Source organism: Gymnogyps californianus, chromosome 4, assembly GCF_018139145.2.
Source record: "Gymnogyps californianus isolate 813 chromosome 4, ASM1813914v2, whole genome shotgun sequence".
Taxonomy (NCBI): domain Eukaryota; kingdom Metazoa; phylum Chordata; class Aves; order Accipitriformes; family Cathartidae; genus Gymnogyps; species Gymnogyps californianus.
The window spans coordinates 20,565,485-20,709,663 of NC_059474.1; the positions used below are offsets into that span (position 1 = coordinate 20,565,485).

The 144,179-nt window shown below is 39.1% G+C and overlaps 4 protein-coding genes across 6 annotated transcripts; 3 read left to right on the plus strand and 1 right to left on the minus strand.

Annotated features, from left to right (window-relative positions):
- Positions 1 to 14,006: 14,006 nt before the first annotated feature.
- SEPSECS (Sep (O-phosphoserine) tRNA:Sec (selenocysteine) tRNA synthase) lies at positions 14,007 to 51,024 on the minus strand. 2 transcript variants are annotated; one of them, XM_050896313.1, is made up of 12 exons: positions 50,911 to 51,024; positions 49,349 to 49,503; positions 46,938 to 47,056; positions 46,692 to 46,850; positions 43,932 to 44,085; positions 39,836 to 39,938; positions 37,460 to 37,589; positions 37,244 to 37,335; positions 29,782 to 29,875; positions 29,049 to 29,139; positions 26,749 to 27,042; positions 14,007 to 14,041 (listed from the first exon to the last, which is right to left on the minus strand). In XM_050896313.1, exons 1-11 carry the CDS (start codon positions 51,022 to 51,024, stop codon positions 26,793 to 26,795), a joined length of 1,461 nt encoding a protein of 486 aa, XP_050752270.1. In that variant the 3' UTR covers positions 14,007 to 14,041; positions 26,749 to 26,792. The 2 variants fall into 2 exon arrangements, with proteins under 2 accessions (XP_050752270.1, XP_050752269.1); XM_050896312.1 differs by lacking the exon at positions 14,007 to 14,041 and having other exon boundaries at positions 24,075 to 27,042.
- A 3,591-nt stretch (positions 51,025 to 54,615) lies between these two features.
- Positions 54,616 to 77,599, plus strand: PI4K2B (phosphatidylinositol 4-kinase type 2 beta). The gene is made up of 10 exons (XM_050896533.1): positions 54,616 to 54,908; positions 59,276 to 59,433; positions 64,752 to 64,952; positions 65,449 to 65,580; positions 66,995 to 67,148; positions 68,765 to 68,832; positions 69,340 to 69,439; positions 72,048 to 72,181; positions 73,279 to 73,338; positions 75,922 to 77,599. Exons 1-10 carry the CDS (start codon positions 54,632 to 54,634, stop codon positions 76,093 to 76,095), a joined length of 1,458 nt encoding a protein of 485 aa, XP_050752490.1. The 5' UTR covers positions 54,616 to 54,631; the 3' UTR covers positions 76,096 to 77,599.
- A 295-nt stretch (positions 77,600 to 77,894) lies between these two features.
- ZCCHC4 (zinc finger CCHC-type containing 4) lies at positions 77,895 to 90,286 on the plus strand. The gene is made up of 13 exons (XM_050895536.1): positions 77,895 to 78,006; positions 78,327 to 78,445; positions 79,812 to 79,894; positions 80,599 to 80,874; positions 81,404 to 81,484; positions 81,804 to 81,876; positions 83,487 to 83,637; positions 84,150 to 84,250; positions 85,524 to 85,645; positions 86,271 to 86,346; positions 86,855 to 86,906; positions 87,658 to 87,802; positions 90,058 to 90,286. The coding sequence occupies exons 1-13, from the start codon at positions 77,895 to 77,897 to the stop codon at positions 90,179 to 90,181; spliced, it is 1,515 nt and encodes a 504-aa protein (XP_050751493.1). The 3' UTR covers positions 90,182 to 90,286.
- A 1,153-nt stretch (positions 90,287 to 91,439) lies between these two features.
- On the plus strand, positions 91,440 to 111,702 carry ANAPC4 (anaphase promoting complex subunit 4). 2 transcript variants are annotated; one of them, XM_050895454.1, is made up of 28 exons: positions 91,440 to 91,559; positions 92,271 to 92,376; positions 93,476 to 93,608; positions 94,869 to 94,943; positions 95,085 to 95,111; positions 95,217 to 95,261; positions 96,997 to 97,081; positions 97,514 to 97,624; positions 98,199 to 98,282; positions 98,542 to 98,628; positions 99,347 to 99,411; positions 99,505 to 99,547; positions 99,654 to 99,730; positions 100,167 to 100,267; positions 100,348 to 100,399; positions 100,706 to 100,761; positions 101,979 to 102,025; positions 102,946 to 103,002; positions 103,166 to 103,222; positions 103,776 to 103,869; positions 105,572 to 105,669; positions 106,187 to 106,248; positions 106,332 to 106,370; positions 106,458 to 106,559; positions 107,699 to 107,776; positions 108,546 to 108,716; positions 109,941 to 110,064; positions 110,449 to 111,702. In XM_050895454.1, exons 1-28 carry the CDS (start codon positions 91,452 to 91,454, stop codon positions 110,662 to 110,664), a joined length of 2,400 nt encoding a protein of 799 aa, XP_050751411.1. In that variant the 5' UTR covers positions 91,440 to 91,451; the 3' UTR covers positions 110,665 to 111,702. The 2 variants fall into 2 exon arrangements, with proteins under 2 accessions (XP_050751411.1, XP_050751410.1); XM_050895453.1 differs by having other exon boundaries at positions 91,452 to 91,559; positions 101,979 to 102,028.
- The last annotated feature ends 32,477 nt before the right edge of the window (positions 111,703 to 144,179 follow it).

The following is a 144,179-nucleotide window of genomic DNA, read 5'->3' on the forward strand; positions in this document are numbered from 1 at the left end:
AGTTAGCGGGTTAATTCCTTTATTGTCTGATTAGGGAGAAACAACACAGAGAAATTGTTTCAGGTCAGTGTTATTCCCAGTTTTCTTTGCTTGGTTTTATCTTTTCAGAGATTTTAATGATTCGTGTAATACACCTCTTCGCAGGAGCTATTACGCACCACATCTGCATCTTAATTCAACAACCACAATAGTCTCAGGATGTTTATTTTGTTGGCAAGCAGACAGAAATTGTTGCGAACCGTGAGCCCTGTTGGATTTCCTGTCATTCTCTCCCAGCTGGGTCACGGGTGCTTTATCCTGAGGTCACTGGAAGCACCCCCAAAATAAATACAAGAACACTACCAGAAATCAAAAGCTTTTGATACTGTCTTTCACAGTATCCTTCTGGACAAAATATCCAGCACACAGCTAGCCAAGTCCATAATATGATGGGTGAGCAATTGGCTGATGGGTCGGGCTCAAAGGGTTATAGTAAATGGGGTTACATCAGGCTGGCGGCCACTCAACAGTTGGGCTCCCCAGGGCTCAATTTTAGGGCCGGTGCTCTTTAACGTTTTTATAAATCATTTGGATGCAGGAATTGAATGTACCTTAAGTTTGCTGAGGATACTGAACTAGGAGGAGCTGTGGACTCCCTCAAGGGTAGAGAGGCCTTACAGATAGATCTGGATAGACTAAAGAGCTGGGCAATCACCAACCGTATGAAATTTAACAAGACCGAGTGCTGGATTCTCTACCTCGGATGGAGTAATCCTGGTTATACATACAAACTGAGGGACGAGAGGCTGGAGAGCAGCCCCGCGGACAGAGATCTGGGGGTTTGGGTTGATGGCAAGTTGAATACGAATCAACAGTGTGCCCTGGCAGCCAAAAGGGGCAACCGTGTCCTGGGGTGCATCAAGCACAGCATAGCTAGCCAGTTGAGGGAGGGGATTGTCCCACTCTATACTGCACTGGTGTGGCCCCACCTCGAGTACTGTGTGCAGTTTTGGGTGCCTCAGTATAAGAAGGACATCAAACTATTAGAGTGCGTCCAGAGGAGGGCGACCAAGATGGTGAAAGGCCTCGAGGGCAAGACTTACGAGGAGCGGCTGAGGTCACTTGGTTTGTTCAGCTTGGAGAAGAGAAGACTGAGGGGCGACCTCATCGCAGTCTACAACTTCCTCAAGTGGGGCAGCAGAGGGGGAGGTGCTGATCTCCTCTCTCTGGTGACCAGTGACAGGACACGAGAATATGGAATGAAGCTGCGTCAGGGGAAGTTCAGATTGGCCATTAGGAAAAGGTTCTTCATTGAGAGGGTGGTCGGTCACTGGAACCAGCTCCCCAGGGAAGTGGTCGCAGCATTGAGCCTGACAGAGTTAAGGAGCATCTCAACGACCCTCTTAGTCATATGGTTTAGTTTTAGGTAGTCCTGTGAGGAGCAGGGAGTTGGAATTGATGATCCTTATGGAACCCTTCTAACTCAAGATATTCTATGATTCTATGAAATAAAAAAGGCACAACAATAATTTCCCAAAATGGCAGCAAAGTTGTGATGTTCCCATGAACCAGACAAGACATTTCTCCATGAAGCACGGCTGCTATGGCCATCCAGGGATGCCACTTTGGAAAGCCTTTGATGCGTCCATCCTTTCCAAGTGGCACTCAACTCGCGGTCAGGAAACACAGTTTCAAGGTTTGGTATTGCTACAAGGTTTTAAATGTCTACAAATGGCATATTGGTATGTAAAGCATCCTCTCTAAAAGATACACATCTGTTTCACCCCAAAGAGTTTAGCACCCCAGTTCCGCAACTCAGTTCTGCAACTTTCACTCGTGCAAAGCTGTTTCATGCAGACCTCTAAAAATCCCAGGACACTTCAAAAGGGAAACCTGTTTACCTGCTATCACTGCCCACAATAAATTTTGCAGACAAGGTGTTTTCTGATTGAACTGATTTAAATGCAATTTATTTGGTGATCATCTCCCCCTCCCTGGGGAAGAGGAAGTAGGATTTTCTCCCGCTCTCCCAGCTGGGGCGTTTTGTGCAGCTTTGCCTGCAGCAGCCCTGCTCCACTCAGCGAGGGGCTGCCAGGCACGGACCACCCTCTCCGGGGGTCTTGGAGGTGTCGAGGAGCCTTCCTCGCGAGTCAGAGGAGAATGAGGTGGAAGGGGAGGCAGGTGCAGTGGGGCCAGGGTACTGCGCAGGAGGGAGCCGGTGTGGAGAGCAAGGGCTTTGTTGGAGGCTGAGGAGAGAGCCTGGAGCGCCAGCAGGACGCAGCAGACGGCCCTGTCTTGCTGAAATTAAAAATGAATGATTGTTTTGGAACATTCACATGACAGAAAACAGGTGTGTGGGCAGGCTAGAAATATAAATATGCATATACATACACACATATAAATTTCCTTAAAAGAACATTAAAAAATTGCTTGTCTTAAAAAGCGATGTCTATTGTATCCATACAGTAGCCCTGCATAAAAATGAAATCCTCTCTCTTCTTTGAGAAGAAAAAAGGCATTGAAATAGAGCACCAAAGAACGAGAAATAACACTAAAATGTGCATTCTGTTGCTTTCCTTCAAATTCCAGTTCATAGGCTCAGGTGATTTTTTATGTAGACTTGCAGGTGCATCAATTTAAGTCATGCCACAAATAAATGCAGTCAACTGCATATGAATGATTGTGCTATCAGATACCCATAGATAAAATGGCATTTCAAATGGGTAACACAATCAAAGAAGCACTCAGACAGCATGTCGATGGGCATGACATAAAAATCTGAACAGATACGTGAGGTGCAAAGGATATGCCATGTCTTTAGACAGTCACCCTAACTGAGTGTGCAGGGGAACATGCAGGTCCCCTGGGACACCGCATGTACCCCAGTGCAGACATGTATAACGGTGCACGTGATCCTCCAAGTGGACGTTAAATGGAAAATGTTCTGATTCCTAGGTGAGTACGGCTCAGACATCTTGTCACTTTGATGTATTACGTTATCACTGTCATTTCTGCTAACACGACGACTCTTTCTCTTTTCCAAAATCTCGGGTATTTATCTTGAATTGCAAAGAGAAACGGAATCAGACGAACCTTTAGGAGCACATAAATATTAAAATAAATACCCTGATGTGAAAGTTGTCAGCTCCGTTTCTTCAAGATCAGGAAGGTATTTCTCACACATTCTCACTTCTGCTTCTCAATCCCTTTTTCATAAACTTTACTAAGTAAATATTAATGTAAATGCTTTCACTGTATTTTTTCCTGTAGCTTGACAGAAGTGGACAGAAAGCTGCTGATCAGCTCACCCCATACAAAATGAGAAGTATAGAAGGGAAGAACACTTCTACCTTTTGTCTGAGAAAATTTAATTTCTAGGTTAATTTGCAAATAAAAATGAGTTTTGTTGGATCACAACCGACCACCTGGCCAAAGCAAGAAATTTGAAAAAAATTGTGGGTGAGAGGAAAGTATGTCAGTGGAAGTGTTCCCACTATGAGGACTCTTAATTGCTTGTGACCCTGCTGTGGAAGAAGGTATGGGAAAATTAATGCTCTGAGCAATATTCATCTTGCTGAGTGTTTTCCTTTCTTTCTTCACTCATGGTTGATGTGACCTTTTTGGACTCCAACTGCTAGAGGAGATGTACTGCAACATGCAGAGCACATTATTATTATCTTGAACGTTCTCCAGCTTTCGTACCAAATGTTGAGTCTGCTTGGTCAGGATTAAATGTCCTTTGCTTTTGACTTCCGAAGCTTTCTGGTCCAGATCGCACACCTGGTGCGTTACTGCAGTTTTCCTTTAAAGAAGTGCAAAAGCAGTTTTCTTTGTTGAAATGCAGCACTACAAGATAGGCTTTTATGAAAACTATTTTTAAAAAATATTCTCAGAAATTAAACAAAAGTACAGCTTGCCAAATCCTACTTTGGGAGAGCTGGCAAGTCCTCTGCAGTGACACCCTACTCACCAGCCCTGGCCTCTTACACCAGAGGTGTGCTGCGTGCCATGTGTGGTGGAGGTGGTTATTCACATTACACCAGAAAAAGAGGACTTGGTCACACGTACTGTCCTTGCTTTCATGTTTTCCAAAAGGCCCCCAAACAGGGATTCACAGTGGCTCCAAACCTCCAGATCTGGAAAGGACTCACTATGGAAAGAGGAACAGGCAGAACAAGTTGGGGTGCCCCAGAGGTTTTCACATGTAGCTTCACCGATGGTCCTACCCTGCAATAAGTCTCTTGAGAAAAGATATTAGTAGTATATGAGCACCATGTATGGAATAAAAACTTAATAGACATAACAATCCACATGCCTTTCTCTTTCTTGACTTATGAATGCCTAAGACACCAAAGGAGCTGCAAGTTATTCCTTGAAGAGCAAAATGAATGGCGTCAGACCTAAGGCTGCATATCCACATCCCCCCCGCGCCTCCCCTCCCTGCAGCATCCTCACCCACCCGGGATCGCTCTTCCCTGCTACCCCAGTTTCAGCAACCTCGTGCAATGGTCGCCCTTCTTCCTAACAGCCCCGTGCCCCATCGCTGTGCCTGCCAGGCAGGCAAGAAATTGGAAGTACCTCCAGCTGGCGCGCTGCTCTGGGTGTGCCGAACCCGGCTGCCGCCGAGCGCCGGGTACTGCGAAGCTGAGCAGAATGAGGAGCGGCTGAACACTCCTTGCCTGCCCCTCATCTCTTCTTCCCACCAGCTGTCAGTGGGAATTCAGGATCTCTGCGTCCTCTGTCCTTCTCTCCAAACTGGTTCAAACCGAATGAGCTCAAAGTTATCAAAGGGTTCTGGCAAAGAGACACAAATGCAAACAGATAGTGCAATAACAGAAGTCTCATTTCTTTAGGACACCAGGCAAAAGAAAAACCCCACAGACAGGATGACAACTCTGCAAGAAAAAGAGATTTTCATATTTGCAGGATGATTGCATTTCACTATTTTGCTATGTGAAATTTGATATGTTATTTGACCACCTAACCTCCAAAAAAACCAATAGGGAATTTTAATTTTTCTTTTTCCACCTTAAACTCGGAAAAAAGTATTTCTCAATTAGACTTGTAACTGAAAATAAAATTAATTCTTTATATTTTTAAGGACAGAATATCTATAGCATTGGCTACAGAAAAATTGGTCCACTCATGGGTGGATTATGTCCTTTGAAATCAATGAAACAGAATTACTGTGTTTTCTTCCATGTATGGCCAAAGCTCAGATAACCTGCAGTCCCTCAAAAGCATAGGCACTTGAAAATAAATCCTTAGATAACCCATAATTTCAGATAACCCCCAAAAAGAGACAGAGAGGCTGTGGGAGAAGGAAAGTAGGCTTTGTGGGAATCATGGCAGGGGACTATTAAGATACAGAAGGCTAGATTTTGCCTTGTATATACCTGCTTACTGATAAATTGTACAATCAGCTAATAAATTTTAATGCCATTTGATCAACTGCAGTTCCCTGACCATTTCACCCCAATTCCGCTTATTGATTTCATGTGCACTGAACTACTTCAAACCTTGCCATTCAAACCAGGATTGCTGGGTACAGCACCCTTATGGAATAAACAGTCACTATGTTTTAGAAGAGGACCAATTCACTGCAGTCCCAATTTCCCTGAAAATTACCCCAAATTGTCTTCTGCGCATTTGAGATGAAGCTAAAGATAATGTCTGTCACACAACAGACATTGCTCAGCTTGAATGTTGTAAACACCAGTCAGACTTAATCTGACACAGCTTTATTTATGCTAGAAAGTGCTATGATATTTTCTGAATTTCAGGAAAGTCAAACCCCATTTTCTCAGCAAAAGAGGACAGGCAGAACAGTCCAAGATTACCCAAAGAGATGTGGAGCAGCTTGAGTGTATTGGCAGCATAGCATTTGGTGCCGTCTTTGCTAGATTTTTCTCGTCTTCCTCCTAATTTCTATGTGGTTTCGGTCCGTTGTGCAGCCTGGGCATGCTAAATGCTGCTGGAAGTGTGAAGGGGCAGTGCTGACTGAAGGGTAAGGGGCCTTGTCAAACTCTGCCTGCCCCTTTCTCTCCCTTCTAAGTCTGTCCTGCTCAGTTTCCACCACAGTATTTATACACTGAAATACTTGTAGATGTTTCTGCTCCCTCGCCAGCTTTCTTCATAAAGCAACTACCTGAAGGTGGGTTGCTCATCGCTGGATGCCCTCCCACTTGTCTTGCCCACGTGGAGAGCGTCAGGATGGAAGGAGGCTCCTCCATTGCTGTTTATACTCATTTCCATGCGAGAGTCTCTCCATTTTCTCTTATCCCAGTCCCATGAAAATCATGTGTGGTAACCACTGTGTTACAGGGTGTAAGTAGTATTTTCACTATGTTCTGTGTTTAATGATGTTACATTATGTTAAAATGTTTTATATTTATAAAATATATTTGTATTTTACTACAACATACAGCCTAATCCAGTGCACTGGAAAGCTTATCCCAATGTACGATAGATAGCAAAGAAGGCAGGTTTAAAACTGCAAGTATGAAGTAGGTGGAAATCATGATATGGAGACCACTAGCTTACAATAATCATAACATCATTTTGCCTAATTTGGCAAACTGTGTCACAGACTGAAGTTTAATTTAAGCAAAGGATAAAAGTCCGTCTATATTACCTATGTCAAACAGTTGAGCAAGACTCATTTAAATTGATTTGAGACAGTGCAAACATTCCCGTGTAACAAGATCAGACATATCCATGTGTGTATTTTAGCAATTAACCAAGTGGCACATGCATGGGGAGTTCTGAGGAGCTCAGCGCTTACATTGCTGTTCCCCTCTGAAGGCAAGGCAAAGTCCCCGCTCGGCCTTTGAGTGAGCAAAAGCTAAAACTGACTTGGGTGATGACTTCAGGTGTGTAACTCCAAGTGCACTTTTCCCACCTCTCCTCTGCCCACGGCTAATTACCCAGCTCAGGAAAGCTTCCTGCCATTGTTCAAAAAGCTTTTTAAAAGCTGTCCAGGTTTTTCACCCAAAATGTTCCTGATAAAACTTGAATTTTTCCTCTTGGCTCTCCTAGCCTGTTCCCTTGCCAGCAAAGGGAGCCTGCCCTCTCAGTTTACCCCATCGCCAAAACGCGCCAGGAGTTACCTCAATCTGCCTGCTCCTCCCTTTGCTCCAACAAACCGTATCCAGACCAGCCCTGGCACTTGCCAGCTGCCACCATCACGTCAGGCCTCAGCACTGAGAGGGAGGGTTGGAGGAGGACACAACCAAGCAGTGGGCGAGGATCAAGCCAGGGACCTTGAGAGAACTCAGCCCATAGGTGTCCATGGGACCCGACGGGCTGCATCCAAGGCTGCTCACAGCACTGGCTGCTGCCCTTGTAAGGCCACTCTGTCACCTTTGAAAGGTCTTGGAGAGCAGGGGAGGTCCCTAGAAACTGGAGGAAGGCAAACCTTGTACCTGTCTTTGGAAAAGGCCAAAAGCACAACCTGGGGAACACAAGCCAGTCAGCCTAACTTTGGTCCCTGGGACCTGTCCAGTTTAACATCTTTATCAATGACACCATGAGTGCACTCTCATCAAGTTCACGGATGACACCAAACCGGGGGGACCAGTCAGTACACTGGAGGGCAGGGCTGCCATCCAGAGGGACCTGGGCAGGCTGGAGGAATGGGCCAGCAGGCATCTCCTGAAATTCAACAAGGACAAATGACACGTCCTGCACTTGGGAAGGAAGAATCCCCTGCAACAACACAACTGGGGCCAAGCTGGGCTTGAGCCAGCTGTGTGCCCTAGCAGCAACAGCAGCCAAGAGCAACCAGGGCTATACTAACAGGAGCACGGCCAGGAGGTCCAAGGGAGTAACTAAAGCCCTTTACTCAGCAGTAGCGAGACCACGTCTGCAGTCTCGTGTTCAGTCTTGCTCCCCTCAAATAAAAGAAAGAGGATGATCAGCTGGGGTGAGTTCAGCAGAGGGCTGCAGCACTTCCCTGTGAGGAGAGGCTGAGGGAGCTGGGCTTGTCCAGCCTGGAGAAGAGACGGCTTCGGGGGCACCTAACAGCAGCTCCCCAGCATCTACAGGGAGGTCATTGAGGAGGCAGGGCCAGGCTGTTCACTCACAGAGATGCAAGGTAGGAGAATGAGAGACAACAGATGATGAAACAAGAGAGTTTCAGACTGGCTATATGGGAAAAGGTTTTCCCCAGGAGGACAATCAGACAGTGGGACAGCTGCCCTGAGCGGCTGTGCAGTCCCCATCCTTGGGGGTTTCAAGGAACAACTGTATCAAGCCCTGAGAAACCTGGTCTGACCTCAGAGCTGGCCCTGCTCTGAGCAGCGGTTGGACTAGCGACCTCCTGAGGTTTCTTCCAACCTGAATCACCCTGTGATCGCATGAGCCTGTGGCAATGGCACCTTGTTTATAGGCTCCATAAACAAGGATCCTGGTTGTAGGCGGTGTCACTAAGAAATGCAACTTTGAATTTTTTTGCCTCCCCTATATTTAAATTCTCATTAAAAATGATGGATTATTTCAGGTTTTTTTTTAACATCACCCATATATATTCATATACACACATGTTCTTATATATAGGAACGGAGAGCGTCTGTGCATTTTCCTCTGTGTATTTATCCACTAAATGCATGTTTTATAATCCTCGGTGTTTTGCAAGGCTACAGGGTAATCTGCTTCATTCAGTAGTAACTCTTGCTCAGGAAATGCACAACAGTCACAAATGCTCCACAGCTTGGTTGCTGGGTAAACGGTAGCTCATTTGTATTCAGCACCCTGCGTAAAAGTGATAAGAAGCCAAATACGCCTAGGAAACAGCACAAATGAAATACAGCACGCAGGAGGCGAAGTATTTATAGAAACAAAATATCAGCATTTTCCACACATTTACACAAAGCAATTTCAGTCTTTTCATAGGAAAAAAAGAACATCTCTGGCACTCATTTACTCATTTCCCTGCAGTCATATATTTTGGCCAAAAAGCACTGACTACATAGAAAACCTTCAAGTCACAGCAAATTAAAAATCAATGACAACCTAAAATAGACGCTGTCATATTTTCACTCCTAACATGTCTTTGTAATAAGAGCATTGTTTTAGTAAGTAAATAACGTGACATTTCTGCTTGAATGGGATTTTAGCATCGTGGCTGAACCCTGCCCGCAGATCCCCAGCCTGCTATCAGAGAAAGAATTATATCTGCATTTAACTCCTTGGGATCTCTTGACTGATTAGCTGGAGTCCATTAAGTGCAAGGTGGAGGCTTGCTGATCAGAAAAGCAGCTGACCACATCTTCCTTCGTGTGCGCGTATCAGCCATGTTGCTGTTCAGGACGGTGAAGCCTTGCTGCGTTCAGGTGCGATGCCCACCTGCACCCGTGGGGACAAGCCCCCTGCCCCACAGCAGGCCCTGGACCTGCCCCGGCTAAGGGCGCTCCCCGCGACTTGGCCAAAATGCTTCAGCCTTGCTCAAGGGAAACAAGGAGAGGACTGCGACAGCCTTTTAAAGGACTGAACATTTCATCCCACTCATGTCAAACCAGCTACAGTGGCAGAGGGAGAAGCGGGTCAGGCCAAGCCCCCATCGCCTGCCCGTGTCTGGTGTTGCTGCTGGCACTTGCCCACCCATCCCCTCCCCAAGCCACAGAGCGCAGCACCCGTGCCGTTGCCTCTGTCACCCAGCTGACAGAGCAGCCTGCCCTCTGTCTTTAAATGAATAGCTAGGAATGGAAAAATATTTTTAAAGTGTAGGTGGTTGATTCTTAAGTCTAACGGTGACATTTTAAGACTCTGATTTTGTTACGTGTATTCGGCCCTCCTTGTGTGTGGCTCATATAGTCTTATGAGTAGCATTAAGCCTATGCAGTAACAGTTACAGACTGAAGCAAAAATACAGTTTTTTAGTCATTCCACAGTGAAGTAATAGAACGTATAACAATTTTTGCAGGAAGCTTACAAAATAAGCACCTATGCAGCTAATTCCAAGTATTATTCCCATTTCGCTAATGATGTGAGTAAACGTCGGGAGATACCATAAGCTGTACCTTCTGCTATGATTCCTAAACTTAAATCATTATTTCCTATTTGTGGATTTTGGGGGTGGGGATTTAAGAATGCATAAAAAATATATGATAAAATCGCAGCTGAAGTGTGAATTTATCTTTCATTGCTCTTTTATTGCTGTAGTTTTTATTAGGAACATTGAGAAACAGGGAAAACAAAACAAAATGTTGGAACCTTCTAATACAAAGCAAAGAAATAAAACAGTGAATAAAAGAAAGCATCTGAACTAGGAAACAGCAGAAAGACATAAAAATGTCTTTTTTTGCTGCCACAGTCTACAACTGAGTCAAAAATACATTAGACAGAAATTGTCTTGTCTATTAGTAGAAAAGACATGAAATTTAATGGTACTAAGTAATCTTTTGCACATCTCTATTTTAACCTTTGTTCTCTTCAATCTCTGTCAAGGCTAAATAAGCGACTAAATACGTAGTGGTCAGTACATGCCAGTGATTTACAAACAGCAAAAGGTAGGCTCAGTCACCAGTGGAGGCTGTGTGGCCGGAGCCACGTGGTGCCGTTGGTTGCATGTAGTTCAACAAGGTATTTTCTTGAATCTGTTTTCTGTCTGTATCTACACACACAGTGTGTGCAGGTACAGCAAATAAATTTTAAAAAAAATATTCCTGCAGCACAGGTTTCTTGCTCAACAGGACAGCAACCTGCAAAGCTTCAAATCTGTTCCCACCTGGCAGAGGAGTGACAATATGTACCAGCCCTAGACAAGCCTGATAAAATGGAATAAACTGGGAAAAAAAAGGATGCAGTTATAAAATGTTTAAAAACCTGATCCTAAAGCAGCTGCAAAACAGCAAATCCAAGACTCTTTCTGGCTAAAAATGTGGAGGCCTTGCAAGTTACTCTGCTTAGGAGAAATTGATGCAATGCTGTTTCTTACAAAATTTCTAAGCCCTGTTCCTTCGGGCATTGGAGGGATTAAGAAAACAAAGGCAGTTTCTGTGCTTCTACCAAGTCTCTTCCAGACAGACTATTTCCAAACCTGCCCCTCTGGGCTTTTCCTCAGGGTCACACTTATTTAGGGTAGGTCTGACTTTCTGCTCAGTTCTGTGTTTTTCTCTTCCCTTGCATCTATAGTCAAGCATCAGAAAAGTTCCTCTTCCCAGATGATTCCGTTTCTTCAGTGAATTTACATACGTCTTATACTGTGCCTGGTGCCGATACCAAGTGAAAGATGGCTGCTTCACCAACTTCTGTAACACAGCTAGATTAGTATAAAACCGATTGGAGACAAAGATGAATATTCAAGCTCAGGACATCTGTTTCACCCTTCAAGACACTCACTGATTTATTGAGGTCTTTAAAATTAATGCGGACACTCCATTATGTTTTTGATCATATGGTTAACCCGATCTGATTTCTCCAGAGCTGTAACAAGGATGTCAATGTTTCCAATTTGCGTACCCAAACAGCATCTCCTTTCCTCATATCAGATTTCTATTTCTCTTGCTAGGATCCTTGTCTACATTTCAATACTCATAAATCATACCAATGCAACAAAATAATTTCCTTTATTGTGAAGTCTCTTACAGGGTCAGCAAGATCTTATCTAGAGCAATGCACACATGTTAGAAGCTGCAGTTTAGGAGTTGTACCTTTCAGTTAAAGAAAAAAAGGCAGGCTAGGAAAGTAAGCTAGTAGCTTTCTGCACAAGGTCTAGGTGCAGAACACTGAAACCTCAGCAAAGTATCAGACGAACCTTGAAGGCCACATGAGGGAGGGCACAAGGCTCTTCCCTCCCACAGGCAGGAGGATGGATCAGTAAGAACAGCTAACTCAGGGTAGGCTGGAGGGCAAAAAAAAGGAAAACCTGATGTAGAGGTGCTAGATTAAATGATTGCAGCATCCCTTCTTGTGCCTTGACCTTTCAGAGAAGAACGATTACATCTGAAGTCAAGCAGGCTGCATAGCTTGGGAATTTGAGCATCACCTACAGAACATGGTTTTCAGTAGTGAGGTGGCCACCTCTCGAACAGCTTGGTTGTTGCCTCACTCTGGTGGGTCCTAAGTTCAAAAGGTGTTCATGCCCCAAACTGTCCAAGACTTAGGGCTCCAGATCAGGCATACTTAAATTCAAAGGAGATGCAGAAACAGGACATTTCTTTGCCTCTGTCCCCATGAAAAGTCTTGAGCCACTATGTTTTCTTAGAGTACCTTAACATACCATGGGATCAAGGCCTTCATGAAATGCAGTTCCAGCCACTACTTTTAAAATATTATTATAAGTGCCACCTTCCCCGAACAGCTTTCTGATCACCATTCGTCAAGGAAATGACAAATCTATTCTCAGTTTTGCCGCAGGCAATTCTCTAAGCCTCGAGGGAAAAGTCTTAGTCTGAGGCTTAGAGTTTCCTCTGGAGGAAGCGGAGGGATGTACTTCATCCTTCCAGGTGTGCCAAGGAGGGAAAAAAAAATCCCCTCAACGTTCATTAAACTGAGCAGGAAGAACAAATAGGCTGGTAACCTGTGGCGTCATGACTCAGGGAGGAGGGGACAGTGCTCCAAGGAGGCCACTGCTCTTTGAGTGAGTGGTGTAGGTGCCCCAGCTGAGGCCCGTCCGGGGAGTTCCCATGGCTGCCCGCGCCTCCGAGTGAGGCACTCTGCTCCTCCAGACATATTATAGGGCTCAGAGTTTCTATATTTTTAGGTCAAAAAGACTTCTGGCAGCTTCTTTATAAACACTCTGGGGGCTGTGGATGCCATTCAAAGGGGTTGGGGAGCGCAGCATTGTACTTCAAGGTACCCATGTCTTTTTTTGTTTCTGACTGTTAGGAAATAAGCCTCCAGGGAGGCAGTCTCTTACCAAAAGTGTTCTGGCCTAGGCATACCCTCTAGCAGGAATCAAGAGGGAGCTGAGGGACGTGGACTGGCCATACTGTACCTCAGAGGTGCTGGAGGTGGCAGCTTTCCTCCTCTTCTAGGTTATGCCTTACTCCAGACCCAGGCTTGTAGACACAACCCAGAAGTATCCCAGTTAGCATATCCTCAGTGTTAAGTCTATTGCTTTTTATAGACAGCACCGGAAAAAAGAGGCTTAGCAAAGCCATTACAAATGCAAATACGTACCCTGAGTATCACAGCTACAAAAGGAGGTATGCTGATCTCCAGTGTGGTGGCTTGGCTCCTGCAGTCCCTCTCTGGCCCAGCAGTCACTGGCATTTCTCGGCTCCTGCACAGGGCTCAGGACAACGTAATCTGCAATGCTGACAGCTGAATAGTGACGAGCCTGGTTCTCCCCATCGATGTAAATCTAACATCGTGACTTCCATTGGGAGAATTAGCACTACAATATCTGCTAGCTGGAGTAATGGGATATTGCTCTGAACCAGACAGTCACTGAAAACAGAAAATACCTATCAGTTTGAATTCTGAATCAATGAGCTAAAAGAATATCCTTGCTTAAGATAAAAGACTGAAGTCACCAGAGTTATTCTATATCATTCGACTGACTTTGCTTTATGTTTATATGACCTTTTCCTTTCTTTCCATTTTCTCTTTTGCTTTCAAAAGCAGAATTTAAAAAATGTTGTATTAAAGATGAGTTTGAGTGAAAATGATTTTTTTGTTTTGGAGCAATGTTAAGACCCATTTCCAGAAAGAGTGGAAAAATACAGTCAAGATCAAAGAACTTCGAACAAAGACAAAGGTAAGTTCTTCAGGAGTGCAGCCAAAGCTCTGGGCGCAGGAATCACGTTCCCAGAAGTTCCTGCTTGACAGTTGGCTGCAACCAACTAGAGCATGGGGAAAACCCAAAGACTAGCATGCAAGAGCAACTAAAGGTCATAGCAGCAAAGAAGGAACATGAAAAGATGAGATTAACCTGTTGGGAATTGCATATTTGTCAAGAAGAGGCTTTGAGGAAGACCTCCCAGGAAGTTGAGGCAGGCAGGAGAACTTGCTTGATGAACAAACGGGAAGAACCTTGCATTGAATTTGGAAATAGTTAGCACCACCTATCGGTGACCATTTTAGGCGGGAAAACGCTGGCATATTCCCAGGCACACTTCTGCAGATAAAAGAGAAAAGCCATTGCTACTATGATGTTTGCTTTTATAACAGACACTTGAAATATTTACAAAGATGGGATTCTTAGTTGCACTTCTTGTGACATACTTTAGGTTGATTCTTAATAATGTCCTAAGTACTTAGAAAATACATAGGTTTGAGCTTAACAAGATATGATTAGGCCAGCATATTGTCTGACCTCATGTCAATTAAAATAAGAGAAAATCCACTGAAAAGCCTTTCCCATGCCTCTCACACTTATTAGTATTTAAAAATACATGCAAAAAACTCCACATGCACTAACAAGCAGCAGAGTGGAAAAGACTACAAGATAAATATCTGTAATAAAGAACTTGGTGCCTCCTCTCCAAAGCCAGTCTAATCAATCAAAATGTATTTTGCTCTGCATATTTGCCTATTATATTTGCTGACCTGTGTGAGTAAAGCTTACAAATATTGGCAGTCTTGTGCTTTTCAGGAAAGGAGATTTCAAGTAAGGCACCATCCATCATAGCATCAGTGCTCTAGAAATAAGTTAGGACTTCTTGGGTTGTTCTGGGGGCTGTTAGTTAAAAATTGTCACTGTTACAGGAATGGTTACCAACAAGGAAGGAGTTTCTATAATGGCACATGTAACTTGGACATGGAGCAATACAGTTGCTGCCCTAGCATGCCTACAATTTAAATGCATTATTTTGTGTATTCCCTGCACCCATCTTCTTTTATTTGCCCTTTTTTTTTTTTGTTTGGGTTTGTTGTTTGGTTTTTGTTTTTCTTTTATTGCTAGCCTGTTAGCTAGAAACCTCCACTCAGAGGAATCAGACTTGTCTGCAGTTCAGACAGGTTAAACTTTAGTGGGAAAAGCCTGTGTGAAGAGACTGGATTAAGGTCCATCAGGAACTGCAGTCGTTGCCCAGGATGGTGCCAAGTACCAGCAAGAGCCTCAGCTTTCCCTGAAGTTCATTTGCTAGTTGTCAACAGCTGGTAGGATCAGGCCCCGCTCCTGCAAGCTCTATTAACATACAGTTGGATTTGTTCAAAGGCGTTCCCAAACAGCGTTGTTTTATCTCATGCCTTGGTTATCGTTCTTGCATTTAACAACCAGTTAAATAAAGGGCACAGGCAAGAGCGAACAATTCTGCTGGGACGTGCCTGTGCTTGGCCCAGCCACGTGGTAGCGATCAATAACCTACTGATGCTCCAGCCCACGCACAAACACAAGCTGGCCTGAAACGCAGAGTGCGCAGTTTATGTCTCTGTCTACCGCACGTGCATATTACTTAGAAGGAAAAGCGACTTAATTTTTTTATGTTTGACATTTCTGAATGCAGTTGTTATTTCTATTGACTATTAAAAGTATCTGGATTTCACAAAAATCTTGGAAAGGTATTTGTGTACTGAAAGCATTCATGTAAAATGTGAAATCATAAGGGAAATTTTGTGTAGGTATGAATTAAGTGTGGCTTAGGTGATCAGGATTTATGGCATCTATTTTTTACTAAGAGAATAGTTTAAATTAAATTAGGATTTTTTTTTTAAATATGTCTTAGAAATGACCGGTTTTGTTAATTTTTGCCTTTGGTTTTAGGTATTTTTGTATGCCTTCTATTTATTTTATTATTGAGACTTTGCAGTAAAATTGAAAGCAGAGCTCAGCAATGCCCTGAGTTTGGACAGAAATTATAACCTCATTGGAAAACAAACCAAATCTCTGTGTGTAGATGCAGCGTATGCTGCTGCTGTTCTGCAGTCTCTATCTGTTAAATTCAAAGAAAAAGATTTACTCTGAGATAGAACCAGAAAGAGAATGAATGTTTCCAACTAACTGATAGTGCTGAATTTTTTCCTGTCAAAATTTTATTTTAGACACATTGTTTTCTGGAAAGCTACAAGTAACAGCTTAAAAAAAAAAAAATTATAATATGACCAGACTTCCATTGCATGTGGATAAGTTATTTGCTTAACTTTAAGCAAGCTGTATTAAACTTTCCTAAAACCATAGACTTCAAAGGTAGGATTGGCAGTGTGCAAGAGGCTATGTAACTATCATTGCTGATGTACTTCAAATACTTAAGAAAAATATCTGTTGACAGGCCTGAAAACTGGCATTTTCTGGCAGTGCATATTCAGTGAACTGAGAGCTATAGAAATGGTGATGGCTCAGTGTCACTTCCCTGCACCTCCACTGTACCTCTCGAAGGAAATCAGAGGTCTTTGTATTTTCTAAGCTCCTTTTATCTTAGGCCCTTTGAAATTATCAAAGGAGCTAGCTAGTCAAAACCACCAGCCTGGAAAGTGGGAGCTGCTGATTTTACCCCCATATATGCCATAATGTGGTACTTGGTCTCATGAATCCTATAGCAAACCTTATTCAGGCAAAAATGTATTTATCCTTGTTTAAGTAGAAAACAGTTAAAAATGGAAGTGTTGAAGTAATCTGCACCTTAAAGAGGGAGATGCAAGGACAGGGACAGCGTGTGTCCTGAGCTACCTGTCTCGGGCATCAGACTTTGACCTGCTACTCTGGGCTTTCTGAGAAGGAACCAAAGGGCATAAAGAGCACCAACCAGCACAGCTACACGAAAGGCAATCGGCACTCAGAGGCGATCCTTCTGTCTATACTTTCTTACCTATAAAACGGGAAGGATACTTACATAGCTCCATCTCACAGAATGATGGAGAAATCCATGGTTTCTATTTCAGGCTTTGTAGACCTCAGGCAAAACTAAAAAATACATGCAAGTGTTGTACAACCAAGACCATAAAATAAAGAACGAAATTGAATTTTTAAATGAAAAGATTTAGGGTTTTTTTGTATGTGTAAAGGTTTCTCTGAGATCAGCTTTTCCTCTTTTTATGCCAGCTGCTAGTTTCTACTGGTCTTTTTGGAAGGCCTTGAAGCAAGTCCCTCATGACGTATGTGCTCTTAGTCTGGACCAGTGACACGATCAATCTTCTGAGCCACTGTCATCCCCTGCACTTTCATGACACAATGCTTACACTGCTATATTTTACTGAGGAAATGAGGTCACCCAAGACTCACAGACTCCTAAATACAAACGCCTGTTACTGTAGAGTAAGGCAGAAAACCAGGAGCAACCTCAACCCCAGCGTGACTGGAGAGCAAAGCAGCCTGAAAAGCCCTGTCACGCAGGACATACGACCAGGATATACTTGTGCACGGGGCCATGTAGCAAGACCCATAGCACAGGATTTCTGCCAAGGAAATCTGTTTCTCTACATCCAGCACAGGGGTGAGAAAGAGAGAAAAGAACTGCAGGACTGCCCCATACATGCAAAAAATGTCAGCACTGCTGTGGAGGAACAACAAAACTGGAGCAAACAGTGGGGAGGGGAAACTTGAAGCCACCTTATCATTTAATAAACTCATGCCTGATCAATAAAGCAGCAAAAGCAAATACAAAAACCCTGGAGTCCTGTGTGCACAAAGGACTCTGGAAAGGCTTGAAGTAGGGCTAGCCCCTTCACAAGCTCTGGAGTTATATCTCCTCTACTCCACAACGAGTTTCAGACCCATTGAAGCCTTCTCTGAGCAATTCCGATCAGCACTTTATGGACACCAGCTGCAGCCGTGGCACTGCCAGCCGTGGTCATGCTGGCCCGGGAGGCAGCACCGCCTGCGTCTCCTCTGCGGACGGGCCCCACCTCGATCAAAGGTGGGATGCAACAGAAGGTGGGATACAGAATGTGGGTGCAGCCGCACAAATACAAAGCAGCAGCATGCAGAAAAACAAACTTGTAAGGTAAAAGGCAGAAGGAGAACACACAGCCACTGTAAGAAAAAAGGCAGGGGATGACAGCAACCTGGTAAACTAACAAAGGAGGAGGAACTGTTAGAAGGGTGAGAAGATTTATCACTAAAAAAATACCCTGCTCTTCCCGATGTGTTTATTTTGGGAACACATTCATTGTGCATGTGCAGCTTATCTCTGTAGCTCAGAGAAGAGTATAGATCAGCTCTCTGCTGTCACCTCGACTGACAGACAGCTGCTGCTGCAGCAGAGTGACAGCTGAAAAGCTGCGCGATTGATTCCAATACCGTCTTGCTCCATTGCAGCTAACGAGAGGCTTGTGTTCATTCTGCTTTTATTGAAGTGATTTCTTCTAATTGCCTATTTAACACCTTAAAAAATACTGGGAGATACAGGTCAGTGCTCCAGTAAGCTGATGTTCGGGCAATGTTTTCCAGGTACAAATGAAGATTTGCTTACGCTCAACACAAAGGCTGCAGAGAAAAAAATTAATGATCTTATCAGGTAAAGCAGGTGTTGTGGTCACACCACCAAGGTCACTGGCATTAACAAAACACTCTGAAAACAGAATTGTGGCATGTTCCCAGCAAGGTGCTGGAGTGTTGTAGAGATAATGCGCTCAGCCTCGAGGGGAAAAAAATATGATGCGCTAACACTCACTAACAGCTGTTAATGGCAGAGTATTGTGGACAGGAGAAGGATGTTTGACCTACCAGTCCTTTGGAGGAAGATGTAAACAACTGGCTTGATTCCCGGCCGCCTTGCCCCTGCTATGGCCTTCTATGCTTGTGCCAAGTAAATGCAGCATATATGCTAAATGCTCTCACATCAAAAGAGCTGAGTTTTACCACCACTTGCATGGATGCAAAAATCTACAGAAAGTGCAAGGTAGGGGAAAACTAGGGCCTGGAAATGCAGGAAGAAGGGCTTATGCAAGAACAAAGTGAACAGGGAGACTCAGAAATGCAGTTATATAGCGACTAAATGAAAACAGCATCTTTTAACTCCTCTAAGTGGTGCCCCAAGAGCCCTATGAGTCACAGCTACTTGCTTCCATGACAAAAATACATTGTTATTGCCTCTTCTTCCTGAGCCCGCTGCAGAGCTATCGCATCTAGAAAAGAGACAACACAACTCCTTTCTGGATCAGCAGACCAAATAACCCAAGGCCGGCTGCACAGCTCACTTCTGCCTAGCTTACACCCGCAGAAGGGCCACTGCAGCCCCTGCCTCACTTGGCGGTGCAATGGCATTTCATTATTCGGAGCACAAGGCACACCATCACTGGAGCTGAAACACCCTCAGCCCCGCTCTGCTCCATTAGCAAATCCACCCATGCCTTACAGCCTTGCTGAAGGCGGCAGTAGTGTTTCACTCGCCACAACTTTAAATACTGATAAGGGTGTACGAGCAATAAAGAAGCATTTGTCCTGCCCATCTCAGTGTGAAAAGAGATCAAAAACTATTTACCTGTAAACGAGCACATGAATCCAGAAGTCACTGCATGAAGTCACCACAAGGCACCATGAAGGGTATATGTAGCCTACAAAGACCTCCAGCAGCCACAACAGATTCTTTCTGAAGACACAGTCACTGAGAAATATCTCACTTCAAAAGGCCTTTGAGCCAATGAGGCTGAAATTCCTAAGCATGCCTTCAGAGAGGGGAAAGGAACTGTGTGGGGCCCAACAAAACCATCTACTGCTAGAAGATCGACATGGTGTGCATCTTTTCTGAAACCTGAAGTGCTGCCCTGACACAGATTTAACATTCAGCTGAAATTTTTAGAAACAAAACCAAAGAGAAAACCAGAGCATGACAGTTTGTGCCATCTGCATGGAATACGAGCTTGAGTTTTAATAGCATCAGTTATATCATTATTAAAAAATATTTTTATATTCAAATCCATTTACTGACTATAAACCCTTCAACAAAAAAAGCTAGCAGCATGTCCACTTGCACCTGCTGCCTTTGTGTGCTCCGGTTGACTTCTTGCATATGAAGTTCTGCATCAGTGGGGATGGCCATACACTGGTAGGCATCCTTCCTTGCTTCCCCATCCTTTTTCTGATGCACTAGTACAGCAGAGTCTGCTAAAAAAACCCACCCAAAAATACTCAGTGGGGTGAGGGGGGAACAGAGTAATAGAAATTAATACTACTAGAAGGCAGGCTACTATTGCGATGAAATGAGAGCTGTATTTTGACAGTATCCTCTGGTGCTTGCACTGTGCAGCCGGTCAAGACTTTACTACACATACTCAGATCTTGCTGGAGACTCACTACCTCCTCAGCTGCACAGCAAGTATTTCAGGCTATTTCTGTTCTTATAAACTTCCTAGACACATTCCTCATCTTCCATTTAAACATGTATCTTTAACTGTATCCCAAGCCCCTCCACCTACTAAGCCATTTGCAATTCCTCTACCACTATTGAAATAGATGCTGTATAGAATCAGAAGCCAGAATCTGCATTGTAGCTTCATTACAGAGAGAACCAGAAGAAAACAACGAGAGTAGTACGACAATTTGTATTTAATCAAGAGTTTATACAACATGTTGCAGCTTTTTTCTCTTTAGTTACATTTGACAGATTCTTCTTCCCTCAATAGCTACATTCCTCGTTTGACATATTACAGATCAACTTAAGCACTCTTTCCATCTGCAGTTCCTCAGGCTCCAGAAAGACTAGTTATAGGATTAACTAACTGCTCAACAGTATTTGTGTCTGCAAACTAGTTCTACTTGTCACATCTGCTTGGCAGCCCAATATCAAAGCAAAGCAGGAATGCTTTCCCCTGCTTGGGCACCAAATTATCCTCCTGCAACCAGACCTTATGGTTGCATTAGAGAGAGTGATCCATCAGCTGTGGTGCCGGAGCGGTGCACCCTGCCCCAGCGCCTACAGAGGTGTCACTGCACTGAATTCAGTTCAGAAACATTTAGGTAAGAGATGAGAACGGCTGCAAACATTTTCTCAAGAGTTTAGATAGCAATATGAGCTTTATACATAGCAAAAGCCAAACATATATAACCAATCTAGAAACCTTCCAAAATGCTGGAGACCTTGTTCCTTTTCCCTGCACTTTGGCTATGTGCTCCTCTGGTACCCTTCGATCACAAGAAATGTGCCTGAGAAATGGCTTTTGGAGAGAATGGATCAGTAGAAACACTACATGTTTGTCTTGAATTCCCAATGAAGTGGTGTGTTTCTACTTGGGATGCCTAGAGAAAGATTAATAATGCACACACCTCTGTTGCTGTCATGTTATTTGTACAAGATCAACTTCCCCCCACCCCCCAACCAGCAGTAAGTGTAAGATGGTAGCCTAGTGTTTGCAGCTCTCTGAGAACAAATAACAGCAAAGGTAGCACCCAGCTGAAACCACTGTATTCTTTCTATTCACATTAGGTTAAAATAAAGCAGTTATAATTTTGCTATAGCTGACTCAGCCTGGATTTGAATCCAGGATCTAAAGGCAAATTAAATTTCACCATCCACATTAAGAAAGCGATTCAGCTTCTGAACTGGATCAGCTTTGATGCAACGCTAAAGAATTTAGTTGAAATGTGGTATGATGAAAGACTCCTGTTCAGGAGCAGATATAATTATCACACCGATCTTAATTAGATCATGAACTTGACTTTAGGATCCCCAAAGGAGTATTGAAAGCTTGGTCCAGTTACACTGAACTTGGTCCAGAACACTGAAGCTTATCCATCACGATAAATATATTACTAGTTCTTTGATATGACAGATGCTTGATGAGTGACAGAGCAAATGCCTTTTTAACTATGATTTTTGAAAAGAATTCTTAAACTGCACTAAAGTGTATGCTGTTATCTTTGAGGGAAAAAAATATAATACATGAAAAAATTATTACAGAGCACACAGAGCACAATTTTTCAAGCACTGGTTTCAGAATTAAAAACATTTGAACAAAGGTTCTCTCTGCGGAGAGGCACTTTGTAACGAATTCAAGCCTTTAAATAGCTATTGCTTAAAAAAATTGTCAGCTACAGAAATTGTTTTTCCTTCAGATTCCAAATCCTGTCAGGCCAGGTTGATTAAAATGTTGCATTTAAAAAAAAAAGGGGGGGGGGGGGGAAGGCAATCTAATCGTCCCTTATAAAAGTGAAAAGAGCAACTCAATTTTTAAAGCATCACGAACAAACTGCTATAGCCCATCTATCATTCACATATGGATTCATGTAATCATTCTTCAATTAGAATTATTATCTATACAGCAGCTGAAGACTGAGAACTGCTGATACACTGCAGATGAGAACATTTGCTAGTCTCTGGGCTCCAGCCTTTCTTAAAAAATGATGATCGCACAATATAGATTGCTTGGTTTATATGTGTATTAAGCTGCAATGCCAGCATTTACATTTGCAACATTACAATTTCGCTTTCTTAGGCTCAAGAGAATTTGCTGCATCTGGTAGATTTTATTTGCTTTGTATCTTAGGCAATCGTTATGAACAAAGTGTGAAAAGGCAGTATTATTGCTCAAACAGTCCTTCGTTTTGTTCATTATCTCAGATACTACAAAAGAAGTAAACTAAGAGTGGGCCTGTGAGATGGGTCATTTAGTGTCAGTTTGCTTGCACTATATTACCCCCATGCTATTTTTATAAGGCTCCTTCATTTCTTTCACCTATATAGATCCAGATAGCGTAAGATGTAATATCAGAGGGAAAGAAAAGCATCTCACAGAACAGTTACAGGCACCATAAGGGAGGAAAGTCACTTCGGCGATTCAAACTGCAGCAATCTGAGGGGTCCCTGCCTAACCACATACCCTGCCCTGCTTCCAAATGCTACTGTCTTCAGAAGCAGGTATCTATAGAATATACGTTCTGCAGAAGCAGGACGGGAAATGTGCTAGCTCTACAGCCACTGTTTTTCATACCTGCAATGCTCAAACACACCTCAGTTTCAGTATTCGTTAATACACTGTATGAGCTGTGGGAGCGTCCAAGCAGACAGATCACTTCGCTACCTCTGCTACAGGGCAGTAACTTTTGGCAGAGCAGCAGACTAGATAGCAAGAACGGTAACCTCCTGAATTTCTCTTTCTGAACCCTCAGCTCTTCTGGAATATTTCAAGTGCTTGCCCATTCCTATTTTACGGCTGGTAACCACATGCTGTGACCTAGAAGATGACAGAGATAGGTAGCTACATACACAGTAGCTGTGAGATAGCTGTACTAAATGGGCATCTTCTTGGTGCTTCTTGTGCTGGTTTTGGCTGGGATAGAGTTAATTTTCTTCATAGTAGCTAGTATGGGGCTATGTTTTGGATTTGTGCTGAAAACAGTGTTGATAACACACTGATGTTTTAGTTATTGCTGAGCAGTGCTTACACAGGGTCAAGGCCTTTTCTGCTTCTCACCCCACCCCACCAGCGAGGAGGCTGGGGGTGCACAAGAAGCTGGGAGGGGACACAGCTGGGACAGCTGACCCCAACTGACCAAAGGGATATTCCATACCATATGACATCATGCTCAGCATATAAAGCTGGGGGAAGAAGAAGGAAGCGTGGGATGTTCGGAGTGATGGCACTTGTCTTCCCAAGTAACCGTTACGCATGATGTACCCCTGGTTTCCTGGAGATGGCTGAACACCTGCCTGCCGATGGGAAGTGGTGAATGAATTCCGTGTTTTGCTTTGCTTGTGTGTGCAGCTTTTGCTTTACCTATTAAACTGTCTTTATCTCAACCCACGAGTTTTCTCACTTTACTTTTCCGATTCTCTCCCTCATCCCACTGGGGGTGAGTGAGCGAGTGGCTGTGTGGGGCTTAGTTGCTGGCTGGGTTTAAACCATGACATTCTACTGAGGAATCTTGCTGTATGAACCCCAAGTATGTTCTGAAGCCCAGGCAGCCTTCCTAGATGTCTTTGCTAATAATGTGGATGCTGGAGACAGCAAGTTGGCTCTTGCAGATTTTTTGAGGTATGTGGAAGCCTTTAGTGACATGTGCCTATGTAGAGATTAGGAAAAGGACTGCACGGTTAATTAAGTTAAGAAGCTTCTTACTTCACTGTACAATCTTAGAAAGATCTTCATAGAAGGCAAATATTGTTAATGTATTTGGTTTACTAAATACAGTTTGACAAACCTATGCCCACACTATTCCTATCTTTCACACTACTACTATCTTTCACAGTATTACTTTTAGTGGGTGAGACCTGCCATAGCCATGAAATCTCCCCATATCTGTTATACAAAGGAAATGAAAACTCTGGTCATGGGTGTATGTTCAAATATTAATTCACTACTTTATTATAGATATTAGTGAATAGAGAATAAGTGATTTATACTCTTCCTTGAAAAATACTTATCTACTGAATCTCCTAAATAACCAATTCTTCTCCATTTACTTGAAAGTATATTGCCATTCGAATTACTTAAAATTTCATTATATTTATAATGACATTATATGATGCTTCTGTCTCTAAAAATTTAATATTAACTGAAGACATTTAAGGGGACAAAGCAAGCAAACAAAGCTGAAAACTGGTACACCAGCTTACCAAAGTAACATCACAGAAATATTTAGTTCAAGAGTTTATACACATGATGGGGCACATTTCTCAAAATATTTTAAATTTCCTGACTTCAGGTGGCATCACTAAGATTTGTGAAGAGATGTAATGACACACAAATTAAAAATGTGGGTTTTTTTTTTTTTCATTTAAAGCCATCATCTTAAAATGTGTTTTTAAATTAAAAAAAAAGGTTTAAAAGGTCAAAATCAGAACAAACCACTTAATTCTTTCCCTGGATACTTGTTTATAGAGATTTGTTGAAATTTTTAGCTTTGATTTCAAATGGGAAACATTTCGAAGACAGGAAAAACACTACCTGAGAAAGTAGTTCAATCTATAGTAGAAGTGAGTGAATTATTTGCAGCAGACAATTCATTATGAGAACATAAAAGGTAGAGATTTCTTCCTTTCAGCGAAGGCAACTGCTGTTTTCTTTATTCAGTTTCAGGATATTATTCATCAAATGCTTATTTTAGCTGCTACCGTACACCTCCCTAAACTCTCATAACAACAGTTATAATGTTCGCATTATGTGACTAGTCATCTAAATCAATAATTTATACTCATTCAGGCACAGAACAACAATATTGAAAACCAGGAAGAAAGGTATCATTAAGGCCTTGTGGTTTTCACTGGCTGCTCCAATATACTGAGTACTGAGGCAGCGAGCTGCAGAGTGTTGGCTCCCAAGCATGTGGAAGAGCTTTACTGACTGGAAAAACTGAGGTATAGCATGCTCTCAATTAAAAAAAAGGGAAAAAAAAAAAAAGAAAGAGAGAGAAAGAAAAGAAATTTACACCTCCTTATAGCCTCAAGGACTCAGTGGCCAAGTTATATTACATTTCTCCTAGGATGTGTTTGTACAGCAAATAACAACTGTGACTGTAGTCTGGGGACCCATACCTTCACAAGCTTTAATCAATCTAATGTGTAACTGTAGTAATAACAATGTAGAAGCAGCAGTTCAATTTATGCTTAAGATACAATGGACCTCACTAAGTGAGAGCACCTTCATGATGATTAGCATACTACTAACTTCTGCATATTAACATCACCTCGTGTATCAATTCATTTGAACATGCTGGATAGACAATCCTTTCAAAAGCACCACTATTTTGATTAAGCAATTTACAGAGGGCTCTGAAGGATACATATCTCAGATCCCACCAAAGTAGCTAGAATATTTCCTGACATTTAGAACTCATTAACTGTGGTGTCCCAAGTATTACTACATTACAGACAGACAAAGAAAATGTCTTTAAACATTAAGCTCACTTTGAACAGTAAATGACATAAAAACTACATACAATGTAGTAATTACATTTAAAAATAATTAACTAAAAGTTTTGCAACCTACAGCACTGTCACTCCCGTGATATGGAACCTTTGTTTCAGGAACAGTCTCTGAATCTATTGTTTGCTTAATGAATTCAAATCAGCAACAGCACACAGCCACAGAAGCAACAGTGCCAATGGTAAGAGACACCTCAGAAACGGAAGTCTATAAATTTTAAGAACAATGGACTAAAAATGCCAAAATACCTCCAGGTCTCACTGGCTCTTGAAACTGCTACATTAATCCCACAAGGCATTCCTCTTTTTCAGTGGGTCTCTGACCTGATCGCCATATCAAAGAAAAGACGAAATGGAAAAAAGAGAAGGAAAAAAGAAAAAAAAAAAAAAAAAAAGACTGTACCTCTCCACTCCACAATCCCTTGCTTTCATTATTAAAATTCCTTTGCGTTGCTGAACTATGCAAATGTTTCCAAGAGCTGAGTACTGACAGGATATGAGGTATTCTAGGTTTGTCTTTGCCACTGAAGGCTGCTTTGTTCTATGCAGTTCATAGAGTGTTTTTCACACCTGAAAAACAATACTATTCCAACTCTATCACTTCCTCATGCAGTTTTAACGTTGTATTTAGTAAGGGCTATCCCAACACTTATATAAATCTTTGAAAAGAAATGAAAAGTGGCAAGTATGCTGATGAGAAACAAGAGATATTTTGAGAGCAGTGAAACATTTCTTGCTGGACGGTCTATACCTAGGAAGGAATTCAATCACTGCCACAGAAAATCGTGTTAATCAAAAACAGGTGAATAAGCATTCTGTGATTTGCTGAACACTGGTCCAAATAGTCACCCACAGACTGAAAGGCTAGCTCAAGGTCTTTATGAATGTAAAGCTTTACTTTGGCAGATATTAAGCACAATTATATGCTGCAAAAAACTTGTGTCTGGCCCTCTGTCTTGGAAAGAGTATCACCTACTTTCTTTAAAGCTGAATTTCACCCAACTTTTTTTTGTTATTTTTTTCAGATCAGGAGTAAATTTTCTGCACTGCAGATTCACAGTGCTACCCCAATACAAACCTGACATACTTCGAACAAAAGCGTATCTTCCTGTGTTACTAAATCTGTATCTTCTAGTCTTCAAGTTGTTCTGTGCCTGTATTAGAATTACTTATTTCATTTACACTTTTTTCTTTCTTTGCTTCTTTTCTAGAAGTCTTCAAACACTTGTCGAGTCTTTTTAGGAATACATCTACATCTTGTTTTTTAATTCCAATTGCTGAGGCAGCATTGAGGTAAGCACAGGGATAGTCATTTGCATGTGACATAAAGCCTTTAAAAGTGTAGTTATTCACTGTTTGTACAGACCCACAGGGAACAACCCTGAAACAAACAACAAAATCATGATTCAGTTAAAGATGCCTTGGATATTTTATGTGATATCCTATGATGAACACATTTACCCAAGTTCCTATACAGTGTAGTATCTGCTAACTCCAAACAAATTAATGTAAGCAGGCCTAGATCAGCCATTCTCCAAGTTACTGCCCAAGCACCACTATGAGTGACAGTAGTAGCAGATCCTGAATTAGCTCAAGTCTGTGTGCATATGCGTATGTCCCTTCCCCTCTTCAGTTAAATTATTAAAGTCTTTACTACTGGTATTGATGAACTCCCCAGTGTGGGGGGAAAAGATACCTCCATCAAACTTTCCTATTCCATAACAAGCCCTAACTATCTGACCTGCTCTGTCTCTGACCTGGGTCAGTTCACCCCTCCTTCGGCAACCTGGTAACCCTAAGCTCCGCGCAGATCACCATACTGACTGCAGCCTTAGTGCAGACATCTGCTTGGCATAGTGTACTGCAGCCCAAAATGTCTGAGTTCAAGTGATTCAGAGGGCTCAGGATCCCAACTTCCTCCCATCCCTTCCTCTCTACTACATCTCCCTTTTCGCCCATCCTACGATGTTAACCTCATATTCATTCCCTCCTTGTAGTGGATATGTTTTGCCACCGCTTTTACCTCTTCCTCATACTAAGAACCTCTACCTATTACGCCTTATTTCTCAGCACTTTCAGTACATATCCATTCCCTGATAAATCAAGACCCTAATCCACATCCTTACTTGTTAAAGGAACAACTCGCCTTCTGGCTATAGTTAAAGCCTACACAAGCAGTTGACACCAATCAATTGATAAGAATTTACTACCTCTATAGAGACATTCCCTGCAGTTCATAAAAGAAACTGCATTCAGACAAATACCACTAGGATTAGCAGATCCTTCCACTGTCCAAGTGCTCTGACCACAGGTTATGCAAAAGCCTGTACACTACTGAAGTAGGGAGTTGCTATTCCTACCACTGACATTCAGCACAAGCATAACATATAAAATCTGTTGAAATGCCAGATCAAACAGTGTATATACTACAAAACAATTACTCGCTTAAGTAAAAAAAGGAAAAACCTGAAACCTTTATATCAGGCAAAGAATTGGAGAGTTTTAACTTCAAAAACTGAACCTCTTGAATCATTTCAGCCAAAGATGGCTGAAATTGCAGGACAAGCCAAGGTTAGGACAGGCAAATTAAAAAGAGCATCTAACTACAGTACATATAGATTTACTGTCATTCATCTGTGCGGGCAGTGGAATAATCCAAGCTAATGAAGCATACCTTCTGATGTGGAAACATTCAGCTCTGCTACAAAAAAATGACATTAAGTCTATGGCAGAAGTTAGCATGGCGGCAGTAATATTCAGATTAAGGAATCCTGCCAAAACAAATTTTAAATCATTCTCTTCTTCTAAAAGGTTTAAACCAAAATCATTAAAAATTATTTGGCTTGCATTTCCATGTACCAGTGTCTCTAAGAATAAATTAATCTCAGAGTGGCTCAGGTTGTAGATTTTTTTTTTTTTTGGTAAACATAATTAGTTCCGGAAAGCAGGATTTTCTTCCATATGACAAAAAGCTATGTAGGGTATTAAAAGCTTATTCCCCTGACATGCAGCACAACCATATTTGTGCTGCAATAAACAAAACAAAGATCCTCCCTAAGTAGCTTACAACTTAACTATAAGATCAGACAACAGCCGGAAACTAAATGAAACCAAGGGGTACTAGGGAATAATGACACTAAATTAAATGGGCATAGATTATCTATTCAGCCTACCAATGCTAACAAAGGGGGCCTCATTGCTAACTCAGGCAGGCAGACATTATTAGTAGATAACAGTGAAGAAGAAGGGTGTATTATTCTCTGACTTGTTATTGTCAGACTGTAATCTGTAATCATGAGAAAATTGGTACAAAACAAATATTATAGGATTTCATAAAATATATGCTAATACAACCTCCTAAATTTTTCAAATTCATAGCATCCTCACCTTGCTCCAGAAACTTGTCTTGTGAAAAGCATAGATCCAAGCTGAGTAACAGCAGCATCATTATTTTCATCTAGATTCTTCAGCGACATGGCTAAAGTAACAAAAGGTCAGGTTAAAACTACTACAAAGCTTCTTTTTCTCCAAAGAACAATCACAGAGGACAAGCTGTTTTCCAACAATAAGAATCTAGCCAAATATTTGTGTTCAGATACAAAGAAAGAAAGAAATATGAATACTGCGTTTCATAATTTTTAATTTTCCCACAAGCTGTCATAGATTACTACTTTGGTTAGACTGTAAGGCAGATTCTGCACAGGTAGGCAATATTTGGTGTTCAGCAGAACTTTTGGTTAGAACAAATATCTTGAGTAGGAATTCCATAATCTCTTTTACAGCACTATAAGATGATGGGAAAAATAATTATATCCTGATTTATTTTTAAGTCTACTTTTTTATAAAGTATTACTACATGTAACATCTTCTGCCTGCCTTGATTACAATGAATAAGTATGTTGGACAGGAGCAATTTTGTGAAAAAATAAAGGGCCCAAGTCACTACTCTACTTTTACAGCAGGTTACCTTATTGGGTTCAATGGTTTCATATCAGCCTAAGAACAATTTAATGGAGTGTAGTGAACAAAGTTTAACATATAGGAACTGTATGTGAAAGTGCATTACGAATGCACAGTATATCAGAAAATTTTTTTAAAACATAAAAAAAACAACATTTACCTAAGGAAATGGGATTATGTGGTGTATCTAACAGTCTCTCATTGTGGTTATCTGCCAGCTTCTTCAGCTCACTTGAAAGATAGGAAAACATCTCCTGGCAAAAAAGATGCAATATTTTTGTTATTAGCTATCAAACAGAGAAAATAATACCTATTTCACAAAACTGTTAAGTCTCTATTATATCCTACAGGTGCCCAGCTGATCCTCTTTTCACGTGTACCAAGTAAGTAGACCAGACAATTCTCTGAAATCTTTCTATAAAGGAACAGCTCCATTTCCTGAACACTGTTCTTCCCCCTCAAGCTGGTACAAAGCTCTCTATCTGGTCTAATAGATATACTTGGGATGTCAGTCATTCTCTCTGTGGCCCTGAAACCTAGGAAGGGAAGATCTTTAAGAGATTCCCACTGCACAGTAGGTCTTACCCCACCCCACTCCTGCAAGAGCTTACCCCACCCTAGCCCTCTGAGCCACAGAGAATGAACTATTACCACCACAGACTGCCACGTTATGGCAATTTGCTCCTTACTTTGTTTTCTCTCTGTTAATACATTCCAGACTAAAAGTAGTGCATTTTGTTACCATGTATCACACAATCACAACTACCACTAGTGCACAGACTTCTTTTTCTGTATGAGAATGGCAATATAGCCTCTTAAGAAGGGTATAAGTACACATTTGAATGTATTTTGTTTCACCCAATATATACTCTCCTGAATACTCAGCTCTACTGTGTAGCCAGTCCTCTTCCTGGGACCAACGCCTCCTGTTCAAGTCTACTAAAAGAATGGAGATATCTGAATTTCTGCTATCACTTAATTAGATTGCACCTTTATTGTGAAAGTGTCATAAAACAGATTCATAAATGTTTTGGCTCAGATACAAGTCACACTGCACATAAAAGGCTGCTTCCCTTACTTCATCCGTATTTTATTTCCTCCCTCTTCCCTAGTAGTAATCTACAATAATTGCTCATGCTCTTCCTCAGTTTAAGATCTTCCTCTTCACATATCAGCTCAAAACACTTATGGACAGAGTGAGAATAAACACCATTCTTCTTATTGTATCTTTTGGCTTATTTTCCATCCTTTTTAATGCTTAGTCTCTCATGAAAACTAGCAAAAAGATACAGATACTGGGTAGTCTTTTTAAAAGATACTAAACACCGGATTTTTCCTCTTTCTGGCCATAAAAATTGTGCTGCTCATCTGCTTCAATGTGACTGCCTGTTTAAGCATCCTCATCAATTTCTGGACCCGACAAGTGATTTTTCATTCTTTAAATAGAGTCGCCTCTTCTGTTTGGAGACCAGTATCCTGTTCTGACCTGTGGACTCTGACAGATACAAATTATAGCTCGTGATCAAAATTATGTTTTTGAGCAGAACCTCCCAAAGGTCTTATGAAACCAAACGAACTTTGTGGTAGCTAAGTTAGAAGAATATTACAGCTGCTTTTCTTGAGCCATGGCAATGAACCCAGTCTCACTTCATGAGTGGCCAAATGAACACAGCTCCTGACCTGTTCTTCCTAATACTACAGAATGAACTCAGCCAGAGAGGAAAAAGTACCACTTACTGTCTAAATGAATTAGGCTATTGATTCAACTATCAACAAGAGCATAAAGCTTCTGTAATACTTGGAACAACAACAAAAATTTTGGGAGGCATCTATGGTTAATTATCAGAACGTGAAATTTGTGAGAAATCATGCTTATTTTTCAGAGGCATTTGTAAATCAAGTAATTTTATGGTTTCAATTCATCAGAGTTTATTTACAGTTCACTCGCAGAAGTTGAAAAACATTTATGTTTCAAATATTCAGACATTTTTGCCTTCCTTCTGGTCCCCCACTGAATATAAACACATTACTCATTTGTTATTTGCTTTCCACAATAAGCATCACCAATGTGTTGGCCATTTTATTAGTATTTTTTTGGAATCCAAATCAGAAATTAATTTGTGCTCCCTCTGCTGGCTATTTACGTCTACAACTGAAGCAAAGTACTACAGAAATATATATAAGTTGCATCTACTATGGAGATATTATTCGTGAAATTAGTACTGAGAAAAACCTGTACTGGAACAGGAACAAATTCCCAAGTAATTAATTTTTGTGTGTTGCACCTAGGGAATTCTGCGTTGCACCTCTTACAGTATTTATTACTGAAAGGACTGCAAGTTGGTATAATCAGTTACCCACTGTATAACTGTATCAAATTAAATTAAGGTTAAATACCTAGGTTACTAGATGAGCCTTTAACGTACATAGGAATTCGTTACAACAAGGGAGAATGGAAAGATAGCCTAAAAAAAAAAAAAGAAATCCAAGTATGTATTTTCATCAGTTTGACTGAAGCTACCTGAACACAAATTCAGAACTTCTTATTTTTATGAACGACACCATTTTGCACCTTTCCATTGGAAGCCCTCTAGATATTTTATAGTTCCAGAAGTTAAGCAGTTTGTTGCAAAACAGATTAACAGCCTTTCCAAAAAAAGGAAAAAAAGCAATATTTTTGTGAGGTCAAATCTATAACCAACCTCTATTATAAAATATTTCTGTTATGTGGAAAATTTGTAAGCACCCTAAGCAATTATATACAAATGAGCTCTTACATAATTGATTTTCTGTGGTAGGCACTCAAGTTTTCTCCAATGAAGCTAACTATTACGCTAAAGTTGCACTGAACAACCCAAGCACTAAATGTCAGTTAAGTTTCATTATTTAATTCATTCTTTTCCCCTAGAAACTTATCACAAAACCCACCATGCTAGTGAAATGAATGCTAAACTGTGTGAAAATGTCTTGCGCTTCTTCTGGTCTTTCTAGCACCTAAAACAATAAAATACCTCAAAAAATACCAAGAACAAGTCAACAATGGTGTATGCATCAAATGTGACAAATGACTCAATTATTTGGACAAAATGGCCTACTTCCACATACGTATACAAAAATATTTTCAAGAAGTTTTGTAATAATTACTAAAAATATTTGAATTATACTGTATTTACATTATAAAATTATTTTTTTAATAGAACCTACACTAATATGGGTGACTCTTCATTTGTTGTTCCATTGTGATAGGCACTGTTCTTCCAAAGGAAAATAACTAGAGGGAAGCAAGTAAGGAAAAAGCCAGCAACTCCAGAGAAAAAGCAGAAGATGGGGGTACTAAATATGCCATTAGTCCCACATCAGGTGACAGAGAGGCAACTGATGAAGGCCAGAAAACTTTTTGTGCGTGGTTGAAACTATCCTAGCTGGTTCTAACCACCCAGCTTGCTTACACTCCGAGTCTATAACACTCTGCCTTCCTCCCTGTTTCGCTCTCATCTGAAAAGATGAGTTGTCCTCAGAAAACAGCCATATAGCTGTTTATGGCGCTGAAGAGTAATTTTACAACCTCTTTGCACTAGATACAGACTGCCAACTCTCATATGCTGTACCTGAGACTGATCCGGTCCTATCTTAAATTACTTCGCAGCAACAGCTGTTTATAATGCAACCATCATAGCCTCTCTTCTGCTTTGCACATTAGACGGACCAGCTGCATCTGCCCTGTGATCTGATCAGACCACTTGGCACACCACTTCAGGCAGACAAAGGCAGGCTGCAGTGCTGAGCATGGAGACCAGTTAGTACATGCCCCAGACAGCCCCAGTAGGCAGCTTATTTTCTTGAAATGCAACCAAACACATGACAGAAACTGTACGTGTACATGTGTGATACCTACACATACCACATACCCTCATACATAGATTCTCTTGCATTGCAAGATCAAGAATTTTGTTCTGAATTTATAATATACCGGAAAGTTTTAAAAATATGAAATTAATTACGGAACCTTTAAATCTTTATATCATATAAAAGTAATCTAACAGAAACTGCCCAGTAAGTCTTGCCAACCTGATATGGTAACACTAATGCTGACCATCACCACACTGATACTTTTTTAAAAGGTCTTTCTTAACTACACCTGTCGACACATTTTCTCTTCAGCACTTGCAAGACCTTGAGATCAGGCTCCTTGTGGGTCATATCTCTCCAAGACATGCTTTAAGTATGTAGGCCTCTTTGAAGCTTCCATTCATACTTGGCACTTGTTTAACTACACAACACCATTTAAGATAACTATTACACTCAGCTAAACCATCTTGCCTCCAGCCACTCTAGAATTTGAATGTGGTTCCACATATCACACGAGGAAAATCCTGCAATATTCCCACACGTTTGACAAACTACAGTGTAGCAAACTGACTAGACAAAAAAAAAAGAGATGTAACAAATGTCTGTCTTGTTGTAAGAATATTTGATTTTTTACATTTTTAATATCCAGCATTAAATGGCTTTTCTCTTATTCTTAAATTCAATCGTAACTAGAGCAGCAATATAAACTCACACTGAACTGTACAAATAATTTATTCCTATCAAAATAATTACATCAATGATAAACCACGAAACGTAAACCCAGTATTTTACTGAACTGTAAAACCCAAACAATTTCCTCCTGCTCGGTGTGATTTTAAATATTTTAGACACATACTCCATAAGGACATAAAAATTACTCCAGTTAATCACTCTTAGAAACTATACAGACAGATGGATATAGATATAAAAAGCTCCATCACGTCCCAAGTAACACAGAAATACATTTAAGAAAATCAGAATTATCTTGATCATTAGGTTGTTAAGGAAAATCTAATGAGGAAATCCGTAACTGCTGAAAACAAAATGAAGCCATTCCCTCTTCAATAATACAAGTATAATAATTACTTAAATGGATGAAATAGACCACATTGGAAAATAGTTAACAGGTATTAAACCTGATATGTATAGTCCTGAATGTAAACCCTGAATGTAGGGTCCTTGCTCTCCATCAATTCCGAGGTGACAATTGAAGTCTACTGTTTATGCTATTATGCAGTGTAACCACTATATTTGCTACATGTGGCCTGGTTCAGACACACAAATACCTACATGAAAATAAAGAGTTTTAAGACCTGGCAATGCAGAACATGGGACACAACATAACCTGTACTGAGGAAATCAAAGGAGTCGCTACAAGAACGTAACCTTTACATAATATTATGAGTTCTTTAAAAGCAAAGATATTAACAAATTTGACTACAGATCAGCTGTCATTATCTGCATTACAAAAGGACCCAGAATCCCCTACTGAGATCAGAAAACCACTGTTCTAAACTCCACATAAACATATAAAAAGGAATACTGAAAATTTAGAACAAGTGAGAAAACATTACTGTTGGTGGTCTTCTTCCGTCCTTTCTCTGGAAACATCAAGGCTAAATACAACTGTTGAAAACATTCCTTATTAAGCTTTCATATATGGCCACCTTTATTCAGACACTTGGACAGCATGTGTGTGTTACTCCCTTGCTCTTCTGTCCTCAGATCCATCGCACCATTTTACTCCTTCATATCATAACATATAATCTCATACTCTTGGACAATTGCACACTCCATGACTGCCAGGTTGTCAGAAAATCCCACTCCATGTACATGCTCCTCTCCCTCATATAATCTCTTCCCTTCCTATATTAACAGTTCATCCATGTAAAAGAAAAACTGGGCAGACTATTTCTTTCCTTGGTTGTGTGAGATTAATCTCTTCTCAGTAATACTCTGGTCTTTCTGGCTTGAGCTCAAATAACCTGAAGTAACACCTATGTGAATAAGGATAAGGTAAAAAGAGAAAGAAAAAAAAAAAACCTTGAAGTTTTTTATAGCTGAATTTTTGTGTGAGTAGGTGTAGCTGCACCGACACAGAAAGGAGTACTCAATGTCAGGCTATAAATAGCTCCTGCTGGGAGCCTAATAGCTCTGCCTCTGCTTTCACAGAGCACAGGCAATAAACTATCACTATTACATTTTTACAATTCAGGAACAAACAGATTTAAGCAAAAAAAGGTTTCTATTTCTACAGCAAATCCAATAAAAGAAACATATTTATGCCATATATAAGGCTGTGTTTATAGAGTATACTCACATTTGAAACAAAAAGACTTGAAGTTGTAAAAATATAATGCTTTATTCACTTTAGAATTCTACTTCCAAGAAAATGACATGATTCAAAATATACAGCTATTCATTAAGACATTTTATTTATGAAAGAATTATTATTTATAACTTGGAGAATATTTATACTGCCCATTACATACCTGCTACCAGTGTAAATCTAACATCAAAATTAGCTTTGCAGAAGACACAATAAATTCACTTGAGATTCTTTTGGAGATGAGAGGGAAGGGGGAAAAAATACAATTTGACATGGCAATATGTACAACAGTCCAGAATAAAATGTTAGAAACTGTATTGTAATAGTGGCAAAAGTGGTAACTGCTTTCAATGTTTCGTAAACCATATTTTCACTTTAGTTGCACAGATCACTTCTTAGTCATTGTAAGGCCACTAAGCTGGTTTGTTTTTCTATAGTCTAGCTATTCTTATGTGATCTCAATTTCAGTACAGAATTTCTGGATGCCTCTACAAGCAGCTAGAAACAAGTCACAGCATCCAGCACTATTGCCCTGCCAGGTAATCAGAGGCATTGGCAAGCTGTCAGCAGGAAGTAATTGGAACGTAGTTTCTAAATAAGATAATGGAACAGATCATGCATGATTTAAAAGTATTAACTTAACAGTACTTAATTCACAGTTTTTCCTTACCTAAAACCCTCTACAAAAAGAATCCTCTGTGTTAATACATAACGATAGCAAAATCAGGCCTGTATTATGTCCAGAATTAAGGACAACTCAAGATGTACAGGTTCCAACCTTAGATCACTTGAATGTTTGTGCAATGGAGTTATACCCAACATAAAACATATAGTCTGTGAGAGGCAGAGAAGAAACCTAGCTCTGTATCTAGATGAATACCTTAAATGACAGTATTTTTCTCTTTTTGTGGCCATGAACAGTATTTATAACCTAACCAGAAGCTGTGATTCTCCAGAGAACGTGGTACACAAACTTTTAATTAAACACTGTCATAGCACAAAGGCACAATAGGGCCAAATGAAGAAGAGCAGAGACCCCTGGGTTACCTCTGACTGTCCGGTCTCATGCTTCAGTCCTGGAAGCAGCATGACCATGATAACACAGCACAGTATTTCTCAGATTAAGCTTTTGTGGGCAAAATTCTACTGTATTAGTCACACTTTAGAACCACAAATATGAATACTGTACAAGATAGTACAGGACCTCAGTTTAGCTTTCTGGTTTGGAAAACAACATGGAAATCATGCTTACTCATGAGCACCATTTGGCCAAGAAGTAATTATATCACACTGCCTTTCCAGATTCAGAGCTGTGAGCTCAGAAGTTCAATGGCTTTCTAGACAGAAACTGGATTTACTACACAAAGCAGTTTTGAACAAGACTTTGTTAACAGCTCACTTTAAGAAAGTGCTGTTTGCACTAGGAAAAAGGGGAAAAGCTTACCTTTCTTTCTTTCAGTAACTGTTTGTAGCCACTGGCACCTAGAGACAGAAGTGTAATGAGGACATCTAAGGAAGGAGATGCAGATGCTCTTCCTGAAGAAAAAAAACAATACACAGCTCAAATTGGCAAAAATAAATTTTATGCGAAAGAGAGCTGATATAATCAAGTTTTCCACAGGTATTTGGCAGGGACGCAGCCCGCCCGTGACCTCCTTACCTGGGTACATTTTGCTGATCTCCTGAACGAAGGCCTCGCTGAAGCCAGCAATGATAGCGCCACCTACTGGAACCATAAAATTCTTGTCCAAGCTCTGAACAAAAGCATCTATTCTGCCCACTCGAGCACCCTTTGTCAGAAAGGAACGAAAAAAAAAATTCCACAGCATACGTTAAGAAAAAGGAAACAAGTGATAGCATCATAATTACGCAGCAATGCAACTGAAATAAATACAATTCCTGAAACTCTCTCAGATATTGTATTTGTGATGAAAAATTAAAAATTATAGTATTACCTTTTCTTAGCATTGCTCACCATTACTACCATTGTCTGTTTACATAGTACCTTACAAATTCCTATTTTGCTATGATTTAAAATGCTGACTTTAGTTCCTGCAAGTCTAAGTGTAGCTTATTTTCAACAACAACCAAAAAGAAAACCCTTGGAATTTAATGGGAATTACACAGTTAAAACTGTACAACCCAAAATATTTCACAAATTCGCGCAGTAAAGGGCTACATGTTAATGCTTCATTAGAAAAGACGACTACTTTTCTTGATACATGTATAAATTGGCATTAAAACAAGAGGGCTGTGACAGCACTCCTCCTTATAAGGCTGCTTGCCTTATAACTTCCTACAGCAGATTTCCCCACTTTGCAGAAAACAAAACGTCCTTATACCTAGCCACTCAGATATTTTTAAAGGAAAAAATGTAGATTCTGCAGTACATCTTCAATTTGAGTAATATGCTACTGTGAACTGTACATCTAAAAAGTATGCAGAATAACAGAACCTGAAAAGTATATTAAAGCACATACATATTAAAGTATATTCAAATACATACATATTAAAGTACTACAAACTAAAACCAAGAAATAGAGAGTTAATACCTATGGCAAAAAGAGTGAAAAAAGCAGATCCAACTAAACCAGTTATTATTTCTATGTTTTAATAGCTTAGTGCATGGGAGATAGGAAGAAGCACTCCGAGTTTGTCAGCTTTTGGATGCCAGCAGCTACCATTCGATTCAATTGACAGGAAATCACCAGAGGAAAAGCATGACAAACGAAACGATCTCAAAAGCTCTTTCCTGTGATACTCTTGCAAGTTCACACTGTGCTCAGCATGTACATATTCCTAAGTATTCATTAACAACTACTTCCTCATAGACAGCACATTTTCTATCACGGAAATAAATTTTTGTAAATAAATGTAAAACAAATCAGAGCTCACATGTATACATTTGTATAACCAAAGAACAAACAAACAAAAACCCGCAAACAACCTATCAAGAAGCCAAGAAAAAACACAGAAACCAACACAGTAACAGTTCTATTTGTAGCTTTATAGTCTGAAAAGATTATCATTAGATACATTTCATGAAATAAAACTCAGCAATTCCACAGCCCCCTTCATATTAGAATTTCACTAAACTTGTGCAAGTTAAATACAATAAACATGTACCAAGTACATTACAAATAAAGCATATGCCATTTTCTATTTTACATATCACTTCAAGTTTTGTCAAATTCATTCAGTCTCTCAAGATTTATAAATGCCAACATGACGTTCCTGTCATAATTATGTATCAAGTTGGTCTGTGCCCAGTTAATAACGTCTTCTGAATTAGGGAAAAAAAAAAAAAAAAAAATGACCAGCATATTTTAAATCCATAATAGTTCAGGATCCCCTGGTTCCTGTCAAAAAAATATCCCCCTAATCTTTTGATATGGGCAACAGAGAGAAAAGAGAAATATTGAAGAAACAGTGCACGTACACTGCAATGAGCAAAAATGCAAGAATTCTAAGTTTCATGGCTGATCTTAATATTAAGCAACCTCCTGTTAAAACCAAAGAGCAACAGAAATTAAACTTTTTCGAACATAACATTGAACTTAACCCAGTCTCCTCAGCCGTTCTCTGTGCCAACGGTATTTTAATGGTGACAGCATCTATAAAGGGTTGCTGTAGAATCTTGTACCTTCAATTGAAAATCTGTAATTCACGTTCTGTGGAAGGCTTAATCCCTATTCAAGTATGAGCCATTATTTTATTTTTAATCAACAAGTTTAGGAAATATTTTAAGAAAGCTTATTAAGGACATTTTTCCATTATGAAAGACACTTGAACATAAACAAAACCTAAATAAATTTGGGTTTATTACATAAAAAGCACGTAATAGAAATAAAAAATATTACTTTTAAGTTCTATTTCCCTCTGCTCTGATTTCTCAGAAAATTGTTCAAATATCAGACATGCATGGGACTAGTCTCAAAGCTGTGAAACATCCAATAAAATTTGCTAGTGTTGTCTACACTCAGAGATTTACTTATACTTGTTAAAAAAATTATTATTGGAAATACACAGCTCCTACCTGCTGGATAAGATGCATACATTTTGAAGACTGAACTCCATACGCATTGTTGACAATATGGGGAATGTCATAATTAGCACAAATCACAGCCAGTTCCTCCAGCCTATGAGCATAAAATTGTAATTTAGAGAAGCACTGATAACTGTAACTCATGTTACAAATCAGACCATTAAAAGACTGAAAGGTCTACAAAGAGGTCGAATGAGAAAAGAAACTTTTTTGATTAGTACCTCAAGGCAGCACTTGTCACCTTAAGTTATAAAGGTTAAGAAGAAAATTCTGTTAGCTTTTACATATACTACAAATTGTTGACCTGGGCTGAAATTTTTCATGCTTCACTGAAACTTTTGTCTGGAAACCAGTAAACAGGTCCCAAATCATTCTGCTTCAGATATAAGCATTTTTTTTTACACTACTTTAACGATAACTAACAGAGCTTTAGCTATTCACACTTTTTTTCCTTTTCTTCTAATAGTCAACGTGAAAATGGCCTAATGGAAGTTTCAAGATGTGTCTTGGGAATCAAAAGCATCATATAACAGGAAGTTTTTACATGCTTCTGTTTATTTCAAAGAACTAATATTTCAGCCCTTTGGCTGAAATCTCACTTGCATATTTCAGATAAACTGATTAACAGAAAAGATATTCTTCAAAGGAATGGAGAGCCCTAAAATGTCTGAATGTGGAGATCAACAAATTAAAACTCTGTTCAACTGTTTACTCAGAAATAAAGACAACTCTTCACTTGCCTTTAAAAATCCCTGAAATCACAGTGAGCTCAGCCTGGATTGATTTCTCAGTCAAACCAGGATTTATGTCGGTGCATAGGTCATTTTGGGTAAGGGCCTTCAGCATTTTAAACAAAGATGTACTTAGTACCCTTTTTTTGAAGCACTCCAATTGTGCTCTGTTTTTTAAAAAAACTCCCCAAACTTGTGAATATATTTTAGAAATAAAATGTATTTGAAAAAAATAAGGTAATATATAATAATTTCAACTGATGATAAATGTAATATTATTTAAAAAAAAAAATAATCAGGAAACTCTAAACCTCCAATGCATTTTCACTCTATCTCCTTCTGTACAGCCTCTCACTGTAATTTACTGACATTCATATAAAATGTGACAGAGTATGAAAACATTTTCTAAGAGTTGACATTCCTTTGCATTCTATTTCTGTTACATTGCCTAGTGTCATCTTGTAATGTAAAATTCACCTGCAAACCTCAGATTAAATTTTCTGAACCTCAATCCTTAGGAAAATATCATCACCACCATATAATCCCTAAAGAAATCACAGGTATTTAATGATTAGGAAACACCAATAGTATAATGTACGTATTGACCTTCTACAGTCAAGATATTTGTCAGGAGCTGCACGTCCAATAATTTTTCACATTTATCAACATCCTGAATCCTGAACTATGTAACGTTAACAGAATACTTCAGGAAACATAACACTACACAGGGCAAAGGTTTTGCCTTCTGATGTGCTGATCGTAATCAGACTCATTCCTCACCTTCCACAGAGACTCAAAGGAAAACAGTTCCCCTCTTACAGGCTTCTTTTCAAGTGCAGGTAGAGAACTTCACCAAACTGGAAACACAGAGGGTGTACTGCTATGTATGTTTGTCTTTCTCACCTCCCGAGACTTAAAGGAGCAATAAGCTAGCTTCTACAAGTACTGAAAACAGAAAAGTCTCTTTATTTTTCCTAAAAATATTCTATTGAACAATTAGATCCATATTACAACACAGGATGAGAGTGCTACAGTTTGAAAAGAATATGTGATTATGCAAGGGAAGCAAACAATTATGCACAACACTCGTCTGCTTCCAGGGCTTAAAATGAACCATTAAAAGTGCTGCTAGTCATATCAGAAAAATAAAGCATTAATATAAGTTTGGCTACTACTTGAGTTCTTAAAAGTCACAAATAGGACTTACAGAAATACTTTCCAATTTATTCTTTCTTTCTCTCCTGTTTGTGAAAGTTCATAAAAAGAAAACTTTGCTCTTTCTGCTAATATTAATGAAAGTAACAAGATATAGAGTTCTGCTAAGTACATAAACTAACTGAAAAAGACTTTGTTTTTCCTTTAGTTCTCTTTTAAATACAGTAGTTTTAGAGACAACTCACAGCAACAGCAGGTAAAAGACTGTTTGAGAACTGATGTCTCTCTGAGGAAGGGGTTTTATACACTAGTGAATTATTCCCATAAAGTTAAATAATACTTCAAAGGACAGCTATAGGTATACAGGCATAAAACTCTTACCCTGATCTTTTAACAATCCTAAGCCACTTAAAATTTTAAACCACCACCACAACTAAACAAAGCCTTACAAATGCAAGATATTTAAAAATAGACATTTAAAATGGTAAATGCTGTACGGGACTTTCCTTCCTGTAGGAAGATGAATGTTATGGCCTTCAATAGTCGACAGTATCCTTTAAATAGAAAGTGCATTCAAATCCTCCTGTATCTGTGGTATATCATAACACAGTGCCACTACCTAATAATTCATCTCTTAGTTGCAGAGGACAAAACAATCGCATGTCAAAAAGAGGAAGCAGATAAGGGAAAGATTCATTTACCCGAGCTATAAAATAGACCATTCAATTTTGATAGCTGTGATTTAAGTTAGCCAATAAATCTGCAAGTCAACTTCAAGCAATGTTCATAGTATTCTGACAGAATTATAGGGTTTTAACTTCCCTCTAGCAACTGGGTTAACCTATGACAAATACTGTTGTTTGTTTTTTTTTTTAAAGGTAGGAAAACAGAGTGAAACATATCTTTATTTGCCATGTTTCAGAGTCAATAATGTTTCTTTCCTACACTTGCAAATATTCCAACTAAATTTTCCAGATAACAAAGTAATTAACAAAAAAGCACGCACTGCAGAGGAACTCTAAACATAAGTCTTTTCAATTTTCTGATAAATTAAAAACAGTTGAAGTGGAACAACTGAGACACTACATTTAAAACCATGTAAAAAAAGACATCTTACTAATACCTCATCCTTCAATGTACTACATACAAGCCCATACAAATATACCTGTTCAATTGTAAAACCTAAGGAATTTGCTTCTTGATACTTATTTTCATAAGTAGAGAAAGTAGGCTTTGTGAGTAACAATGGTGCTCGTTTTGGACAAATGACTCAATATACCAAGTACTTTAGGCACTCCAACATGTAATTTTCAGATTGAGAAGTTTTCAGGTATTTCATAACCAAGCTATATGTTGAAATAATGTCTCAGATATTCTATTTCCCATCCATAACCATAATGTTCATCTCAGCTTCAGCTAGTGCTTGAATGACATCTTCGTAGCAACTGCAGAAGTTATGTACATGGACACATAATATTAGGAAAGAATGCAATGTATTTTAAGCTTCTTTTAATGGTGATTTAACAGCTGGAAATTATAAGAAGTAGTATCATGCAATCAGGCAGCAAATGTTCAAACCAAGATAAGTTACAGCAGGGGAAATCATATGTTATACTCATACAGCACATCTGCCCTGGATGCTTCCTAGAGTTTCCTTTTATCAGTCTATCTTAATTAGCCCTATAAACATCAGTATAACACAGCAAAGAGTAACTCAAGCAAAGATTTTAAATTTAGCTGTAGCTTTTTTTTAAACTGTATTAACAGCCTAGGAAAATTCATCATTGGCTAGAGGAGAAGAGTAAAAAAGGCAATAGTAATATTAAAATGTGTCATTAGGTATGGAACTACATCACCTGGACTATGTTTCTATGAAAGTCTACTTTTACTACTTCCACAAAATGATAAGAAAACCACTGCCAAAATGACATTCATTTCACCACAAGAGATCATCATTAACCTCAGTTATATGACAGAAGGAAACCTCTTGCATTATTTTCACTTTTTTAATATAGTTTTCTGACAGTGGAACATTGTATCAACCTGCCATTTTCCTTAAGCAAGGGGATTAAAGTATCTTTATTAAGTGTTGGCAGTAATTAAGCAATTTCAGGAAGATGGACATTCAAAACATGGAGGTTTTGTTTTGGGTTTTTTTTTTTACAGTAACAAATAACACACTTCTTACAAAGACTACTTACCTATCAGGTACCCTTGGAGCAAAGCAAGACGTCGTAGAATGCACACAAAGAATATTTTCAGCACCAAGAGCCTTGATTTTAGCCTCCACTGCTTCAATGTCTGTCCGTAGCTCATCGCCTTCTAATACATTTTCTATCACCACAGGCTCAAAACCTGACCAAAAAAAGCAAGACCTGAATGTATATCATCAAATCTCTGACTAATTGTGGGTTTTTAGTTGAAGTATAGATCTGAAAAATCTTCTTGTTTCTGTTGTTCTAACAGATTCTTTCAGACTTGGATTAAGAACACAGATACATAAACTGTTTTATCGTACAATGTCCATATAGCTAAAAACTACAATAATATTTTTGTTAAGTACTGGACTCCAGACAAAAGCTTACCTTACATTCTTTGCATGCAACAGCAACAGGTTTGAAGATTGTTTTAAAAACATATTAACGTCTTCCCTCCCAATTAAAAAGAAAGTGTTTGAGTGGCACTCTTGTAAAACATTAGCATACTAAAACAGCCTCTCTAAAAAAGGATGTCATTAGATGTAGCAATGCAATAATGACTATTATGAATTGGCTTTCATCATAAGTCTCTGCCTTATTCAATCTATAAACTTCCAAATTACTTCTTAAAAGATAAAAATGTCCACATTCGACCTCATTTTGAAACTGAACTTTTGTCATATCAAAATCCAAGCTATTTCCCAAGTCTTTTATTTTATTTTTTTAAGTTTCCAGTTTAAGTTTGTATTTAAGATGTACAACAGCTGAACCTTGTAAGGTTGTTTCTCAAGGACACGTATGAGAAAAGTTTGAAAAAAGGAAGTTATCCCCTTCTTCTAAATGCTGGACTGTTTCCAGTTTTGGAATGGGCTGCTCAGGAGGGATATTGAAAAACCAGAGAAGGTCCATCAGAGGGCTACCAAGATGGGTGTGGTATAGTGCACACAGCTTCGAAAGAAAGGCTGCAAGAGCTAGACTCTTCAAGCTTGAAGAGGCTGAAGAGAATATCTAACAGCAGCCCCCAACCATCTGAAAGGGAATTACAAAGACAAGAGAGCCAAACTCTCCTTGGTAGGACATAATAAGAGGGAACAGCAACAAATTTAGGCTTGAGAGGTTCAGAATAAACAGCAAGAAGAACTTTTTTTCATTCAGAGGACAGCACAGCACTGGAACTGCTACCCAGAGAGGTTGTGCAATCTCCATCCTCAAAGATTTTCAAGATTCAGCTAGACAAAAGCACGGTTGACCTAATCTAGCGCTTAAAGAGGGAAGCCTGTCATGGTAGTTGCTCAAATTTCTAGCTTATAAATAAATAAATAAATCAGAAAGGTTTTGTTTACAGAATAAAACACTGGAAACCATACATTGCCTTCCCCAAACAGGTGTGGCATGGCAGCAACATCATGCTAGCTGAAGCGACTATTACTTTCTTAAAAAACAGAGATGTTCAGTTTACTGAACGAAAGTAAAGGAGAAGGGATTGGGGGGGGAAGGGAAAGAGTGATTTCCAAAGCACTGTAACACGGCAGCAGCTATGTGAATTTTCCCTTCATGGCTCAACACCATGCCTTAACATTGACATGTAAGGCTCAAACTCTACAGAAGAACTCGGACTAGAATGACTTATTGACATTGTTAGCCCTAGTCCGGTTTTCAATTAGTGATCTACAAGACAGAGATTGCATTTAATAGATAGTTGTTAGATATCTGATACCTGCTTCTCTCTTATTTTTAGTTGATAATTCTTTTAATTAATTTTGTGACAGCTGTCTTAACTATTCAAAAAATTAACAGACCTATTATATTTCCTCACAGCCTTCTCCATTATAAACGTAATTTCCTTAGTCTGATGTTCTAAAGTGAGCATAATATTCTGAAAACACTCCCACTTTTCTTATATACATGTTCTATTTGTTCTGATCTGATTCCTTTTAAAAACCTCTGCATCTTACCTGGACAGAATCCAGTCCCTGCTTCCAATTGTTTGATTCCAAAAGAATCATAAATAATGATTCTTTTATGCAAAGTATAAATGTGTCCTAGGAACTAGGACCAGAATCTATGCCACCACCTGCAGGTATGTGCACTGAGCTGGAAAATTATGGTCTCTCTTACTTGCCCTTTCCTTGATCCCATGCATCTGTCTGCAGGAGAGGACAGCTTCAGTGCAGGGACAGACTTCTACCCTTAGCTTAGACGGGTAAACAAGGAACTCCATTTGAGAAAAATTAAGGTTTGAACTAAGAAAGGCACCAAACTCATTTCCTCAGTGAGCTGAGTGACACTGCAAGATTAAAAACAAATAGGGCAGCTAACACTTCCCATCTTCTAAAAGAAAAGAATGTGCAAATCAGACAGCTTATCACCTTCTGACCACAATTCCTAGGACACATACGCTTTTTGCATAAATCTAAGATAGAGATTTAAACCATGAGCCTTGGTTTTACATAATTCTCAGGACAGCAAATCAGGCATCTAACACCGAGAGTGAACTGTAACTTCCTTAGTATCGTGTTCTCTATTGACTACTTTATACACCTCTGTACCTCAGCATATGCCTACATTTTACAAGGCATTAGGAAGACAACTCATACATGTGATTGCATGTTAGAAATCACGAATGCAGAAATAAAGCACTTAGAACTACTATGCATTAGGCCTTTTCTGCATCTTACTGCAAGCATATGAATTGATCACTCTGCTAGGTGGTTTTGTATCTCTCAGAAGAACACACTGCGTAATCAGTCAGCTCCTTCTTACCTGCAGTTATCATTGATTTAAAGCAAGATTTCTGGTCTATACGTGGCCAGATAATGTATTTTGCCTTTGGTCTCTTGTGCCGCAATGTTAAAAAACACAGAGTTAGACTCATGCCAGTTGCCATAGGAACCACAAAGCAATTGGTCACTGTCCGGACACCTGCACATAAAAAGCAAGTCAGAAATTAACATGAAGAACCCATGACATGCCCCCACAAACAAGAGATATTTTCACATTTACACCTACCAGTCAGCTTTATAATATCCAGAACTACCGAATTAGTAAGTTTGTTCAAAAGGCTAGACCCTGCAGCTTTAGGCTGGACTGCAGAAATATCACCTGACCTTCCAATTCCATGGATCAACCTAAACAAAAAAGGTTGAAAACACACATCAATTTTTTTCACATCCCAAAGCAATAATTCTTGCTGATTGAAAAGAACTTAATTTGATAAACAATTGTGGAAAATGCTGTATCCAATGCAACATCAATATCTGCCGTAATGAGTTCCATTATAACAAACTACATATATTCGTATGAAATTTTGGGGGGGGTTTAACAGTAGATTAACAATGTTCCAGTATGCAAGTAAAAACTTTGAGAAGACCCGCAGTAGCAACACCTTTAGCATCTGGCAGGCTTCCTTTTAAGCGCACCTCAGCACCTCTTGATGTCTGTTGCATTAGCATTATAAATGCTGACATGTCGGACACACCACTCCAAGGAAAACAAAAATCAGCTGCCTGTAGTGTAGCATACCATAGGCATAGTGGTATTATACAGATACTCCCCTGACAAACGCTTCATCTCCGTATGGCAAAGAAAACAATATATACTGTGACAAAATGTCCTGAAAGACAGTTAGGTTAATGTATCACTTTGCCCATCTTTTTCTACATCTTCACTTCAGCTACCTCATTCTACTATTCAATATTACGTATCATGCAATACCATCTCTCTCTGCATTCTATTTATAAATTATGTTTATTAACTGCATTTATAAATGTTGGATATTATTTAGCACCTTTCAGGAGTGGAGGATCCTGAAATGGTTTATAAAATATAAGCTTACAGAACTAACTTTACCCATGGCTGAAATGCAGCAGCTGCTCAAGTAAGCTAGTAACAATACACATCTATTTATGGCTTTAATTCTGTTTTTGTCTTGGGAATAGAGTAAAATGCAGTCTGATGAGTGTATGGAATTCACAACTTCTTGGAGCACAGTTTTACAGCTTAAATTTTTTTCCCCATTTCGACCTATAGGTTGAAATCAACAGTAGCTTGATACTTAACTGAAACTTCCACATAATCCTCACTCCACCAAAAGTATTTTCTTCCCTTGTTCCTGCTGCTATGTTCTTAACAGCTTTCTCACACTACTACTTTTTCTTTTCTGCATATACGTACTTCTTCCTAAGGAGCAATCCTCCCTAAGACTGGCCCTTAGAATTTATTAAGCTGAAAGGAAAGACAGCGTGAGAACCATCTCCTGCTACCTCCATCACTCCCAAAGTTACCTGTAAAACTTATTGCAGAAATAAGTGGGGTGGAGGACACCTCTATGCCTTTCCTTGCTATTGCCGATACTCATAGGTGAAGGCGAGATGCCAGGTGACAGAGCTGCATCAGACCCACAGTAGCTAAATGTCAGCCCAGGCTCTCTCTGGCCAGAAGCTGGGCGTGCTTTGTCCAGCACTGGCAGAAAGCAATACTTCCTCGGACACTCTCCCCAGCGTGACCCTCTACCTCCCTCACCACACATATCCTAGACTACAGAGCAGTACAGAAAACAAAAAAAGCCAAACTGAAGTATTACTGGCTTTCTTCATTAATTTTTCATGGTACTGTAGGGCTTATGAAAGCCGTTAAGCCTAAGTAATTCAACTTCCACATGGTAAAGCTTACTAAATTTCTGGTCTCTAATATGCTTTTGTGTTAATCTTTCAAGGAGAAACATTCCAGGAAATTTCACTTTGTTTCATTCCTGTTAGATAAAACGTCATAGCAAGTTACTCAGCACAGAACTCTACACACAAAAAAAGTATATTCATAAAGAAATTAACGCAGAGCCTCTAGAATTATAGCATCAAACACACCCATAAGTGTCAGAAGGGCTACAAGCTATTAAAAGCTCTTCTTGTCTTTATAGATCTCCTTACTTCATATAAAATCTATTTTAGATGGACTGGGTTTTCATGTCCATATCAACTAATCACATTATAAAGATATTAATGAATATAACAAAATACAAATAGCTGTTCACTAGGAATGTTCGATACTTTACAACTACAATATGCAGTAGTTTTTAATAATATATAGATGAAAAGCTGTACAGTATTTAAAAAGGCAAGTAATGCATAGATTATTTTAAAACAGGAAGATCTCTGCTTCCCTTGCGTGTGGTCAACTCAACATCTTAAGCTTCTATCAGTTCAGCATAGAGGACATAACTCTGACAAAACATTTTTGTTTCATTCAAGACTTTCCAATGAGTTATTAAGGAAAATTCAACACAGAAAGTTGTATCAATTCAATATCGCATTGTATTGTTTTTCTCAAATGCTATCAAGGTCTCAGATAACAACACAATAAAATATGCCATTTGAAAGCATTAATAATACATCTGAATAATTCAAATTGCCAGTAATTTGTACCTGTAATGCCTTCGGGCAACGAGTCCTGATGCCACTCTTCCTTCCCTCTCACCCACACCACAGTTGCCCAGAAAGTTATTGCTGTCCATTATAGCAAGTTCATGAAGAAACAGTTCAATGGTGCTTTCATCCCATCCATCTTCAGGACATTTTCCCTTAATAGTAATAATATAAAGATAACTATGAAACTTGGAAATTAAAAATGAACAAAACTTTATGCAACCTGTTTGATTAATGTTACCCTTCTTTCCCACAGTGAACAGCAGTTTGTATTTTTATTATGCTGTTTTATATTATCTAATGTTATGAACCTGTATTCAGAGAAAAGTTAAATAATGATTTTTCCATATATGAAGTGTAATTACATTAGCATATCCTGGTATTAAAATAGCCAGGATATTTTTCACTTTCAAGTGTTCTTTAAGGTACACACAAAATGACTGCAGCACATACATGTTAATTACTCCCTAGAAGACTATAGATTATTTGATGCATTCGCTAGACAAGAATCTACTACTACAGGAACTCAACAGAGAAAACTGGATGAAACAGAGATAATTGGGTATTATAGAACCAAAAATAATAATTATAAGCAGGAGGGAAATATAGTTTCACTTGTAACAATCTTCCTAGCTGCATGTTTTCCTTTCTAGTTATTATCTAATAGCTAAGGAAATCACTTACAGAACATAACGTGTCAAAACCCACAACCAGAGACATGCTCTTTCTTGTGCTTTTTACTGCTTTAAGAACTGCACTCATCTTTGCAAACTGCAGAAAAGATCCTCAGAGGAAAGGTACCCATAAACCCATGAAGCATTACTATAGCAGCTCAACAGTTCAGAAGCTTTTTTCACATGTCCCAATAACAGTAAAATGAATTCAGTAAAACTAATTAATTTCTGAAGTGTGGTATGAAAGTTAAGTTTGAAGCAGTGGGTGATGTGACTAAGAATGTTCAAGAACTGAAACACTTGAGAATTCACTGATAATGAATGATGTCTGTACATTGCAGACAAAGAAATACATTGTTTTGGCACCTTACAAGCATCATTTTTTACCTCACATGACAATACGTTAGCATCGTATTGCTTTAAAAAATTTCTTTAACTGTTTGCTGGGCCCTTCTCGGCAAATGCACAACCTAAAGCAATCATTTTTTTTTTCTCCCAAACGCGGCCTTCCATTCTAGGGCTCCGCAAGGTCTCTGCCACCGCGGCAGAGCCAGCCGAGCTCTCCCGAGCCACCTCGCCCGGGCCGTGCCCGACACCGCGGGAGCGCCGTGCCCCTGCTCACCGGCACGCCGGGTTCAAGAGGGCCGCAAAACCCGCGTGGGAGCTGCAGGGCCGGGACGGCCCGGGGGTCCGCGGGGCCCGGCAGACCTGCGTGCTCACGGGGCTGTGCGGGGACGCTCCGGCCGTGCCCGAGCCGGGCGGTGAACAGGCGGGGGCGGCTCCCCCGCGGGGCCCCGGTACAGGCTCACGCCCGCGGGCGGCTCAGTGCTGCCTTCCCCCACTCCAGGGCCCCGGTGCTCAGCGGGCCGGCGGGGCGGCCCCGGTTACCTGCTCCAGCAGGGCCCGCAGGCGCAGCTCGTGCGCGCGGCGGCCCTGCGCCCCCTGGCGCACATAGGCCGCCGTCACCAGCCGCTCGCTGGAGCCGAAGTTCTCCGCGTTCATGGCCGAGGGGCGGGCGGCGGCACCGGCTCCTGCCGCCGCTCCCCCTCAGCGCCACCGCCGCGCTGCGTGCGGCACCGCCGAGCGGGCCCCCCCGCAGACCGGCCCGTTCCCGCCGGAGAGGGACAGGCGCGGGTGTTGCGCATGCGCCGCCGAGGAGCATCGGGGCCCCTCCCCTCACGGAGGCCGGGACGCGCCCGCCCCGCCGCCGGCTCCGGTGCCGAGGGCAGTCCCCTCCGGGGCCATCGGCGACCGGCGCAGCCAACAGGAGGCCTCGGCCTCCGGGTGGAGCTCTGGGCCGCCCCCTGCTAGAGGTACAGAGGCTGCACGGGGCCGCGGCGGCCTTTGCCCCCAGCCGCTGCTGGGTGCCTCCATTTTCCGCACTCGGGGTCGGCCCTCCACAGGCAGCGCGGGCTCCCGCAGCCGGTGGCGTCCCTCCGTGAGGGGGGGAAGCCCACCAGAAACTAGACTTCTTGGCTGTGAACCTGTTCGTGGGTTGTTTTTTCCCCTTCTCCCAGGGTTTAGTATTAGACTGTTGAGAACAGCCACATACCTTCCCTTAAGGTTCCTGTCAGGGTAAGAGCGTTTTCTGCTCCTCACAACGTTTCTGTGAGCAAAGGCGGTAGTGTGACTCCACAGCAAATAACGGCAATCTGCTCACTTGGTGCAACTGCAGCCTGGCCTACCTGCCGGGGCTGTGCAGGCAATGCAAAAATTGCATTACAGGGAGAAAGACATGCTACTAGCAGAGAGCTAATTTGCTTTCTTTTTTTTTACATTATTTGGGAAAAGACAGTTACACCAGTAGGAAATCTGGGAGAGGCATTGCACCTTTACTAGGAACTGCCAGTGAAGCCTCAGCAGGTGGAAGCTTACCTGGAGCACAGGGGCTGCTCGGGGCACTTGCGCGCCCGGCTGCTGCCGCTGCCCTTTACACTCAGGCAGCTATGGCTGCTGGCAGCTTGCCATTTGCCTTCCTAAAATAACCAGTAGCAAGTGTGCAAAAATTGAAAAGGTGCATTAAGTACACAGTGTGTTTGTTCCAATGTTTAGTTTTAACCAGCCTGTACCTGGTCAACTGAATTTGTTTATGAAGTCTTATCTGATTCTTCTGTTTTACAGTTTTAAGCTCAGACAGCTAACTAACATGTGAAAAGTACATAGCGACCGTCCTGCTTCTGTAGGTTTAATTAGCCTGATTAGAATCTTTCAGGCGTTCTGACAGAGTAATCTTACACACCTATTTGAATTGTTGGCTCAGAATATAATTAACACGGTTTCTTAGTCCTTTTGAACAGAAAAGAGCTTTGCAAGTTGCATTGTCCCGCTTCTTAGCCCCCGTAGTCATGCTGCGTCTGGGTTGTTACGATGTGTCGTGTCGCTGTTACTTTAGAAATACTGAGCAGCTATTCATCTTGTTCTTTATTTTAAAGTATCACAAGAGGGCGCTCACCTAAAGCTAAAAGTGCACGATTGTTGCATGTATTCCCTTTTTTTTTCATTCTGTTTTTTCAGTTTTCCAATGTTTCGACATAGAGCTTAGCTATATATTATAAACAGATGACAAAGTATGCTCTATGGATTAGAAGGATAGAGACAAAAGTGTTAGCATGAGGAAAATGATCCAACTTATTTGCATGATTTAATTGTTAGTAATTTTAATCCAGGTGGCTAATTGAGAGTATTAGCTACTCAGAATTAAAATTAATAGTTTGTTAATAACTATGACGGTGATGTGTATTTTGTTTAATTATGAGCTGTCATAGTGTTTGAACTCTGCACCACTGAAGACTGAGGCAATATAAAGACTTCGTTAGATCAAGACCTGTGAGCAAGTTACACAATTCTCATTGCAGTAGAAGATGAAAACTAAGTTAACTGCGTTTAGACATACACTAGCATGTGTAGATTAATCCCTAAACCAGAAGAAATAACTAATGAGTTATTTCTTGTTTAGTTTATTCAAAAGAAAGAACTTTCAAACTTTTTGGAAACCCACGGATGAACTGTTTGACAGAACGTTATAGAAACAGCCACAACTCACTTGTAACCTACGTAGCTAAAGGGAGATGCAGTCTTCCTTAATGGTCTGCTGGGAAAAATGTCAGACTTCTCCCATTTTAGCCTGATCTTTCTGTTTGCTTTGCACAGGAATTAACATTGGTATAATTTTCTGTACAGAAAATTACATCCAGTTGCTGTAACCTTCATATACTTGTTTACTAGGCATAAAATGGCTATTCGTCTGGAGTCACAGTTGACTGAATATGTTCACTTTTAATAGAAAGGAATGGAAACAGAAATGCAAGTGTGAACAGGTTTCATCAAATGTTACAGATATTAATGGTTACGTAAGTCAATGACACTCAACTTAGTTCCAAAGTCCACTGACAGGTAACCCGAGACAAAACAAACACAAGCCAAGCATTTCAGTAAGGTTTTATTTTGTCAGTAACCAAGCAAAGTAATTTTCTTTCCGTGATCCAGGTTATGTAGAGAATGAATTCTTATATAATGAATAATGATGAGAATAATGAATAATAAATATGTGTAATTACTATTTTAGCTGAGAACTGACTTGGTCCCAGTGCAATCCAGAATCCCAGTTCTTTACAATTACTTCATGTGTGTATCTTTCTCCCATATTTCACCAAAATCCTAGAGTCCTGCACTGAGGAAAACCCCTCTTCTATAGAGAGGTGTGGGAGAAGGCATCCACGTCAAAGTCTGATGCAGTGTGTTGGGGTTATAGTTGTATTCTCTTTCTTCCAGTTACTAACGCAAGGATGGTTGTGGGAACATGGAAATAATGACAATATATTCATGTTGTTTTCACTTATGTTTTTTTTAGGCTTACTTGTGGAAATTACCGTGATGGTGCAGAACAATGTCTTTTAAAGTGTCGGGAGGGAGAGCAGCTGGCTAGCGGAAAGCGGTGGCCAGGAGACAAGCCTGTTTCAGATGTAGAAATAAAGCAAGTTTCAGGGATGTTTTTGGTAAATGACTAGCAGTGAAAATAATGCAAGTATGGAGGCCTGTAGCTGTGATTTCCCGGAGGAACGTTGAGCAGATCGTGCCACTCTTAGGCTGTCTTAAACTATCCGCAGACTAATAGCAGCTGACCACAGCATCTGGTGCTGCCCCCACACTCGCACCAGCAGGATCTCCCTTCCCCGGCAGCCCTGCTACAGGCACGTCATTGTACAAACTCCCTGATTCCCCGAGTACAATTTTGCCGGGAGGCACAAACTCTTTGCAAATCGGTGTACTAGCCCCATGGCTGGTAGCTGGCCTGGAGAAGACTTTGGAGCCCTGACCGACCCCTCCTCAGCCCGATGTCGATTGCTGCTCGAACACACGAGCTGGTTTGGACCTCTTTGCGCAGTCCGGGGGCGCGGGGACACCGAGGGGGCGCCGCTCGGGGCCGCGGCCCCTTTAAGGCAGGTAGCGGCGGCGGGGCCGGGGTGCCGGTGCCGCGCGCATGCGCAGGGCCGTGACAGGAGCCGTGGCCGCGGAGCTGGCTGTGGCGGCCGAGAGCACCATGGGCTGCGGCGGAGGGGCCTGAGCCCGCCCGGCGGCGCCTCCCACCGCGCTCAGCCCGCGGCCGCCCATGGCGGAGTCAGGTGCCGAGGAGCCCGATGAGCGGCTGCTGCTCCTCGCGGAGCCGGCGCCTCAGGCAGGGCCACCCTGGCGGGGGCCGCAAGGGGTGAAAACCGCCCCCGGCGGGGCTGTGAGGCTGTGTGGGGAGCTGGGGCTCGAGGAGGAGGGTGAGGAGGATTCGGGGCCCGAGGGGGATGGAGAGGACGAGCCTCTCCTGCGGGCGTCGGGCGCCGGCCGTGGCCGCCGAGCGGGCGCCGCCTGGGACAAGGAGCCTCGCGCCGCCGCAGGTACGGCCCGGGGCCGCCGCCTCCCCCGCCGGGCTCGCCTGAAGGCGGAGGGGAGCTGCAGGGGGTGCGCCAGCGCGGCTCGGAGCAGGGTGGCTTTGCTCGGGGGGCTGCCTGGGTTAGGCTGCTTGGGTGAGTCGGGGGGGGAGAGGTAGCCCCTGCCGTGTCCTGCCAGCGAGGCGAGAAAAAGACCTGTAGGGACTAAAATACGCCTGATGTGCCATGCCCGCTGCCTCCTTGAGGTGTCCCTGTCTCGTAGGGAGCTCATTACGAGCTTTTATCGGAAGGCATAGTACTAGCGAGGGGCAGAGGTGCGTTGGTTGCCCTTGCTCGGCATATGGGCTCGCTGACTAATAGTCTTTGAAGGGAAAGTGCTGTGAGTGGCTCCAAATTCAAATGTTTTGTCTTTATGTTCAGGGCTGCACGAACTCATTTACATCTTCATGAGTGCCTCCACTGTTACTTCTCCTTGTTCTCTGTCTTCTGTTTTGTTGGGCTTTACTTTGTTTCTGTCATAGTTTTTGAAACTTCTGGCTTTGCATGTTTTACAGACTGTGTTCTGTGGTGGGACTGGCTGCTGCTTCCTGAACACTTGGCAAACTCTGTCAAGTTTTCTATTTGTCTGGCCTATTCGGGCAATTACTTGCTTGTGAGCCCCATCTTTTCATCCTGTAAAAAAATTTTACTCTGTTTCTGTTCTTTGCTCCAATCATCTGTTCACTTCTTTGTACCATCATGTGTATTAAAAGTTTTAGATGTGGACTCTTCTGTCATATTTCTGGTTTTCATAAAAATCTATCTACTTTCCATGTTTTGAAATCCAGTCTTGAAGAGAGAAATAAATGTGCTGTGAAAATTTAGAAATTCAAGAACTTAGTTATCAATTTGAAAAGAAGCATAAGCGTGGCCACTATCTAATTCTAAATCTACGGGCAAGATGATAAACTACGCAATATTTATTCCTCACTTTTCTTCTTTAGGCTTTCAAGCTTTCTGATTCTGTGCAACTTTGTAAATAGATGTACATCTAGGAAAGGTTTGCTGATGGAAATCTGTGGACTTCTATCACTTAATAGTGTTTGCTGTTGTAATTATACCATAGGATTTCTTGCCAGACCCTGGTAAAAATTTTTCCTTTTGCAACAATAGCATATTAAAAAAAAAATCCAAACAAAAACCCCATCAATTTGAGCAAAATAAGTTATGCTAGTAACTTTTTTTTTTTTTAGTAGCCACAGAGAGCTTTTGCTAGTGTACTGTTTAACCATAAGAAAAAAAATCTCATCTTTTAAGCAGTGGTCCCAAGTGTAGACCAGACCTGTAATGCGAACATGCTATTAAAATGTTCTCCTGTCTTGTTCCCACAAGACTTAAGATGTGTTAATGAGATGGTGCTTCTAGCAAAACATAGTAGTTAATGCTTCAGAGTGGAGACTGGAGCCGTGGGTCTTGTAGCACTGGGGCAATTAGAATGGTGAATGCAGAGCACTGCTTGGGATCTACCCCAAGAGTATGTAAGAAAAACCTCAGAACTGTGATTGATCGCAGCATCTCATCTCTTGCTCTTGTTTCCTTGTCCTTACCTTTTCTGTATGTCTAACACTTGAAGGTACAGGATTGTTTCACATGTCAGGTGGAACAAACATGCAACAGATGTGATTGATGCATGTTATTGCAACATGGAGAGTGTTTTCATAATGGAATTATGGTCCGAATATGAGACTGTACAGAAAAAGATGGAATTGGTTGAAGGGACTACCTTTAACCATGTTAATGTTAAAATAGTATAAAGCTAGTTTAGTATGGAAGGAGTTCATACATGTTACTCTTGCAGAGTGTATTAGTTTAGCTTCTGTCAAGGGGTACAGGTTACAAGTTGAGGTGTATACATGGATGATAGTATTCGTACCTTCTTTGGCACGTCCTCATCATTCCAGTATAGCAGCTTCACAGCCTTAGGCCTTGTCCAAATTAATTTGAAAGAAGTTATTGAGCTTGGTAGTTAGACTGTGTGTGTGTGAACCCTGGTCTCCTGAGTGGGAGTTTAATGAGAAGAGTAGTTTTCAAGAGCGGTTGCAAGAAAAAACTTGATAAGTTATAATTGTAAGTTTAGAGACTGTACTGGGAGTAAGTTGTGACCATAATATGCTTTCACAGTGGAAAACTTGATTAAAATAATTTTCGAAGAGGAAACAGACTCAGAAAACGCTGCCACATTCAGCAAATACTAGCTTCAATTAAAATGGCTTATTTTCATATGGAGAGTGTTGATAAACTGAAAGGAAACTTCTTAAAACTGCCAGTTTCCTTGTTTTCAGCCTGTATGTTTTTGTACAGCCACATCACTGTGGTAACAGAAGGCTTTCTAGTAGCATAGTAGCAATACTGAACAAATCATAAGTTTCAAAAATTATTTTTCTCTTCCTTGAGCATACAGCATAATGTGGTTTGTTTGATTTTTTTTTTTTTTAATTGAATATATTTTTCCTGCAGTTATCTTTTATGTTGGAAAAGACATGGTTGAAGAATTTCCTCAAGGCAGTGAGACTTCTTACAGTTTTAGATTCTGGAATGAATGCACAGAAATTAAAAACTGACCTCTGAGAAAGTTGTCTTCCACATAGACAACTTCAGTCCCTGTGATAGAAAGTTCATCTGTAGGTCCTCTTCATCTGGAAGATTAATGTGCGGAGCAACTTAATATGGATGTTGTATTTTGTTTGATAACAGTATAATGCACAACCCTGATTTTGCTTTCACTGATAAAAATATGTAGTAGTCGCAGCTCGGCTGTGTGATGTGATGTTTCTCATGTAGAGGTAGTTGAGGCTTGAATATGGAATAAGAACCACTGCTTCACAGTGGCTTTTCCCATAAGTGTATTGTGGGTTTTTTGGTTTATTTGCATAACTCACTTAAGTACTTTGTGACAGGGAAATCTTAGAACCCTTTCCCTCTCTCTCGGTGGCTGACTCTATGAAATGCAATTTACTGATTGTCCCTGACGGTCCCAATAAAAGTCTTAAAATTAAACTGTAGTTGATTGCAGCAGTATTGGCCAACTAGTCTAATAGATTCTGGTCCAATGGGCTGTAGTTGTTGATCCTTATGAGCGAGCTGTTATTAGTTTTAAGGCTTCTCTTCCTGTTGCCAACTTATGCTAAGGTTTTCTGATGTTTTATGCTTTTAAGTTGTTTTTGCTTGGAACCCCTGTTATTATTTCTGAGTGGTTCATGCAAGCAAGTGGTAGTGTTCTAGAAAACTTCAAAGAATGTCCTGTGCTACAAAAAGGTGTTCCAAAACATCAAGGGTGATTTTTATTATTTATTTTTTTATTTGGCTATCCACAAACTGTTTAGGAGTATCTTTTCTGAATGGATTCTGTGTCAGTTGTCGTTCCAGAAGAATGTATGTGTTTTATTTTATCTTACACTTCAAGTGCTGAAATGGGAACAAGGCAACTTTATCTGTGAATGTTTAATTTAGAATAATGTAGCTGTTTCTTAATGCAGAAATGAGCCCTAATGCACAGACCCATTAAAATGCACCCAGTAAGAATGTGGAATAAACCTAGCCTTAAAAGTAAGGTACAAAAATCTACAGTTTCAAAACTTGCAAAGAAATCGTTTGAAAAAGTTTAAAGAGCAATAGAAGTATGAAATCCTGGCAACTTCTTTTCTAGTTATCTTTCTAAATGTTTGCGTAGAGTCATAGAGTTTGCATAAATGCCTGCATAGAGCTGTCTTGTGGCCAGTATGTAAAGAAATTCTACAAGTAGTTGATAGTGTTTTAATGTAGGAATGGTGATGGCATGCAGTACTTCACTGGGGTATTGGTGCCACTTGTCAGAGCTACATGTAACGGATTGTTTTATGAATAACTCTGTTGTGTCGTAGCAGATAATGAACATGTTAGCCAAGCTGTTAAATGAATGGTATGATACCATTCTAATAGTTAGTGGGTAACAGACAGTTTGCTTTCAGCTAGCTTTCTCTACAAAAGGACACAAAAATCTTAATAAAAATGGTATGTAAAATCTTTAGCACTTTTTTTACAGATATGATTTTGAAGATATTTTTTTCGTGTAGGCTTCCTTATGTAAATAAAAGCTAAAAAAAAATCCTTCAAAAGTATAAACACTTTGCAGTGGTAGTCTCAAATTAGTTGTTGCAGATTTGGCTGATTTACTTTAAACAAAAGGTTGATTAGACATGGGAAAAGTTGCACTGATTTAATGGACCAGATTTTTCCGCCTGCTATTGAATGGTCATTAGCAGGGAAGGCTCTTAGCTTTTCAGTGTGTTTACTTATGTTGTTGTTAATTCGTAGTACAAATTACACTTAAGATTGCTTGTTTTCTTATTTTTCAGGGCATACAGGACATACTGCTGATATGAATATATTTTTAGATGATCCAGAATTTGCAGAAGTTATTCTGAGAGCAGAGCAAGCTATAGAGTGTGGAGTTTTTCCAGAAAGAATCTCTCAAGGATCCAGTGGGAGTTACTTTGCCAAGGATCCAAAAGGGGTGAGCATGTTACTGCGAAGTCAGAGACACTATTGGCAATGAGTTTAAAATGGAAATTTTAAAATTCTATTTAAATGGAAATTCATTTAAAGAAGTTGTTTAATAATTTATGGTATGCCAAAATCTATGTTGGAAAAATCAACTCAAGTAGTGTTTAGATTTCTAATTATGTCTTGCAGCATAAGCTAAGCCAAAATAACTATGATTTCTCTGTTGCGGTTTTACCATGTTTTGAATGATCTGCACCAAAGAAATACGGAGAAAATAAAAGGCCTCTTTAACATCTGAAAACGATTCAGGAGTTCCTTTGTGCAGAATCTAACGTTTTTTCCTTTGTATGTTTTAATTGATTTTTTGACACAACTGAGCTTCTTATTTGGGTACTGTTTAGGTTTCTTTAGCCAAGCCTCCTATATTTTTATCTCTTTTCTTTTTAAATAGTCTTTTATTTAAGTCATGTCTCCTTCCTCCTATATGATTGGTAGATGGGCAGGAAGAGTGATATAAACAAACCTACCTTTGTACTTGTCTGCTGAATCTTAACTTGAAGATTTGGTTTCCCCTCCCTTCGTGGTAAATGGTGCCTTGAATAGTGATCATCAGAGATGTCCTAAGGTTACTTTGAGACAGAGAAGTAACGGTTACCTGAATATCTTGCTTGAAAAGTAACATTTGGTTAGAGAAAATGACATTTCAGGTGTGCTTTCACATTGTTTTCTTTAAGTCAGAAATACTTTGTCTGCTTACCTACCTGTTCCAAAAAAGAAGACTCCCAACCCCCACACCTTTGTTAATTTCTCATATCTGATTTTATTTTAAGCTCAGTCATCAGTCTTCTGGTCTTAGGTAGATGTAGGTATTCATTAATCCTGAAGATCCCAGTTGTGTTGGACAGGGAAGTTGTAACACTTTAAGTACCTAGGTTTTCAGAATGTATTCAAGATTGTTGTTCTTCCCTGCACCCCCAAAACGGTCATTTCCCATTCGTTTAGGAAGTATTATGTTTTTTGTTTAGCTCTTATTCATATTACTGATCATTACAGAATATATTCCTGTTTTGCCAGTTAATTTTCGTAGATGTTTAGTCTGTTTCAATGCTACTTTTCTGGTGATAGTTTTTACACTTTATTGAATGAGTGATTTTTAGAATAGTTACCTGACTTAATACAAATAAATATATGAATTTATGAATTTATTTCTAAGATGGAAAATGGCAGAACTACCCCTTCAAAATCTTCTGAGAACTGCACATTGCAGTTCATACTCCTGTGTTCCAGGAACGTTTGTTAGTAATGACCCCCTTCATTCTGGTGGAGGAGAGCCAAAGTAGGTTGGGAAGGAAGGTCTCTCTCTTTTTGAAACTGGAAGGAAAAAAAAATTCTTTCTCTAATCATTTTGCGGGATTCTTGCTGTCGCGTACAATGCTGTTAATATGAAAACCTATTGAAAGTTTCAGCAGACTTTTTAAACTTCATGTCACTTCCCTACTTCAGTAGTTTAGTTCTTTGTAGGTTTTCAGGTTGTATGCTTATATATACATATTCAAACTTCATACTGTTTTTAAAGAGGTATTTTAAATTAGGATTATATCTTATTTAATATGCAATAGGAAAAAATCTGAGTAACCAACAAAATACTGGTTTAAAACAATACTTTTTCAAAAATTCAGTGCATGATGTGTCTAAAGAGTATTCTACAGTGTTATGCTAAAAATGCTTTAAAACTGGTTAAGTGGGTTTTTTGGAGTTTTTCTTAATGCTGTGCAATTGAGATCTTTTATTCTTAGAAAGTTAGTTAGAGAAATTACTAAAAAAACCCATACTTGTTCTGGATTTCCATATGTGCAAATCTGTTTTGTCTGAAGCCTCTCCAGACTGATTTTGCAGTTTTTTGGTGACTAGCGAATACCTGAGAGATTCACTGTGCCCTGGGGCTAATGAGAGAAGTACTTACACATCACTCTTGTAACCATAGTATTTTGGATGGAGCACCTTATTTCCTTGTTTCTTACGTGGTGATTTTCTTGTTGGTTTTACTTCTGTTTTGCAGTGAAGTGTTGTTTTTGTTCCTAGTAGTGACTTGCCCTTCCCCTTCATGCAGGTCATTGATTTGAATGTAAGTATTTAGGGGAAATGAAGACTATAAAAAAACACCTTTTTTTTTTTTCTTTTTATGTGGGCCAGAAAAATTTCATTGCAAAATATGAAAGTATTTGCCAACATGGGACTGTGAGAATAATGATACTGAATTCCTAGCTGACTTTCAATTTTGCTTTTATTCTTTGCACTAAATTTAGAACTTGTCTAGATTTGTTACCCGTATTAAAGATCAGATAAAACTTCATTTTGTCAATAGTGCAACTCCCATTTGTAGAATGGATTTCACATACTGTTTGACAGAGTATTGCATCATTCTACTTCAGACCAGTTTTGTGACTTGCTTTCTCCTATTCTTCTTGAGTAATCTCCTCTTCCTTATGCTGGGGAAGAGCTTATTAAAGATGTGCTAAGCCTTCTTACTGGTCAGCTTCTGAAGTGTTTACCCACACTAATACCGAGTTAAAGGTAAAATAACCTGTTTCCATTAGGTCATCTTATTCGCTGATTTGGGTCTATCAGAAAGATAAAACTAAAATTGCGTGATTAAAATTATTAACTTTTTGCATTTATTGGCATAGTTGTATACCGATATGAAGCAGGTCAGTACTTAAGCAGCACTATTGCTGAAGTGTTGAGTATTTCTGCATTTGTTGTTCATTGTGTAACCAATAAAGTAAAAGACACTGTGTGTTACAAACTGTTCTGCAACATGTTTTTGACAGTTTAGCTATTGGCTAATTGGTAATGCCGATGGAGTCAGTCTAGAAATTAATTTTGACTTGCAAAATTAAGACTGGCCTTGGTAGGTTGTCTACATATTGAGCTTTGTGGTTCTACTCTGGTCCTCAACAGCAGCAGCTCTGCAAAATTTCGCAAGGTTCTAACTTCAGTGAAACCTTGAAAACCATATCTAGATTTGATAGTATAGCACAGTACGGTCCAGGCAAGTAATGGAATGAGCTAAGCTCCTTTATAAAATGGGCAGTTTGTAGGAAGTATTATCCAAAGAGCGATTCAGAAAAGAGATAATTAGTGGCTTGGTATTTACTACCAAATACACCACTACGTTTCTGGGAAATTAAAAGCTGCTAGCTTTGTTTTGAGCAGGTAGGTACCCGTGATTCAATAGGAAAAAATTAAATAACTTTTTAACAATTCTAAACCTAACATTAGAATTTTGACTAAACTAGCATACCAAGTAAATTCAGTTTCCAAAGTGTTGCGATTTAAAAAAACAAAAAAGTAAAGTGTTCAGAGAACATCCTGGCCTTTCACATTGCATAGAATACATGTTGTAAGTGTAACCTTTTGTGTAGGTCTAAATTGAATTGTGTCTGTGCAGTTGCATAGAACTTGCTCATGATTTTGAATGTAACCTTAGAATCACGGATAATAGCATACCAAAACCAAGAGAATTTTTGTCAATTTGTTTCCTGCCCCTGTTGATAGGAAACTTATTTTATAGGATGAATGCAAATAGTGATATTTCGTAACTTATTTCTCCTGGTAGTTGATGGGAATGAATCAAAATAGATGGACAAGACAGATGGTGCTACTAATGCCTGGTGTCTTGTGTAATATGTTTACAAACGGAATGAAATAAGTTCTCTGTAGTTAGTTTGTCTTGGACAAACTAAGATTGTCTTGGACAATCTTGGACTACTTAGATTGTCTTGGACAAAGTGGGTGAAAATTCTCTAGAAGCTAGAACAACGAGTGAGGTCTTCTCCCTAATTAGTTGAATCAGCAGTTACTGAAGCAGAATGCTTGTTTCTGACTGCTGGTAAACTTGTTCATGACTTAAGAGTGTAAATCAGCTGTGAGTGTTGGTGCAACAACAGGCAGTGTTTAGCTTATTGAGATACTCGCTTTTTTTGATAAGGATTCAGGAAAGTACTAATATGTGAAAATGCTTCTTAAACATTTGTTCTTAAATATTTATTAGATAAGAATTTGATTTACTCACCATGGTCCTGTGAGAAGGAATGAAGATACAGCATTTCTACAGCATTTCACTTGAGCTATAGAAGAGTCATTACATGGACTTTATGCACTAGGCTAAAGATTATCGCAGACAGTTGGAAGGTTATATATTTTAGCGTGGTAATAATCTTGTGGCTTAAGGTTAACAAATATAGAATCATGTGTAGGAGGCACCTTGAGAAATCATCTATTTAATGCCTGTGTTGTGGAGCAGGATTGTTTTAACATGATTCCTGATGAATGTCTAACTAACCTGTTGTTAGTGGCTACCTGTTTTGGAGACTCCACAACCTGGCACTCTGTTCCAGTCTTGAGCCACTCTTAAGGTTCAAAAGGGTTTTTTCTTTGCAATTTATCTGCTGGGATTTAAGCCTATAATTTCTTGGCTCGTTGACAGTAAATGTGTTGTTCCTTTTTTCTCTATAGCAACCTATTACATAGTTCATTGTGCCCCATTGTCTCTTAGGGTAGACAATCCCTGTTCATACAGTCTTTCATTATTCACATTTTTTGTGCTTATTCTCATTGTTTTTTCAACTTTCTCCAGTTTGTTAAGAGATTTCTTGAAGCATAGTGTCCAAAATTAGACACAGCACTCTGAGTAATTTTAAGCTTTGCTACATGTCTCCAATGTAAATGGTGGCTGATAGTGTGAACTGTTGTCAGCTTTGAGTTGAGGAATCTACAGCAGTGGTAAACAACACCACTTCTTGGAATTGCAAAGTGCAGAACATTTTGATCCATTCAAACTTAAAGCAATAAATAAAATAGATATAAAAGAGAAAAGGTGACACGATTATTAGCATTCTGTGGATTTGTCACTTTCCTGGAACCATTATGTCTCTGTCTGAAATATCTTGTCAATGAGTTAATTGGTGGGCTGAAAATGATTTTTAAAACTACTTTTGAAACCTCCCTTTTTAAAAACTAAAAATATTTAAAAATTTCTATTCTAAAATGCAGTCCTCTAATTTTGAAAAACTAGTAAATGTTAGCTGGTTTTGATTTTCTGTTATGAAGAGCTTATTTTGAACTTGTACTACTTCTAGGCAAGCATTTGATGATAAATTTATTTGGAATACCATTTTGTTTTATTATTTCATCATCTAAAAAGAGCAACTGTAAAATGCAATGTATAGTGTCTAACCAATACTTTCAAATAACTAATTTTCAAAATAATTTTAATCTTTTGTAACTCAAAGTATTCATACTTTAATTTTATATTATTTGTCCTAGAAAATTATTGGAGTGTTCAAACCAAAATCTGAAGAGCCTTATGGACATCTAAATCCAAAATGGACCAAATATTTTCACAAAGTTTGTTGTCCTTGCTGCTTTGGCAGAGGCTGCCTCGTTCCAAATCAGGGATACCTCTCTGAAGCTGGTGCCTATCTTGTGGATGACAAGCTGGGGCTAGGAGTTGTACCTAAAACTAAGGTAAAAGTTAAACTACATAAATTATCGAATGCACAAAAATATATAGTGACAGATTTGTCAGTCTCTGGACTGTAGTTGTGGAGACATCCTTGTATATCATGCATTATCCCTGAGTTATTTATAAACTATTGCAAGTCCAAAGGCACAGTGGTTTGGTGTAGAAATAGTGACTGTGATTTTTGTTTTAAAGGATAAGTTTGAGATCTGAATTGAATCTCTTCTTTGGAACCTCTTCAGTTTCTAGCATTTTCTGACACTTTTGTGCCTCATGTTTTGGTAAGATGCAAAAATTGCAGAAAGCAGCATATAAAGATTCCCATTGTTGTTTGAGATATGTAAAATAGCAAATATTTACCTTTTCATATAAAATTTGTCTGTTGGAAATGCCTGATGCTTCCTTTTTGCTTTTTTAACAACTGAGCATAAAATTTACTGTAAATTTATATTTGAAATAATATGGAATACTGAGCTGTGTTTTTAACTTTCATATTTTAAGGTTGTCTGGCTTGTCAGTGAGACCTTTAATTACAGTGCAATAGATCGTGCAAAGTCAAGAGGAAAAAAATATGCTTTAGAGAAAGTGCCAAAAGTTGCTAAAAAATTTAACCGAATTGGACTACCTCCCAAGGTAAGATGAAAAATAAGTAATTTGTGCATTTCCTGGTTCTTACACAAAACTTTGAATTAAAAAAAAGAAAAGAATACTTGTAGGTAACTTCAACAGCAGAAGAAAAACCTTGTTGCTTGTTGAAAACTATCTCTGAATGACTGAAGTTTGATAAATATGACTGTTTCTGTGCAAAATCTATCCACTCTGTTACATCATTCCTTCATTTGAACTACTTTAATAATCTTGCCACTTTTTGATTCAGTTTGCAGTCTAGCTTTCTGCTGGAGAAGTAATATGTTAAAATGTTGTACATCTCTCACTGTTTTTTTTTTTCCTCCTTTTTCTTGACTGTTTAGTACATTTCCCTTCAGTGTCATGTTTTTATATTGTCTAATTGTTTCTCCCCTGCAATTTATCTAGTTCTTTCATTTTTCCTAAATCTTTATTTTTTTTTCCCCTTCTATTGTTTGTTTTATTCTTTTAGGTATCTTGTTGTTGTGTTTATCCTACCTTCCTTTCATCTTGTGTGCAGTATGCCACTGACTAAAACCTCACATCTTTCTTGCCTAATGAGCCTTATTGTAGCCCCAAAATATCACCACAGTGTTCTACTCCTAAGCTCTTAAAACACAGGTCATGTACAGCTTGGGTAATCCACTTGTGTCAGTTCCCAGCAATTTTGATCCATGTGACATACATTATGCAAGCTTGTATCAGCATGATTATTCCACATGCTGTGTGTTTATCCATGTCTCTGCACATGTGCATCTATGTGCATTTTACTTCACAAATATAAGTCCTCTTTTGAATTTTAATCTTGAGCACCTTTCCTGTTGCCCACACATATGGAGCCTATGCCATCTGTAGTTTTCTTCCTTGGACTCTTTTGGGAAATGTATTTCAGCCATTTTCATGCAAAAAGTGTCTGTCATGAAAAAATGGTTAATGCTGCTGTTCTCATCAATGAAACACATGAGTTTTTCAGAAAGAAAGATTTTTCTCCTGTAATTTTTGGTGAGTTTCATATGAACTATTGAACTGAGTGTTTCCAATGAAAAAGAGAATAGATGTTACTTCTTTCTCTTTGTTTCAAATATTGCTCGTAATACTGAGTGTTCATTTATGTTGAGCTGCCTGGCTACATTTTATTCCTGGTAAACTCAGTAAGTGCTTAAACAAATATTAAAAAAAAAAAAACCAAAACACCACCAAAAAACCCAGAAAAAACCCTCGTGATTTGAGTCTTACTTTTTTTAGAATTTAGGAATGGAAGAGAAACCACCTAGTAATCTTTTTCTTTTTTTTTTTTTTAATGTCATACTTCCTGTGTTCTGAACTTTGAAAGTATATAATCAGTTTTTCTGTTAATGTTAAGATTAGTTACGTGACCTACCCAAGTGCATTTTCCAAATGCAGTTTCTTAATGTTTCAGGTTGGCTCCTTCCAGCTGTTTGTTGAAGGATATAAGGAAGCTGACTACTGGCTCAGGAAATTTGAAACTGATCCTTTACCTGAGAACACAAGGAAAGAATTTCAGTCACAGTTTGAAAGATTGGTTGTCTTGGATTATGTCATCAGAAATACAGGTATTTCTTAGTGTCTCTCGGTATCTGTCAACTTTAGTGAGGCAGAAATGGTAAGCAATGCTAGCTGACAGCTGCTGCTGAAGGCTTTTAATGCATTTCAGATACTTTTCTCGCAATTGAAGGCCAGAATGTTGTAGTTAAAGCTTAAAAAAAATTACTTTGGATTCAAACATTAAATATTGCAATATGACAAAATCCAAACAACCCATTTTGGCTGTTACTTGATATTTTTAAGCAATGTAAGAATTCAAGAACAAATACTTCAATTATGCTTTAATTCTGTCAGTAGGCTATTAACTGTCTGTTTCCTCTGATTAGAATAAGGGATGGTGGGGTTTCAGGAATCATAAGAAAAGCCACGACTACCATTCCTTTTATGTTAAGCTGGAGCTGATAACAGCACAGTTTCACATCAGTGCAAAATAGTTCATATTCATTGTGACTAGGCACTGAAGTGTGATGTCTATCTCTCAGTTCTCCTGCATTCTTGTTGCTTTCACTCAGAAGCTGGGATTCTTCTGTTGGCTATGTAGGTGACTTATTTCCTCAAGAATCCAAAGGCAGTTTTATATTTTAAATACTTCCTTTGCTGCTTTGTCAGAGGTGGGCATCTTTACTCCTCTTTAGACATACCAGCTCTAGTTCATTTTCCTTTTCTTAAATTCACTTATTAGAAAGGAATTCAGCTGAAAATAAGTCACTCTAACAAGTCACTCTAACCTGTGGCTTTTTAGAAGCAAACTAAAAGAAGAAAGTTTCGTAAGAACATAATACATTCTAGCTGCTGCTATGGTCTGTCAGCTTTATCAAATAGATCCCAGTGTTTCCAAACAAATTACTGTGTCCTGTGACATTCTTAAAATTGTAAGGAAAATACTCAAAATGCAAAACGTCATTACATGGATGAGTTTACCTTCATCTAATATATCTAATCATGATAGAATGTGAAAATCTTCTGATGGATGCTTAACTAAACTTAAGGGAGCCCCTTAAGATGACAGAAGGACCTACAAATCCATGCAGTCGTCCTCTATCTGAAAGACCTTGTCAAAGCCTTTAATATCTCAATTTTGTCTGAACGGTGCAGATGTTTTCAGCTTCTGGAAGGCTCTTCAGTTTTTTCCCCCTCCATCTTTGAAGAGTCTGTTTTTGCCATGTAGTCAAACATCGCGCTATCTATCATTTTGGAGGGCCTCTCCCTTTCCCCATCAGCATTAAAACAAGCCTAAAAATTAACTTGTTGTGGTTCCTGCTGCTGACAGTCTTTTCTCCAGGAAAAGTGCACACTACAGCCAATCTTTCTGCATAAAATGGATGAAAATGGTTTCTCTTAGCTTTCTTCACATTTTGCTCTATATTCAGCCAGTTGGGGAAACTAAAGCAGTAATACATATCTAAGAACACTTGGTAAATTTTTTGGTCTTTCCAGTAAATCAGTTGCCTCATACATTTCAGTAAAGCTAAAACACGTGTATTGTGATGGAAAAAACTTTGTGAACAGTTTTGCCTGACTCCTTCAGCAAATTCTCAATTTACAATCTTAGTCATTGTATATCACTTCAGATGATGATTTCTTTATAAATGATGTATTGTGACATGCATTTTCCTGTTCAAAGACAGAGGTAACGATAACTGGTTAGTCAGGTATGAAAAACAAGATGATGGACTTGATCTGTCAGATAAGGTAAGAAAATTGTACTCTGAAACTCGTATTCTTTAAATTGTTTAGTTTTATAACTTGGTTTTGCAAGAGATTGAGTGCATGGCTTTAATCCTGGTGCATGGTCTCAAGAAATACAATAACTGCAAATTATTCTAGGCAAAATGAATGGAAAAGCTATTTGGATTAGACTAGTCTGCATAGAACAGTGCTAGAAGTTATTTTTATTGTTCTGTATTTTTTCTTTACTAGCTTGGGCTATAATAATAATAAAACTGCCCAGTTTTGCTCAAGCACATTTCTTCAGCTATTTATGTGCTCTGCTTTTCTTGTATTTGGGGGAAGGGCTCCTCTTTAATGGTGGCAGAGTAAGAATTATATGTGTGCTGCAGTTTATTTGGATACTCCTTTATATTGTTTAAGTTGACTTTAAGCAGTGAAGTTAAAGTATATTATTTAGTATTTTTAATGTATTTCACTTTTTTTTAAGCACATAGTTATCACTTATTTTTTTAAATATTCCTTCTGTAGGATAGCCAATGGACTATAACTAAAGAATCTACTATTAAAATTGCTGCAATTGACAATGGTTTAGCATTTCCTTTTAAGCATCCTGATGAGTGGAGGGCATGTAAGTATTTCATTCTTCAATCATCTTCCTTTTGGGAGAGTAACTTCCAAATAAGTATTTTTTTATTTGCGTGGTTGTAGTAAGAAACTAAGAAATCATCACTGTAGTTATATATAGAATTTTTAAATAACATACTCTTCTTCAGAAAGTTAGCAACAAATGCCATTTATGCAATAGCATATGTGATTTAGTCCTTGTTCATGTTTTTTTTACCCTTATACCTTTAAACAATATTAATACATGGATATTCATAAACGTACTACTGTATGTAAACTGACTGGTGGCGAAATTGGAAAAACTTAGCAACACGTTTCTCGTGTGTTTTCTTGAAAAACATGGTGGAAAATTACTTGAGTGCAAGTTGTCTCTCTAATGGCCAAATTTCTATTTCAAAACAAAGGCTACTGTTGTAGGTGAACAAGTAGACAAGTTACATGCTATTTGTACTTGTTCTCAGCTTTAGCTTACTTTGTAGAAGTTAATCTTCAGCTGGTAGCTTCGAGCAGACTGAAAATTGATATTACTGCTAAAGCTAGATTGCTTCCGACCACATCTCTGACTACTTATAGTTTAGAGGGAAGCACTGAACAGGGTTTACAATTATTTCTGTGGACTATTAGCCGATCAGGTAATTATGGCAGTTAAGTGTGGTCTAGTTTTGCTGTCAAAAGGCTAGTTAATTACCCCACCCAGAGCTCTGTATAGTCTCTGTATATCTTGATACTCAATAGTTACTGTCCTATGCATCCCTTGACTACAGTCACTTCTGCAGCTGTTCTAGAGACATGGCAATTATTGCTTATTTTATACCGTCTTTTACTTCAGCATCAAAAGTAATAAACTTGGATGATCCTATAGAATTCTTTTGCAGTTGGACAAGTGTGTGACAATTCTGTAAAGGTAAACTTGTAGCATAATATTGTTTAAAATTGCAGGCTCTTAACGGGTAGAGTGTGTTTTCTTGATGACTAGAACTGGTTGATCATTAAGGTTAACCTCCTCAAAGCCAGAGAACAGCCTATCCAAAAGGCAGGAATTTGGTCTAGCATGGATGAACAGGGAACTCCTGACTGAACTGGGACACAAAAATTAAGTACATTTTAAAAAAAAAAAAAAAAAAAAAAAGGATGTAGAGACTCCCCTGGAAAAATAGAGACTTGGTCCAGAAGTGCAAGAATGGAGTCTGGGAAGTCAAAGCTCAGCTGGAGTAAAGCTAGCAGAGGACATAAAGGGCAAGTAAAGGGTAAAGTAAATTAGCAGTGAGAGTGGGACTGAAGAAAAGTGCAGCAAAGACCTAAAGGCAAAAGGCATAAGAAAGAACAAGTTATTCAATGCTGACTTTGCCTCAGTTTTCACTTGTAAGATTTGCTCTCAGGCTGTTAGGTCCCAGAGCTCATAAGCAGAGCCTCTGGGAATGAATCATTACCCAAAGCAGCAGAAAGGGAGCACTTAAGCAAAATGGACATACAGAAGTCCATAGGAGTAGATGGGATGCATTGGAAACACAATGGGAGCTGGCTGATGTTGTTGTGAGGCTGTTTTCTCATCACTCTTGAAAGACTGTAGTCATGTGGGAGGTTGCTGATGACTACAGAAAGGTAAGTGTCACATCCATCTTCAAGAAGGGCAAGATGCAGGGTACAAGGAACGACGGGGTAGCCAGCCTAACCTCAGTCCCCATGAAGATTGTGGAATGAATCCTCCTGGAAGCCATGTTTAGGCACGTGAAGGACAATAAGGTGATGGGGAAACTAGCATGGATTTACCAAGGACAAACTGTGCTTGACTGACTAGGCAATTTTAATGATAAGATGACTGGCTCAGTGGATGAGGGGAGGGCAGCGAATGCTGATTTTCCTTGACTTTTGCGAGGCCTTCTGCATGGTATCTCATAGTATTCTTGTAGTGAAACATGAGGTACGAACTGGACAAACAGACTGTCAGGTGGGTGAAAAACTGACTGGACTGTCAGACTCAAAGGGCTGTGAGCAGTGTTAGGAAGTTCAGTGGGTGGCCTGCTTCTAGTGACGTTCCTCAGTTCTTGCAACTGATACTGTTTGGTGTCTTAACATCTGGTAATATTAATTACTCTTACAATATCTCTTGAAAAAGCTGTTTAATAGCGATTATGTGAAAAGTTAAGAATTTTTTTCTCAGCATGCTTAGAAGAAGGCATTTTAATAAACCAAAAATTTTATTAAAAAATAGTAGCTACTTTTTTGTTAATTCTTCAGTATGAGTCAAACATCTGAAAGATTTCTATTTGATTGCAGCCATTGTTTTACTCCAAAGGAAACCGCATTACTAAACGAGGAGAAGGCCTCTACTGTTGCTTACAGTATTTAATTTATATACCTTTTTTTACTTACTGCTTCAACTAAATATTTATTACTTAAAATATATTTTCACTGTTTGGAAAAAAAGGCTAAGTAGCTGTAAAGCTGCTTTTGTAACTGTAGCCAAAAGTGGTATATGGGGTAACGATGTTGTGAAAAATGGTGTGTTAATGGAACTTCCAGTAGGCACCAGAGTACTGTATCAGTGGTAAGCACTTGAGAATTTCATTTTTGCCTGTTGTTAATTATTGTGTACTGTTTTTCTGCATTAGATCCCTTTCACTGGGCTTGGCTTTCTCAAGCAAAAGTTCCTTTCTCTCAGGAGACCAGAGAGCTAGTTCTTCCTCGCATTTCTGATATGAACTTTGTACAGGATCTTTGTGAAGATCTTTATGAACTATTTAAGGTGAATCGAGTGCTTCTTTGAATTGAGCGTTACTGAAATAGCTAATACCTGTAATGGAACAGTTAGATGTTTTTTCTTTTTGTGAATTTAACTTCTGTACGTCATGATACTGTGCTATTTTAGCTTTAACATTGGCATGGTAGAAAGGGTTTATATAATTAAGAGGAAGCTGTGTCACTAATGTGGCTAATTGATAGTAATCAGCTCATCTGAAAACATAATTACATTTTATATATCTAAGTTTCACATAATCAATTAAAGCTAGTTACCTTTTATAGCACAAATCTGTGTAAAAACTCCATTTAACATACCTGTGTGATGTGTATACACTTAAGATAAACTGTAGCAACCTGAGGAAATCATATATTTAATGTAACTTAAAGTACCTGCATACCTCTCATATACTTAATTTTACATACATATATTGTGTGAAGTTGATGCTGAAATCTTGACCATGTTTAAAGTAAGTCAATCTTATTTTAAAGATACTGAAACTGTGCTACAATATTGACATGTAAAGAAGCGTCCTTCTCTGAAATGTTCTATAAACAATTGTGTCAGACGTTCAAGTGATATAATCCAAATGATCAGGATGGGAGGAAATGGAAATTTTAAACTTCTAATGAAAATGCAGCTGTAACGTCAGAACTAGATCCTGAAACATATTCTCAATATTTGTATCTTTGACTCAGTTGTATTCAAAGTGACTCTGGGTTGTCTGTTAAACCCAGTGGAAGTTGAAGTATTTAATAAATCTGAAGGAGGAAGTATTCTTTTGGCAGAGTAAAGGTGAGAGACAGAGCAGTGTAACATTATGTGATGGTATTAAGCCTACCAACCAATGCCCTAAAGTGGTAGCCACTGATGTATTTACTTTTATGATGTGGAACATCCTTCATTTTCACGTATATAAACTTACTGCAATAAATAGACCTTTTTGTGGGTCCTACTATGAGTATTTGAAGCTTCCAAAAATTATTATAATGTTGGTAAATATGACTATGCGTATTATGAAATTGATGACTTTGTGTGTTAAATATATAGCTAAAAATAAATGGGTCATTTCCTGTAATAACTGTTCATTTTCTCTAATAAAGACTGATAAAGGATTTGACAAGGCTACTTTTGAAAACCAAATGTCTGTTATGAGGGGGCAGGTAAGACTGCTTTTTCACATTTTTATTTATGTATTTAACTTGTCATCACTTCTCAGCTGTTTTTTAGAGCTACAAAAACTGACTCAAATTGAAAGACACTTGAAGGTATTTTCATCTGAGAAGACTAAATTTCTTTCTAGAGTTTGTTCTTATTTGCATATAGATGAGACAGCAGACAGTGTATACTGATTTTTTTTTTTATTATTATTATTTTTATAGAAGAAGATTTTCTTAAATAATGTAATTGGGTTTTATTGTTTTGGGGGGAGATAGGGGAGGACTTAATACCTATATATTCTTAGAAGCTATTTTAAAAATGAAACACTGGAGAAGAGTCATAAACTTGGATGGAAAATTTGATGGGTAATTTTGTTATCTTACTAAAATAAATGTGACACTATTTTGGAGGGTTAACTTGATTATTGAAATACCTCTCACGAGAAAGCAATATTAGGTAATAAAATTTCTTCATCCTAGCAAATGTCAGAACCATACTTGGAACTAATCCAGCCATTTTCAGATGAGAAATTTGATGATAATTAAGTCTTGGTTTTTTAACAATGAAACAAGAGAGGAGAAGGGTTTCTCCATCTTAAAATTTAAGACTGGTGTGATATACTGGAAAACAAGCTTTAGCTAAGAACAAATTATTTAGTTCATTGTAGGCATAAAACAGTGATTTGTGAAAATGTAAGGGAATTGGACTAGATAAATAGTCCCATTTGCCCTGAATTTATTGAAACTGACTTCTCTGTGTTCATAAATTCAACATGGATAGTTTAAAGCCAGACATTCACAATTCCTAGAGTGGCTTAATCCAACCTTTTCTCTGTAGAGTTTCCTATATCAAGAAGTACCTTACACAAGACTGCAGCTCTGCTTAGTCAAGCATAATCCCAGTTAACGTTAGTTATGTGTGGTGCCTAAAAGCCAGCAAACCTTACTTATTAAATTGAATTATAGGAGTTATTTCTGAAATAACTTTTCTGAGAAGTTTGTGCAGTCACTGCAAGGTCACTTCTGAACTATTCATCTGTCTTAAACTGTGGTAAGTAGCTTTTTTGTGGTGAGACAATTGGCTACAGGGAATCTGTTATTTAACAAAAAGCTTAAGGAAAAAACCTGGTCTATATAATTGAGAGAGATCTAGCTACGGTTGTCTAAATTGGTTTTCCACTATAAAGGCTGCATCTGGACCCTTTTGTCACACCCTTTCCCTGAGGTGGATTTCAGCAGAGCTTTGTTTTTTGGCTTTGTTGGGTTTTTTTAAAAATCTCTCTCTAGCTATACAAGAATGTGTTTCACTGTGGGAGATGTCAGGTTTTCAGGCATGGATTTAGGGAAGAAATGCAGATAGTTATTCTTGGACGTGATTGGAAATACATCAGCAAATGATGCCTTTTAGCACTGATTTTAGACTTGCTTTTGGTGCAACACCAATGTTACAAGGGCATTATAGAAGAGTTGGATACCTAGATCACATGATAATGGATTCATTCAGTTAAGATGGATTTGCAGGATAGTCAAAACATCTGTAAATATATCCTTAAAAATGAAAAATTTAGGAATTAGAAAATGAAGAATCTAGTTGATAAAGATAAGGAGGCTGAAGAGAAATATATCTTGCATGTAAGGGGCGAGAGCTTTAAATCTAAGGTACCAAAAGTAGTTAGAAGCATATTCTTGTGAAGCGGAGGAAAAAAATATTGGGAAGGGTTTCAAACCCAAGATAAACAGTTCTCTCAAGAATATAGAGACTAAGCAACCAGGTAACACAGATCTACAAAGGATTGCCTTAGAACTTAGAAAATGTAAATGTCAAGTGGAGTTGCTGGAAGAGCCAAATTGCAGTAAACCATGCAGAAGACTTTATCTGTCACGGTTCTTCAGCCATGAAAGTGCAGAATGAGCAGGGAATGAGTAAGTTGCACAAGGAAGAAAGCGGCATTGTACAGGGGAAAAAAAGGCTTGATATTAAGGATAATGCAAGTGTGTCACCAGAACTAAATTGAATACTTGCCTCAGTTTTCAGCAGGATAACATTGAATGTGGAGTAAATTAGCAGGGCAGTTCATGAGCACTGAAGTTTTGGATGGAAGATAACAGACTCCTGGGAGCTGAGCTCTGAATTTGGATATGAGCACTGGGTTTGATGTGGGTTAATATGGCTTCATGTCTTCTGATATGAAAATAATTTGTAGCTAAACTCCTGGTAGATCCTATGTTAAATACATGTTGATTGCTTTCTTGTAGGTTTTTTTCATTAAAGGTGCAATGCTCTTAAGAGATGTGCTGAATTTAAAAGGCTCTTAGATTTTTGTCTCTAACATTTTCCAAAAATTCAGAGAGGATTGCATGAAATATTCAAGAAAAGAATAGAAGGGTAATCAGATAGCGGTAGGATGTCATAATGTTACGCAATAAATAAAGTATTTTTACTTGCAATACAGTATCTTTTAAAAATACTTTATTTGACAGCACAGTCCTCTACAGAATTGATTTAAGAGGGGCATCTGAATTTATAAGCCTGTTAGCCACAGGTTTATTTGTGCGCCTTCATCTTACCTGCTTTTTCTCTTTCAGATACTAAACCTTACTCAGGCATTAAAGGATGAAAAAAGTCCCATTCAGCTTGTTCAGATGCCACGTGTGATTGTGGAGCGAAGTAGCACTGGAAGTCAGGGCCGAATTGTTCATCTGAGTAATGCGTTCACACAGACCTTTCATAGCAGGAAGCCTTTCTTTTCCTCCTGGTAGCAACAAAAATATGTGGGAAGAGTAAGTTTCTCTTAACTTCAGAAAGCTACTTCTGTGTAAAGGCTCTGCAATAACGTACTTCTGCTGTATACCAAGAGCTCTGACTGCCGACACCTCAGAACTTAAATTCTAAAGACTTAAGAAATGTATTTTGAATGTAATAAAAGTTTACAATTTTTGTCTCAAAATTGTGAATTCTTATGTCAGGGAATGAGAAGAACTTGTCCATACTGTATTTTTATAGGCTAAATTAATGTATTCTGAGTAATATTCTGAATAAGGGAAGATGCACAGTTTGCATATGCTGAGAAACTACTTTTGAATACAACAGGAGTTCTTTTTGTTTAATATCAATGTGAGAATCTCTATCAATTTCTTTTTATATGGTCTTTAAAAAAAAAGTGCAGAATGTTATCTTTGATTGTGAAAATGCTTTTCCTTGGAATTTCTTCCTGATATTTTAAGCTGTTTATAGATTTTCGTAGGCTAGTTACTTGAAAAGTCATGCACTAAAAACATAAAATAATCAATCTGTTCTTGACAAACAAGTGAAAGGAAGGGAGAAGGGGAAAAAATGCTCCAAGGAGGTTTTTTTGCACGTGGGGACCAAAAATAGTAGTTGGATTACAGCAAAATTCAACCTGAGCAAGTGCACACAGCTCCTACTGTGACAAAATAAACTGGGTGTACGTTTCAGAGGTTGAAATTTCACCTGTAGCTTTTAGAACTTGTGTATTTAAGCACATGTATGGAAAACTGTGATATTTCTTTATAGATCCATCACAATGGAAGAATTGCACCGTGTTGTTACAGGGTTGTTTTGCCATATGCGTATAAATGCGTTCATCAGTAGTCACCAAAGTGGTTCTGCACTATTAATGACAGAAGCACTAATGTGTTCATCACAAAGCCAGTCTGCCTTCTAAATTTCTATCTAAACACACTGTTATTTTTTTTGACCAGAAAAAAAAAAAGTTATTTTTTTTGACCAGGAAAAAAAAAAAAAAAGACTGTAGTACATAGAGCACAGAGACTTGTTACCGTGCCCTTAGCAATGTCATGCTCATCTGCCAATTGCCATTTGCATTTATGTTTAAGTTACGTGGTTAAAGACTTGATGGTCATGTTTCTAGATCTATGGCTTATGTAACATGGTAAATATTTTTATTTTAGTAATTTCCTGGACAGTTAAGACTGGGAATGGGAGAAAAATTGCTGCTTTTATGAAACCTTCAGTATTTCAGACATTGCTGTATTTTCTAATTCTAAGCAATACTGTTGAACTCAAAAATAATAAAATGCTTGTATTTTATATGATTTTGAGTGGATGTAAATATTAATGTAGCACTTAATCATGTGACTTGCTAAACTGAGACGTTTAAGCCTTAAATGTAAAACTCACTGGACGGTGGAGTTCAGCATAAGATTGAAATGACCACCTTTATAAACTTTCCTTGATTGTTTTTATCCGAACAGTTTACTACAAAATTAAAGATGGCGTTTATGTACCAGACATGCCTACTGAAGAAAATAAATGTCGAAGTCTAAACTGCGCGGGCTGCAGGCTCGGATGCCGTCTTTGTGCTGCAGCACGTAGGCCCTGGTGGCGGTTTGTTTCCTCCGTGTCACTGCGCGCGGCCGAATCGTTACCCGTGCCCGAGGGAAACGTTCTCCCTTGGCGGCGGGGCCGCCGCACCGCTGGGGGGCGCCGCAGCGCCGGCTGCCCCGCTCCTGCCTTACCTTGCCGGCGGCGGCGGTGCCCGGTGGGTGGCGGGGGCTGTCGGGAAGGAGGCGGTAGCATGGAGGCCAGCGGCACGGGTGACTCGGAGGGCTTGTGCGGTCCGGAGCGGCCGGGGGCGGGCGGGCTGGCCCTGCTTGGCCTGGCGCCCGGCGCTCCCAGCTGCCCGCACGGTGAGCCGGCCGGCGACGAGGCCGCTCGGGCGGGATGGGGGTGCGGTCCTCGCCGAGGGGAGGAGCGGGGCCGGCCGGGGGCTCTGACGGGCCTGACCGAGGTGGCCGCGGTTCCCGGCGGGTGGAGGGTTTGACGCCTCCCTGAGCGTCTCTGTTGCCCGTCTCCAGCTGCTTTCTCGGCTCTTCTGCGAGGGAGGGGTTGTGTTTTACGGCAGCCTTTGTTCATGCTTTGTTCTGGAAGCTTGACACTTGCAGTGGAGGCATTAAAACAGATCCGTTGGTGTCCCGTGTGTCATCGTATAATTACCTTTGTGCTTTAGGTCCTGCTCTTCTGTTTGTAAAGACCAGCCAAGGAGAAGAGGAAGGAAGAAGGTTTTATGCTTGTTCAGCTTGTAGAGATAGAAAAGATTGTAACTTTTTCCAGTGGGAAGATGAGAAGGTAAGAGAGCACTGCTTGAGACTATAGTAAATATTGGGGATTTTTTTTCTCTGTTTAACAGAAAATTGGGGGGGGGGAAGTGTATTTTGTTTTGGAAATCTGTGGCAATTGCTGTTTTGTAAACTTTGTCTAATAGTTTATATTTAGCAGAGCGCTTATTTCTGTCAAGAGAACATGTTTCAAGTATAACTTTCAAGGAAGGCTGTGTACATTGTGAGGAAAACTGGCATTTGTTACTGTGTTGCCAAAACACTTAGGTATTCAAGTTATGAAGTTTGCCAATACTATGCAACATTGAACAAAATAGGATAGTTCTGAACCCAAGATGTTCTCATTTTCCATGATTAAGACAGAGAAAATCTGGTGGATACAGGCAAACAATGGGGTATACAAAATAGCAAGATGGTGGGGATCAGTGTGATGCTCAGTAGTCTCAGAATATCTGCAGCAATTTCTCTTCGTCTAAAGAACTTTGGTCAGATAATTGTAGGGTAACAAAATTGGGATTGATATGTATTCGTAGAGAGCTTGCCATGGTTTTTGTCCACTACATTTTGTGTTACTTTTTCTGTTTCCTAAATAAGTATCTTGTGTTGTGGTCATTGTCCTCAGTAGGTTGGCAGGCTGGAATTTAATCGGGTTCATAAGCGGTTCATTGCTGTGCTGGTTACTACTGAAAAGTTGTATAAAGAGAAAATGAGGTGGTTAATCACTTGGTTGTGTAGATTTAAATGGTATTCTTAGTGAAATTTTATTTTGAATGTCACTTGTATCATGGTGTCTTTTGTTCTATTGAATTTTACTGTCTCCCCCTTTAAACAAATCAGTTCCATAAGTTTTGCACAAATGTCTTGAAACTCTGTTAACTGTGAAATCATAAGTATGTTTTGTGGGAACAAAGTAGAAGACTCAGGGAAGAGCTGTCATGCTTTTAAAATAATCACATACGAAAGACTTGGGCAACATTTGAACTGTCATCAGTTGTTCAGGATCAGATCATAGTTCTTCAGAGGGAATGCAACTGCTGGCATGCATTCGTGGAAAGTATACCTCTTTCTGTCTTCATCATAATCATGTTTTGAGTTTTTCCCCAAATATTACACATGGTAGAAGAATGAAATACTTCTATTTATTTTTTGCAGTTTAAATTCACGAGAGGCTCGTGTTGTTTTGCAGCATGCCTCTGTGCTGTAGTCATGCTTGTTCTTCTGAAACAACAATCCAAAGAATGTGATAATTTTTCTGTGCAGAGTAACTAAAACATGAGACTTTTGCTGCACCCTTTTTGTTTAATATTGAGATTTAATGTACAATACAGAGCGATATCTGTTCGTTTTGTAACTTTTTATACCCATAAATTTTACAGGTGTCAGAAACTAGGCTTGCAGCACGTGAAGAATATAATAGAAATCATCAGCCTTCTTTTACACACAGACAGAATGTGGAAAGGTATTGTTATGTATATTTTCTTTAGTAAAAATCAAGTAATACAAGTTTAGGTACTCTGAATGTAGAGGTAATGTTTCAGGATTCTTTAAAATATGAAAACTTGCCAGAGGGATTTGGAAAAATAAGAACTGGTTGACTGATATGAAATATCATGAAATAGCATGAAACATCTAATTAGAGTGTGGTATTTTCAACCCAGGAACTGTACCTTTTTTTTTTTTTTTTTTTGGTGTGTATTGTTCTTCTTACATTAGTGCTCATAAAGTGCTGACAACAGGTCAGTAGCAGTTTCAGTTCAAAAAATTATTCCTGACTAGTGTGCAAAAGTAACAGGCTTAACATTGTGAAAAGAAGCAAAGGTAATACAGTAACAAATAATGTCCGAGTTTTGTGTATAAACGTACAGGACTGCTTGCTGGTAGTTGATATGGAGTCTTCGCTCTGTAATCCAGTTATTTTATGGGGACTCTCAATGTATTTGGCCAGTATATTATATGCTTTTCAAAGTATCCTTTAAATATTTTTTCATAAATATTACTTCATTCACATGTAGATAGTGGAGTTTTGCAAGAGCAGCTCAAACTACATTGCCTGTTTAAATGTCTGAACTCTTAAAAAATATGAAACCCCCTTCATAGCTCCCCGTCATATCTTTTATAGAGGCTTTTTCAAAGTTTGTTCCCTATTGTCTTTTGTATTTAAAGGTACAAGAATTTTGTTCTTTTGCCGTTATCAAAGAGGAGGTTTTGCCAGGAATGCCAGCAATTGCTATTGCCAGCTGAATGGGAAAAACACTCGGATCACCAGTTCCTCTGTGATATCTCCACTGCCCAGTTAAAAAGTCCCAGTCAACTTCTGTATCCACTGGAGAATAAAAAAACAAACGCACAGTATTTATTTGCAGGCAGAAGTTGCCAGTTCCTACTGGATCTTATTATTGATTTAGGATTCAGACGAGTGCTCTCTGTTGGAACACCCAGGTATGTCAGTGAGAATTGTTACACTTTCAAATAATATTTCTGTCTCAAAACTGTGCAGCTTACGAATATTTAAATAGTCAAGGATTCTCGCATAATAAGAGGTTCACTGTGCTTTAATTGGTTGGGATTATCCAAGCATTTAGTGGGGTCTTGCTTTGAGCTCATAAGATAGAGAAGACTGTAGCTGCACTGCAAATACACACACACACACACACACACACACACACACACACACACACTTTAAATGTCCTGCTTTGTTTCTTACAGAAGTGACAATGAATTTCTTTACTTATGTTTGGGTTTTTTTTGTTCATGGTGATCCAGTAGGCTCCACTGGCTTTTCATCTTTTAAGACTAACATATTTTTCTGACTTTGAATATTAGCCAAATGGAATCATCCAAATTCAGATTACTCCATTTTCTCTGTTTGGTTTTAGGTTTAGTAAAGTACCAGCCATTCTTGTCTTGCAAGATAATTTCTGAAGCCAATGATTATGTGTTAAATTTCTTTGCTCCAATTATACTTCAGGCTTCATGAAATGATCCAGTCGAAAGCATCACAAGAAGAAGATTTCAGAGTTAGAAGCCTTCTGCTAGATATTGATTTCAGGTAGGCTTTGACAAACGTTTATCTCTCTGAAGAGTATGTACAAAGATTTGTGTTCTTACTGCTTTAAAAGATAAATTGGTGGTTGTTTTCCCTTTCCTGTCTCTGCATCTCTGTTCCTGCACACATACACAAATGATATCCAGTTTATGAGAAAAGTAATTGTACTTAATAATTCCTGGTATTGGTATGTGTTGTGTTGTCAGTAATCAGAACCCAAAGATGTTGTTTTTCTTAAGGCTTTGTTTTCACTGTAAATGCCCCTTAGGGCAGGCAAGAAGTTGTTTATATTTTTCTACTACTATTAAAACTTATTTTACAGGTATTCACAGTTTTACACAGAGGATGAATTCTGCCACTACAACATGTTTAATCATTATTTTTTTGGTGGAGAGGTAAGGGCAAGTATTTCTTGAGTGCTTTGTAAAGAAGTACATGTTGTTGATGCAGAATTTTGTAAGAAAGTCATGGCTAGTCTAGTAGAAAAAACTATCATGAGATAAAAATGGTCAACAGTACTGGAAATCAAAGAATAACAGTGCCTCTTCAGTAATTCTCTCCCACTTGTTTCAAAGATAAAGTTGCCTGTTAAATTTATACTAACTAATGTTACTTACACACCTTAACTGCTGCTTTTATTAAAATGACAATTTGGTGTGAGTTGTTGCTTTATATAAGTATTCATTAGCCCTGTTCTTGTGTTGCTACAACAGAACTAATTGTTTTCTTCCCAGCCTTTACAAGCCCAATGGATGCCATGGGACTTGTTCTGGTACTTGAGGTGGGAGGGAAGAGTAGGTTTTTCTGCTTTATTCCAGGCAAGCAAGGTCAAAAGGTTGACCTTGTTGTCATAAAATGAGGTTGAGTTAGTGTAATGGTTAAAGAAAATGCTGGATTGCTTGTTTCTTTTTAAATGTCACATTAAGTGCTTAATTTTGAGTTTATTAGGAAACCTGCAGCTGTAGTAGGACATTTATTGTAGCTTTGTGCAGAGAATCACAGTGTAATTCAATTTCAAACATTAACTTCAAACATTTATCCCAATTGTATACTCGCTCTTTGCTCTTCCTCTGCCATTATTAGTAAGCCACTACTGATTTGCATAAACGTGTTTATTGCAGTACCTTTCACACTGTGTAGATAATTTTCAGATTTTTCCATTCTAATGGCTAATTTTGAATGGGATCTTGAAAATAAAAAGAATCGTCTAGAATGAAATGGGAGGCTGGTCTGAAAGCCTTCCCTTTGAATTTTTTTAATCCATTACTGTATTCAAGTTTTGCATTTTTCAATTAAAACAAAAGACTGTTCATCTGCATTATAAACACTGTAGTGTTCTTTTCAAGATGTGAAAAGGTGACACCTGTAATATCTACTTGCAGTGTATTCACGGACTGAATTGCAGCACTTTTGAATGCATATTAGTGTTAAAAATCTGGTTTTGGAATGCAATAGAATCTAAGTAATAGATGAGAGAACACTGCAAGACGGTAGTGAATACATTGCTTTTTACATTTGCTTTAATAATAGAGTCCAGGTTGGATTGTTAAAATTTGAACACTATGTATTTTTATAACCAGTATGGATTGAATCGGTTTTCAGTGGACTGAATTTTTCCCATTACCTTGATAATGTTTTACAGAATAAAACTAGAGTTAAAGGGCATGAATAAAATGTATTCTGAGCCTGAACTTTGCTTTCTTGCTATGAATAACAGCTTTTTTCCAAGTTAAATTTAATACCCTGAGGAAGAAGACTGTCTTAGGAAGCTTGAACTGCATGTGGCCTTGATACATTATCTCTAACTGAACAGGGCACTTGTTTTAAGTGCTTCGAATCTAGTTGTTTTTTTAAAATGCTACACAAGAGGAAATTCACCTCCACAAGAGGAAATAACTTCCATCTTCAAAGTTGAAACTTCTAAAATAATCGTTTTATTGCCAAAGACAATATTTTTACAGTTCTTGAATCTGTATTTCTGGAAATTAACCTCTGTTTCTTACAGGCTGCACGTGAAACTTGTAGGACATTCTTGTGTCAAGACAATGGTGAAAGAGTCATTATGGTAACTGATCCCCCATTTGGAGGTTTAGTGGGAGCACTGGCTTCTAGCTTTAAAAAACTGATGGCAATGTGGAAGGAGACAGAAAAAGAAGGTATGTATTACAACCAGATAGGTGGGTTGAGCTGTAACATCACTGTAAGAAAAAGTACCTATTTAAAAAGTCTGTGATTCTTGCTACTCAGGTGAATGTGAACATACTCGTTATCATTTCTGAAGGTGAACTACCATATATCTAATTTACTGTCCTGATACTTTTAGTTTAGTAATATCTAATTCTCTAAGTCTCCCTTAAAAACTTTTACAATATTTTTACAAATCTACTTTGCAATTAAAATGGACTTTAAAAGTAGAGAAGAATAAGCTATCAAACCAGTACCATTTCTTACCAACCTAGGCAGGTGACAAGGGTTATTAGTTAAGTGGAGCTTACAGCTCTGCGTATGTAAAATGTGCCAAAACTTTCTGTCGCCTAAAGGAACTAGTTCTTATGCCCAGCATGACATGCATATACATGTTTATGTATTCAGAACGTTTACTGTAAATTTTTCATGCTTCATGTACCTTGTTTTTCTTTAATGTCCATCTAAGTCTTTTCATTACTAGGTCATAACAACCAAGAGATGCCCATGTTCTGGATATTTCCATACTTCTTTGAGTCTCGTATTCTTGAATTTTTCCCAAGCTTCAGTATGATGGATTACCAGGTATGACAGAACCCAGCGAATCTGCTAAATTTCAGCTGTGTGCAATGTGAACAGGCATATGAATGAAAGCAGATGTAATGGTCGCACTTGTCTGTAGATGGGCCGCCTTCTTGAACTTTAATTTTGACTGCATTGGAGGCACTGCAAACCCTGTGGTGCTCATCATGTGAAGCCCAGATTCTGTATTTGTATTAGTCATACCTTTGATAACTTTGTCACACTCCTACAGTTTATTACGTATCTTTAACTCATCTGTCATCTGTCCGTTAACTCATTTCTTCTGCCAGGTTTTCAGTGTGACAAAATTTGCACTAATTTTGACAGGTGCATATTGCAGAGGTGAGAGGTAACTTGAAGAAGAGTGTTTCATTTTTCCCAGATGTTGAAATGTCAGTAGCTTGGTGGGTAATGCCCAGCCCTGGTCAAAAAAAAAAAAAAAAAAAAAATTAAGGTCTTTCATCTCCAAAACTGCTGGGACCAGAGTAGAATTACAACAATGGAAATTCTTGGAATTATGTAATAAATGAAGTTGTCAGTGATAAAGCAGTAATCTGGCATCAGCTTCTCCAATACTGTATCTGTTCTGTAAGTTGTTTAAGAATGCGTACATCAGTGACTTTTGAGAGCTCAATCATGGGTATTCATGATGTTAAAGTTTTATTTTCTTATATGACAACTCTGCATAAAGTTTGACATGGGTGTTCCGAACAACATATTTGTATCTTGTGGAATGGAAATTTGTGGAAGAAAATTGGAAAATCGTGCTAGGCTGGACTCTGCATTCCTGCTAGTGTTCAGAGATGAGAATTTTTGTGACAAGTCTCTGAAGGCAGTGCTGGAAAAAGCAGTGCTGATTGGATTTGCAGCTTTGTAATTATTCTGAGATAGGTTAAGATGCACGTCAACTCTTGTATTGCCAGATTGACCAAACGGTATAGTTCCATTTTTTTAATGGGTTGCTCTTTTGTAGAACGACTGCAATGTTATCTTGGATATCCCATGCAAAAGAGCAAAAAGGGATAAGTCAAATAGGATTATTGTAATACTGGGAACTTAGTTTCTTGAGTCTAGCCTGATATTATGGTTGCACAAATTTAAAAATAAATGAGGCAAAACACTTGCTGTAGAATTTGTAATCCAATTTGGGGTTAGAGTCTTTTATATAAAAATGAAAAATTCATAAGGCACATATAAAGATAATAAATATGTAAATAGTTCTGCCTGTGCTTAGCGTTCAGTTTAAGACTCTTTTTCTGTGGTTTTATTTTTCTAGGTAGACTATGATAATCATGCACTTTATAAACATGGCAAGACAGGTCGTAAACAGTCCCCTGTCCGTATCTTCACGAACCTCACCCCAAGTATGATTGTACTTCCTGTAGAAGAGGGTTATAGGTAAGACGTGTTAATGCTCAAGTGACTGAAAGAGTGTGTTTGTTCTTAATTAGGGCATAAAGTCTCTAAAGGACTTTGGGATGGTGCTGTTCAGTATTGTCATGCCAAACTTTTGGATGCCAGGCTCAAGAGCACATTTCTCTGTCTAATTCTAAGGTCGCATGTTCTATAAAGAATGTGTAGAAGAGCTGGGCACCTAAAAAGAAGTTTACATTTTCCAGTGTGGAATGATGAGATTCATTCAGCTTGTCTATAGGAAATGTTGTGTACACCTATGAGAGAGATTTACAGCTATGCCTGATAATCAGTTTGGTTGAGACAGTAGTTAATAAAATGAACGCTAGGAGAAGCATCAAGGACAAAGGAACGGATTTGGTTTGATTTACTGCTGATAGTGTTGCTAATTTGAATTCAAGCACCTGAATTTTACTATTTGGGTGCACTGTGTCTAAATGATTATGAGGCTCTGAGCCTAAGTGGTGATTTTATGCATCAAAACCATCATCTTTAATTTAGCAAAGTGATTTTGCAATCCTTATATTTATTGTTGAGCTTATATAAAATTAATTTATATTGCTTTGTGAGCAAATAGTGGACCAGTACATTTATAATTTTTTTTTTCCAGGTTTTGCGCTATATGTCAGCGATATGTTAGTTCTGGTAACCAGCACTGTGAGATATGCAATTCATGTACGTCAAAAGTAAGTATTTTGACTTCTTTCTCCATGGCAGTTTTAGCAGTAGTCAAATAATAACTTCTGTAATATTTGCTCTAGTAAAAACCTATTCTGATACTGATTTCCTTGGGAAACCCCAAACAGTTCAGTTTTGTAGACTTATTATTAACTTCACAGGACATCATTCATAACGCACTGGGAATTAATTTCTCTTTCCCCACTTCCTTTGTGTTGGAAAGAGGACAGGAAAAGTTTGCTACTTGCCACTTACACCATACCTTATTCATCAGTGGTCTGTTGACACATAGATTTCTTCTTATGGTTCGGAACTTGTAGAACTTGCTAATTTCAAAATACAGCCATTTTGCTGCGGTTGTCTCAGATCGTCAGGACTGTTGTTTCTAAGTTACAGTCCTTCCTACAGGGACCTGTTTCTGTAAATAATGGGGACCATACATCAGTAGTTCAGTTTTAAGATAGAATCAGTGTTTTTTTAAAACAAACAAACAATGCATTTATTCATCTTTTGTAGGATGGTAGACGATGGAAACATTGTATTCTTTGCAAAAAATGTGTAAAACCCTGTAAGTACAGAAAAATACTTTTCTAAATAAAAGTACACTTATTGTTTAAGCTATAGTCCAAAGAAACTGAGATTACAAACCAGAAGAGAAAATATTCTGTAAAAGAAATAAAGTGTAATCATTCGGAAATCATAGAGTAAAGGAAAAATCTCAATTTCACACGAGTTGCCGTTTGGTAACTTAGGTATATTTGCACTGTGTGGAAATGTGATAAATTCTTGTTAAGGCATACTAAATCCCATTTATATTTGTGGGAAACTTAAATATTTTGATTTGTCATATAAGTGTTTCCTGATTTTGTAAACTTTTTCATTAGAATTTCATAAACAAATAGGCAATTACTAAAATGTTTGAGAGGGCATGATCAAATTATGTTTCATACACAAATGCAGTTGTATTTATACCTGTGTTTAAATAGCTGAAGCAATCTTTTTTGTTACTGATACAGAAATCGCAATTTGTAAGTCCATTTTAACATCTGGACTATTTTTCATGTTAAGATCACATACACGATAATAATTCTAATGGCAAAATAATTCAGTTATATTGAAATAGTTACACGGTATATCTAATGAAGGAGTAACTGGCTGCCTTATGAAATGTGATAAGGGACCAGAAACTGACTACATCCGTCCCTGTAAAACTAAAACGAAACTAAAGACCTGGTAATATAGCCTGTATTTAAAGCTTAGTTTCAGAATGATCATTCTAAACCTTTTCAAGATCATAAATCATGTTACTTATTTTGCAGCTTGGTTTCACTGTAACAATTGCAACTGCTGTGCTCTTCAAAACCACACTTGTGAGAAGACTGATGCTGGCTGTTTTGTTTGCGGCAAGGCAGGTCACAAACGCAGTACCTGTCCCAGTCTCTCCAGCACCAGAACAGCTTGCCAGTAAGTGTGATATTGCATTAATATAATAAAAGATAGTATTGAGATGAGATTAGATCTTATGGTAACGATTTAGAAAGAGATGATTTTTGGCTTTGGGTGCTGCTGTCAGCTTTCACTATTGCCCACTTGCTGTGTTGCTGGGGAGTATATACTGAAGGGAGGATATGATAAAAAACAGGCAGGTCACTTACTGTAGCTCCCAATTCCTTAACTGTGGCTTTTCTTTCAAAACTGATTTACATGGATCCCGAACTTGGTGAATGGTGCGTGGGATAGCTCTGTCAAGAAAATTCAGAATTAAAGTAATGAAACACTTTTATCCCCTTTGGATTCCTCATGAAAGGGAACAGTCACTACACTGTTTTTATTGCTTCCTGTCTCTTTTGCTTTGTTGTGGCATTTTTTTCTTTTTTCCTTCTGGTATTTCAGGTGCTCTCTGTAGTACAGTCTAAATCTCCACCATGTAAGGTCTGTATTAATGAGGGTCACATTAAGTACATTTATTCTGCCATGATTGTGCTTCTGTAACATACACAAGCACATACTTGTATGTATCAAAAGACAAAAAAAATTGTGTGTGATAGTCTTCAGATGGAACTAACTGAAAAGAGGAGAGGGGATTTGCTAAGAGATGATCCAGCAGTTGGCTCAGTCTTTCCAGTTTGGAATAGTTGGCCCGCACTTTTGTAACTTCCTCTCCAGAGGGCATGGGTTTGTTTGTGATTCTTGGCTTGAATGACTGCAGCAGTGGAAATGCAAATCTTCCCTTCCAAAAGATGTACCTCTGTTGCATAGTGGGATTCAGATAGTTAACCTCTTGGATCAGCATCAAGAGGTTCACCAGATGCCTGCTGGATGGTAGAGGACTACAGGTATATTGCTTCATGTCCTGCTGTGATGTTAATCTGAGTTTTGGTTATGGAGTATTAGAGATAAAAGGTAGCAATATTTTGTTTTGCATATCTCATTTAAAAATTCCCACCATTAATGTTTTTTTCTTTGCTTAAAAAAGTAAAAAGGATACTAAAAGAAATTCATGAAACCTGATCTGTTTTTTCTGTCAAGTAAGATATTATCCTGTCCATTGTACTGGAATGGTTTAGTCCTTTCAGGCCATCAGTTATTTCTTTTGCTGATTTATTGCAGAAGATAACTGAGGTTTCTCTTTGTAATAAAAACATCTGTATGTTTTATTTTTTAAAATTATTCAATGTTTTGTGTTATGAAATACATCCTTTGTCAGAGACAGAAAACAATCCACTTGCTAGTTATATTTAGGTCCTGTATTATTTGCAGGAGTCTTCATAATGTTGTTAAACTTCACATACTTTCTTCTAAGCCTTTCTATTATGTATTCATGCATTGTATATTGAGCATGAAAGTCTGTATGTGGTTTTTTATACTTGGTGAGTGGCATTAAGTTTTCTACATCCGTTTAAAGGTAAATGCTGAATAAGTACATAAATGAAAAATAATGAATGGCAGTAAAGTGGACAAAGTTTGTTGTGGTTTAACCCCAGCCGGCAACTAAGCACCACGCAGCCGCTCGCTCACTCCCCCCCGCCCCTGGGATGGGGGAGAGAATCAGGAAAAAAAACCAACCTCGTGAGTTGAGATAAAGACAGTTTAATAGGACAGAAAGGAATGAAAAACAATGATAATGATAATATGACAATAGTAATACTAAAAGAATTAAACTATACAAAGCAAGTGGTGTACAATGCAATTGCTCACCACTCGTTGACCGATGCCCAGTTAGTTCCCGAGCTGTGATCTGCCCCTCCCAGCCAGCTCCCCCAGTTTATATACTGGGCATGATGTCATATGGTATGGAATAGCTCTTTGGCCAGTTTGGGTCAGCTGTCCTGGCTGTGTCCTCTCCCAGCTCCTTGTGCCCCTCCAGCCTTCTTGCTGGCTGGCCATGAGAAGCTGAAAAATCCTTGACTTAGTAGAAACACTACTTAGCAACAACTAAAAACATCAGTGTGTTATCAACATTATTTTCCTACTAAATCCAAAACACAGCACTATACCAGCTACTAGGAAGAAAATTAACTCTGTCCTAGCTGAAACCAGGACACAGTTTTAGGAAGATTAAATGTCATAACATTGTAAGATGGAATGTTCCTTGTACTTTTTGTGACAGTACTTCTGAGTTCATATACTTATATGGACAGATTATTTAAAATACCAGCAAATGTACAAGTACGTTCTCCATTTTATTCTAATCTGTGTGTTCCTTTTTTGCTTTACAGAGCTGGTGAAAAGCAAAGGCAGAAAACTCTAAAGAGGGTAAAGATGGGGATCTGTAAAAGATCAGCTATGAAGCATACCATATTCTCCAGGAAGAAAGTAAAGAATAAGAAAAAAAAGACGTGACTTTGCTTGCTGATACATAGTTATTAATATTTTTTTTTATGACCGGCCTTTGATTCATTTTTCTGAAAATGTTAATATTAACATCCCAAATAAAACCTGATTGAATTAAAAGTGACAATTATTATACATCATTACTGGCACAAAAAAAATGCTAAGTAAACCACACACCATGTAGTTGTATAATGTAACAATTTTTGTGTGTTTAGGATTAGCTGTTTGTATGGTTTAGTGGGAGTCTGACGTCCAGGGAGGAGTACTGCTGAGAGGTGAGGTATTGGTGGATACTGTGGTTTTGTGGTGGGTATTGAGGGACGTGGGGCAAGGGAGGAAGTGAGGTTAGGTGGCGGGAAGGCACAGATTCTTAGGAATCCAAGCTCTCTTAGTCCAGTCCTCTCACAGTATGGGTTTTGGGATCTTTTTAAATTTTCTCTCCAAATGGAAAAAAGCCTAAGAACAAAAAAATAAAAAGTACTTCAGAAGCTTAGTAAGTGTAAAAAAGTGACCTTGTAAGTATGTTTAAATTTATTTTCAAACTACTTTGTGAGTTAAATTAAGAAAATGATTAGTTTTAATATTTTGGATTGGCACTGCTGACAGAGGTGGGTTATATTGTGAAAATGATTGAACTGAGTGTCGGTGCAGCGTATTCTTAGGTGTAAGCATAAGAAAAACGAAGGTTTGTATTGCAGCAGGAGGGGATGAGCCTTCTGTGGTGTTGCACTGAAGTTAAAGCAGCACTGCTGTGCACTGCAGGTAGGCGAGGCCGGGCTTTCCCCGGGCACTAGCTGTCAAACGCAGCCACCCCTAGCCGGGGCCGGGCCCCGCAAGGGGCGCTAGCGCCAGCCCGGGGCCCCACCGCCTCCCTTCCGCGAGGCCCTCACGGCCGCGGGCATTTCTCTCAGCCCCGTGCGGGTGCGAGGGGAGGCAGCCGTCCCCCGCCGGGGGAGAGCCCTTGCCCCCCGCTGAGGGGCACACGGCAGGCGGGGGCCTTGTCCCAGCGGGCAGGAAGAGCCTGAGCCCCCTCCCCGCGCTGCCGTGGGGCCGCGCCCGCCGCCCCCCCCCGCTCCCCGGGCCCGGCGCGGGAAGGCGCGGCGGCCCCGCTCCCCTCAACGCCCGATCCGCGCCGCGGCGGGAAGCGCCGCCTCCGGAAGCCGGGAGCGGAGGGCGGGGGGCTGCCGGCGTTGTGGGGTCAGGGAGCGCCCGGTGGGAGGGAAGGGGCCCGGCAGCCGCTTGGAGCAGCGCCGGTGCCCGGCCGGAGCGCCCCGCCGCCATGCCCGCCTTCCGGCAGGTCGGGGAGAAGCAGCTGCCCCAGGAGGTCGTCTTCATGGCCTGGTCCCCCAAAAGGGACCTCATCGCCCTGGCCAACAGAGCGGGGGAGGTGAGTGCGGGGGGCTGCCGAGCCGCCGGTCCCGGCAGCGGGTGCCCGGCGCGGGCTGCCCGAGGCCGTGCTGGAGGCCGCATCTGTGGGCTGACAGGAAGGACTCTGAGGAGGGAAGAGCGGCTGCTGCTAGCAGGAAAGCGCTGCCTCTTCTGTGCAGTCGCTGAGATGCCTTTGCTAGTATCTGTGGCATAATTCTTGTAAGCTTAGCCAAGCATTTAGGAATAGCAAATTTTTATCAAGCTTCTTAATACTTATTGCCCCTTCCTTTTTTACTGTATAATTTCCACACAAATTCACTGATGATACTCTCATTGCCTGCATCTGTGGGATTTTTAAAGCGCACGAAATTTCCTATTTAAATTAAATCTATTTTCAAGTATTTTTTTCCTGGAACTGCTGTATGTGATCATGCATGAAGACAGACTGTTGTGCTTTCAGGTCATCTCTGCTGGAGAGGCATGGGTAACCCATGTTGGTTACAGGCTTCTAGGCTTATGCAAGGCACAGCTTATTTCTCTGTATTGCTGTAAACAGTATACTGTCCTCTAAAATGACAGAGGAGTGAATCATCTACTAGAGGAGCAGGTGATATTTAAGACACAGGATTTATTAAAAAATGGTAAAAAAAGTGCATCTTGAACTGATTTACAAACTGGTATTAATGGGAGAATGTAATTTATTTTTGTCTTCAATGTGTTTGCTTTGTAGGTTTTACTTCATCGGCTTGCAAACTTTCAACGAGTGTGGAGTTTGCCTCCAAATGAAAATACAGGAAAAGAAGTGACTGCTCTTGCTTGGAGACCAGATGGCAAAAGTAATGTCAAGTATATGAGGTGATCTGGTGCAATAAAAAACCCACTGGAAATCAGTGAAAGTTGTGGTGATGATACCTCTTATCTGTGAAGGAAATTTCAAGTAAACTGTGTTTGAAGAGAAGAGTGGCTTAATTTTATGTAGGTTTATTCAAAGTAATAGAGAGATTTACACTGTTGAAAGCAATTGCAAGAAAGATTTGCAAGGTGCATTTATGTCCGAAATACTGCTTTTCAAGGTATAGCAAAACTTCAAGTTCCTAACTAAGCAGAATATTTTTGTATGAACTACAAAATTTATTGGGAGAGAAAGAGGCTGTCTGATCAGGATTGACTGAAGAACTTAGCCTATTTAGCATAGGCTGAACTTTAGAGGCTAAAATTGCTCTAATAATATACCAGAGAAGAAAAAAAAAAAAGCTAAAGGCTTTTCCTTTTCAACAGAAATAATGTTGAAATTAGTAGCTTAATAAACCTAGGCTGGAAATTGGTTAATTTTTTGACTCATTAGAGGTGGGAGAATGGGAACAATGTTCTTCCATGATGTGGGTAAAAATACCTATATTGTTTTATGATGGAGTCTGAGGAGTTTAAGAAACTTCTTTTCAAGCTGATTGCCTGTGATTACAAGTAAGCAAACGCAGAAACCTATGCCTGCCATATGCTTTTATGGATGAATAAAGTTAAGAAAGTGATGCAAAAGTTGCTCAGCAAGTCTTAAATTGTATTTTGTTGTAATAAACCCCAAACCTTCCTGGTGGACAGTCTTTATATGTAATTTTGGCCTCAAATTTGCAAAAACTGAAGCCCCTGCTTTATCAGAACTGTTGTTAGAAGTGTTAGAAGCATGTTCAGTTCAACATGTAGATAAGTAATTGTGAAATCAGGCCTTTGACTTACACTTATCATCTAAAATATGATAGAAGTTCAAATTTTCATTCTAATAAATAGATTTCAAGTGAGAATTTGGAAGGACTGTAAATAGTCAAAGAGAAAATTCTGTCCAGTAGTTGGCTTTGAAGACACATTATTTTCTAGTTCAGTATAAAGTACAAAGTTTTGCACGTTGGTTATTTATACATTTTACTCATCTTTCTGTAGTTTTGGCTTTTGGCCTTACTGATACCAAGCGGATTATTCTGTGTGATGTAGAAAAACCTGAAAGCTTGCACTCCTTCTCCGTGGACACGTCTATTACGTACATGCATTGGATGGAGGTAACTGAGGAAAGCAGGTGAGTCCCAAAAACCCTAGAAGTAAATTATGGGCTATGTAGTGCCACCTTACTAATAATTTATACTTAGTATGTTACAAGCAGTCATATAATATAATATTATGTAGCTGTGGCTGTTTTTTACCACTTGGCTAAAATTCTCCTTTTTGTTAGATGCTTTTCATACACTTATTTTCAGTGCTGATATCTGAGTCTTGTGGTTCTTTAGGTTATACACAAAAATTTCAGCATGATCTCGAGCGCCCACCTCTTAAGAGCTGCTTAATCTAGCGTTAGCTGGTCCAGCTTGTCTTCTGATCCAGTTTACTTCAATACCAATTAATTTATTAAACAAATTATAATAATGTTATTATGTTCATCTATTTTGTTAGAGTAAGTATTGTATTTAAATCTTCCTTCACTTGTGTTTTCAAGATCTTTAGTTTGGTGCTTACATCTTTCACGATGTGCCTTTGGTGTTACATCCAACCCCACTGGCAATTCTATTGTGGGTGTACTTGCTTCAGGAAGCCAGACTGCCCCTAGCGACCATGAGCTCTGTGGCATTAGACAATTCTCAGCAGCACTTGTGAGCTGGAGGACATCGTGGTCCCTATTTCTGTGGTCTTACAAAAACATCTGATATGCACCTTATTGCAGTGCAAGACAATAATTAAATAAAACATTTATATAAAAAAGGGAGGTGGTGTACGCCTGACTTGGGGATTTCCCCCCCCACCTCCAGAAAACACCAGTCTTAAAATAGCAAGAAAATAACTGCATCTTAAATCCCTCTAGCATTCTTCTCCTGATGGGGGCAGACTTATCTCCTTATGGGGAATCTCATCCTTCTGGCATGTCTAAGGTGTGGTATTAAGTATTGCAGTTTAGTCTTCCTCTCGCTGTAATGTGTCTTTAGAGTGAAGCTGGTTTTGAGGTGTAGGTAGGTTGTACTGCAGCGTTGTACAGGGTTTAAACAGAAAGCCTCAGTCAGTAACTGCATTACAGGTGATGAGGGATTTGGTGGCAAGCTACTGAGCCAGCAGATACAAACTTTATGTTCTCCTTCGGTGGAAATAAAAAAAGATTTTCAGACTTCTTTTATTAATTTGATAATTTGATAAATAATTAAAGGCCCCATAAGGGATTATCCTCTGATATTTGTAACTCTAATATACACGATGTATTGAGTATATGCTGTTACTTCCAAGTTAGAAAGAAATTCTCTTCCCTCCCATTTTTACAGCTTGGGTGGTAAAGACAGTCTTACTTCTTTTTCAGTGTTCTCACTTCCTTTTACAATGCTGAGGATGAATCAAATCTCCTTTTGCCTAAATTACCAGCGCTACCAAAAAAGTAAGCGTTATACTAGTAAGCTTGAGAAGATACAATTTGTCGTTTGTTGTCATTGTTTTGGTTATTCATCTTAAATGCTCTACAGATGCTTTTGATTAGTTGTCTGCTCATTGTTATTGAGAATAATTATTTTGTTTTCAGTTACAGTACCACTGCAAAAATTTTCAGGTAAGAAATAGTCATCTTATATATCTCTATTTTTTTTTGTTTTATTTTGTTTTCTGGTATTGAGACAAGCTACATAAACCCTAATCATATGTTTTGTATTTTCAGTGAAGAAAAGTCAGATGAGATTATGAAGCTTCTGGGTGATGTAAGGTAAATTCCTTATATGGGTTGTTGTGGTTTGGTTTTTTTTGGTTGGTTGGTTGTTTTTTTAAAGCTATAAAATAATGGATAAGTGGGTTTACTTTTAAGTTATTCATAACCTGTTTTTAAGGGTCCTGGAGAAAGGATACGGCATGTCTCTTTTTTCTCCTGTACAAAGATAAAGTTCAAAGAATATATTAAAAAAAAAAAAGAGTCTCCATCAGTTTACACCTTTTCTCCTCAATTTAGAGGGATTATAAGGCACTTTATCAGCAACTGCTGTTGGTGCCATATCTTCTCCTTAGAAGAAGATTTCTTGAGGTGCATTTGAAGGCTATGTTATATGTGTTACTTAAGCTGGTCTTGGAGACATTTGTGAATGCTTGTTGTAGGTGGGGAATTCCTGTGGGTTTGCATGAGCATGACAAAGCTAAACTTAAGATTAGCTCTGAAATCAGCTGTATTAGGGTTACTTTAAAATAAAGTAAACACCTCTTATTAGGAAACACATGAGGAGCAGCTGGAGGAAGTGTAGTTTAGCAGACTGGGACTGGCTTTGTGGAGTGCTTGTGGTGCATTTTTGAGGAGCGCGCTTAACGTCTGTGCCTTGTTTTTCCGTTCGCTTTCTTTCACTGTTCCTTACAGTCTCACCACTGAGAATGCAAATATTGAAATAAGGAGGATCATCTCTGTCTATCACCAGTTATGCGTTTTTAAGACTTGATACCTCTTCTTACAGTAAGACTTCCTTGCTAGAAAGAGACATGGCAGCTGTCTGTGGTGTAGGAGTTTTCTGGATTCTGTGTTCCTTCATCCATTCAATTATCAAACCAAAAGTTTTTCAGATACTGTTTTGTTAAGCTCCATCTTGACTTTAACGGAAACATTCTCCTTTAACATATGTTTAGGTGTGTAACAGGCAGAAGTTGCAGTTAATTTTCTTGTATTTATAAGGGGACATTTTTTATGTTGGAGAGCATTACTGCTCGCGGTAGTGTAAGCAGATATGCGTAGTTGAAGGTGCATGGGTGTATGACAGCAATAGACGGCCTCTCTGTCCAAAGTTTAATGTTTTACATATAGACAAAAAGGGAGGAGTCATAGAGAAGCTTTTTCCCAAGTCATTGTAGCAAGTTGGTTTTAGTAAGTGAGCAAAACACAGACCTGCCTGTCCCAGACCCTATTCTTTTAACTGTGTTTCTGTTTCTGATGCTGCTGTTACTTGTGGCTGTTCTTTGCTGCTGCATCCATTTTAAATGTTTATTGCCTTTGAGGTTTTGCTGAGGAGTGCCACTGAGTTGACTGCGACAAACTTATTCTGCGTGTAGTTGGGATAAACATATGAGAATACAAAAGTAGCTTTGTGAGAATGCTTTGCAGCCTGCATTGATAGGTGGGCTGATCCTAGAAACTGTTACTTTTTTCCTTCTGGAAGGTATAAAGTTAGTGGAAAAGGACTTCTGTGCCTAAATTGTGTTATTTTTTTCCCTATTCTCTCAGTTAATTTAGTAATTGATACTCTTTCTATAAATGTTAAAGGCAGGTCTCATCAATGAAATCAAAGCTAATTTTTTTTTGTTTTTAAATTTCTTGGATTGTATATAGTAGCACAGTGTTTCTTTTTGTTCAGTGAGTCTTTAGAGGATCTTTAGTAAAGGGATGGAATTTAAGTATTAAGAATTATATTTGTATGCATTAGAATTTGTTTCAGCGTGCTCATCAACACATTCTTCTATTTTTATAGGCTTAATGCTCTTGTCCTCGGTGGCAGCTCAGGATTTATTGAGATTTATGCTTATGGAATGTTCAAGATTGCTAGAGTAACTGGGGTACGTTCTGTTCCTTTCCATATTTTTTCTTCATAATACACCAAACTACAGCTGAATTGAATGAAAAAATACATACGTATGCTTACACATAAGTGAAACTGAAGAAATACATATGTATGCTTACACGTAAGTGAAACTGGGTTGCTGAATTTTAAGGAAAGGAATAGTTGTTTCTCTCATTTGGGTTGTGTGGTTATTGTTGGAAAGACATTCTAACTCTGGCAATTTTAACATCTTGTTTCAAATGAAACGAAGTTCAACATTAATCCACAGTAAATAGAGTGCTTTTGTTTCTGAACAGTAGCTGAAAATCCCATTTTATTTTTACATGTCGTTGACCACAATCTTCTTTGTATGTGAATGTGTTAGAGCAGTAAATTAATCTCAGAGGAAATGCAATATTTCATTAACTTTTAAACTGGAATCCTTCAGGTGGCAGGTTCTTGTCGTGGAATATGTTTGTCTAGTGATTTGAAATCACTGTCAGTTATTACAGAGATACAAGTCTCTTCAGACAGCGAAACAGAGATAACATATTTTCAGGCAAGTAAAGTAATTTTAAAATGTTCTTTAAAAGTAAAACTGCTTTTTAAATTACTTTCTGGTAGCTTTATTGCTTTCCCATTATTTGCAGAAACCCCACAAACTACTATTTCCAGCCTTTCTGAAATTCACCCTGATTTAGCTTTTGGATTTATCATGTTAACATGCAATTTCACTCATGAGACTGATGATGGTGATCTGAGTTATTCTTTTAAAATATTACTTTAAATATAACATTCATTTATTCAATTACAGTTACAGTTATTCAGATTTTCTTCATTCTGCACACAAAGGCATAGCAACAATGCTGTTGATTATCCAGTCTATCCAGAACAGTCATCCTTAAAACTATTACTGTTAAAACTCCAAAATGAGGAACCTTATCAGGAGTTTTTATAGATGTATTAAAAGTATTTATTGCCCCTTTGAATTAAATGTATTTCCCTCTTAAAATCAACTTAAGGAAATGAGAAATGACAGTTTTTCTGTGGGTCGTCCCAATCTGCCTTTTAATTTCTGTAATCTAAAATTTCTTAAAAGACAAATCATCTGTTGCTTGTTTCATTTGTTATAGCTGGACACTAGGCTATTATCAAGTTACTTACCTGAGGTAACTCGAATGGCCCGGAAGTTTACTCACATTTCAACTCTGTTACAGGTACAGTTGTGTTACAATATCCTTTTAATATCACAGTTCTTACAGGCTTCAATATTCTTAATGTAAGTAAAATAAATGTTTTCTAGTAGGAAGGTTAAGTTGGTTTTAAGTAAATGTACAGCTCTAACTTGGAATTTGATAATAGATTTTATATAATATCTGCAGTATGTCTTCCCTTTGTATTGTAACATCCAGTTCTTGCATGTATTTTGAAGCGGGGGGAGAGGGAATAACACTAATGTCTGTATCTGTATTACAGTATATAAAGTTGTCATTGACGTGCATGTGTGAAGCGTGGGAAGAAATATTGATGCAGATGGACTCACGACTAACAAAGTTTGTACAGGTACTGTAGTACTAACCATTCTTTTGGAAAAACATTTTTTGCAGTAGTTCTGTTGTTCATGTTAACATACTGCATATCTTAATGTTGTTTAAGCATAATGCCTCCAGATAACAATCTCTAAGTTCAGAGGCAACCTGGAAGCTATTGTGTGTCAAGTCCTCTGATGCTGAAGATATCAGGGTACAATCAAGCACGATTGTATTGTGATGCTTCTTTATTTTATTTATTCTAAGTTATTCAAAAGCGATAGTTTTCAGCTTGCACAGCTATTGATCAGTTGCTTTCTATTTAAGGTTGTGCTCTTTGTAATTTAGTCATTGATAAACTGAATACTGTAAATTTTCAGTAACAGCCTACCAGCACTTACAGCCTAGTTCAACAGAGCATGTGTAACAGCCATGATTAAGATGCTCTCAGATTTGCTTAAATTTTGTGTTCATTGACCATGGCTAGAAGTTCATTGAATCAAATAATTTATTTTTTTTTTTTTTTTTTTAAATAGATTCTTGGTGATGGCAAACTGCTTAGAATTTTATCGGGTAATACAATTGAAAATAACTTAAAATACTAGAAAATTTCCAGTGATCAGTAGTCTGATTTCAGCATTCAAGGATATGGAAGGGTTTTCTGATATACTTTAATTGAAGTGTTTGTGAGATTATTTGGTAGCCTGGATTTAATCTCTTCACCAATCTGTTTCAATCATTTTGACTGACAGGAAAAGAATACAACCACTTCTGTTCAGGATGAGTTTATGCAGCTGTTGTTATGGGGCAAAGCAAGGTAGTTACTGTTGTTTTATCTGAGTATGCATTTGCATTTGATACTGAAATACAAAATGAACACATATTTGGTTCTCTCCCCCACCTTCTTCAGTCTGGAACTTCAGGCGTTACTAATGAACCAACTGACGGTAAAGGTACGTTAATATTTTTTAACATATTAAAATAATCTATTTCAATATCTTTTAAACACTGTTTAAGTTAACAGAACATTATTATATGTTTGTATTTCTTTTTTAACAGGGTTTAAAAAAACTTGGTCAGTCCATAGAGTCTTCCTATTCCAGTATACAAAAGTTGGTCATAAGTCATTTGCAGAGGTAAGTCACAGAATGTCCACTGAATTATAGATAAAATGGCATATTATATGCTTTGCTAAAAGACAGTGTGCTGTATTGGTGGTTCCTTGTATGTAGGTGTGCTGGTGCAGAGGCCGTGATCATGGCAAAATGTACCATTTTACTTTTGAGTAATAGAGACCTATTGAAGTATTTTGAACAATCTCCATGACACGTCACCTGTATATCACTGCCTGGTGTGTTTATAGGATATATGCAAAATATTCACACCAACTTTGTGTGGTGGTTAAAATCATTAGGACAATATTTGCTTTTCTGTGAAGTGATACTTTAACTCTTGCATGCCAGACCACCTTATAAAGCTCTCCACTTTGCACGTTAAATGATAAAAATGTAGCATGCAGTGAATTTCCAAAGGGTGACTAAAAGATTATACTTCTTTGCTCTGCCTTCCTAGTGGCTCTGAGGCACTGTTATACCACTTGAGTGAATTGAAAGGAATGGCTTTATGGAAACAAAAATATGAGTCTCTGGGATTAGATGCATCCGGAATTGAAGGTACAGTAGTGTGTGTGCTACTTACCCACTCTTGATTTCACTTTTGAAAGCTTAATAATAATGCTTAGCTCTTTTTGCAGAGGCTATTACTGCTGTTGGTTCTTTCATCCTGAAAGCAAATGAGCTGCTTCAGTAAGTATAAAGTCTGGAGACTTTAAAAAACATGCCTGTTGAGTCTTGTACCTAAGGGGAAGCATGTGGCTGGGAATAGAGGAGGTTGGGAGAGCAAGGCTCCTCTGTTGGTGGTGGACTTTTATCTCGTCTCACTGCATCTCATAGACTCATACCCCAAGAATAGTCTTACTTGGAAGGTTGCATTGGGCATTTTTTGAAAAATTGATAGTGCTTGCAGGCCTTTCTGTAGTAAAGATGGGACTTAAGCCTGGAGCAGCTTGTGACATTTAGATCTGATAATTTCTTTTCTTGTTTCTTGCTCAGAGTTATCGACAGTAGTATGAAAAACTTCAAAGCATTTTTTCGATGGCTGTATGTTGGTAAGCTTGATGACGTAGTAAGCATCCAGTATCTGTTTTGTATTGTAAGCATTGAAATGTCAGCAAGTAATTAAGCTAATCTTAGTTATAACTATTTATTTATTTCTATCATAGAAAATTTCTGGACATCTAAAAGGTTACTGTTGATGAGGCAAGAATAATTATAATATTAAACACATAGATCATAAATTTGATAGTTCTCAATTAAACTTAGTGTGTGTACAGTGGTTATTGTATATACTTATCCTGTAATGTTAATCCAAACTGTTGTCTGTTTCATGAGCAATTTGCTGGTCTTGACTTGGAGAAATTAAAGGACTTTTATTTAATTTACACCAAATCTGAAGTATAGTCTAACTCTCCTTTACTCTGTCACTTGCTATTTTCTCCTGTGGAGACCTAGTGAGCTGTAAGGTTATGCACAGATGTAAACAGTCTCTGAATGTCCAGGTGCACTTACTGGCCACCTCCAATTGGAGCTGGGTAGCTGCAAGTAAAATGTTAGAAGGAAGTGCAGAACGCTATATGTTAGCCTGTTTGTTTTTGTGAAGTGGTTATGAATAGGTTCATAATTTTTAATTTATCTTTTTAGAACTACTTTACGAAAAACTAAGCAGTCTTAGCAGATACTGCAAAAAGCACCAGAAATGCAGTGTTAGCACTTACGAGCAGGAATATAATAATTTTCATTTTAAAAATTGCAGAAAGCAGAACTATCAGAGTTCTCTGTCATAACATTAGAACTTTCATTATTTAAATGTTTGCTGTGATTGCTTGTGTTGAAACTAAGCAGAGAACTGTTTATCTAAGCCTCACTGATTTAAAATTACTTCTGTGCAATTCTCTCAAAACACATTATTCTGGGCATGACAGTATTCATCTATTTTATATATATCCATTTTACTACTCTCAGTATGTACATGAATAAATTCTTATGAACCCTTTTTATAATAATCTTATCTCAGTCTTGGATAGGGTACAATAGGGTATAGTTGGAAAAGATTAAAGATGAAAATTCTGCAAGATTTGTGTTGTAAGCTAGTGGGGCAAGTGAGGCTTAATTTCAGTTTCAATTCATAATTCTTCATTCCAGACTCTTTTGCTTCTGACAAATTAATCTTGCCTGTTTTATCAGCGGTGTCTTATTACATAGCCATGGAAAATTAAGAATATTAGGAAAACATATTAATACAGTAAGAATATAATTTTTCCCTCAGCCATGTTGAGGATGTCAGAAGATCATGTGCTTCCAGAGCTGAACAAGGTAGTAGTAACATTTTCTAATAAATGGTGGTATACTCTGTATTCTGCTTGACTTGAGTGCAAGATTAAAGGTTTATTTTTGCTCCAAAACTTAAAGGATAGTGTCTGTGTCATTTCTTTGAGAAAGTTGATGCCTGCAGATTCACGCTAATATGCTGTCTCACATGAATTACTTTTTCTCTCTTCTTTGTTAATACTACTCTTTTTAGTACACTGTATGTGAATGCGAGACCTCTGTGTATAGCAGCTGTTTATATGCCCTAAATGACGAAGTTAACCGGAATGGGATTTTAACGTCTTTACCAATGCCCTGGTAGAGGAGATGGAATACACCTGCATCAGATTTGCAGACACCATCACACTGGGTGAACCAGTTAATACGCTCGAGGGCAGAGGTGCCTTCCCGAGGGAAATAGATAGGCTGGAGGAATGGACAGATAGGGACCTCCTGAAGTTCAGCAAGGACAAATGCAAGGTTCTGTCCTGGGGAAGAGTAACGCCCTGCAATTGCACAGCAGAGCCCCAACTGGCTGGGGAGCAGCTCTGCTGAGATGGACTTGGGGATGTTGGTGGATGCAAGCTGGGCATGAGCCAGCAGTGTGCCCTGGCAGCAAAGGCGGCCAAGAGTAACCAGGGCTGTACTAACAGGAGCATGGCCAGGAGGTCAAGGGAAGTAGTTACCCTCCTTATTTAGCACTCATCAGATTGCATCTAGAATCCTTTCTCCATATACAAGAGAGACATGAATAAACTGGAGCGAGTTCAGCAGAGGGCTCCCAAGCAGGCTGGAGGCTGGAGCACTTGCCCTGTGAGGACACACTCGTGCAGCTGTGCTTGTTCAGCCTACAGAACATGTGTTATGTGCTCATTGAAATGTATTTCTTATCCTTTGCTTTTCTCACCCTTTTTTTTTCCTTTTAGATGACTCAAAAAGATATCACCTTTGTTGCCGATTTTCTTACTGAACACTTCAATGAGGTAAGTTATATTGGTTTGCCAGGTACAGCACCTGACTGTATTTTTGCCACCAAGAACTGATTCTGAAAAATCTTGTAATAAAATAATTCAGTCATCTTTTTGTACACTACCTCTCATTTAGGTTTGGGTTTAAATAATGGTTTTGTTTGCATTATTTTTTCAGGCACCAGAACTTTACAATCGTAAAGGAAAATACTTCAATGTGGAGAGAGTTGGCCAGGTAAAGAACTAGGGAATAAATGGAAAAAGAATAAATGAGAAAATCCTTAGATGGAGAAGCTTTTAAAGCTGTGCCCACTTTTCTTCTCTGTCTCTTTTGCTCTGTGTTGCACATTCCAGTAATGGTAAAGGAGAGTATTTTAGTTATTTTCCCCTATTATTAGGAAAAGGAGTGTTTAAAAACACATCTTATAGTTTTACCTTACACATGCTGTATTTTTAGGAAAAGGGTGAAACTTCTTCACAGCCAGCAATAGTAATGTAAAACTGAAATGTGTTTGTTGTCTTTGTGCCTTTAATCACTGGATTTCAAAACATTTGTGCTCAAACTTGATTTAAAAATCAGTTTCTTATGGAAATATCACTATGTGATATTAGACAATAGTTGATTTTTCGTAGTGTTTCTAGAAGGAGTGGAATATTTAGTTTTAAGACTAGGGCATGTTAAATTAAGAAGAAATGTTTAATAAACTTGTGAGGGGCAATGTTAGAGGTGAATTCTAACATCCCTTATTCTTAAAATGCAATCTTACAAATGTCTGTTTCTTTTCTAGTACTTGAAAGATGAAGATGATGACCTTGTATCACCACCTAATACAGAGGGAAACCAGTGGTTTAACTTTCTTAAAAATAGTACTCATCTTAAAGGTAATGTGTGCTTTAGTAAAAAGTAAAAGTGAATCAAAGATATAGGTAGAATGTAACAAATGTAGAAGAGTAATCTGTTTTTTCATGCTTACGAGTTATTTCTATAGTGTTAGTCATGGGTCTTCATCTGAGTAGAATAACATAAATGGGCCGTGTTATTTTACACAGTTTTTACGTGGCTGCTTACCCAGTCATTTACCATTTTCTGGGTATTAGGAGTTTCGTACCTTTTATGTGCCAGTCTCAGAAATGTTGGCTTGGAAGGAATCCCAGGAGATGTCTGTTTTAGGAGATCTTAATTCCAGTTCAAGGAAGTAATAATTACAGTTGGGTCATACCTTGGGATGTGTCCTAACTTGTTCTCTTTCACTGGAATCTGAGGCTATTTTGTTAATTAGTGGTGAAAAAGAAGTAAGAGACTATAACAAGCTGATGGTGAAAATGATTCTTGTTTAACTTTAGAAACCATAGACTGTAAAACTTCTACAGCATAAGCTGTCTTGTAATAGAATTTGCTATAGCTGCCTCTTTCTGCTTATTTAATTCAATAAAAAGGGGGGAAGTGGTAGTATTTTCATTTGGAAAAGTAGTATTTAGAAAATGTGTTTTTAGACATACTTTGAAAATATGTTTATTACTTTGAATGTGTAGACTACTTGACTGGTCATTTCCGTTACTACCCAAGATTCGTGATTGTTTGTAGAGATGGTTTGTAAGTGGTTTTGTTGGTATTAATTTGGCAAGTATTGAGATTTTGTAGGATTATAGGAGAAGTAATGCTTCTGTCATTGATGCTTTCTACCCTTCTTTGGTGTTTTATATTGCTTTGTTTGGTTGATGTAATTTTTATCATTTTTCCAGCTAAACATTGGAAAAGAAACAGGTTATGTACTTAAAATAGGTAGTGAGATTTATCTCAAAAGCTAAATGTCTTCTTACAAAGTAGTTAATTTCATAAGAACGAATCAGTCCTATTGAAGCGAAATCACAGCTACTATAAAAAGTATGGAAATTGTTTTGCTTAAACAAGATATTTTATGACAACTGTGTTTCCAGCTCTTGGGTAAATGCAATTCCGTCTTTTTGCAATTTTGAATGGGCTGTGAAGAAAAGCTGAAGGGGCAGGCAGGCCTCCATTTCTCATCCATTTATCTCGTTTCGTATTGTAATCCAGTTAGTTACTTGAGTTAGAATTTATAATCAGGGAATAATTTAGGTGGTCACCTGATCCAACCAAAGCAGGGCTAATTTTGAAGCTAAGCTGGGTTGCTCAAGGCTTTGTGCAGTTGAGTCCTCTATGTCTGCAAGGATAGAGACCCTGCAGCCTCTCTGGGCACTCTGCTCCAGTGACTAACCAGTCCTTGTGAAAACTTTTTTCCTTGTCGGATTGGAATTTCCCTTGCTGGAGCTTATGACTGTTACATCTTCTCCTCTCCCTGTGTGCAGCTTTGAAAATGATGTCTTCTGTAACTCCTCCTTTAGGCAGCTGAAGAGACCAATAGGTTCCTCCTTGTTAGCCCTCGCTTCTCTAGGCTGAATGAACCCAGCCCCCTCAACTTCTCCTCGTAAAGCATGTGCTCTAGCCCTGCGACCATCTTATTGACCCTCTACTGGACTCATTCCAATTTGTCACTTTAATAACAGTGTAGTATGTTTTTATAGAGATACAAGCATTTTTAAAATGAACTTTATCTGTTTACAGAAAGTCCACTTCTGTTTCCCTACTATCCTGAGAAATCACTGCATTTTGTCAAAAGGCAAATGGAAGGGGTCATTGATCAATGTTTACAAAAGCCAGCGGTAAGTTCAATTTATGTAAATGATACCTTTCTTTTAGGGACAGCAGTCAACTGGAGATAGTAGTCATGCTTAGTAAGGCCTGAAGTTTTAATCTTTGCCTTTGAGTGTCTACAGCTTAGGTGGCAGCATGTAGCCCAGCTTCACCGCTGCTGGGATGTCGCAAGCCTTTGGCTAGGGAGAGTGTAATGGGGGATTTTTTGTTTCACGTCTTCTGTTCTCACATTGTTGGGATCTATTTTTAGTGTTAATTAGCTTGGTGTATGCACTATGTACTAGATAACTGTGGTAGCTGGCAATATGTTAGTCTATATATTATGAAGAAACATGAAGCAAGTCTATCAAGTGACAGTAATGTTTGCATTAGGGATGTTTATTCCAGCATAAATATTGGTGGATTTTTCTTTCAGATGTGCTCAGGTGTTTTTGTTTGTTTGGTTGGGTTTTTTTTGTCTTAAAAACATGTATAATTATGAATAACTGTCTGCATTTTTTGGCCTATTTTCATTATATTTGTTAGGATGTAATTGGAAAGTCAGTGCATCAAGCAGTCTGCATGTCTCTCTACAAAACTTCTCTAAGGTATTTCTTTACGTTATTTCTAAAGCTCAGTTGCACAAAATTACAGTAGCATTTTATAAACTGGTTTGGTTTTTCCTTTTCAGTGAAGATTCCACACCTCAATTATTTAAACTACCATTTCTGTAAGTATGCTGCTATTCCTTGTTCTATGTCATTTACCAGTTATTAAAACTTGATCTAAATTTTCATTTCCTCCCCCCACATTACAGGTGGAATGACAAAACATCCAATATACATTATGTTCTCTTCACCATATTAGAAAACTCTATTTCCAAAATATACATTTTGAGGAGACATACTGATACTTCCAGGTAAGACAAAAAGAGGGAAAAAGTGGTTTGTGAGCTTCAGCACATTGTACAGAGACAATTACAATGCGAATCTATTTGTAAAAAGAAGGAATGAGCAGCATGGATACAGTCTTTCTTGGATACTAGAGAAAATGAGGAGGACATTAGGAAGTGCAGTAGGAAACTGCAGCAGGAGTTTGTGGTGTATTAGACTTAGAAAATCTGATCACAAGACCCAGGATGGTTTTAGGCTTAGGAAAAAAATCAGGCTCCCTTAGTATTGCTCCTCACAGAATTACTTGCTTGTGCAAACTTGTGAAAAATTACAGGGAATCATGCTTTCAGTGTTGCGTTGTCTTACTGTAAATACCATTCTTTGATTAACCCCTTGCAGCCTGTAATTTAATACTCTAAGGAAAAATGGGAGGTGGACTCATAGGTGCAACAAATAGAATACATCTCTTTGGGGTGTAGTTTTGTGTACCTTCAGGAGTTTCTGTGTCCAAGATGCAGTTTGTCACTGCGTAGTTGTGCTGATAAAACCGTTTAAGATGCATTCTGTCAGTGGGATCACTGAAATGACCTGGGTTTAGAAAACAACAAAAACCCTTCCTCTCTGTAAAATACTGATTTTTATAATCCGTGTCATTTAATTTGAGGAGATAATGAACTGTGATAGGGGTGGGAATTTTTAAAGCAGTTTTACTGCTGAAGAAAACACATGGTGAAACTATCTTTTGTGTTTCCAGTTGAGAGCTGCTGATGACAAAATTACAGCCTTGTGGTGTAGTTTCTATCCTGTTTCCTCCCTCATTGATAAAACAGTCTAAACTCGTTTTCTGTAGATTTGAGTTATAAGTAACTTAACGGACCTGAGACGAGGACAATTGAGCCAACAGTTCAGCAAAGAAGAACTGTATCCCACAAGCCAGACACAGTTTCCCATTTGACTCCATTAGTCATGTTTTGCTGAGGGGCAGAAGAAATCAAAAGGTTCCCATCCACCAGTTACATCATTTTGGGATGTAGCCATGTATTGTGCTAAGCTTAGACAGGCTTACACGATCTCTTACCACAGTTGCCACAAATCTCTAAGATTTTGGATTCTCTAGGAGTGGAAAAGAAATTAGTCACTGAGATAATGAACACTGTTCTTCTAGGTCTGTCAGTAATGGAATTCTTGCAGTAGAGTTTGGAAACTTCTTGAACAACAGTATAAATGAGAGCTCAGACTCCAGGTCAGTATATTTGATTTTTCTTCTAGAACTGCAGATTGCTAAATTGAAGACCATGTTTTCTAGTGTTTATTTTACATTAAGTTAACTTCTCAGGCATGATAGTTTGGCTTTTATCCTGCAAGTTACTGCTTCAGACCCTGAGGGAGTCAGGCTGTAAGAAATAGCACAGGTGCGTGAAGCTGCAGGATTGTGGGAGTCGTATTTGCACTTTATCTCAAGGTCAAGTAAATTTTAGTTTTGCGGTTGAAAACTAGAGCTTTAGCACACATGCAAGAAACAAAGCTAGCTGGAAACAGCTTTTGCTTAGATCTGTGACATTCCTTAAATAAGATGGAGTAAGACTTGATATACCTGAATGAAGGCATCTTAGAAGGCATGGCAGACTAAGCTCATCCTTTTCATGTAGAAAGGCCAGATGTGATTGTCCTCAGTACCTTCAGTTGTGTTTCAAATTTGCTTTTGTGTTTGTGTTTACTGTTTCTTACATTTCACCTGAAATGGGAAAAAATAAGATTGCTAATAAATTTTTGTGGTGGTTTTTTTTTTTTTTTAATTCCTTCAGAATCATTTTTCCTGCATGATACAGGAGTCTGCCGTGGTTATGGCTGTCTTTCAGTGTCTTAGCTGCATGACTGACCGTTTTTATTGTTTACAGTAAAGCTCACTGTTAACTACTGAATACTTTTTAACATGAATGTTGTGTAACTTAAATATTTTAGTTCTGTATTCACTTTTATTCCTTGATGCTTTCTAAATTATTTTCCTGTAGATGCTACAGTTGTTTAGATGCACACTTCTATGATGATGAAACTGTAACTGTAGTTCTGAAGGAGAGTGTGGAACAAGAGGGGAAGGAGAGAGTCTTGGCTCAGCTGCCTTTATCTTCAGTATACACAGATGAGGACCAAGATAGGGAATTAATCTGGGATTCTACTAAAAGGTACTGAAAAACTTTGAGCAAGTCTGAAAATGCAGAACTGAAAAGCAGATTAAACAAATCTTCTAATTGTGTACAGTTACTCATGCTTTGTGTGTGTGTGTGTAAATATTTTAAAGACAAAAACTCTTTTTGTGCCAGGGAGAGTGGGGTAGGGAGATGGAAGCTTCCTGAACAGTTTTTGTGGGTATTTGGGGGTTGGGTTGGGGTTGGTTTTGCTTTTTTGAGAATGAATACTACCTGTGTACATGGCTCTCATGAAAAGGGAGGACCATGAATTGGAGACATCCTGTAGAATCAGAAATCTTCTTCTCTTTAGAGGATGCTAACTTTGCTGGTCAGAGTACTTGACTTTAGGATGTTTTCAGCATATTTGCTCATATACCTCTGCCCTGTAATAAGGATACACAGATATTTCTTCATCTTTCCCCTGGTAGTCACACTTATAACTGTTGTCAGCTTAGCCTTGAAACATCAGAATTGGTGCCTCTCTCTATGTTGGCATAGGGAGAGGAGAGCATCTGGAGGAAGTGAACACACACACAAAAAAGGCCAATGTCGTTCAAGCGGTGAATCCAGTCTTTTAGTTGTTGTGCCTCACTTGCCTTTTCTTTTTTTCTCCCTATGCCTCTCCGGTGGATTGCTTAAGATACATTTTTACCTCAAAAAAAAAAGAGCCATACTGAACTGTAAATATCTTTTTTGTGCCACAAAGAAATTGTATATTGAAGAATGAACAGAAAATATTATAAGCAAGTTCAAACTAATCCTGGCCACTGTAATAGGCAGGGAATTCCTTCATACGAAGTGGGGGCAACTGGAGTGATGCATCTGCTGAAAGGTCACGGAGGCCAAACTTCTGTGTAAGTGGAGGCATTGCCTCCAGGACTTTGTTCAGAAACTCCTCCTCTTGCAGAGGAGAGGTTTGAAGGAAGGCCATCCTCATTCTCCTGCTGTAGCTGTTACTTGTGGGAAGACCAGGCTTTACAACTCCTTTCTCACCTGCTGTAATCATTTACCTCAGTTGAAACATGCTGTGTCTCCACAGTTGGATCCCTCGCTCTAGAATATCTGTAGCAGCGTTATGATGGTTTCAAATGCTTATCTGCTTGTTGCATATGATGCAATAAAACTTAGACATAAAAAACCGGACTGACTGAGGTTTTTCATAGTGCTGGAATTGTTTCTTATGTACTAGCTTTGTGCTTTTCTTCTTACTATGTGCAGGCTGGATGAGCAAAGTGGTGAGATATCCACACGTACTGTCTTCTTGGAGAATCAGTGGAGAGTGCTGGAGAATATGAAAGCTCAGTATGTTTCTGTAAATGGCATTAGAAAAGTTTCCTGTGTGGTAAGTACAGTATCTGTGAACGAGCCTGTAAACTATTAAAGAAAATATGCTATGACTGGAAAGAGTGATAACCTGTTTCTGCAAATTTAGTGAGATTTTTAAAAAGACCCATTTTTTGGTAACAAATAGATTATTCTCTCATAATCTGTTATAAGTGTGTCAGGATACAGTCATACCTCTCTCATAACACAACATGGAAAAACTTTAACAGAAGTTAATAGATCTACTTGCTTTACTTTTCAGCCTGCAGAGCAATAAAAAAGTTGCCAATTTCCTTGATACCTCCATTTCAAAGATAACGGCTGTTTTCAAAACTATTGGCTGACATTTAAAATGGTATTGGTGCATTTATTTATTAATGGAAACTTCTTAATGTCTCCGTAGCTAAGTTCAAATCTCCGTCACGTGAGGGTATTTGAGATGGATGTAGAGGATGATGGGGAAGTTGAGGAAGAAGAGGAAGAAGAAACAACTCAGATTGCAGCTGGGGAACCTGATGAGCTAAATCAGTCTGCAGATAACCAGGACAATGTGTGTGGTGCATCTGCTGAAGAACTACCTGATGAAACTGAAGAACACGAATCAAGTCTGGATCCTTGACATAGGCTTTTATACTGGTAAAGGGACAAGACTAATCTAACTTCAGGCTGCTGTGGTGATGTATCCTGTACCTACTCAAGCAGCTGTAGTAGGATGTTGTGTGTCAGAATTCTGTATTGCTTCTCAGCTAAGACTGTGTTCTAGAGTACATTTATTTGACCCTTTTTTGTCTGGCACATGGTTTGGTATGAACTAAATTTCCTTGAAAGCTTTTCCATTTGAAATTTTTTATAGGTGAGGAGAAAAAGAAATACCAACTGACATTTTTGTAGTTAACCTGTTCAGTCCTGAATACTGTTATTAAGATAAAATGAACTTGTATGTGAAAACAGCAGAACTCAGGACCAAATTCTTTTCTTCTCAGACTTTGTGTTCTAGTAATGGGTACGGAAGCTTCATGTAGAGCTGAAATCTAAGAGTGTATAGCCAACAACAAGCTTGCAGATCAGCATAAGACTAGTTAGACAATAAAATTTAGCAATTGTTACTTAAATACATACTTTTAAAAACTCTTTTGATAACATCTGTCCTCAGTAACACAGTATTTCAGTCTCTGCAGTTCTTTAGTCCTGTCTCAGCCTGCCTAGTTTCTGTGAGATTGTTCCTGAAAGTCTGTCTTCTCCATCTGGTATTTTTGTAATGAAAAGTTACAACAGAGAGTATATTTTTTTTATTCTGATGTGGCATTGTATGTCGTGCATAGGCTTCAGCATAATCATGTTGCTTGCTAATTTATATATTGCTGTAGGAATGACATAGTACTAAGCAGTAGAAGCTAGAAACAGTGTTTAGAAATCTAAAACGTTTTCTTCTTCCCTACTAGCTGTCAGAGTCTTAATTGACTTAAAAGTCAGCTCTTTGAATGAACAATGCTGCTAAATGCATGATCTTCCTTCAGAACAGTGAGTGTACCTTGTATTTGTGAAGAGGACCAGGTCTTATGCATGTGCTCCATTCTGTACTTCAAAAATAAATAAATCTTCTGAAATTGCTATTTGGATTTGCAAAAATCAAATACTAGACTTATCCTCTTTCTCTTGTTTTGAAATACACCATTTTTAAGTAACTGTTTTTTAAAGTGAACTTTTGAAGTTTTTCGACTGTTTGGAGGAGACCCTTGTAAACAAAGCTGTTCAGTTTTGAGAGAGACTTCTTTTTTGCCTTCTTTACCAACCTCCTTGAAAGCTGCTTGCTGTTCAGCATTCTCATCTAACAAATGCTAATGGTTGAAGGCACGATGAAGTTGTAGGACAGGAGGGGCAGAAACGCCCATTCGAAGTGCTGTGTGGATTTTATGTGTAGAGAAATTTCTCTTGATGAGAAATTGCTCTACAACAGAACCCACTCAGCTTAAGCCTGGCCTTGTGTTCTTCCAGGAAACTTTTGCTTCTGACCTAACTTTAAGAATTGTTACACTAGCGTGCTTGGAAACAATTGTTTTGCTGTGCTTTCTGGTAAGTAGTTTTAGTCCATGGGCATATGGAAATCTGATCTGTCCTGCCCACAGTTGTTTCTAAATTTGTATTAATAGCAGGTGTGTCCTGTGCCACAGGGGCATGCCCTTCAGAAATCTCCCTGAGGTTATTCTGTGCATCTTTCTAGTCCAGTCTTGGATATACGTGAGTCAATGGGAGTTTTGTTTCTGGCTTGGATAAGTACATGTGCACTTTCTGCATTTCGCAGTGACACGGTATGAATGCACCAGTTTAGGTCAGTGCTTCTGAACGCATTGCTGATTCCTTCTGTCAAACTTATTTTGCTACCAGATTTCTGTAATAATAAATGTGTCAGTAATGTGCTTATGCATCTGTTTTCAAAAGGGTGATAGGACATACTTGATCTAGAAGTTTTTCAGGATTTTGGTGGTGTCTGGACGCGGTGATCTCACTTGCCACTTTGATCTCTTCTTCATCATCCTTTTTTTATGCTAACTGAAGGCTCGTTCAACCTTTTTCTGTGGGGAGTTCTCATTCTTTCTTGATAGTTTTGTAGTCAAAGGAACTTCTATATTCTCAGCAAGTGTGCACACAATCCACTTTTTCTAATATTAATCTTCAGGTCTCTAAGAATCATTTACTGCTGCCTGTTTTTTGTCTACCTGTTTTGTATGTGGCGTTTCTATTTTTTTTAAAGATCTTGGGCAGCTTTTCTTTTATTTTCTGCTGTTCACCTTGTGTAATCCCTTTTCCAGACCTTCTGTCCATGCCTTTTCTGCCTGATCTCTATGACTTCAAAACTTGCCACATTGCCGAGTTTCTGCTTCAGTCTCTCACCAGTTGGTGCTGTTTTGCTTCACAACCTGGGCATGCCGTGGTACTGTTGCCTCCCACTTATGTGGATTTTATTGCGCACTCGTACCTGCCTTCATAAACGACCACTTCAGCTGCTCAAAAAGACAGGAGATGGATGGAGAGAAATAGCGAACAAAAGCTTGCTTTAGTTAACTGTTTCTTTTTGCAGAGCGCAGAAGGGATGTGTATTTTTGTAACAATACCTACAGTTGGTCCTAATGCTGCTTGGCTCTGAAAAACCTACTTAAAAAAGCTTTAAGCCCATATGTAAACCTTGACAGAATGGGAAAGCCATCTACGTAAGTACTTAAGTTCTTCAGTAAGTTTCTGTGGTCTGTGTTTAATATCTGTAGTCAGAGTTGACTCGTGTCTTGTTACATACTGCAGTAATATCTGAGAAGATCTCTTTTGCTACCTTAAACTAGCTGTTGCTCTTGGAGTTGTGACTCTAATCTGATGTCTTCCTTCACAAGCTGGTTTAGGGGAAGAGCTGGCTTAGCTTGTGCCATGGAGCAATGGTAGCAGTCTAAGAAGGACATTTTGAAGAGGGGAAGGAAGACTTCACCATGGATCACTTCATAATAAGCAGTAAGGAGAATGCATATGAATGAGGAGAGAGGATGAAAGGAATTGTCACAGGGTGAGTTTCAAGGAGGGAGATGCAAAATGACATAGGGATCTCTATGGAGAATGCTGCTGTGGAGGAATTCTAAGGAAAAAAACCACATCACCTCTGGAAGTGGAAGCGAATAAATGCCACTTGTAGGTGAATAAAATGCATTTAACTATACCTTTAGGTTAAGTAATAGAGCCGCTAGCAAATCAGTCTGGAGACCATTGGTGCCAGGAAAGTCCAAGGTTGAACTAAGTTATAATGGGATATAAATGTAGTGTGGGTGTTCCAGCATTCTGGCCCCAGGGGGTATTATATGGCTACTGCTCCTGGCTGGCAGTTTTACAGCTCTGCTGGCAGCTCTGTGCAAATTACATAATCATGCCTGCTCCTGTAAATCAGAAGACCTTGGGTGGTTTTATGCAGTTCTCACACTTAACCTAGAGGATAAAGTAAAGAATCCTATCAGGTTTAGTTCTTACAGTTCTCACCAGGAGCCCTACCTCCTAGAGTAAGCCCATTCTTACTAAGGGAAAAAGAAAAGAACCAATTAAGGCCTAGTATAGGAAAAAAAAGACTCTATTTTCAAATCCATACTCTTACTGTCATACAAAAGGAATTCAGTCCCATGTCAGTAGAGCTGTTGCACGTTGGATCTGGTGTTGAAGTTCTCTTAGTATGTCACTGAACCTGTTCTGCTTTGAACAAACCAATTATTTGTTTGCTTGACTGAAAAATGTTTGATTCTACAGTCTGGAGATTAGGGTACGTGCTAGCCACCTGAGAAAGTGAAGTTGAAGGCTGCCTTCCAAAGTGACCAGAAAATAGGATTTGAAAAAAAACCCTCTTTTTCTCACCCCAGTGATTCTTTTACAGGTTTAGAGGTGCAATCATTTTTCCCTGTACATTTTTTTTCTTAAATTAATTATTAAAATAAAGTCTTCAGAGATTGATTTTGCTTCTTGTAATTCTCAAGAGAATTCATAAATATAAATTCTGTAATGAAGATGAAGACTTGCTGTCAGGTGCGCTGAAAATCATTCTCTTAAACAGCCACTACAGATAAGACCCACAGGGGCAAAGGTAAGGAATTTGTGCATCTGGTCACGTATTTATTTTAGACTGTTGAGGTAACCTGTGGTTTCCTGAGGATAGCACAAAGACCAGTGCTTTCAGATGTTGCAATAATCTGAAGAACAATAAACTTTATCTTTCCATATATTGAATTAACCGTATTCCCTTCGTAGTGGAATCCTACTAGACTAGAAGCAAATGGACGGTGCTTTTTGCTTTCCCTTTTAGAAATGTGTGGTATTTGTGATGTCCCCTCTCTTGCAGCTAATCTATACTAGGCTCAATGTTCCAACTACTTAGCTAATGTTCAGAATATTGAAATGCAGAAGGAGGATGGAAGGCATCAGTGGGCACTGTGATTTCCAGATATTAATTTTGAGGTGATGTTATTTTGGTCAGTTGCATGAAAAACAACATACTATTTGCCCTAATTTCTAGTTATTTTATTTTTCTAAAAAGTATTATTAAGGTGGGAAGATGAACTAGTGAGTAAAGCAGATGAGAGTTCTGGATTTTTTTGTGGTACCTAGAAATAAATCTCTTCTAAATTAGTTCATTTTCTAGAACGTTTTTCAATACACAGTAATACCTTGAGAGAGATAACATGGAATGCATATGGTCTTATTAGAAGACTATTAAAGAAACTAGTATCAGAAGACAACCTGTTTATAACCTATGGCCAAATTATGGTTAGTTCACTTCTTGCCTTAAAATACTGTGCAGTTCTGCTGTGCACTGAAACATTTTTCTGCTTTGTTCTGCACAGGGTTATAATTTCTGTAGTTCTCTTCCATGGTTGGTGATCACTGAAATTTTGGAGAATTATAATAGGTATGTTAAGACTGGTATGAATGGGAATGTCTGGGAGTTGGAGGTATGAGAAGGAACAAAAGCAGCAGAAGGGCTGTAAGAATGGCATGTGTTGAAGTCACTTAGTTTAGCAGGTCATCAAAATCCTAGCATGTGTCTACGTGCAGGTGGTCAGGAGGCAAAGGACCTGAGCAAATGAGCAAATCCTGACGACTCTTGGAGGCAGGACAAGATGGACATACTGATTATTGACAGTTCCTAAAGGGTACAAAAAAGCCTATCCAAATCCAGCACACGGTTGCCAGCCGAAGAAGAGCCCAAAGCGGTAAGAACTCAATAGCTGGTGTCCCTTTTCTCTCTGTTGTCACAAGGAGTCTTAGACAGACCTCCTGGATTCAGGACTCTTGGCACCTGAATTTTCCACAGACTACTTGGACACACACATCCAGGTGCTTGTGAGTATGTGGATATGAGGGTGTGAGTGAACGAAATCAGTTTTGTTTTAAAATGAAATCAGCTTCCCTTCTTGCACTGCCTGACTTTATGGTTTGCTATGTTGCTGCTGCAGTGTTGATTACATAAGAAGTAACGGCAAAGAGGATGGATGGATGTAGCCAGGTGTTTTTAAAAGATTGAAAGGACGTACCCGGTCTAAAGAGAGCATGAAGGGAAAGTGGAGAGCAAGAACTGGATGCAAAGATTTTTAGCAATGTATCTGATGAGATCATTTTGTAAGACTTAAAATACCAGTCCAGAGTTTAGGGGTATGTTAATTTCTCTGTGGTATCTATTAATCATCCTGATGTTTGAATGCAACTTAAAAGCAGATTGCTCTGGGCCAAATTCCACCTTTGATTATACCTGTAAAAGGTCACTGGAGGCTCCTGGACACAATTAAAAGCAGAATTTTTCATTACATTCCTACTATGTTTATGGCAACAGTTAGATCAGACCTACTTCTTGGTCTGGTTTCTCACCAGAACTTATGACAGAGATTGGACATATTGTGGTCATGCAGGGTCAATGATATCATGACTTGCAATAACTGGATAAAAAGAGTTCCTCGTACTCAGTATCAATGTCCAGACTACAGTAAAAAAAAGATACAAACCAGCAGAGCTAAGTGCTTCATATAAATTTAAAAAGACACTGATGTTCCTAAAATGGTGCCCGACAAGTAACAAGTGACCAAGGCTTTCAGTTTCCCAACTACATGTTTCACTTCTACCTATGTTCTAAGTTGAAGCTCCCTGCTTAGTAGATAAGTCTCAAGGTTGATCTCTGCTTTCTAATAAAAGCAACCACTAATCTGAAATCAGAAGTGACTATGTGACTGGGCTTTCACTTTTCAGTTACTTCACACCCAGATTACCTTCTTCCTTACAAATTTTGAGTATTATTTCAACTGCAGGGATATCTACAATGCTAGATGTGCTGTGCTCCCAAATAAGACGACATGATTTGCACCTGGGAGGTTCATGTTCCAAGGACTTTTGCTGGTGATCCATAAATACATGGCTAATTATAATGTGCCTTGGTTTTCTTCCTTTTTCTATCTATTAAATTTTAAAATACTTTTAAAAATAGAATGAATGGATTTTTTATGTGAAGAATCACTTTAGTTGGCAGAAATATTGAAATGATCACATGTCAAATAATGGATGTGATATCCTCTTATAAAGATGCAGTCCGTGTTTTTGAGAAGTTTGAAGTTACTGAAGGTTGAGAGAAAGTAGGATCTGATTTAAATCAAGGGATCTGATGGCTCGCTCAGGAAGAATGACACCGAGAGCTGGTTTTCGGGGAGGCGATAGATTGAGATGACCAAAGTGTAAGGGATTTTAAACAAATTGCAGCTGGAGGAGAGTGAAGAGACCCTCTGTCCCTTCTTTCTTGTCTCCCCAGTATATTTTATCTTTGTAGATTATTGGTAATTCCTTGACCTGAAGCTTGATTGCTCAGTACTGAGTGAAGGAATAACCTTATCTGACATAGTCGAGTATATTGACATTTTACTGGCATGATCTCAGCTCTAGCCAAAGTCCTGTGCCACTCTGTCCTTAACCCAGCAAAACTGATCCAGGGTCAGCCTTTGGTTCTAAAGTCCTGGTTGAAGGAGATCTCCCAACCAGGGGAGGGTGCTTCCCTCCTCTCCTCCCTTCTAGCTTGATACTGAACAGCTACAAAAGCAAAGCTTAGAAGGTGTCAGTGAACATCCTCATCTGATTCACTTCATAACATTAACAGCAGAAATCTGCAATAAGAGTCAGAGAGGAGTAGTAAACAAATACAAGAAAAATGTTTACAATTTGTTGGAATAAAGTGCATTAACAAAAGCACCAATTACGTATTTTGTAGAACAAAATCCATCAGGAACTCTGATTGCAAAAGCTGTCTCGTACCAAAGTGAAGCCGTGCCAAAATCTCTGTGGGCATGTTGGAAGTGGGTTGTCTCAAAGTGAACCAAGGCAGAACTTCAAAACAAGTGCATCCCTGCTAATTATAACTGGGGGGGGGGGGGGAAGGAGGGGCAGGGGATGGTCCTGAACAAATGTAGGTGAAATTTACACTTTCCGTTTTCCCACAATGTTTATTGACTTTTTTTCTGTGTTACAACTAGAGCCTTTCAGATTTAAGGTTCTGTAACAGACCCAAACTTCCCTTTCAGTTTTTCTGCTTGTGTTAGAGATTATATATACTTTTTATTCCATAATGTCCCTCAGACGTGCTACCATGCATGTACTCATGACAGCAGCACATGTGGCTCAGTTATTGCTGTGTTGAATTTGTCATCTGAGTTGAACTTGACTTCCTAGAGTGGGATTGTCCAATCTGTAGTGAGCCACTTTCAGTAAAACACCAGCAAGGTTAATTCTGTTTGCTGTGGTTGTGTCCCCTTTCTACTACGCAAAGTATATACAGGGAGTATTGTATATAGAAAGAACAGTTCTCAGTGCAGTCATCTGGCTGGAAGTGGCATTGCTTGCTCATTAGGTCATATTGGTGAAGTCTATTTTAAATGAACAGCTTGTATCCTTCAGTTGGTGTTTCTCTTCTTCATCTGTTGTTCACCATATACAGTGTGGTCCTAAGCTCTGGTTCATGGGTGGGACTTTGCTGTAGCTGCGGCTAAACTGCTGTCCTCTGCCCTGCAGCTCCAAAGTTGTGCTAGCGACAGCCTGAACTCACAAGGGAGCTCTTGTATCCTCAGACTATTCCTGAGTGTAATATTTCCATCATATGAGAAGCTGCAGGTCACTCTTAGTGAATGAAGTAGCCCACTTGCATGCATCTGCAAATGCTTTTAACAGAAACCTGTCTTCACTGTTCTTAATTCTCTCTCAGGCTGGGATCCTTCCACAACCTGAGACTGGACACATACTTCTCTTTCTGCACGCTTTGTGCCTTGGGGAGATAGCCAAAGTCTGTATTCAAGTGATGATATTTTAAATCAAGCCATTGAGTCAACATCAGAGAAAGGTTTAAATCTGGAAACTATACTTGCCTCCCTTCCACAGGGCTTCAAGGAGAATATGCAAATTCAGACTGAATCAGCTTGACTTTTGCAAAATCAGCACTTGATGGGTGTTCTGCAAGGTCCAGACTCATGCCCTGGTTTGAGTATTACCCGTTATGACAATATTTTTTCTTACCTTTGGATATCATGTGGTTTTGAACATCTTAGGATGCTCGAAGTACAGAATGAGAGCAACTTAATTTTATAGAGCTGTTCTGTGAATGTTGGGGGGTTGGTGAGGGGTTTTTTTGGTGTGTGTTTTGGTATTTTGGGTTTTTTTAACTCAAATTGCTTTTTGTTGGCCATTATAGTTTCATTTGTGATCTAGGTCTATGGATTTATAGCGTGTGTGTTTTATCGGGTAATTTCATTATTTCATTTTCAAATCTAATATAAAGGAGGTGAATAAGTTCAAAGCTCTAACAATCCTTAAAAGGGATTTGACGGTCATTTTATAGCAAACTGCTGCGACTATCTCAGAAATTAAGTATGACTGGACTGAGGCAGGAGTCGAACAAGAGACTTCTGGGTGCTACACAGAACACCACTGGTGTTTTAAGGGGATTGCATTTTTCCCTGAGTCCTCACTAAAGGTTGGATGTGTGTTTGCCTTGGTAACTATATTATCTTTCCAAGCTCTTCATTATTGCCCTCTTGTTTGTTACCATCGCTTCTGGGATGGATTTTGTGACTGTTCCTTAGCTGATCTATTGCAAAGTCAGTGTTGCTTATACCACTTTCTGTCCAGCATAAACTGATCCAGGTGTCTTTGCTCACAAGAACTTCTCTGCTGCCTGTGCTTGAAGAGTAGTAGCAAGCATGCAGGGAAGACGACCTCTTTGCTCAGTTTAGATTCACAAGAGGATACGAGACTTGGCAGTAGAATAAAGCTTCATCATGGTATTATGTCACTAAGGTGTCAGCACTGGGAAGTGATGTCAGTTGAGATTGTTTCCTGAAGCTCCCTCTCCCAAGAGAGAATTTTGTTTTACATTCAGTCTCTTTGCCAAATACAGTTTAAGTTACTGGCGTTGTGTGTTAGCGCTTCAGCAATATCTGAAAGTACCATCACTCTGCGACACGTTGAGGTCGGGAAGTATTATTATGTGTTTTGCAGGATGAGAAACAACAGTGGCAGGACATGGATCATGCCATACATTACCTTCTTTGTCTTTTATTCTTCCAACTGCTGCTTTGATATAGCAGACTTCCTCAGTGAAAGTCTGCTTCTCAAGCCAACTCTTAACATGAGCTGGGGATTTGCCTTCTCTAAGGGCCTGGGATTTGCCCATAGGGAAACGGCAGTGGTGGAATTCCTGTACTGGTTTCTGCAATCGGCACTGGGTTGCTGTTTTCTGGTCTAATTTTTGGAGACTGCTTCCACTGTGTCTGTCATAACCTTATTTAATCCTAATGCGAACTTCATAGTTATTTACAGTGATGTTCCTAAATACCACACATCATTATTGTTAATGCTTTAGATCATGGCCTGTGATTTTTTTGTTTGTTTTAGAGAAGGAAGACCTTTCATTCATTTAAAATCTCAGTACTCCTCCTACATATCTAGAAGCCCTCTGAAAATGTGGGGCTGACACAAGGTGCTGTAGCTCCATGATAGTTGGAGGTCTGTTTTGAGATGTGAGGGAATGTATTAGTCATAGGTAGCCAGCAAAAATTTCAGGCACTGACTTTGAAAAAAATATTCACAGTGTTGCAGATGGCTATGTAAGCTGCATAGGTGACACTCTTGTTTCAACTTTGTTCACTAGTTCTGTAGAAAATAGAGAAAATGTCATATGGCAAAAATAAGTAAACAGTATTTTTGTAATCTAATAGGTTCCTTAGTTAACTTAAACTTTTGGTTACAGGTAAAACTCAGTTCTCATTTTTTTCTGCATACTCCATACTCATGTTCTCCAATTTTAACCCATGTGATAGTAAGGACATGCTTATATAACTGTATCCTTGACAAAACTCTTAATTTAATGCTTAATTTTAAACACTTGCAGGTCTATAATAGATGATTTTGAAGGAGCTGGTTGTTAAAGTGAGGGAGACTGCATTTGTGTTTTCAAAGGACTTCCTATTCAATCAGAATTGTGGGTTATTTTAAGTATAATTATTTCCAGAATATTGTTTCTTAGTTTATGAAAGTCTTTTAAATAAAATGGGAAATATTTGATAGTGCCAGTTAGACTAAGCGGGGGTGGGGGGGGAGTCTTTTTCATTCTAGTAGGCTTTCCAAGTGTTATTTTAAAACATTTTTCCAGAGTTGAGAAATTCTCTAAAAATAGTTTTGTTTTCTCAAAGCAGGAAATAATTTGGAAGTGTTAAGAATAGATAAGTGAGAACACCCATGAGAAATGAAAGTGAGTACAAAGTCTCTCTTCCTACACAGACATTATCTACATTATGGTGAAAGAGGCTTTTTCCCAAATGTTGCGATCCTCCCAGTGTCTTGCATTTCTCATTGCAATACCTGATTATGGGATTGCTTTTAGACGCTTACTGAAGTAAATGTGAGGGAGGCACTATTTCTGTTACTCATTGCTGGAATTTGCTTCATTGTTTGGATGGAATTTACCTAACATTTGCTCAGTAATGTAAACCATTTGGACAAATATTCATAGTTTCAAATAACTCAAAAACATTTAGCTAATAGAAGAAAAAATTCTTACCAGAAGTTGATTCTTTCCCAGAGGCTTGCAGCAAGGAGTGTTACAGATCCCTGAAACACAGTATCTTAGTTGCATGATCTTCACTGCACTCCGACATTACTTGTGTTGCAGAGGCCTTCTGGAGAATGAAATTAGTAAATGAAGTCCTTTTTGTTTGTGTTTCCACACTTTGGATAATAAGCTGTTTAGTTTCAGGAAGAGCAGTAAATGCGTGTTCCTCTCACATTATGTATTCAAATGCATGTTTTTGAAGTTGTCATAATTTCATAAAATATAAAACACAGGCCACCACGAAGACAAGATAGATAGAAAAACTGTTTTTCTAATCAGGAAAATTGTTTGACTTGATAATGAGATAGGGAAGGGAAAAGAAAAAACCCACATGTGCGTATCAAATGTGTGCCAAATTTTCACTTTTATTGAAAAACTAAACCCAGCTTTGTCACTTGGGGAAAAAGAAAAGCAAAACAAGAAAACTATTTCAGTACTTTCCTTTAGCTAACAAAATATTTATCTATATTGTCTGTATGTTACCAAATGTATGCCAGACAAAGGGGCAGACACAAGGTACAGTCCGTATCATTTCATGTTTTCTACATATCCCCATAATCTTTAACAGTGGAGTGTTTTTCAGAACAGGAGTTTTCTGGGTGCTCTTGATGGAGGGAAAATATTTGGTAGATACTGGCTGAGAGGTTGTTTCGACTACCATGAGTGGGATATAAGAAGGTCCACAGTTGGGAGTGGATAAAGAATCCAAAAGGGTCAGTCATCAGTAATTTGGGCGGAGCATGGAGAGTGGGAGGTGAGTGTGGGAGGAAATGGGAGAAACATAGATGGAGACAATATTGGGCAAAGCTGATGACATGAGAACTTGTGCCTTGAAAATGGGAGCCAGTGAAGACTTTTAGAGCAGCCCCAACTTGACAGATGCAGAAGGACATTTTGTGTCAGAGCAGTTTGGTTCCAGTATGGAGTGTACCCAGAGAGCTGCTACTTTTTCTGGTTTATTTCCACATATAAAACTGACCAAAAGAAAAACAGGAAAGAAAAGAAAAAAAATGAAAGGGGAAAAAAAAAAGTTAAGTAATTTTCTTTAGAAGGCTTCCATCAAGTAGGAGGTCCAAACACATTGCTGTTCTTATCAATGTTGATACAATTTTGTCAGCAATTCTGCAGAATTTATTTATCTAACGGAATGTGTCAGCCATTGCTAAGGTGCACCATTTGCTATATAGGAGTGGTAGGTGTATTAAGGGAGTATAAAGTTGCCCTGCATCTAAAAATAGAAGTTTCTGGCAGAAAGCAAATGGAAATCTGCGTCATACATTTTTATTTGAAGGAAATTAACTGTAAATCAGATCTGGACATAAGAAAGGATTTGTCTTAAAATTAACACAGTGTTTCTATTTCAAGGAGCGTATCTGTAAATCATGTCTGGACATAGTGAAAGGTTTATTTTCAAAGTGGTGTAGGCAAATGCTGATAATACTAATGCAATGCCAAATATGTAATGCCTCTTTTTAAAAATCTAACTGAAGTTTCTTACCTATCTGGAAAAATGTGAATTAAAATAGAGCACACCTTTTTGGTGTCTCCCAATACCTGCCCAGTACTGTTTCTGCATGCTAATAAGGCTATCTGTTATTAGCTTAGCTCTGGGTAACTCAAAAGGTTCACATAGGCAGGTGGGGCTGTGCTTTAAAAAGTCCTGTGCTGCATCACTTAATTAAAAAAGAAAATCTAGACAGTTGTCCTTGCTGTAGTATATGCAGTGACTTAACATCGTCTTGCTTTGTTCCAATCCATTAAATGCCTAACGGCCAAGTTAAATGCCTAAGTTCCTTTAAAAATCTGGACCAGTGTGTATGGATCCACAAACAAGATATGGCATGGTGGTGGAAGTGTTTGGATTTATAAAAATAAGCTACTGGCTGGTGAGTGCCTACGCACACAACTCTCATTTGGTAGCACATGTGAGGTAGCTACCGTGCAGTGATATTGGAGTCAGCTCACTGGCACCGATAAGGGCATACTCAAGGGCAGTTTTTGTGAAATGCCTAGTGTGCCATAAATACACACCCTACCTTAGCTTTCAGCAACTCATTTAGGTAGTCATGTCTTCATATCTTTCTATCAAGTAGAATTGTTTTTGGTAAAAGAACAACCTGAACCTTCTCTTTAATGTAATTCTAATGAGCACACAGAGAGTATGTGTAGAAAAAATGCTCAAGTTTTGGTGGATGATGTAAATCTACATTGGTTCTAGTTGTTCCTGGGTTCACCAGGACTAACTGGATGTTTCATGTGTCTGTGAGAGGTTCTGCACACCAGGCAGGTACCTCTGAAAATCTGGGCTTCAGTCAGGAAGGTTTTCCTGAGAATGGGACTGAAGCATTTGGGCACGTGCTCGTATTGTTACGAGCACATGTGAAATATATGTGGACCTGATGCATGCTCACAACAGCTTGGTGTAGATTTTGGTGAAAGGCATGATTTTTATTTTTATTACCTCTGGATAAAAAATTACCGACCTTCAACCTGCTTGCTGCAGTGACTGTGCACACATTGTAGGGTTGGTCTGTATATGCAGAGTGGCCATTTATCAAGGATTTCTAGGTACTTGATAGTCCCATTGGAGCAACAGTTACCTAACATCCAGAAAACACAGAGAAATGGCCAAACAAAATACCTAGAGGGGAAGAAGAGGGTCTGTGTGGGAAGAAACCCTCAGAAGTTTGGTGGTACTACTTCCTGACTGCTGGATAATGTGCATGTTTTAGTCCATAAAGCACTACAACTGTTTTAAAGGTCCAGGTGTTTGGCACATTCATTACTTTCTCAAAGCCAAACTTTAGCTTTGTATCAGGGGACAGAAACCATGGAAGGCTTTTGATACTGTCCTTTTTCCTTTATGTCATTTTTCAGCTGAAGACCATGTTTGTGACTTAAGATTTCTGATTAAACCTGTACTTTCCCATTCTGACTATTTGTGATGTGATGCTAAAGGAATATTAACATGCCTTCTTGGCTGGTCCTTCAGTTGTTAGACCCAGCTAGGAATAGATCTGGGATGGTTAAGAGTGTGAGAGCCCAACTGGAGAAGAAAGACAGAAGCATTTTTCTCTTTGAGTAAACTAAAGCTATTTAAGAAGAAGCCATGAGATCCACTATTTTGTATGAAATGCGAACGGGGGGAAAGGAGGAATTACATTGTGAAGTTTGATTTCAGAAACCTGTGGGTTTACTGTGCTACTGAGGAGACTAGATGCTGGGGGAGCATGTGGCTGGAGTGAATGTGGGCCTTAAGAAGCCAGCTCTACCGATTACTTTTACTACTTACATATTTTGACTACACAGAATTGCTTTTTCTTTTTTCCCTTTGCTTGTTTAGGCTACACTTGTTCAGTCTGCCTTCAGTGTGTATATTTACTACCCTATGATCAAAGTGATCTCTTTGTAGTAATTGCTTAAAAGTCAGTTTCTAAGAATATTCCACCTATTCAAATTTTTTGCAATAATAAGAACAGAGAGCAAATGCAGAAAATGAGAACACAGATTAGGTGGATTTGTTTTTAAATTAAATGAGTGGAAAATATTTACAGGATTCATTGTTCTCTTACTGTAAAAGCTGCTATTCAATTCCTGTTTGTCTTCATCTTAAGTAAACATTTATTTCTGGGATCCTTCAAGCAACGTTTTTCTTTATATCAGATGTGCACTTCAAATGCTAGCGTCTTCTGCTTAATGACCTGCCGGAGGCCTCCTTATGCTTTCTCTATTGACTTAATCGTTATGTTTGGGAATCTTCTGATATGAAGGTGTGTAGGTCAGCCAGTGTCAGTAATCTTGTCCCATGCTTTGACTACTTGGAGTTCATCCTAAAAGTGCTTTAGGGAAATGTACTTTGCTTACTAGTAACTTCATTTGGCCTATCTAAATCTGTACTGTCTTCATTTGTGCAGTCTGAAATGCTGTGGCTGTATTATTGGCACTTCAGAAATACAGGTTTAATCCTCCTTCAGATCTTGTCCTAAAATAACTCTTCAGTATACAAACCTATCACGATCAGTTGTTGTAGTGGTAGTTTTGATACATCTGTGATGTTCTGAAAGGCAATATTTATAGGAAGAAATTAATGTATTTTATCAGACCAACAGATATAGCTGGAAAAAAGTAGAGTCGCTTTAAGGAAGAAAAGTGCTTCTTCACTATTTGAAAGTTTGTTACAGCAACTGATTGGTTGAAAACAACCAAAATGTTACTTCTCTCTAAAAACCTGTTTGGCTTGCCTTTTGAAAAAGCTTAATGACCTTTTTCTGAGGTCATTATAATCTTCTACTCCACTCAAATAATTGCTCTAACTGAAAGTGGGGTTTGTCTGAATTAACCAGATCAAGAGGCGAGAATGATTTTACCTCTATATGGATTCAGATGAAATGGTAGAGTTGTTGTGAATGTTTCATTAGCATCACGTTCCCTAAATTTGTGGCTGATTCAGTTGTTTGGTTGCTGTCTCAAGATACTTTTCAGAAGATGCCTGAAAGAACTTGAAGAAAAGTAGTGTACTACGTGCTAGCACAGATAAACTAGAGCTGGTGGGCTGTGGGAGTCCAGAGATGAGAACAGAGACCCTGCTCTTTCTTTCTTTACTTTCACATGCACAGGGCTTTGCCTTCTAAGCCATAGCATGAGGTCTGCTTTTTTTTTTCCAGAGCAATTGCTATGTTTCCATAGTCTGTGTGAGCAGTGCTACCTTGGAGGTAAGCACTGGTCAGGTGCAACGAGAGAGAGACAAGCCAGTTTTCCTGTTGCAGAAATGCTGTGGCTCTTTCTTTCTTCTCATCTCATTCGCCTGTGTTGCCACTGTAGCTTGAAAAATAAAGCATCCTTCAGCCGCGTCTCTTTGCCGCCCCAAAAAAGAAAGATTGGAAAAATAATACTGGACTCATTCTGCCATCCTTTCCTGCCAGGACTAGTGGATAGCATGTACTGAAAGACAGTTTGGACCAAAGCAAATGGGAAACTGGTAGCTAAATACCGGTTAGACAGCTGACCCATCACTTGGTACTGAAATACCCCTGAATTTTGGACTTAATATGTAAACTCATCCAGTACAAATCTTTGACTGCAGTGAAATGTGATGTTTGGGGTGGATTAATGATTCCCTGTGTTAGAAATTCCTCAATTAAAAATATGAGCAGCCTTTCAATAAACAGGAAATCAGAAAATACAGGCTAATTGCCAGAACTGTTTCAAGGGGAAGGATTTGATTGCCCATCATTCTAATAGCTTTAGCTGTTTTAAATAATTTTAAAATCTCTCTTAATTGCTTTCTAAACTTTTTAGGTTACTGTATTTATTCATTTAGTCATCTTCTATATATTTCAAATAAGGTGATTAAAGAAGCTTTTTCTTCCTTTCCTGATGGAAACAATAGGGGACATCAGCCTCATTGTAAGGCTTGTTTTGAAAATATCTAATAATTATAGGATGAATGAGCGATTTGTATTGCTTATTTATGATGCATCATCTGGATTTGCCCTTGCCTGTGAAGCTTCATTTGGACCTAAATTAATTAGATTACTTTAATTAAAGGAAGGTCTTTGATTTGAGAGCAGGAAAGCATGTTTGCATGGAGGCTACACCCTCTTCTTTATCTGGCAGCACCCTTGAATGTTAACAGCATGTAATAATTAGGCGTGTCAAGTTATGAGTTGATTCATCTTCTTTAAGTGGTCCCAGAGGAAGAGGTGGAGGACGACTGTTCTCCAGAGGAGGCTGCAGACAGTAAGATGTATAATGTTTCTTGAGTGAGTATCCTCAATTTCTGGTACTTCCTTAGAATACGTAATGACTAACATTTAAGTTCTTGAGCTCTGCAGCATCCCTGAAGTGCACACACGAAGGAGGCAAACTCTGCTAAAGTAAAAGGTATGTGCACGCAAGTAATGTAGCTGTGTTGGGGAAATAGACCAAAGTTAGTTCATTTTGTAGAGGTAAAAACAAAATCTTCAGCATGCCAGTCAGCACAGCACTTGTGTCCCTTCTGCCGCTTTTGTATAGTTTACTGTGCGTGTTTCAGCAAGTGTATACACTTAGTCCCTCCTGTAACTGATAAAAGTAACCAGTGTCCTTTTGAATATGGAGGCCCAAACACCACAAGCTTTATGAATTGTTTGTTCTAGGGGTGATTTTCCAGAGTTGCTAAGCACTGTTGATCCAGTGTTGAATTCATGATTGAAGCTAACAATGTTCTTTAGCTCTGATTTTGAATTGCAGTCCACCTACATGTGGGTGCAAGTGCATCCTGGAAAGAAGCTGCTATTAATTATAAAGCAGACTCAAAATACAAAGTCATGTTCTTGGTTCCCTAGATTCTGTAATAGCCACATCCAGAAGTGGCTAACCTTTCTTAGGATGTTTTAGCAACTTTCTGGTACATGTCAAATGGACAGCCCAAGCACAAAACTTTGTTCAGATTCCTGTGTCTGGGCCAATGCTCCATGGTCTTCTCCTTACACTTGATTTGATTTCAGCAGCTCTGGTACCAGAGAAAGAGTAGGGGCTTCAAGTGTGTAGGAGGGATGATGGCAAGGTCCTACCTACAAGGTAGAAGAGCTTTGTTTCTGAAGAAGAGGGTGCTGCAAATAGGAGGAGAATGAACAAATGAGAGCAATTTTTTTTTTTTCCTGTTTTCTGGCTCTTCTGGGGAAGAAGCCACTATGCGTTATCCCATACTTCAAGGTCTCGATCTGAAGGAACTTGACTGGAGTGAGGGATGTCGCAGGAAGGAAACTGAATTAGGAGTTTGTACTACTAATTTCTATTTGTTTTATTTGCTGTTACAAGGAATCTGCTGCTGGAAATACACATCCTAACCCAGGTGTTTCCCTTGAAGGAAAATTAATTTTTTAATGGTTTATTATGAAATCTTTCACAATATTGCCACAATTTAATAAATAAATAAATGCTTGCAAACTTCATCACTGGAAGAAGATAGTTAAACATGGAAAAATTCACAGATAATTTTACTGATGTTTTGAACCTGTAACTGTTGTGAGATGAGCAAATGGTGTAGGATGAACCCATGTATCTAGGATATCAGAATTTTTGCTATTAAATGAGAAGATCAGACTCCAGAACAGAAGCTAAGTCCAATAATATCTTCTACATGAGGTCAGGGTTCAGTCTTCAGATAATTCAGTGTTATGATAAGGCGTAGGCATTAGTTAACAGTCATAAAGTAGAGATAGTGTCATCTAGGGAGTTTCTTCCTGCTCGCAAAGCAAAACTAGCAACTTGTTTATCTGATTTTTTTACATGTTAACCCCAAACATGGTAAGGGAACACTGAAAGCTGACATAGAATTAATCGTCAAGAAGTTTTATCAATATTAAGGCCACTTATACTGAGGAGAAGGTACTAAATGAAAATTACAATTGTAATGCTAATTGTAAAATTGATGGAGGGAGGGGAAGATGGGACCCAACCTTCCCTCCTCCTCTAACTTGCCTTAGAAAATTTCAGAACTTGGCCCACACCTGGCTGACACGTTGGTGCTGTAAAACTTGTGTTCCCAGCTCCAGCTAATGGGATACGTCTGGGAGCTCTCAGGCAAGGGAGGCAGAAGCATCTTGAAAAGTATTGTCATGGTTTAACCCCAGTCAGCAACTCAGCACCACGCAGCCGTTTCCCCCTCCCCCTCCCAGTGGGGTGAGGAGGAGGAAAGCAAAGGAAAAAAAAAAGTAAAACTCATGGGTTGAGATAAGAACAGTTTAATAACTAAAGTAAAATATAATACTAACAATAGTAATAATGAAATATAATAATAATAGTAATGAAAAGGAATGCAACAAAAAAAAAGGAAGGGGGGGGGGAAGAAAAAAAACCAGTGATGCACAGTGCAATTGCTCACCACCCGCTGACCAATGCCCAGTTAGTTCCTGAGCTGCGATCCGCACCTCCCGGCCAACTTCCCCCTGTTTGTATACTGGCCATGACGTTCCATGGTATGGAATACCCCTTTGGCTAGTTCGGGTCAGCTGCCCCGGCTGTGCTCCCTCCCAGCTTCTTGCACACCTGCTTGCTGGCAGAGCATGGGAAACTGAAAAGTCCTTGGCTTAAGATAAGCGCTACTTAGCAACAACTAAAACATCAGCGTGTTATCAACATCATTCTCACACTAAATCCAAAACACAGGACTGTACCAGCTACTAAAAAGAAAGTTAACTCTGTCCCAGCCGAAACCAGGACAGGTATCCAGCTAAATATCAGCTGGGTTGTCTTCTACACTTGTGATACTTCTGTTTTCAGTCTCCTAGCCTCGCCTGAAATCTTCCTAAATAAGCTTTTGTTTGTTTTGTCTTTAAGATTATGTGGCACCATAGGGGACATGGATGCTCAGGGTGATATCAACAAACTTTGGAGACTGCAGATCTGGACCAAAAAAAAAAGGATGTATTCAGATACCCCTGTGAGAGGGCCATGGCCAGGTGAGCATGGGGAACGCAAGACCTGAGGCGGTTTTAGATCATAGCACAAAAGACAGCACTGGGGTAGACCAAAACCAAATGCCTCTCCTGCAAGGGACAGACAGGAGAGTGGCTCCCCATTGCTCTGGGGGAAACCTTAAACCACCACCTGAGGGTCTTTGCACAAGGAAAGACATTCTAAATATTGGGGTAAGTAGGGGAGGGACAGGAAAGTCCATGAAGATAAGGTAGGAAATACAACTTGCAATTTTACAGGGCATCCTGAAATAATGAATGCCGCCTAGGAGCCGAGTGCATGATCCTCGTCTGGTTTTGGCATAAACATATCACTGCAGGTTAGTGAGTAAATACCTTTTTTACAGTTGCTGTAGGTTCAGTTTGGTTTTGTCCTGCCTGAAAGATCTGGACATGCAGCTATCAAGCTGTCTTTTGCAAAGAATACTTGCATATGTATATGTAAGCGTACGTGTAGCAAAAAGAGTTTGATTCACATCCAGAAAAATAAATCACTTTGTTGTCAACATTGTTCCTATTTGCCTGCCAGATATAAGTTATATATCCCAAGAATAACAGGAAAACTGGGTCCTCAAATTGTCATTGTGTTGTCTTAAAAAAGGCTATTTTTTTTTTTCCCCTAAATGCAAGTGAAATGGTTTCTTCTGCAAGTGAAACAGTTTTATGTAATACCCGCTCTCTCAAGCACAAATAAGAGTTATTGGAATACAGGTCTACAGTTGGTTGATATATTCGAAGAGGTCAGTCTTCATTGCTGATGTAAACTGATCTGAGAATAGGTTATCACCAAGGTACAGCCCAGTCCTTCTCCCCCTGCACTGGCTGTGTGTTCTTACCCTATAGCTAGATGTTGATAGCTGCTGGTGGCCAGACCAGAAAGACAATCAACAAATTAATCAAGCTAATGTCTAATTGTCCGGTTTCAGATGATCTCTTCTGAGCTCAACTTCATCTTTGTTGATAAACGGTGATTTAGAAGTGCTTTCCTACTCTGATAAGTGTATTTAATTCATTACCACACTAATGAAATTAATAAACAGATTTGATTAATTCTAATATTTTTCTAAGATTAAAATAATGTGGAAGAATGTTCCTTGCGGAAGTCAACTGTCTGGCACTCTCTCTCATGACAAACCAACTCCCAAAATACACTTAATGAGTTATACAGCTTCCTTAACCGGGCTAGATGAATCATTAGATAATGTTGATGGTTCTTGTTTACAGTTTTTCAAGTTCTGTGTTCTCGCTTGCTATAATAAGCATTAGTATAATAAACAGCATTATATTTAGGTTAAAAACCACCACTCGAACTCAAAGATCAGAAAAGGATGTACAAAAAAACCTCAGGTTTCTTATAACAGATCCTTAACTGCTTCTGGGCTAGGTGGTGGTTAATAACACGATATGAACTCCTAATTCCTGCAGGCGCTCTCATTCCAAGCAAGTGTCCTGCTGTTTAAAATAGAAAGTAGCACTGTAGGTTGGACATGGGGAAAGGCTGAAAAGGCTCCTAAGTGCTGGATTGCATCCCAGGGGTTGAGGAAAAGTGTGTACTTGGTGGCACAGACTCAATTGCTCCTTCATCTCCTCCCTCTCCCCAAGCTGGTCACGTCTCTCCCCACCTTTCCAATCTGAGCCTGACCTAGCCCTGTCCCTTGTGCACCCTGGTTGCTTTGTCATCTCCTCTGCTCTCCTTAGGTATCTTCTACCAGTCTCCTTCTCCAGCCAGTCCCAGATGTCCCCTTGAGCTCATTATGGAAATCACTACCCAAGTTCTTTGAGCTTCCTACCTGCAAATCTCTCCCCCTCCCCAGACACCAGTCTCCTTTCTGGGGTGCCCTGGTCCTGTCCCCTATCAGTGCCCCAATATCTTTTTCCCATTTTGCTTGTTTAGCTGGTTGCTATTGCACCTAACTGCCCTTTTTCCTAATCTCTCCCTCCCTCTCAAGCATAATTTCTTTCCCCAGTCTCCCCCTCCGTTCAAAGCTTTCCTGTTTCCTGGCTCTGTCTCATACTCTTTACCAGCCTTACCAGTACTCCTCCTCAGATCTGTCTCCCTTCTTGCTCATCCTAGACTATTCATTAATTTCTAAACCCTGATCTCCTTATCTAGCCAACCCCGATGACCAGCTATGACTGCAACTCCTCACTATTAGATAATTGATTCTTGCCAGACTCTAATCTGTTTCCTCTCCCAATCTGTTGTTTTTACACACCTTTGTTCAGGTTAAACGGCACTCCCTGCCCTGATGGTGGGCAGTGTCACTGAGGCCACCACAGGTGTAGGAGACCAGGTTTCCCCACTCCTAGCTCCAGTGCTGGTTCCACCTGCCGTCGCTCCTACCGCTTTGGGCTGATGCATGCTTTGCAACGCTGGAGCACAGAGTCTAGAGCTGTGCTGAGATGGAGCTAGCTCAGATGACTTTATGTGTAAAACCCATTACTTCTTTTTATTGTTGGTGTTTTTAAGAGCTTTTGTGTTGTTCTGCTCTCTTTGGGAGTGCTTATGGTTACTGTAAGCATAGCAATACTCTCATCTAGTGCAGACTGTATATATTCTATCAAGCTTCAAAAATAAGCTACATTGGTTTTAAATATGACAAAGAAAGGCTAGCTGGAGTTATCAGTGGAGATCATGACACCTGTTTCAGAAGGGCCAAGATTTGTCTCACAATGGTCATAGCTTTTTATTCCCATGCTCATAACACTCGAAGCATGGCACACTGCAGTTATCTCTGTAGGTAACCTGTGGGTGTGCTTCTCAAGGAATTAACTGAAAATGTAAAAAGCCTGTAGCAAGTACTCAGAAGTCAAAATACAGTCATGTAAGCCTGCGTGTGTAAAATTTATGCTGCTTCTTGTTTACTTGTAAGTCTTGGTTGTATAGCATACCATTTCTCAAATAATATGCTATCAGGTCATGTTTTTTTCCCCAGGTTTTTTGGGAGTTGGACTCGATGATCCTTATGGGTCCCTTCCAATTCAAGATATTCTATGATTCTATGAAATTGAAGTGCATCTTGTAAGACTGAACATGAATGAATTCAGCTCTGTAGTAGCTCTGGCTTGATTAACTTTTTATACTGTATATAAAGTTTTAGGGAAGTCACATACAAAATCAGTCATCAAAACATTGGAGAAGCTCTCTAACGCAAGATGCTATTTTTATTTTGCGAATGAGTCTAACTTTAAAAAAAAAAAAATCATAAGACCTTCTCTACCCGTAGCACTTCAGTAGCATGGAAATTGTAGCTATAACTAGTTTGCACTTGAGATTCTAGGAGGAATTTTTGAAGGTGAAGAGAAAGAAACCAATGTCAGAGACCTGTAGGACACTAGTAGAAAGTGGAGGAGAGTGGCAGAGGACTCAGAAAGGCAAACACCTTTTATCAGAACTGTAAGAGAATTAAAAGAAAAAGCAGAAGGCTGGCAGTGAAGCAAAAGGAAGGCAACATACTAAGCAGAAGGGTGCAAGCACCTGTGTCAAAGGAAGGTGGGGATGCAGCATCTAGGCTGAGGTCATTGCAAACTTTGGCAAGACAGATTTCATGAAATTAAATATTGCATTACATCTGAATGTCACCTAGCATGAGATAGGGTGCGGCCCAATACCTTTTGTTTAGTAAGTATAGGCATAACAGCAACAAGTTTGAGAAATCCTGCTTCTGGAGTAGCCAACCTTTCACAAACCTGGGGCTGCAGCGCTGGCAGCGTGGGACCCCTTTTACAAATCCTTTGCCTGCTCACCTGTCACAGGGGTTGAAGTGGATGGCTGCTCCGCTGTGCGTGGTGGGGACTTTTTGGTCTCTCCCACTGCAACGTCTGGAGGTGCACGGTCCTTGGCAGGTGCTGTGCAGGGGAGCCTGGGTACCTGTCTCAGGCTGTGCCGGTAGGTGCAGAGCTGCAGCGCCCGTGGGTGTCCACCCACACCACCCTCCTGCATGGGGGCAGGGGAGGGACCTTTCACACCCTTTGCCTCTTCTGGGGCATCTCTGCCTAACTTGGCACTTGTTATTACTAAACTCCCTTTTGTTTTTATTTACGTAAATACTTTCTGTAAAGAACAAAGAATAAAAAAGCAAATATAGTAACAAAGAAAGATGCTTGGCTGTCATCTGTGGATTTACAGAAATCTATTGTTAGGCCACAATATTGACCTGCTGTCTCTGGTAGGAATAACGTAGTCTTTTGGTGCATCTCTGGTGACATTATAACTGAGGGATGGTGAACAGAGCTGAATGTGAACAAGGTTTGTGTGATTCGGCCGTTTGCTCGTTGGGAAATAAGTCCGTTGACCAACAGGCAGCATAGATGGTGTCAGTTGGTCACAGCCACTGCTGTCGTAGTCTTCAATGTAAATACATGACCAAGATTAATCAAAATTTTACTTGACGTGGGAAGGGTCTGGTAGTAGGAATGTGCCAGGTGAATAATGGAGGAGAAACCACAGAACAAAACAAATAGACATAGAAATTATTCTTTAATTTTTGCAATGTTTTTTCTTGCACATGATAGCATAATTTATATTTCATATCTGTGAATGTCTATTTGCAATTTTAAACCCATTTAAATTTATCTTCTACTTATAAACATGCTAGGATGAATACAGAAAATGAAAAATGGATTTGTGCATGGATTTGATTATAGCATTCAGTTCTGAAGTAAAAAATTATCTTGGAAAAATTACTTGCTCTGCCCTTAAAATCCTTTTTTTAAACTCCTATGTGAATTTTTCAGTTTGGCAGGTCAGCAGACACAATTTTAAGTGTGCTCAAGCTAGAACTTGAATAGTACCAGATATTTAATTTCATTGCATCAAGAAAAATATTCAGGATCTTAAGGATGGACAGAGAGGGGCTTGGAATATAGTTCACGTTTTTAACTGTGAGGATCATTTACCCTGGAAACAGTTACTTCAGGGACGTATTGGCTTTCTCATCATCTGGTCTCTTTAAACCAAGACTGAGTATTTTCTGTAAGCTAGATGCTTCAACTTAATCTAAAATTGTGGGTTTGATGCAAAGTCATTTGGTCAAATTCAGAAACTGCAGTTGCACAAATCAGAGGAGATGATAAATAATCATTCCCTCTTATATCTATACAAAATTTTTCCTCAGTTGTTGCTTTTATAGAACTTTACACTTTCTGGAATGTATTTCAAGGATATAGTGCATGTTCTCAGGTACTGAAACAGTTAAAATTATCATCACAGTTAAGCAACAAGGTATGGCAGCTGCAGCCTCTGGTTTGGAGGAGAAAGCAGAGCGGATAGCAGCCTCCAACCTATTAATAAACTAGGGCCAGTGCCATTGCTTCTTTCTCTACCAGGAACAAATCACTTAAATATGCTTTGCTTGTTCTCCCTCTCTGAGTTATTGGGAGTGTCTTTCCTCTTGTCTTTCTGGAGCAGATCCAGGTCTGTAAATGGAAAATAAGTCCATTAGATTCTGATATTTACGTTGAGAAAGCTTTTCTATAGGCCAGGTGATTTAAATAGGCCTACTGTAGTGAGAAAGGTGCTGCTTACTGTGAGTGAGGACACAAAAATGCAGCCCGTTACTTGCCCCTCTTACCTGCAATGTGTGTTACGCAAACCAATGCTCACTGGTTTGTACTCTCTCAACTTTCTCAATTTTCCAAAGTAAGACGTATTCTTTAGACATCCTGAGCATGCAGTGCTAAATTGGTCAGCGTTGCAGATACCTGCAGTTCTGGGTGTTATGCAGCTTTAAAACTTGGCATTTGTTTCTTATTGTTCCCTAAGTCGTTTCTTGCAAAGGCTGTTTTATTCAGAGCCATCTCTCTCGAGTTTGTTTTCTTTTTGGTTGCAAAGGCGGAAGCTTCAGCTCTTCCCTGAGAAGTCAGTGGGTGGTGAGCCTGCATTGCTGACAGAGAAACACACCTGTTGATCAGTGGCCCAGGAATCAAGATAGATAGGTCCTATTATATGCCAGTTTGTGCTTGCACATGTCTGGTCAAGGCATAGTACTTGCAAACTCCACAGGGGGTGTTACTCATTTACTTGGACTTACTCATTCCATAGTGCATAGTCTTCCTAGAACTAGGCTGGGGTGCTCTATTGTCTGTTTGACTTTCCTTTCATTGTAGGAATGCGACTCTGCTTGTTTTGTTAATATTCAGAGAAGCATCTTGTTGGTGCTAAAAATAGTAACGAATAATCATGACTACAAAGCCAAAGAAAACAAAGAGAGAATCTGGGAACCCTGAGTATGTAAGTCTTCAGGTTTGGCTGGCATTTGTTTGGCCTTTTTATTTGGATTTTTTATTTGTAATCAAATGAAACTTTGATAGATAGGTTTGCAGCTAAGCTGACTTTATCTGAAAGGCTAACAAGCTTTTCAAACAAAACACTTCTTTTTTTTTAATTGGATCATAAAGCTGTCTTCTCTGATACTTTGCAGGAATGAAGCAATGTTAAATGTTCAAGAGAGGCTTAGCCCACAGAATTCGACATTTTCAGAGGCCAGAAAAAATCTAGGCTTCTCAGCTTCTTTGTCTGTCTTTATCTGTGGTTCATTGCCACCCCAGCTGGAGGCATTTGGTCATTCAGATACTGCAAAATGGAAGAAAAGTAGAACTGATGTAAAAAAATATATTCTGGCAGACCCTTTTCGTGTTCTTCTCCCATTCTGTGAAATTGGGGAATCCATTAACATCACTTTTCTACTTATTTATTTGCGTCTGTATTTCAGCTCCATCTGCTTTGTTGGCTACGAGGCTATCGGCACAGAGGATAAAATACAAGAGCAAACCAAGTAGCTCTTAGCAAAACCCTCCAAACACGAGTGTTATAAATGATGGATGAAATTTATTATCTGTGTTTGGTGAAAAGCTTAACAAGTGAATAGCAGGGCTACAGGGCCACAGAAGAGGAGAGGGATGGTTCTGCAGGGTTTTTGCGCTGAAGTGCAAGCAAATGTATGGAGCCTAGATTTTAGTATTTAACACCACCAGTGCTTCAAAGGTAAGCTTCTCATCAGCTAATTATGAGCATCTTCTATATTGCTCTGGAAACTGCACAGCTGCAAAATGTGACTCTGGAGTCCTGCTGCCCATGCAACAGAGGTATGGAGCGCTGTACCTCACAGCCTGCAGTCCTATCCATGCCTCTCCTCTTACAAGGCTAGCTTCTGTTTTTGTTTTTTAAAAATGGAACTATTTTTATTATGCTATATGTATATTATTGTTATTATACTGTTTTATTATATATTTTTAATTATAATCAGAGAGATGAAGACTGTCGGTGATCAACCATACCAACAGCTGTGAGAATAAGGAACACTGAAGAAGTACCCTGAAACGTGGGATGTTGTGGTTCCTCATGTGTGCCTGTAACTTGACTGTTTTAGCCAGAAGAGGAGAGTTTGTCACAGTACAATGAAGCCCTTGGTAATGTCAAAACCAGTCTCATTAGATGTCTGTGGAATTTGGGCTTCTAATTCACAGAGGACAGGTCCGCACCAGCCACTGGAACATGGCACAAGAAAGACTTGAAGTAGTGCCAACCCAAGCTCATCTATTCATAAACAGTGCCTTTGCACAGAACTGCGTGCTTGGATCCAGAATCAAGGCAGTTGCATTAGAGCAATGCTGTGCCCTATCACGTACAACCTGGTAGTTCAGACACTGCTTAGCACTAATGTGGTGGAACCACTTAATCCCTCTGACTTCTGCTCCCTCAGAGGTATCTGTGCTCTGTTTTGGCGGTTCACAGAGGCCAATGTAAGCAAGCAAGAAGCCTGAGACACACACTGCTGTTGAACAAGATGTGCTCCTTGGCACTTTCACTGTAATCTCATGAAGCAATTGTTCTTACAGTCCTGCTTGCTTTAGATATAAAACTAGTTCTATGGAAGTCAGGGAGTCCATTTGAAAAGTCTGAGCAGGATGAAGCTTTTAGTGAATAAACTTGGATGAAAAAAAAGGGGCTCTGACATTAATTATTGTTAACACAGAAAACCACAGATATATAACACTTGCCCATTTCCTTCCCACTTTTCTGGATGCAAATGGGTCTTATTTTTGTACTGAATTCTCTGAAGTTTCCATCAAACATTGGCCAGCACTTCCTCATCCAGAAGCTGTCAACACCCCTTCCCACCAAAGTCAATGGAAAGAGTTGTATGGTTTGTTTCTGATTTTGGCAGTTGAGTATAGTATAAATTCAGCGTAGTTATGAATGTAGCACAAGTCTAACAGAAATCAATAATTAGATTTTTGAATGTGAATAAATAGGCTAAAGACACACATTTGGGGTTGGGTGTCATATTGCATGACTACATTTTTATAGGCTTACAGGTGGGGCAAGAAATTCTCATATCTAGGCCTAATAATAAGAAATCTAGGCCTAATATAAGAATATTTCGTAATCAGCACTGTGGTGTACAAAGTTGGTAAAAGCGTCTATTTAAAGTCTTAATGTTACTTCTGGAATGACTGAAACTGCTTTATAATACATGTTGAATTTTAACAGTAGTTAAAACATAAAAGAAGTTTGCAACATGCACATAGATCCAGAGCAATAGGCATAGCTCGGGATCATAGCATTTTTTAAACCCAGTCTTCCTCTCACTTGTTTGAAGTCAAGCAGTGTTGCTTAGGTTTAGCATGGTTTTGGATCTTAACTGTACAGAGATGTAATCCCCCGATTACTTAAAAGGGAAGAGCTTCTTAACTACTGCTACACCACGTGTTTTATGGAGTTAGCTATTTTTCTGAGAACGGCATCCCTTCATTGATAGGAAACATCTAACTTATCCTTTTTGGGGGAGGGGGGGGGCTTGCAATCATAGAGCGTTGGCTTGTGATCTTCTCATACCTTGTGTGTTGTTTGTCACCAGAGGCAAAGCTGAGGTTTCTGTAGCATGTACAATCAACCGTTGAGCAATGGGGAATCTTTCTTTTGTCATGCTTTGCATGCCATTAGGTTTGGGGCACTGTTACTTGCTTCCTCCTTGTGAGCTGGACGTAAATTAGAGTTCCTGAGTATTTACTATGTTTAAATATCCCATGACATTTCTTTCTTGAACTGTGTAATTCAAAGGTCAACGCCCAATCTTTCTTCACCCCGGTGATAACTGCTGATGTTTGCAAAGCACTGTGCACTGTCCTAGCTGAACTCTCCAAGACAGGTGAGTGTGGTACAATGCACTAATGTGGCCGCAGCGCAAGGGCACCTGAAGAGTATTGCTGCTGTAGGATGGCACTATCTCCAGACTAATAACAATGTCTTCTCTGCAGCACTACTTAGGTGATGCTGTTACGCTATTTCAGTTCTGGAGCTGGTTTGGCAGTAGGTCAACAAACGTAAATACTGACTCCATTGGGTACGTAAACATACCTTAGACCTCTGTAAAGGTCATTGGTAGACAGCAGGCTCAGACTGCGGTCCAGCCTACATCATAAATGGAAACATGGTGTGGGTTTTTTCCCCTTGTTTTCTTCTCCTTCTTGAGGGATCATCCCTTAATATTCATAGTGCTTTGTTTTTCTGTGTTCTGGCCTTACCCCACTGCCTTTGCTCAGGAAGGCCCATCTTCCCAAGGAGAAGACTCACCGCTGCTACGTCTAAAGTCGTCAAGTCCTTCAACGTAGTCCAGCGGACAGGAAGATGCTTATCACTGCCTTCTGGGAGCTCAAGATACCAAGGTTATTCCCCTGACGTAACTCATCAGTCAGCAGGGGTTACAGTGTACTGATGTAGTTCAGAAAATGAGTTTAGGGAAAGAATTCAAATGAGTAAATGTTTGACCTTCTGGAAGAGCAGGTGTCTCTCCATTGATTGTGATTGACTGGAAACTAGCAAGAGTAAGCTTGTAGGCTAAAGCTAGCTATCTCAGTGCCCCTCTTGGTTACCAGTTCTTAGGGTTTTTACATCATTTGTCTAATAATCATTTTAACACAAGCATGCAGCCATGTGCTCTTCTGCAATTCTCAATTGTTTCTCTCTTCTTTTTGGATGACAAATATTCTTGCTGTGGCTTTCTATCTGCTGCATCTTCCAAATTACCTCCAAGACTTTCTGCAGTGAAGGTATATGTTGTCAGAACAAACCCTACACGATAAGAAACCCGTAATTCTTTTGGCCTGAGCACATTCAATGTAAAGCTATATAAAGAACTGGCCTAATACCAGTACCTGAAGGTAGACTGGCCCCGGCTGACGCAGATGGACTGCTTCCAGCACCTTTGTGTACTGCTTAGTGCTTTTATAGCTTTCTTATCCATAGGTTGAAAGGAGTCCTCGTGTGGAGGTAAGTGAAATACAGATGTCAGGAATTTGTAAGGATTTATTTATTTATTTTTTAGACTATGACAAGACAGTGAGTATTATGCTAGCATTCATTTCACTGAGCTTAGCCTCTGAAGAGACCAGTGGTAGTCCAGGCTGCCTACAGTTAACAGAAAGCAGATCAATCTATTTTAGGTAAAGTGTTTTATGAAGGGGAATGAAACAGCTTTTGGAGGTATCCATGTTTTTCCAATGACTAGAAAGGAACCTCAGTGTTTCTGTTGCTCCAGTGGCCAGAGGGTCTTTGCATCTGGGAGGATGAGAGAAAGGATGAGAACAAAGAACCAGCTCAAGAGAACTATGAGAACATAACTTAGCACCTCTGTAGTTAGGTCCTCTTCAAATAAGGACTGCAAGCTGAAATTATGGAAAGTAGTTACAGATCAGTAGCTATATCTTACAACTAAAATACTGCTTTTAAACTGGGTATTCAACATGTGTTTCCATGTATCAACAATGTCCTTTATTTCTGTTCTATGGAGTGGAAGCTTCTAGGGGGCAATTTCCAGTATTGAAAGGACTGGCTGAAAGCTTGCCCTCTTTCTCTCTTCAGCTCAACATTTTTCAAATTTTCAAGAACTGATTTTACTTTGTCTCATTGCCTAGCATTTGGATGAATACTGGATTTAAAAATATCTTTTTCTTCTTCTCCAGCAGGAATAAGGGATTTACAGAGAAGCTGCATTTTTCTAAACAGAGGAAGTTAAGATCAGCACTAGAAAGGTCATGTACTTTCTTGTTGGTCTATATCACTAGAAATGTCAGCTTTTAATAATGCCATTAAACTCTACAGATCTTTGAGTTCTTTGATGATACTCATCACATCCATAACTACTTTTTACCTCTTGTTGGCAATTGCTTGTTATTCTTATAAACAGTCACTGTTAGATCTAATCAGATTTAAACATCTGAATCATATGAATGTAAAAGAAGTAGTGCTGAGAAAAGGGAATTTTAATGTGAATTAATGCTCAAAGAAAGGTGGAATTATCTTACAGTTTGCTTATGTATCTGGAATATATGGCAAGCAACAGCATGAGGGAGGTGTTTCCATGGGAGCATCTCTTAAAAATGTTGTCCTCAAATTACTCCTATGAGTCAGTAGAAGAGACATGTTTAAGGAAATGATCAAAATTGGAAACTCTGTTTTGTACATCTGTTTGTTTTGGTTTTTTTAAAGCATGTTAAGCTTTGTATTTACCTACCTTTTTCATGTGGTACTGTAATTATTGTCTATACCCATTATCTTTTTTCTCTCCTCCTTCCCTTCTTTGAACTTCTAACTTTTAAACTTTCATTTATTATGACCTTTATGTTTTGTTTGCCTATAAATGATTTTTTTTTTTTTTTATTTCTTGAGCTTTGCTGTGACTTGCTATTATTAGGATGCAACATTTCTTTCACACATGGGTCCTCAATTCTTTTTGCATCCAGGAGTGATACACGTCCGATACGGGCAACAATAAAAAGGCTATTGTTTTCTCTATTTTCTGACCACTAGGTGAATATAAGATATACCTTTCTAAATTAACATGTTTCCTTTGTAGTCTTACTCACCAGACAATCGGTACTTGGTGTTAAACATATAAAATTTGATATGCTGATTGCTATTGAAAATTTTGGTCACTTCTCATTGTATGAAGGGCAACTGCTGTAGCTAAATGAGGTGTATCTTCAGGCCCCTGCCAGATGGCCACCTCTGCTCCAAAGCCAGCTCTGCTGCTGAGTTGCTCAGGTTATCAACTCCTAATCTTTTCAAGTGAAAATGAGCTCAAGTAGCTCTTGACCCCAGCAATTGCTATTCAAATGACCCTGTCCGCAGGTGTTTGCATGGAATAGCTGTGGTTAGAAGAGGATGTGCAGTCAAGCCTTACTGGGAGTTACTCATGAACTAAACTTTCCGGGCTCACATCCCACAAACCTTTCCTCTTTTTTGAGCAGTCCAATTTCCAGTCCAAGAAACCTTTCCTTCAGAAGTTTTATTGTTATAAAATATATGAATCACAAAGAGTTTTGACAAACCAGCATTCCCTCAGAAGTGGAAGGTCCCAAACACCTACCTCCAACTCTAACCTCCTTTCCTGACTGCTTGGAGTTTTAGGCAATGCTTCAGAAAGGCAGCTCAAGTGATCTGCTCCCATTTCTCTTGAAGTGCTCAAATGACAAAACCCTGAATATATGGCCAGTGAGACACTGGATTATTATGTTTTTCCATCAAGCTGCGATGAGTGGCTTGACACATCTAATTTCCGTTCCAAGTTCCTGATTACCTTTATGTACACTATTGTTGGGTACAAGCCTGCGTTTACTGTGCTGGCCTTCTACAAAATATAAGTAATAAATTATACAAGCTGTTTTGAATCAAATGTAAGAAAACCTAAGTTAATTGAAAGGGCCTAAAGGTGGAGGGTGGTGGAGTGGCTTCCTTCTTCTCCAGAGTCCCTGAGGTCTGCCATGCTGGTTCTCTTACCCAGTGATTTCTGTATTGGGCAAGGCTCAAGCTGTGCTGGCAAGCCTGACCAAGTTCCCGGGAAAGGTGGGAGGACTTTCCTGTGAGCTTTTCCAGCTTCTGGTTTTGTATTCAAGGGCTATGGAGTGGTTTCCTCCTCCTCAAAGGCTTCCCCTGTCCTGGCCTTTTCGTCTCAGGGTGGGCATAGGAGACCTGCCACTGCAAGTTTAGCTGCCGTCCTGAGCTGGCTCTGTTTGCTTGTGTCTTTGGCTGTGAGCAGTAGTCCTGAACTGAGCAGGTACCTTTCAGAGGCATGAGCTGTGTGACTTGGCACCAGATGAAGGCTGCACCAGATGAAGGCTACGCCAGCTGCTCTGCATGACACACTAAATAAAATTTCTCTGCTGTCAGGTAGGAAAGTATTATTTACTGTAATGACTGAAAGCGTCCCCCATTTTGTTTCTCAGGCGTTTTTGACACACTGCTTTGTATGCAACTGCATTTGGTGAATAAGGGTTTCCAGCGAGTTCCCATGCTGCACGTGTAATCCTAGATACAGTGTGCTCTTACACGCACATTTGCAATGTTACATTTGATGTAACAGCAGCTGAGGTGATGACACACTCTGTAAGGCAGCTCTTACCTCCAAGATCTACCTAAACAAAGAGAATTTAAGAAAGGATTTTTTAAAAGTGATACTATGTTCAAAAGCCCAGAGCCTCAAAAGGCTCATGAGTGTAAAACAGAACGAATCCTCTGTACCACCCTTTTCTGGCTGTGGAAATGATAGGTGTGTGTTTTGTCTTTAAATAGTAGATAATTTGCCTTTGCTTATACCCCTAGCACGGGGAGGATCTACTCCACGATAGGCTTTAGATAAGTGGATTTGTTAAACATTACTCAAATGGTCTCTTCCTTTCTTTACCACTAAAAGAAATTTGGCTATGTGGGTATCTGTGTCTCCTGTTGATCACCACGTTAACAGTGCATCTTTGAGGGGAAAAAAGAAAAAGACTACTCTTCCTGGGAGAAAACGCAGGGCAGCGATTAGGGTCAGAGGTGTGGGAATATATGGACCCTACCTGAAACGGCAGCAGGAGCTGCAGTGTGCTGGGGAGGCTGGTTACTAGTGGGCTGAAATTCTGAAATAATGGGCAGAGGGAATTGTGGGTCAGATGGCTTAAATGTCTGCCGGTCCAAGAGGGAGACACAGAACTGGAAATAGCAAGTGTAGCATGTTATCCATGTAAGAAGGGAGAAAA

Coding starts and splice junctions, on each gene's coding strand:
- SEPSECS (XM_050896313.1), bottom strand. CDS start 51,024: ATGAACGCGGAGAACTTCGGCTCCAGCGAGCGGCTGGTGACGGCGGCC. Junction 29,876..37,243: donor AGTTACTGAAAGAAAGAAAG/GTAAGCTTTTCC, acceptor CTTTTTTGCCAG/GAGATGTTTTCCTATCTTTC. Junction 27,043..29,048: donor AGACAAGTTTCTGGAGCAAG/GTGAGGATGCTA, acceptor TGTTTGTTTCAG/GGTTGTTCCCTGTGGGTCTG.
- PI4K2B (XM_050896533.1), top strand. CDS start 54,632: ATGGCGGAGTCAGGTGCCGAGGAGCCCGATGAGCGGCTGCTGCTCCTC. Junction 54,909..59,275: donor GGAGCCTCGCGCCGCCGCAG/GTACGGCCCGGG, acceptor CTTATTTTTCAG/GGCATACAGGACATACTGCT. Junction 69,440..72,047: donor TCCTGATGAGTGGAGGGCAT/GTAAGTATTTCA, acceptor TTTCTGCATTAG/ATCCCTTTCACTGGGCTTGG.
- ZCCHC4 (XM_050895536.1), top strand. CDS start 77,895: ATGGAGGCCAGCGGCACGGGTGACTCGGAGGGCTTGTGCGGTCCGGAG. Junction 80,875..81,403: donor CTCTCTGTTGGAACACCCAG/GTATGTCAGTGA, acceptor ATTATACTTCAG/GCTTCATGAAATGATCCAGT. Junction 86,907..87,657: donor CAAAAAATGTGTAAAACCCT/GTAAGTACAGAA, acceptor CTTATTTTGCAG/CTTGGTTTCACTGTAACAAT.
- ANAPC4 (XM_050895453.1), top strand. CDS start 91,452: ATGCCCGCCTTCCGGCAGGTCGGGGAGAAGCAGCTGCCCCAGGAGGTC. Junction 95,112..95,216: donor ACCACTGCAAAAATTTTCAG/GTAAGAAATAGT, acceptor TTGTATTTTCAG/TGAAGAAAAGTCAGATGAGA. Junction 100,762..101,978: donor TTTTCGATGGCTGTATGTTG/GTAAGCTTGATG, acceptor TTTTTCCCTCAG/CCATGTTGAGGATGTCAGAA.